Below are 144,179 nucleotides of genomic sequence, written 5' to 3' on the forward strand. Positions count from 1 at the left end.
TTCTAACTGAAAAATGTAAATTAAGGGGCACCTGAGTGGCCCAGTCAGTTAAGCATCTGACTCTTGATCTCAGATCAGGTCATAATCTCACAGTTCATGGCTTTGAGCCTTACGTTGAGGTCTGTGCAAACAGCGGAGTCTGCTTAGAATTCTCTCTCTTTCTCTCTCTGCTCCTACCCCACTTGTGCACACTGTCTCTTTTGAAAGAAAGAAAGAAAGAAAGAAAGAAAGAAAGAAAGAAAGAAAGAAAATTCAGTGTAGTTGGCCAATGAGATCTCTTATTTTTTTTTTGAATATCAACATACAATTAGATTTTCTCCTAACCTAAAATAAAATGTTGTTTGATATTCTAGAAATTACCCTCCCTCCCCACTTTAGAAATATCCTGGGAGATACAGATGAACATGTTATCTATCTTTCCAGAGCAATGACAGCATAAAAGAAAAGAAATGAAGGAGAAAGAATTTCAGGTAAGTGTTCATTCTTGATTTTTTGTTTAGGATGGAAACAGCCTATACTGATATCAGCTATTTATTTTTCTTGTCAATTTGATTCAGAAGTCTCCAGGATCTGTATAAAACCAGTTGTCAAATGGATCTTTCTTTGGCTGTGAGATGTGTCCTCAAGGGTCAGTACTTTCTAGTTTTACAGGAGTGTCCACGGTCAAGACCACTTGGTAAGTTATTTCCCAGTGGGGCTCATGGCTGTCTTCCTCTGACGTTTCTAGAATAGTCAGACACGAGGCTTTAGATTTTGACTGACAGGCTTATTTGAATTGGGATCTGGAAGCCTTTAACTTATTGATAATAGGCTGGGGTATCAAATGTTAGAGGCTTAACTGTAGCTGGTCATACTAGCATGAGATAATGAGAAATCAACAGAAGGTTGTATACTGATAGAATTCAAAGAAGTTTTCAAAGTTTTTATTAAGGCTTATATGATTTTCTCAGTGAAGTGAGTACCTTGATCACTGGAGATCATGGAAGGTATACTCCAAGAAAGAAATATATTTTTAAGTTCTTTTTATTTTCCACATTGGTGGCATCAGCCTTGTGGCAGGCAAAAGCTTCGATCCACCCAGAATACATAAAAACAATAACAAAGAAATATTGTTAACCCATACTAAGTGGCAGTTGAATGAAGTACTCAGGTGTTCAAAGACCCACAAGGAGGTATGAAGCATCTGGAATCAAAACCAGTTTTTCCAGCATAATAGACCTAAGAGGTCATACATTGCCAGTAGACTAGTTCTGCAATATTATAAAAGTATTCCCACCAATGCCTATGTGTGATTTGAGTCATCTTTAATGCACTATGTTGGGTGAAGGAATGCAATAATGAAAAAAATGGGGTTTGTCAGGGAGCCAGGAAGAATCAAACATCTTTATTGGATTACCTATAGCCCTGGCCATTCTTTGTTTTATAGCCACTGTTTACCCATTTTAGTTTCTGATTTAGGAACAGAGTGTTACCATGTTTCAAGGACATCAGTGAGATAAAGCAGTGACTGGACTTGGGTCCCCTCAACTTTAACCACAAAATCCAGCATCCCATGGCTGTTTCCATAAAAATAATCTAAGATTCTGCCTGTTGGGTAAAATGTCTTCCAGGAACGCTTAGGGAGGATGCTTATTGAAAAGAGGATGCTTGCTACAAAGAATGGCAAAAATCAGATCAAACCTATCTATGCCACGGTGGACTCCAGTGCTGACCTTTAAACAACGTTTTCCTTCACTATAATACTAAAAATTACACCCAGTAGTGGAGATCCAACATACTAGTCTTTGGACATATAAGGAAGCCTGAAGTTTAAGTGTGCAGATGCCAAGACGCCCTCACCTCTACATGCTTAAACATCACCCTTTTCCCACTTGTTTCTTTAAAATCCTCCCTGACCTCTCCTTGAGGAGTCAGCCTGAGGATTCTTTCCTTTGTATTGTCTCCATTGTGTTAGAGTAAAAACCCCAATAAAGCCTTGCCTGAAAGTCCCATTTGGCCTCTTGTCAATTTCTATTGTTTACAGAGTCCAAGGGTAGGATTTGGGAACATCAGGATGGCAAAAGTTTAGCAATGAGGAACCAGTTTTTGCAACAGAAGAATGGACTTCATCCACATTTTCCACAATCTTATAAATACAATATAAGGAAGGCTTAGTACTACTAATTTGGCAATGGTTCCTATGTAAATTACATATCAAATAAGCCTAATTTGATTAACAAATCTTTTGGAATATTGCAAGTCAAAAGGATTCCATTTAGAATTTGATCTTGAGAAGTTTCTCAAAAATATTTAAAAAAAAAGGTTTTAAAGCTCTTGTCTAAATAGGATTATAGATAATTATGTAACTTAATACTTCTAAAGGAAAATGCTTTCACAATCTGTTGTCAAAGCATACCAAAACTCCAAGAAAACTTTGTCTTTTAACAGAGAGAAAACCGAATTCTAATTTTGCACTAGCGAATTTTTATATTAAAACTCATTTTAAATAAATTCATTTTAAACTTAGCCAGCTTGACTATGTATTGAAATTCCTTTTCAGGGGTGCCTGGGTGGCTCAGTTGGTTAAGTTTCCAACTCAATTTCAACTCAGGTCATGATCTTACATTACAGTTTGTGAGTTCCAGCCCCATGCTTTCAGGACAGAGCCTGCTAGGGGTTTTCTGTCTTCTCTCTCTGCCCCTCCCTCCCACTCTCTCTCTCTCTCTCTTTCTCAAAAATAAATAAATATTTAAAAAAGAAATTCCTTTCTACGGGGGCCTGGGTGGCTCAGTCGGTTGAGCCTCTGACTTGATCTCAGGTCATGACCTCACCACTGTGGGTTTAAGCCCTGTGTCTGGCTGTGTGCTGACAGCTCAGAACCTGGATGGAGTCTGCTTTATATTCTGTCTCTCTCTCCCTCCCTCTCTGCTCCTCCCATGTTCACACTCTGTCTCTCTCTTTCTCTCAAAAATAAATAAACATAAAAACATATAAAAAAGAAATTCCTTTTCAAGGATCCCTTTTACATAACCTTGTACAATTTTTTTTCCCCTACATTTTACATTTTCTCTTGTTTTCCTTTTTAAACAGCCAGCCTCATTTTAGGATAAAATTACTTTATTTTAGCTCAACAAAAAATGCATCTTCACTTTCCATATCTTTTACTGAAAACATACCCTACTTTCCTGGCATATAGACATGTTTTCCTTATTATTTCTAGTAGCCTTAGTTACATATATTAATTAGAATTATTGAAAAATATAATTCTTAGAAAACCTTAATTTCTAGTGGAAACAAAGAAATGAGCAACTTTGAACTATTTGTTAAACCAGAATTCTTTACATTTGCAAATTTATGAATACATTTCATAATTTATTGAAACATTGCCTTTTTCAATTTTCAAATATAGCACAAATACACCCAAATATCTTTGAATGTATCTGTAATAAGGAGCAAAAATTAGATAAACCTATGTTTAGTAATTAATGTTGTAGTATTGAGATAGGGAAACTGAAGGACTATATAAAAATCTGCCTTTTGCTCCTTCTCCTGATTCTATTCTTGCACATGCACCCTCATCCCACTTTACACATGCCTCATCCTGAAAATAGTGTGTGTCCTCCTTATAAGGGACAAGGAGTTAATGATTTATTCACAATAAATAATATCTAAGGAAGGACCATCACCTTGAAATCAGATGTAGCAACTTTTTTTCTAGATATGCCTTCTGAGCTAAGGGCAACAAGAGCAGAAGTAGACAAAATATAGGTCTTCTGCACAGCAAAGGAAACAATCTACAAATTAAAAGGCAACCTATGGAATGGTAGAAGGTATTTGCAAATAACATATCTGATAAAGACTTAGCAAATACTTGATAAACCAAAAAGACTCCACCAAAAAAACTTCTAGAACTGATAAATGAATTCAGTAAATCACAGGATACAAAATCAGCATACAGAAATCTGTTCCATTTCTGTATAACACTGAACATCAGAGAGAGAAATTAAGGAATCAATCCCATATACAATTACATCAAAACCAATAAGATACTAGGAAAAAATCTAACCAAAAAGGTGAAAGACCTGTACTCTGAAAACTATAAAAGATTGGTGAAACAAATTGAAATAAACACAAAGAAATGGAAAGACATTCCATGCTCATGGATGGAAGAACAAATATTGTTAAAATGTCTATACTGCTCAAAAGAATTAACAGAATTTAATGCAAGAATTTAATGCAATCCTTATCAAAGTGTCAACATTTTTCACATAGTTGGAACAAACAGTCCTAAAATTTGTATGAAATCACAAAATAGCCTTAATAGCCAAAGCAACCTTGAAAAAGAAACAAAGGTAGAGGCATCACAATCCGGAGTTCAAGTTCTATTACAAAGCTGTAGTAACCAAAAGAGTATGGTATTGGCACAAAAATGGAACTTTAGATCAACAGAACAGAATAGGAAATTCAGAAAAGAATCCACAACTATATTGTCAATTAATCTTCAACAAAGCAGGAAATAATATACAATGGGAAAAAGTCTTTTCAAAAAACGGTGTTGGGAAAAATACACAGCTACATCCAAAGAATGAAACTGGAGGACTTTCCTACATCATACACAAAAATAAATTCAAAAGGATTAAAGAATTAGATGTGGGACCTGAAACCATAAAAGTCCTATAGAAGAACACAAGCAGTAACCTCTTTGACATCAGCCATAGCATCTTCTCTCTAGATATATCTCCTGAGGCAAGGGAAACAAAAGCAAAAATAAACTATTGGGACTTCATCAAAATATACAGCTTTTGCACCATGAAGAAAACAGTCATCAAAATTAAAAAATGAAAAAGCGACCTACAAAATGGAAGAAGATCCATTCTTATGTCATTTGTAAATGACATAACTGATAAAGGCTTAGTATCAGAATTTATTAAGGAGCCTAAATGTCCATCAACTGATGAATGGATAAAGAAATTGTGGTTTATATACACAATGGAGTACTACGTGACAATGAGAAAGAATGAAATATGGCCCTTTGTAGCAACGTGGATGGAACTGGAGAGTGTTATGCTAAGTGAAATAAGCCATACAGAGAAAGACAGATACCATATGTTTTCACTCTTATGTGGATCCTGAGAAACTTAACAGAAACCCATGGGGGAGGGGAAGGAAAAAAAAGAGAGGTTAGAGTGGGAGAGAGCCAAGACATAAGACTCTTAAAAACTGAGGGTTGATGGGGGGTGGGAGGGAGGGGAGGGTGGGTGATGGGTATTGAGGAAGGCACTTTTTGGGATGAACACTGGGTGTTGTATGGAAACCAATTTGACAATAAATTTCATATATTGGAAAAAAAAACTTATAAAACTTAACACCCCCAAAAAACAAATAATCCAATAAAAAATGAATAGAAGACATGAATAGACATTTTTTTCCCAAAGACACCCGGATAACCAATAGACACATGAAAATTTGCTCAACATCACTCATCATCATGGAAATATGAGTCAAAAACTACCATGAGAGGGGCACCTCGGTGGCTCAGTTGTTTGAGCATCCAACTTTGGCTCAGGTCATGATCTCATGGCTTGTGGGTTCAAGACCCACATTGGGCTCAGTGCTGTGATAGCTCAGAGCCTGGAGCCTGTTTATGATTCTGTGTCTCCTTCTCTCTGTCCCTCCCCAACTTGTGCTCTGTCTCTCTCTGTCTCTCAAAAATAAATAAATGTAAAGAAAAACTACAATGAGATATCACATCCCACCTGTCAGAATGGCTAAAATCAACAACACAAGAAACAGCAGGTGTTGGGGAGGTTGTGGAAAAGGGGGAATTCTCTTGCAGTGTTGATGGGAATGCAAACTGGTGCAGCCACTCTGGAAAACAGTATGGAAGATCCTCAAAAAGTTGAAAAATGAAACTTCTCTATAATCCAGCAATTTCACTACTAGGTATTTACCCAAAGAATACATAAATACTAATTCAAAGTGATATATGCACTCCTATGTTTATAGCAGCATTATATAAATAACCAAATTATGGAAGCACCCCACGTGTCCATCAACTGATTAATGGATAGAGACTATGTGGTATATATGCATAATGGAATATTGTATAGCCATAAAAAAAAGAAATGTCACTTGCAAGGACATGGATGGAGCTAGAGAGTATTATGCTAATGAAATAAGTTCATCAGAGAAAGACAAATACCACATGATTTCACTTATGTGTGAAATTTAAGAAAAAGCATGCCTTTTAAACATAAACCCAGCTGTGGTTCCCAAAGGAGGGTGATCATTTACAGCTATTCTTGGGGAAAAAAATCCTTATGCTTTGGAAAGGTTGTAAATTGAAAGAATATGTGGACACTTGAAAATAAGTTGAGCACTCAGCAGCAAATATCCTGAAACCCCAATCACCCACTGTTTATGCCAAGGATGGGAAATTCCCTTAGACTTGAATCCAGTGGGCAATTTGTTTTTAAATTGTTTTTAGTGTTTATTTATTTTTGAGACAGAGAGACACAGAGTGTGAGCGGGGGAGGGGCAGAGAGAGAAGGAGACAGAATCTGATGCTGGCTCCAGGCTCTGGGATGTCAGCCCAGAGTCTGATGCAGGGCTTGAACTCATGAACCCGCGAGATCAAGACCTGAGCCAAAGTCGGATGCCTAACCGACTGAGCTACCCAGGCGCCATAGTTGGCAATTTTTTTTAGACCCAAATTTTCTGCCAGGTATGTATGGCAAGGATACCATCCTATTCTCCAAAGGAGTGAAGACAGAAGCAGTTATTTTGCTAAAAGAAAGTCTGATCTGAATTTAACTAATGAAGACAGGAGGTTCAGATCCAGGTGAACTGACAGTCAAAACTTTGAAGCTCACTGTTGAACATGCTTAGAGAACAAAGATATCTTGGTGGTACCATCCCTGTGTTAGCAGCAGCAGATGTCCAATATCAGTTGCTATGGATCCTGCTGACTACATCGAGATGTCTGTCCACCAAGAAAGAATTTACTAAAAATTTAAGTAAGTAGGCATTTACTTGGGCAATTGGATTTGCAATTTGGGAACAGAGATTTAGATAGAAACCTAACTCACGTTCTGAGGAAGACAAAAAGGGGACAAGATTATAAAGGTGAAAGGTTACAATTGTAGTTCTCAATCAAGTTTGTTATGCAAAACAGGGATTGAAACTACATTAACCAAGATTGGTTGAGTTAATATGCAAATGAGAATTGAAACTAGAAAAATAACAATTGGTTGCTTTCAAAGTGAAAAGTATGAATGATTCAGGTGTCATGGTAAGGAGGAAGTTAAGTCCAGACTGAGGGCTTGTAGCTGCCAAAAGTTCATAGCTCCTTCCATAAAGACATGTATGAATTCCTCCTGCCTTACGGCCACCTAACCCTGTTTTAAAAAAAGACTCTTAACTATATTTGCTTGCTCCATTTTAAAATTTATTTTTATAGCTTGTTTGTTTTGGTTTTGTTTGTTAATATATTCCCAGATTGAAAAAATACAGGTTTGTTGTTCTCCATCATCTGAAATCATACCCTTTTCAGCAGATTATCTCACCTCTAGGTAATTAAGAAATAATTACTTATAGTGAAGTAAATCAAGATCATTACCATCAATTAAAAACAAAACACATTGAACTCTAGGGGCATATAAACAGATAAATATATGAAGTTTTGTAATATGATGGAAAGTCCTGCAGTGGCATTATTTTCCGGGTACTTAATATGATTCTTACCAAATATAATATAAGCAGATGGGTAGATCAGCTATGTACCTTTATTGATTGTTTTAGTGATGCAGAACTGTCAAAGTAGGTTTCCAAATGTTGTTTTCCCACTGCGTGTGAAATTGGAAGCAACACATATAAAATGCTTACATATATCTCTGTCCTCCATCTTCCTTTCTCCTGTGAATCAGTTATTCAAAATTATGCCTTGTATATCAAAGCTCTTTAAATAACAGCTAATATATTATTGTCTTCAACTAATAGAATCTCATTATTATATTTTTATTATTGCTAGTACTATTAACAGTTGAACGTTGGGTCCTTAGGAATCCAGGAAAAATAGCTTTTTACAAAGTTAGATTAAGGTGGTTGTTGTTGTCATTCTCCTTCTCCTCCTCTCCATCCCCCTTCTCCTTCTTCTTCTTCTTCTTCTTCTTCTTCTTCTTCTTCTTCTTTTTCTTCTTCCTCAACTTAGTGCTATATTTCTAAATGACTTTTTAAATAAAAACATTGAGTGTTTGAAGGAACACATGCATTGACTTTGTGTGAGTTAGCTAATTAACAATGTAGTTAATTTAAAATAACTAAAAATATAAATTCTCTATTAGACTACAGTTTAATATTAATACTTAACAGGTGATAGCTGTACATCTCAGAAAGAACAGGGAAATAATTACTTATGTATGTTTAATTATAAACAAAGCATAGTTAGTCCACAAAATTTTGAAAATAAATCTATATTGTATATCTTTTAATTTTTATCATGTGAAAACTTGGCACTTAAAACCTCCAAATAAGTCTAACTTTAGTTTGTTTTCACATTCTATAGTTAATAGTTTTGCCATCATAACATAATTTCGGACAAAATAAACACTAGTTATAGATATAACAAGAAACAAATTAGACATTATTGCTTGCATCAATTGCTTGCATTATATTAAGAATACTTGCCTTATAATATGTTTTTCCTAAAACATCACTTTTTCTGTGTTTGTAGCAACAATACAGAATGAATTTTAATTTTTTGGATTCTTGTAATATCCATATAACATCTTGAAATAACTTGTGATACTGAGATACTACCACACCAGGTTGCCATGAAGTAAAAAAACAAACAAAAAGTATAAAATATGTGCATATGGAGAAGTATGGTATTTTCATGGTTTTAATTGTACTGCAACATCATGCTTAATCTAAAAGATAAAGCTTGTTGAAATATTTCTTTCATTTTTGCCATTTACAGGGATTGGATAAAGAATAGATAAAATGAGAATGTTAATATATAGATAGTCATTGAAGCTGGATGATGGTACATAAGGGTTCATTATGTTATTTTTTTTTTACTTTTTATGAATTTGAACTTTCTTTTAATAAAAGTTTTAAAAATTAAAAAAAAACAGCACAGAGCAAAAAGGAGCCATAAGGTAAATACAGCATTTTGCAATACATATAACTGAAACAAGACTAGCATGCAGAATACATAAAGAACTGTCACATCGAAAAGAAAAATAAAAAACACAATAAGTACATGAAAAGCTGCTTATGTTCAACCATTCCAAGTAATCAAGGGAATTCAAAATTAGGACCAGAATAAAACATCATTAAAATACATGTGTTTGGCAAACTATTAAGCAATATGGTAATATCGAGTATTGGATATACCAGGTATTAAAAGGAATCCTTAGAAAAACAATTTGTCAGTATCTTGTTCAGTTGAACATGTCACATCTTTGGCCTTGTATTCCCAATCCTCAGTGTAAAAATACAAGAGAAATACTATTTCATGATTATTAGGATACATGAACAAAATATTAATTACAGTATTATTTGTAATAGCAAAAGCCTGAAAATAGCACACATGTATAACAATTAAAGAAAACATAATTAAGGTTTGTTCACACTGTAGAATATTATACATCAGAAAATGAAATATCACTGTATATAACATGAAAAATAATCTTGGAAGCATAATATTTAATGAAAAAAAAAGATCCAGTCCATTTACAGTGTGACAGTTTTTATAGAACTTGCTTAAATAATATTTTTGTTTGAAGCAAAAGCAAAGATTTAGGATTGTGGTTATTTTTGGTGGGTTTATAAATGACAAGTATATTACTAAGTATTACAATTAACATGTAAATATACATCATTTTTTATCAAATAATATATAAAGATAATAGTATAAAAATGAAAAAAAATAATCTTTTTCATAGCTTCTGAGAGACATTTTTACCATATGTGCCAAATATATGGTTCTGCTATAAAATTTAAAGCACATGCCTTTTCATTTATCCTTTCTAGGCTTTAAAATATAATGACTTTCGGGGCGCCTGGGTGGCTCAGTCGGTTAAGCGGCCAACTTTGGCTCAGGTCATGATCTCGTGGTCTGTGAGTTCGAGCCCTGCGTCGGGCTCTGTGCTGACAGCTCAGAGCCTGGGCCTGTTTCAGATTCTGTGTCTCCCTCTCTCTGACCCTCCCCCATTCATGCTCTGTCTGTCTCAAAAATAAATAAACGCTAATATATATATATATATATATATATATATATATAATGACTTTCTATGTTTTAAGGTGATGTTTCTAAGTTTCAGGTTTTGTGCTGCAAAGAATCACCTATTAAACCAATTTTGATGCTGAGTCAGACTGAGAACAATGTCCTCACCCACCTAAACATGTGCTCCCTTGTTTCTATCTGGATCTGTAGTATAATTGTTCTCCTTTTTTATAGAGTCAAGCCAATGTCAAATGCATCCAAACTACAATGGAAATATCTTAAGGCATGATTTATATTTTTATTTATGTAAACTTTTTGCTCTTCTTAATACCCATTCCCTCAAGATAAAAGACTTGTTCTTCTTTTCTTATGAAATGTGGATTTTCTTGGACACCTGGGGAGCTCAGTCAGTTAGCAGTCTTGATCCTTGATTTCAGCTCAGGTCATGTTCTCATGGTTGGTGAGATGGAACCCCACATTGAGCTCCACACTGACAGTGCAGAGCATGCTTGAGTTTCTCTCTTCCTCCTCTCCCTCCTGCCGCTCCCACGTCATGCACTCTCTCTCAAAAAGTAAATAAAAATAAACATTAAAAAATGTGGATTTGCCAAGATATTATTTTTGTTTTCATTTTTCTATACCACAAATAAAATCATAAAATGAGCATATGGGTTTTATACACTAACTTCATGAAATGGAATAGCAGAAATATATTCATCAAACAAAAATATTTTAGCAATCTATATAATTACATATGACAAATGCAAACCAAAAAGTGATTGCCTTTTATCTTTATCAGTTTTATAGAAATGATATACATTTGTCATGGACAAAGCACTGCTCCCTCCAATTTTTTGCTTTTGGAAAATGAGCATAGAAACCAGTCAGCTCTTCTATTTTAATAGGATGGAAGTAACAGAAGAATCATGGTGACGTTTAAAATAAGCCAATTTGGGGCATATGGGTGGTTCAGTCAGCTGAAGCGTCCAACTTCAGCTCAGGTCATGATCTTGTGGTCCATGAGTTCAAGCCCCACGTCAGGCTCTATGCTGACAGCTTGGAGCCTGGAGCCTGCATCTATACTGTGCCACCCTCCCCTCTAACCCTCCCCTGCTTGTGCTCTGTCTCACTCTATCAAAAATAAATAAATGTTAAAAAATTAGAATAAGTTAATTTGCTCAATTTTTCCATGTTACATACTTGATCTTGTAGACAGCTGGAGTAGTGTTTTGAAAATGTTAATAGTACACAATTGCCTAGGTGTTCCAAAAATAGTATTAAAATGAATTGATAACTTAGAAGGTTTGCTGATCTCATTAAAATCATCTATTTTTGATTGCCTGTAAAGTGGATAATATTTTGAGAAAAAAAATTCCAGCTTATTTTGTCTATTTCAGAAGTGACATAAAACTCTAAGTGCACCTGGAAATATTCTATATGACAAAGACTCTCCATGAAGAAACTTGAGTCAGGCTCTTCTGAGACCTATTTTTGAGTAGGACTTCACTTTGGACCTCTCCTGCTTTTTGGCCTGCCTAGCCCAGTTTTAACAAGAATCCTGCTGATGTAGTTTTCCAAGATTCCCCCTTCCCTTGATATCTGATAATCCTGGCCTTCCCCTATCCTTTATATCTCCTCTTCATAAGTTTCTATCCACTGACCCTTTCAATCTGCTCCTTAACTTTAAATTCCTAGCCATCTTTATTAAATTCCCAGTTGAGACCCATTTCTCTCCCTTATTGTAGTAGTCTTGACACTTATTGCAATAGTCCTGAATAAAATTGTCTTTACCATTTTAACAACATGTTGAAATAATTTTTATTCTCTACCAGGCACTTCAATGATAGATATCAAAAATTGAGAAGGATATACATAGTTATCTAAAATTAAATTTACCTGACAAGTTTGCATTTCTTTTTTTTTAATTGTATTTTATTTTTTTTTTAATTTACATCCAAATGAGTTAGCATATAGTGCAACAATGATTTCAGGAGTAGATTCCTTGGTGACCCTTATCCTTTTGGCCCATCTCCCCTCCCACAATCCCTCCCATAACCCTCAGTTTGTTCTCCATATTTATGAGCCTCTTCTGTTTTGTCCCCCTCCCTGTTTTTATATTATTTTTGTTTCTCTTCCCTTATATTCATCTGTTTTGTCTCTTAAAGTCCTCATATAAGTGAAGTCATATGATATTTGCCTTTCTCTTAATGAATAATTTCACTTACCATAATACCCAATACCCTCCAATTCCATCCACATAGTTGCAAATGGCAAGATTCCATTCTTTTTGATTGCCAAGTCATACTCCATTGTGTGTGTGTATATATATATGTGTATATACATATATATATATATATATATATGTGATATATATATATATCACATCTTCTTTATTCATTCACCCATCGATGGACATTGGGCTCTTTCCATACTTTGGCTATTGTTGATAGTGCGGCTATAAACATGGGGGTGCATTTGTCCCTTCGAAACAGCACACCTGTATCCCTTGGATAAATGCCCAGTAGTGCAACTGCTGGGTCGTAGGGTAGATCTATTTTTAGTTTTTTGAGGAAACTCCATAATGTTTTCCAGAGTGGATACACCAGATTGCATGCCCAACAATGCAAAAGAGATCCTTTTGCTCTGCATCCTCTCCAACTTCTGCTGTTGCCTGAGTTGTTAATGTTAACCATTCTGACAGGTGTAAGGTGGTACTTCATCATGGTTTTGATTTGTATTTCCCTGATAAGGAGTGATGTGGAGCATTTTTTCATGTGTAGGTTGGCAATCTGGATGTCTTCTTTGGAGAAGTGTCTACTCATGTCTTTTGCCCATTTCTTCACTGGATTCTTTGTTTTGGGTGTCGAGTTTGATAAGTTTTTTTGTAGATTTTGGATACTAACCATTTACCTGGTATGTCATTTGCAAATATCTTCTCCCATTCTGTCGGTTGCCTTTTAGTTTTGCTGATTGTTTCCTTCCCTGTGTAGAAGTTTTTTATTTTGATGAGGTCCCAGTAGTTAATTTTTGCTTTTGTTTCCCTTGCCTCCAGAGACATGTTGACTAAGAAATTGCTGCTGTCAAGGTCAAAGAGGTTTTTGCCTGCTTTCTCCTCGAGGATTTTGATGACTTCCTGTCTTACATTGAGGTCTTTCATCCATTTTGAGTTTATTTTTGTGTATGGTGTAAGAAAGTGGTCCAGGTTCATTCTTCTGCATGTCGTTGTCCAGTTTTCCCAGCATCACTTGCTGAAGAGACTGTCTTTATTCCATTGGATATTCTTTCCTGCTTTGTCAAAGATTAGTTGGCCATACATTTGTGGGTCCACTTCTGGGTTCTCTATTCTGTTCCATTGATCTGAGTGTCTGTTCTTGTGCCAGTACCATACTGTCTTGATTATTACAGCTTTGTGCTCCAATCAATAGACATAGGGTAACAGAATGGATAAGAAAACCATATCCATCTATATGTTGTTTACCAGACACCCACTTTAGATATAAAGACACCTTCAGATTGAAAATAATGGGATGGAGAACCATCTATCATGCTAATGGTCATCAAAAGAAAATGGAGGAGCCAAACTTACATCACAAAATCTAGACTTTAAAATAAAGACTGTATCAAGAGATGCAGAAGGGCATTATATCATAATCAAGGGGTCTATCCACCAAGAAGACCTAACAATTGTAAATATTTATGTGCCAAATGTGGTATCCTCCAAATATATAAATCAATTAATCCCAAACAGAAAGAATCTCATCAATAGTAATACCATAATAGTAGGAGACTTCAACACCCCACTCACAGCAATGGACAGATCATCTAATCAAGAAATCATCAAGGAAACAATGGTTTCAATGACACACTGGATTAGATGGACTTAACAGATATATTCAGAACATTTCATCCTAAAGCAGAAGAATATACATTCTTCTCCAGTGCACATGGAACGTTCTCCAGAATAGACCATAAACCAGGACACAAATCAGCCCTAAGTAAGTACAAAAAGATCGAGATCATACCGTGCATATTTTCAGCCCACAATGCTATGAAACTCGAAATCAACCACAAGAAAAAATTCGGAAAGGTAACAAATACTTGGAGACTGAAGGACTTCCTACTAAAGAATAAATGGGCTAACCAAGAAGTTAAAGAGGAAATTAAAAAGTAAATAGACGTCAATGAAAATTATAATACCACAACACAAAACCTCTGGAATGCAGCAAAGGCAGTCATAAGAGGAAAGTATATAGCAATCCAGGGCTTACAAAGAAGGAAGAAAGATCTCAGATGCACAACATAACCTTATGCCTTAAAGAGCTGGAAAAAGAAGAGCAAATAAAACCCCAAGACAGCAGAAGACAGGAAATAACAGAGATAAGAGCAGAAATTAATGCTATCTAAACCAAAAAAACAGTAGAACAGATCAATGAAACCAGAAGCTGGTTCTTTGAAAGAATTAAAACTGATAAACCACTAGCCAGTTTGATCAAAAAGAAAAAGGAAAGGACCCAAGTGAATAAAATCAAGAATGAAAGAGGAGAGATCAAAACCAACACAGTAGAAATAAAAACAATAATAAGAAAATATTATGAGCAATTATATGCCAACAAAATGGACAATTGGGAAGAAATGGATAAATTCTTAGAAACATATAAACTACCAAAACTGAAACAGGAAGGAATAGAAAATTTGAACAGACACGTAACCAACAAGGAAATCAAATTGGTAATCAAAACTCTCCCCCCAAAAAAGAGTCCAGAGCCAGTTGGCTTTCCAGGGGAATTCTACCAAACATTTAAGGAAGAGTTAAGACCTATTCTCTTGAAGCTGTTCCAAAAAATAGAAATGGAAGGAAAACTTCCAAACTCTTTCTATAAAGCCACCATTACCTTGATTCCAAAACCAGACAGAGACCCCACTAAAAAGGAGAATTGTAGACCAATTTCCTTGATGAACATGGATGCAAAAATCCTCAACAAGATATTAGCCAGCCGGCTCCAACAATACATTAAAAAAATTATTGACCACGACCAAGTGGGATTTATACCTGGGATGCAGGGCTGGTTCAATATGCGCAAAACAATTAATGTGATTCATCACATCAATAAAAGAAAAGACAAGTATCATATGATCCTCTCAATAGATGCAGAGAAAGCATTTGACAAAATACAGCATCCTTTCTTGATAAAAACCCTCAAGAAAGTAGGGATAGAGGGAGCATACCTCAAGATCATAAAACCCATATATGAATGACCCAATCCTAATATCATCCTCAATGGGGGGAAACGGAGAGCGTTCCCCCTAAGGTCAGGAACAAGACAGGGATGTCTATTCTCATCACTTTTATTCAACATAGTATTGGTTGTCTTAGCCTCTGCAATAAGACAACACAAAGAAATAAATATATCCAAATCAGACAGGAGGAGGTCAAACTCTCACTCTTCACAGATGACATGATACTCTATATGGAAAACCCAAAAGATTTCACACACGAAAAAAGAAAAACTGCTAGAACTGATTCATTAATTCAGCAAAGTGGCAGGATATAAAATTAATGCACAGAAATCGTTTGCATTCCCATACACCAACAATGAAGCGACAGAAAGAGAAATCAAGGAATCGATCCCATTTACAGTTGCACCAAAAATAATAAAATACCTAGGAATAAATCTAACCAAAAAGGTGAAAAAATCTATATACTGAAAACTATAGAAAGCTTATGAAAGAAATTGAAGAAGACACAAAAAAAATGGAAAAAGATTCCATGCTCCTGGATAGGAAGAACAAATATTGTGAAAATGTCAATACTACCCAAAGCAATCTACATATTTAATGCAATCCCTATCAAAATAACATCAGCATTCTTTACCGAGCTAGAACAAATAATCCTAAAATTTGTATGGAACCAGAAAAGACCCCAAATAGCCAAAGTCATCTTGAAAAAGAAAACCAAAGTAGGAGGCATCACAATCCCAGACTTCAAGCTATACTGCATTTTTTAATGTTTATTTTTGAGAGAGAGAGACAGACAGACAGCATACAAGTGGGGGAGGGGCAGAGAGAGAGGGAGACACAGAATCTGAAGCAGGCTCCTGGCTAGGAGCTGTCAGTACAGAGCCTGAGGCAAGGCTTAATCTATGAACTGGAGATCATGACCTGGGCTGAAGAGCCACCCAGGCAACCCAACAACTTTGCATATCTTAAAAAATAAGTTATTATGTCTTTTAGGTATTTACTATCATGTAGTTTATAGACACTTTTATGAAACTCTGGAACTGAGAATATTAACTTGTGAAGAAGAAAGAAGAGACATATCTGACCTGGGGATATTAAACCCCAAGTCAAGACTGAAAGATCCTAGGAGTAGAAACCACATGCTAATCTAAAAGAGATAAGGCTGTCTCTAAGGATCTTATAGGAATGGCAGTGAGGAAGAAAAATAAGAATTAGTTTCTTAGTGAAAAGACTTAAGATATTAAAGTCTCTATTTGCAACTTTGCTGGAAAACAACATGTCTGTAGAGCACTCTTCCTCTTTTTCTAATATCATCCATCAACAATTACATTGGTTAATACTTATATACACATATTATGAGTTATTTTAATAAATATAAGCTATGTAAAAGTATCATTTAGTTTCATTGGTTCACTGCTGTATTTCCAGTGCCCAGAACTTTGCCCATCATATGGGAGATACTCAATAAATATTTCTTGAGTTAATATATTTAATAATGTCTACATGTGTATGACAGGCAACAATTTTTTAAAAAGCATTTCTTTGGATTCACATTTGAGTTTTTGTGTTATGTAGATCCAAACAAATGTTCATTAAGAACATATTGTTGTATGGTAAGTGCTTGATGGTTGGTTTATATAAGCACAACCTGAATGCCCCTGGTAATCATTTTCCTGAGAATATATAGATACCATCCCCACTTCATAATTTCCCACAAACAATATATGTAGAAAATTGTGTAGCATCCCAGTTCAAGGACTCCAAAGGTAGCCAATTTGGAGAACCTTCTTGGTAACACATCCGTCCAGGTCGTGGGCTTTGATCTCCTTTGAATGTTGGTTATGCAAGGAGGAGCAAAGCTACAGAGAGTTGCTAAGTCAGTTGCTACACTATAAAAGTTTGTTGCATGTAGACTCCAGCAGAGAATGTTTTCTCCATTTTGCTGCTCCTGGACTTCTTATACATAAGTTTATCCAATAAACTTTTGTCTCATTTGCTGTCTCTGGATCATTTCTTCAATTTCCCTAGGTCAACACTCACCCTTGGTTTAGAGTGTGATGGGATGCTGCTACACAATTATTCATTCCATTTGTATTTATGCTATTTATACTTCTTTTTGCATATATATATATATATATATAGTACACCGACAGTATTTAGTTATATGACAAGAATTTATCAAGTTAATATTTGTACTTTTTCTGAGCCACTAGCACATAAATAATAATTTGATTTCTGTATCCTTGTTGATAAAGTGACCATAAGTGTGGCTGTGTCAGTGTGGTGCATGGGGATACCATATGCCATGGAACACTAGTCACATAGGACAACTCACATGACAGTGAATTTTGCACAAGGATGGATGTTGGGTGTTTGGCTGGCAGATGTGTGATGTTTTCTTCCCTTCTGATAGATGCTTTTAAGGTTAGATATTCTTTTATGTTTTCTTATTATTTTATTTTTTAAATTTATTTTAAATACTAGTATAGTTAACATACAGTGTTATATTAGTTTCCAGTATGCAATATGTTGATTCAACAATTCTATACATCACCCAGTTCTCATCACAACAATTGCAGTCTTTAATCCCCATCACCTATTTCAATAATATATCCACAAACCTCCTCTCTGATAACCTTCAGTTTGTTTTCTGTACTGAAGAGTTTGTTTCTTGGCTTGTCTCTCTCACTTTTTATGTCTTTTGACCTGGCTATGATCTTTCCTTGTTCTTTCTTTTGGGATGAATTCCTCCTTGGAATTTTGTCTATGTGTCTGTCTTCTTCTGTGTCTTAGGAAAGCCTATTATGTTTCTTCTTCTCTGGGAATAATGGCTTTATGAAGAATAGGTCATATAATGTCTGGGGCCTGGTTGTCAGGAAGTGTCTCTGGTGTGTGCTGCATGCACCCTGGTCAGTCCTCTGCAAAGTTTCTCCTTGCTTTCAGTAGGGAGTGTTTGGGCCTTTGCCAGAGTGTGGTGAGTTTTAAGTAGGTGTGGTCTGGTCTACCTGTTAAATGATATCTGATGCTATTTCCACTAGAATTGAATCTTTGCAGAACTCTGTGGTCAGTAGACATGGTGCATGTGGGAATTTGTGCTGGTCTTTTGCATGAGGCACCTGATCACTGGTCATTAGGTACATTTTACCTAGAGAAGCAGTACCAGTGGAACTCAGGGGATGGCACTTGACACAAGCTGATTAGGCAGTCAGTGTTGGTGCTGTGTTGTTTACTAATGTTAGTTTATGCTGAGCGGTGTGGGAGGGAAATGGCACTAGCTTACTTCTTTCTCTCTGGAGATGGGGGTCTGTGCTTGCTGATATCAGGAAAGCACTTGTAGAGGAGCAAATAATTTTTCCTCATACATCACAGGCATTTTTCAGATTGCTGATTTCACACTCTCTTTCTTTGGGTTGCTACACTGCTTTGAGCAGCACAGTGCACCTTGTGCTCTAATCTAGCCAGACCTGCCAACTTTTAAAATTCCAAACATTAGGGACTGGATGTGGCAGAGACCTGCACCAGGCCTCTAGGAAAGGATCTTTCCATGCTGCCATTGATGCAGGTTTGACCCAGAAATGCAGTGGCACCAGAATACCAGGCCATGGTATTTGGAGAAAGCAGGCTAAACAAGAGTGTCTTGGTTAGCTGTCCCTCAGTAGGTCCCTCAGTCTATGCTGATGGGTGGGGGAAGGAAATGGAACCCACCGGTTGTTTTGTCTCCAGAAAGGCATTGCCAACTCTCATATATGTGCTCCAAAAAGTGCAAGCATTCTTTCCTCATGTTCCTTAGGTGATCCTCAGATTGCACCATCTGTCCTGGGTTGTTTGCCTGGGTCTGCTTCAGGATTAAGGCAGTGTGCTCAGGTCTCTATCACACCCAATCCTGGGGAACTCTGAAACTCCACTCTTAGAGGTCCTATTGATTGCAAAAACATGAAAATCAGCCCCTCTCTTTTTCCCAAGCAATGGCTTTGGGGAATTGTTTTCCTTGTTCTTATCCATGTGTGTTCCACTATCTGTTGCCTTTCTTTGCAACCATGGCACTCTCTCCTTCATGGCACCTCTGATCCATTTCTCCACCATACCATGTCCTACACCTCCTACCTTCCTTGAAGTGGCCTCTTCTCTCCGTCTAGGTGTGGTTTGTTCTATCAGCCCTGAAGTATATTTCGTGAATACTCAGAATGATTTTATAGTTATCTCACTGTGTTCAAGGCAAGACTAGCATCTTCCTAATATGCTGCCATCTTAGCTCACCCATGACCACCCTATTTAATATTATAGCTTCCACCCTATTTAATATGGCTTTTTCAGTCATTCTTACTCCGCTCATTTTTTTTCTATAACACTTAATACCTTAATTATTTTACTTATTGAAAATCTCTAGCAAATAGAATATGATGTCTGTGATAACAAGGGATTTTATCTATTTTGATTGTTTCTGTATTCCACATTGCATATAACAAAATACATGGCATAAACGATATGTTCAACAAATTATTTTGAATTAATAAGTAATACATTGTTGTTGTTGTTGTTGTTGTTTTCCTGATACTGAATGGACATTTATGTGCTAGAAGATACAGAATGTAACAAGTGACCTTAGGCAAGTTATTTAGCATCTCAAAGTATTTATTTGTAAAGTATTTAATTCATTCAAACCATATTAAGTATGTGCTCTATCTGTTGGCATCATATTATCCAGGAGTATTAGATTAAGAGAAGGCTAAAATCTCTGTCTTCAAGATCTTCAAAATCTAATGAGACAGACATACATGCAAACATCGCTACAATACAAAATAATATATGATGGCTCAAAAAATATTATAGGCAGGTTACTGTGACCAGAAGACACTTACAATTGTGTGTGTTAATAAATTTTGAGATTGGCGATGCTGTCCATTTGTTCGATATTTAAAAGCAACATATTATGTTATATTTGTAATAAAAATCAAAGATACCTTGTGGTAGAAAGAAAAATCGCCCCCCAATGTTGAAATACCAATCTCCACCATTTGTAATTATATTATTTTACATGCAAAAAATAAACTAAGGCTTCAGATTGAATTAATTCTGCTAATAGGATGCATTTTAAATAATACAGGGAGATTATTTGGAACTATGTGGGAAGGCATGATGCAATTGCAAAGATTCTTAAAAGTGGAAGAGGGAGGTAAAAGAGGTCAGAGTGGTGCAATATAATAAATATTTGAACTGTTATTTATGTTTTGAGGATGGAATAAAAGGGTCATGAGTCAGGGAATGTTAATGGACACTAAAAGTTGGGAAAAGTAAGAAAATCAATCCTCCTTTAGTGCCTCTGGAGAGTAACATTGCTATGCTCACACCCTAATTTTAGCCAAAGAGACCCACTGAAGACTTCTGAATTCTAGAATTGTGAAATAATAAATTTGTGTTGTTTTGAAACACTAACTGCATGGTATCAAAATTTAGCATAATTCCTGTTTTGGTATTTAAATGGGAGTATATCTGTTATGTTCATCTGGTGCAGTGTGTCATTCAAAGACATTGTCTCCTTGTTGATTTTCTGCTTAGATGATCTGTCCATTGCTGTTAAGTGAGGTGTTAAAGCCATCTACTATTATCGTATTATTATCAATGAGTTTCTTCACGTTTGTTATTATTTCATTTATATATGTGGGTGTATCAAGTTGGGGCCATAAATATTTATAATTGTTAGAACTTATTTATGTACAGATCCCTTAATTATTATATATTGCCATTCTTCATCTCTTTTTACAGTCCTTGGTTTAAAATATAATTTGTCTGACATAAGGATGGATATATAGGGTTTCTTTTTATTTCCATTATCATGGTAAATATTTATCCATCCCTTCACTTTCAATCTGCAGGTGTCCTTAGTCTAAAATGAGTTTCTTGGGGGGGGGGGAACATGGCAGAGAAGTAGGGGGATCCGTACTTCCCGTGTCACTCAAACAAAGAAGTCATGAAACCAAAGGACTTTGAACCCTGAGAGTCTGGGAAGAAAAGAGATTGAATCTACCAGGAAGAAAATGAGACAACTTGAGAAAGGATAGGTGGATGTTTGCAAACTGGGGGAGATAAAATGGGCTAGGTAGGTACAGATGGGATGGATCCCCGTTTGTGGAGAGAAAAATGGAAGAGAAAGAATGGCTGGAGAACCATAGGACTGTATCTTGGCAAGAGATAAACCTCAAAATGGGATGGAGAGGGATCCCCACATCTCTAACTGTGGGGCTTTCTTTGGACTGAGGCCAGCTTCCCTGTTTATGCACCTGGGAAGGAGGGAAGCCAGCCCCAGGTTTGATGGTAGATCAGGGGCAAAGTCTGCAGTAGGAGAGAACAGTCCCTCCCCTGGAATGCTATGGGACAGGACAAAACTTGCCTGCTTCTGCCACCCCTGGACTTGGCGGTGAGGTCAGAGGTGAAGTCCTCAGCAGGAAAAGGTGGTCCTACCTGAGGTGCATCAGCACAGACAAAGCCAGCCGGGACAACATACCAAGCCACACAGAGATGCACTTCCCCAGTGCCAGAACACACGGAGCGGGTCTTTGACTCCTGGCCAAGTGCCAGGCCAGGGGAGTCAGTGGACCAAGAAGGACCACCATGCCTGTGCCCGTGGCACAGTGAGGATGACTTGAAAGGAGTCCACCAGGTTGTGGAGAAGAGAATGGGGGATCGTCATTCACCACCCCCCCCCCACGCAAGGCAGGACCTCAGGGATCAGTCCTGGGGCCCATAGCGGAGGTGGGACCAGCCTACACCAAAACACACCCCTCCGTTCTGGGTAACTGCATTTCAGCTGCAACCAGATGCTGTGCAACCAGACGGCTCCACCATCCAGACCAGTGCTGCTGCATAGCCAGGATTAATTCCAGGACAATTCTGGTTATTTAGATATATTCCCCCTTCCTATCTCTTCCCTCCTCTAAGCTTGTTACTCTGGTTGTTGGTTTTTCAAGTAGACATATTTAATCCATTCTCTTGATACATGTTCTACATCTCCTTCTGTACTTTCCTTTATCTCTGGAAAAATCAAGGCAGATAGTTTCTATGCTTGGGTAACTTTATCTTCTTTTTTATTTTTCTCCAACGTCCTTCTTTATTTACCTTTCTCTCTCTCAGGATTTAGCCATTAAGTCTCATTCCCAGGTCAATGTTTATTTTTTCTTTGTCCCCGTCCTTGTCATTTCGGTCTTTATATGTGCTCTTCCATCAGCACTGCCTCCACCTTTTTCATTATTTTCAGCTGATATTTCTGTGCTTTTTGTTTTGGAAAGGTTTTGTTTTTTGTTTGTTTGTGTGCAAGTTTTTTTTTTGGGGGGGTCCCTTTGTCTTATTTGTCTATGTGTTTGTGTGTCTCTGTTTCTTGTTTGTTTCCCTTTCCATGGCTACTTCAAAGAAAAAATCAAAGCACACCTCGTGGAGGGCCCAAAACATCAAAATGAGTAGAGAAATAAAATAACCAAAGTCACAACATAGAGCAAGTAACACTCTCCAAAGTACACCTACTAAAGGGCCAGGCCCTGGACAGTGTATGACCCTCCTCAAATATAGCAGTACTTATAGGGGCAAAGCATATAACAAGCTTTTAAAACTCATAAGGGGCATAAAACTAGCCAAAATTTTGAGAAGGAAGAATTCCCCTCAAAAGAAATCCCAGGAGGAAGTGACAGCTAAAGATTTAATCAAAAGAGATACAAGCAATATAACTGAACAAAATTTAGAATAATAGTCATAAGATTAATTGCTGGGCTTGAAAAAGGCATAGAAGACAGCAGAGAATCCATTACTACAGAGATCAAGGAAATAACAAAATAGTCATGATGGACTAAAAAATGCTATAAATGAAATGCAAAATAAAATGGAGGCAGCCACAGCGTGGATTGAACAGGCAGAGGAGAGAATATGTGAATTAGAAGACAAAATGATGGAAAAAGAGGATGCTGAGAAAAAGGTAAAAAAAAAATCCTAGATCAAGAGGGAGAATTAGAGACTAAGTGAAGAAATCAAATGGAACAATATCCATAGCATAGGAATGCCAGAAGAAGAAGAAGAAGAGAGAGAAAAGGGCTGAAGGTGTATTTTAACAAATCATAGCTGAGAACTCCCCAAATCTGGGGAAGGAAACAATCATTAAAATCCAAGACGCACAGAGAACTCCCTTGAGACATAACTTGAATCGCTCTTCTGCACAATATATCATAGTGAAAGTGACAAAATTCAAGCATAAAGAGAGAATTATGAAAGCAGGTAGGGATAAACGAGCCTTAACATACAAAGGTAGAAGCATAAGGGTAGTAGCAGACCTATCTACTGAAAGTTGGCAGGCCAGAAAGGAATGGCAGGAAATCTTCAATGTGATGAATAGGAAAAATATGCAGCCAAGAATCCTGTATCCAGGAAGCCTGTCATTCAGAATAGAAGGAGAGATAAAGGTTTTCCCAAACAAACAAAAACTGAAAGAATTTGTCACCACTAAACCCGCTCTACAAGAGATCCTAAAGGGGACTCTGTGAGTGAAATGTTTCCAGGACTACAAAGTACCAGAGACAACACTACAAGCACGAAACCTACAGATACCACAATGACTCTAAACCCATATCTTTCAATAATAACACTGAATGTAAATGGACTAAATGCTCCAATCAAAAGACATAGGGTATCAGAATGATTAAAAAAAAAAAAGACCCATCTATTTGCTGTCCACAAGAGAGTAATTTCAGACCTAAGGAAATTTTCAGATGGGAAGTGAAGTGATGGAGAACTATCTATCATGCTACTGGAAGTCAAAAGAAAGCTGGAGTAGAGATACTTATAACAGACTAGCTAGACTTTAAATTAAAGTCTGTAACAAGAGATGAAGAAGGGCTTTATATAATAACTACAGGGTCTATCCATCATCAAGAGTGAAAAATTATAAATGTCTATGCATCGAATTTAGAAGCACCCAAATATTTAAAACAATTAATCACAAGCTTAAGCAATCTTATTGATAAGAATGTGGTAATTGCAGAAGACTTTAATACCCCACTTACAACAATGGGCAGAAAATTTAGAAACAGAATCAGTAAAGAAACAATGGACATGAACGATACATTCAAGTAGATGGACTTGACAGATACATTTAGAACTCTACATCCTAAAGCAGCAGAATATAATGTCTTCTCGAGTGCACTTGGAACATTCTCCAGGATAGATCACATACTGGTTTACAAAACAGCCTTCAATAAATATAAAAGAATTGAGATCATACCACGCACACTTTTAGATCACAATGCTATGAACCTCTAAATCAACCACAGGAAAAAGTCTGGAAAACCTCCAAAAGCATGGAGGTTAAATAACATCTTACTAAAGAACGAATGGGTCAACCAAGCAATTAGAGAAGAAATGAAAAGATATATGGAAACAAATGAAAATTAAAATACAACAATGCAAACCCTTTGGTATGCAGCAAAGGCAGTCCTAAGAGAAAAATGCATTGTGATCCAAGCCTATCTCAAGAAAGAAGAAAAATCCTAAATACAAATCTAACAGCACACATAAAGGAAGTAGAAGCAGAACATCAAACATCCCAAACCCAGCAGAAGGAGAGAAATAATGAACATCAGAGCAGAAATAAATAATATAGAAGCCAAAGCAAACAAACAAACAAACAAACAAAACAACAACAACGACAGGAGAACAGATCAATGAAACCAAGAGTTCTTTTTTTGAAAAAATAAACAAAATTGATAAACCTCTAGCAAGGCTTCTCAAAAAGAAAATGCAGAAAACCCAAATAGACAAAATCATGAATGAAAATGGAATTATTACACCCAATCCCTCAGAAATACAAGCAATTATCAGTGAATCATATGAAAAATTATATGCTAAAAAACTGGACAACTTGGAAGAAATGGACAAATTCCTAAGCACCCACACACTACCAAACTCAAACAGGGAGAAATAGAAAATTTTAACAGACCCATAACTAGTGAAGAAATTGAATTAGTCATAAAAAAAAAAAAAATAAGAGCCCTGAACCAGATGGCTTCCCTGGGGAATTCTGTCATACATTTAAAGGAGAGTTAATACCTGTCCATCTCAGGCTGTTCCAAAAAATAGAAAGGGTAGGAAAACTTCCAGACTCATTCTTTAAACCAACATTACTTTGATTCCCAAACCAGACACAGACCCAGAAAAAAAAAAGATAGGAAGAGAGAGAGAACTACATGACAATATCCCTGATGAATATGGATGCAAATATTCTCAACAAGATAGTAGCAAATTGAATTCAACAGCAAATAAAAAATATTATTCACCATGATCAACTGGGATTCATTCCTCGGAAGTAGGGCTGGTTCAATATTCACAAATCAATCAATGTTACACATCACATTAAAAAAATAAAAGATAAGAAACACATGGTCCTGTCAATAGATGCATAAAACCCATTTGACAAAATACAGCATCCTTTCTTGAAGAAAACCCTCAAGAAAGTCGGGATAGAAGGAACATACTTAAACATTATAGAAGCCACTTATGAAAAGCCCACAGTTAATATCATCCTCAATGGGGAAAACCTGAGAGCTTTCCCCCTGAGATCAGAAACACGACAGGGATATCCACTCTCACCTCTGTTGTTTAACATAGTATTGGAAGTCCTAGCATCAGCAATCAGACAACAAAATGAAATGAAAACCATCAAAATTAGCAAAGATGAAGTCAGTTTCACTTTTTGCAGACTACATGATATTCTACATGGAAAACACAACAGACTCCAGCAAAAGTCTGCTAGAACTGATACATTTATTCAGCAAAGTCGCAGGATACAAAATTAATGTACAGAAATTGGTTGCATTTTTATACACCAATAATGAAGCAACAGAAAGATAAATAAAGAAACTGATTCCATTCAGAATTGCACCATGAACCATAAAATATCTAGGAATAAACCTAATCGAAGATGTAAAAATTCTGTATGCTGAAAACTATAGAAAGCTTATGAAAGAAATTGAAGAAGTTACAAAAAATGAAAAAATATTCCATGCTTGTGGATTGGAATAATAAATATTGTTAAAATGTGAATACTACCCAAAGCAATCTACACATTCAATGCAATCTCAATCAAAATTGCATCAGCATTCTTCTCTAAGCTAGAACAAACAATCCTAAACTTTGTATGGAACCACAAAAGACCCCGAATAGCCAAAGTAATTTTGAAGAAAAAAACCAAAATGGAAGGCATCACAATCCCATGCTTTAGCCTCTTCTACAACTCTGTAATCAAGACAGTATGGTTTTGGCACAAAAACAGACATATAGACCAATGGAATAGGATAGAGACCCCAGAATTGGACCCACAAAATATGGAGAACTAATCTTTGACAAAACAGTCTCTTTAACAAATGGTGCTGGGAGAACTGGACAGCAACATGCAGAAGAATGAACCTGGACCACTTTCTTACACCATTCATAAAAATGAACTCAAAATGGATGAATGACCTGAATGTGAGACAGCTACCATCAAAACCTTAGAGAAGAAAGCAGGAAAAAAAACCTCTCTAACCTCAGCCAGAGCAATTTCTTACTTGACACATCTCCAAAAGCAAGGGAATTAAAATAAAAAATGAACTATTGGGACCTCATGAAGATAAAAAGCTTCTGCACTGCAAAGAAAAATCACCAAACTAAAAGGCAGTTGATGGAATGGGAAAAGATATTTTCACATGACATATCACATAAAAGCCTAGTATCCAAAATCTATAAAGAAATCACCAAACTCCACACCCAGAAAACAAATAATCCTGTGAAGAAATGGGCAGAAGACATGAATAGATACTTTTCCAAAGAAGACATCCAGAAGGCCAACAGACACATGAAAAGATGTTCAATGCCACTCATCATGAGTGAAACACAAATCAAAACTACAATGAGATATCACCTCACACCGGTCAGCATGGCTAAAATGAACAAATCAGGAGACTATAGATGCTGGGAGGGATGTGGAGAAACGGGAACCCTCTTGAACTGCTGGTGGGAATGCAAACTGGTGCACCCTCTCTGTTAAACAGTGTGGAAGTTCCTCAAAAATTTCAAAATAGAACTACCCAATGATCCAGCCATAGCACTGCTAGGAGTTTACCCAAAGGATATGGGAGTGCTGATGCATAGGGGCACTTGTACCCGAATGTTTATAGCAGTGATCTAAACAATAGCCAAATTATGGAAAGGGCCTACATGTCATTCAACTGATGAATGGATAAAGAAGATGTGGCTTATATATACAATGGAATACTACTTGGCAATGAGAAAGAATGAAATCTGGCCATTTGCAGCAACATGGATGGAACTGGAGGGTATTCTAGTAAGTGATATAAGCCAGGCAGAGAAAGACAGATAGCATATATTTTCACTCATATGTGGATCTTGAGAAACTTAATAGAAGACTATGGGGGAGTGGAGGGGAGAAAAAGAAAAAAAAAAGTTACAGAGAGGAAGGGAGGCAAACCATAAGAGACTCTTAAGGACTGAAAGCAAACTAAGTGTAGATGCGGGTTGGAGGAGAGGGGAAAGTGGATGATGGGCAGGGAGGAGGGCATTTGTTGAGATGAGCACTGGGTGTGGTATGGAAACGAATCTGACAGTAATGTATATTTAAAAATAAAATAAAAGAAGATAAAATAAAATAAAATAAAATAAAATAAAATAAAATAAAATAAAATAAAATAAAATAAAATAAGATAAAATGAGTCTCTTGTATGCAGCATATAGATGGATCTTCTTTTTATTATCCATTCTGATACGCTATGTCTTTTGATTGGGGCATTTAGTCCATTTACATTTAGAGTGTTTTTTAATAGGTATGTATTCAGTGTCATTGTATTACCTGTAACATTTGTGTTTCTGGAGATTTTCCTTTTTCTTTCTGGTTTTTTGTTACTTTGGTCTTTCTTTCTTACTAAAAGAGTCCCCTTTAATATTTCTTACAGGACAGATTGAATGGTCATGAATTCCTTTAGCCTTTGTTTTTCTCAGAAACTCTTTATCTCTCCTATTCTGAATAACAGCCTTGCAGGATAAAGTATTCTTGGCTGCATAATTTTCCCTTTCAGCACATTGAGTATAACATGCTACTTTCCTTATCTATATATTTTTTTACATTTTACTATGACATTTATTGATATTAACTGCTGTTGTTGACTTTGTTGTGAATTCTCTGAGCCTCCTAGATTTGGATGTCTGTTTCCTTCTGTAGTTTGGGAAGTTTTCACTTATAATTTTCTCAGTTAAACCTCCTTCCCCTTATCCCTCTCTTCTTCTTCTGAAACTCCTATGGTACGAATGTACTGATACTTTATTTAGTTGCTGAGTTCCCTAAGTATACATTGCTGATCAAATATTTTTCTTTCCTCTTCAGCTTCATTATTTTTCCATAATTTTATCTTCTATATTACTTATTTGTTCCTCTGTTTCTTCTTCCTCAAAGTTTTTCATCCAATTGGTTTTGCATTTAAGTTATAGCATTTTTTATTTTGGCCTGATTAGTCTTGTGGTCTTTTATTTCTATCATAATGGACTCCCTGGGGCCTTTATGCTTTATTTTTTTAATATAATTTATTGTCAAATGGGTCTCCATACAACACCCAGTGCTCATCCCCAGAAGTGCCCTCCTCCATGCCTATCACCCACTTTCCCCTTTCCCCCAACCCCCATCAACCCTCAGTTTGTTCTCAGTTCTTAAATCTCTTATGGTTTGCCTCCCTCCTTCTCTGTAACTTTTTTTTCTTTTTCTCCCTTCCCCTCCCCCATAGTCTTCTGTTAATTTTCTCAAGATCCACATATAAGTGAAAAAATATTCTGTCTTTCTCTGCATGGCTTATTTCACTTAGTAGAATACCCACCAGTTACATCCAGAATGCTGCAAATGGCCAGATTTCATTCTTTCTCTTTGCCAAGTAGTATTCCATTGTATATATAAGCCACATCTTCTTTATCCATTCATCAGTTGAATGACATGTAGGCTCTTTCCATAATTTGGCTATTGTTTAAAGCTATATTGTTAAATGCTATAAACATTCGGGTACAAGTGCCCCTATGCATCAGTACTCCTGTATCCTTTGGATAAATTCCTAGCAGTGCTATTGCTGGGTCATAGGGTAGTTCTAATTTGAAATTTTTGAGGAACCTCCACACTGTTTAACAGAGAGGGTGCACCAGTTTGCATTCCTACGAGCAGTTCAAGAGGGTTCCCATTTCTCCACATCCCTCCCAGCATCTATAGTCTCCTGATTTGTTCATTTTAGCCATGCTGACCGGCATGAGGTGATAGTGTGGTTTTGATTTGTGTTTCCCTGATGAGAAGTGATATTTGGCATCATTTCAAGAGTCTGTTAGACATTGGGATGTCTTCTTTGGAAAAGTGTCTATTCATGTCCTCTCCCCATGTCTTCACTGGATTATTTGTTTTCTGGGTGTGGAGTTTGTTGAGTTCTTTATAGATTTTAGATACCAGCCCTTTATCTGATATGTCATTTGCAAGTATCTTTTCCCATTCCTTCACTCACAGAATCCCCCTTAGGAAATCTTGTAGAGCTGGTTTAGTGGTGATGAATTCCATCAGCTTTTGTTTGGGAAAACCTTCATCTCTCCTATTCTGAATGACAGGCTTGCTGGATAAAAGATTCTTGGCTGCATATTTTTCCTGTTCATCATACTGAAGATTTCCTGTCATTCCGTTCTGGCCTGCCCACGTTCAGGAGATAGGTCTGCTACTACCCTTATGTTTCTACCTTTGTATGTTAAGGCCTGTTTATCCCTAGCTGCTTTCAGAATTATCTCTTTATGCTTGAATTTTGCCACTTTCACTATGATATATTGTGCAGAAGAGCGATTCAAGTTATGTCTCAAGGGAGTTCTCTGTGCGTCTTGGATTTCAATGATTGTTTCCTTCCCCAGATTTGGGGAGTTCTCAGCTATGATTTATTCAAATACACCTTCAGCCCTTTTCTCTCTCTTCTTCTTCTTCTTCTTCTGGCATTCCTATGCTATGGATATTGTTCCATTTGATTTCTACACTTAGTCTCTAATTCTCCCTCTTGATCCTGGATTTTTTTACCTCTCTTTTTCTCAGCATCCTCTTTTTCCATATTTTTTCTTCTAATTCACCTATTCTCCCCTCTGTCTCTGCAATCCACGCTGTGGCTGCCTCCATTTTATTTTGCACCTCACTTATAGCATTTTTAATTCATCATGACTATTTTGTTGTTTCCTTGATCTCTGCAGTAATAGATTCTCTGCTGTCTTCTATGCCTTTTTCAAGCCCAGCAATTAATCTTATGACTATTATTCTAAATTATTGTTCAGTTATATTGCTTATATCCCTTTTGATTAAATCTTTAGCTGTCACTTCCTCCTGGGATTTCTTTTGAGGGGAATTATTCTGTTTCATCATGGCTAGTTTCTGTCCCTTATGAGTTTTAAAAACTTGTTATGTGCTCTGCACCTGCAAGCACTGCTATATTAAAGGAGGGTCATACACAGTCCAGGTCCTGGCCATTCAGAAGGTGCTCTTTGGAGAGTGTTACTGGCTCTCTGTTGTTGTGACTTTGGTTATTTTATTTCTCTACTCATATTGATGTTTTGGACCCTCCACGAGATGTGCTTTGATTTGTTCCTTGAAGTAGACCTCAAACGGAAAACAAACAAACTGGAAACAAAGACACACTAACACAGAGACAAATAAAACAAACAGACCAAGACACACACACACACACACACAAACACACACACACACACAATCCAAAAGCAAAAAACCAGAGACACCAGTTATAAGTGAAGAACAAGGTGGAGGCGGTGCTGATGGAAGAACACATACAAAGAGAAAAATGACAGAGGTGGGGCAAAGAGAAAATAAATGTTGACAGGGCAGAGAGACTTAATGGCTTAATCCAGAGAGAGAAAAATGAAACTACAGAAGGAGCAGGGGTGGGGGGGGGGAGAAGATAAAGTTACCCAGACAGAGAAACTATCACGCTTTATTATTACAGAGAGAGAGAGAGAAAAGAAAGTACAAAAGGAGATGTAGAACATGTATCAAGAGAATGAATTAAATATGTCTGCTTAAACAAACCAACAACCAGACTAACAAGCTTAGAGGAGGGAAGAGACAGGAAGGGGGAATATATCTAAATAACCAGAATTGTCTTGGAATTAATCCTGGCTATGCAGCAGCACTGGTCTGGATGGTGGAGCCGTCTGGTTGCACAGCATCTGGTTGCAGCTGAAATGCAGTTACCCAGAACGGAGGGGTGTGTTTTGGTGTAGGCTGGTCCCACCTCCTCTATGGGCCCCAGGACTGATCCCTGAGGTCCTGCCTTGCTTGGGGGGGGGTGGTGAATGACGATCCCCCAGTCTTTTCTCCACAACCTGGTGGACTCCTTTCAAGTCATCCTCACTGTGCTGGAGGCGCAGATGTGGTGGTCCTTCTTGGTGCACTGAATCCCCTGGCCCGGGACTTGGCCAGGAGTCAAAGACCTGCTCCATGTGCTCTGGCACTGGGGAAGTGTATCTCTGTGTGGCTTGGTATGTGGTCCCGGCTGGCTTTGTCTGTGCTGATGCACCTCAGGTAGGACAGCCTTTTCCTGCTGAGGACTGCACCTCTGACCTCACTGTCAAGTCCAGGGGTGGTGGATGCAGGCAGGCTTTGTCCTGTCCCACAGCACTCCAGGGAGGGGGCTGCTGTGTCCTACTGTGGACTGTGCCCTCAACCCATCCACTGAGCCCTGGGGTGGAGGAAGCAGGCAGGCTTTGTTCTATCACACAGTACTCCAGGGAGGGACTGCTTTCTCCTACTTCAGACAGTGCCCCTGACCTACCCCTAAACCCGGAGCAGGCTCCCCTCCTCCCCAGGTGTGTGAACAGTGCAGCTGGCCCCTTTCAGAAGAAGGCACCACAGTTAGAGATGGGATGCCTCTCCATCCCATTCTGAGGTTTATCTCTTATACAGATACAGTCCTATGCTTATCCAGCCACTCTTTCTCTTTCCTTTGTCTCTCTGCAAAAGGAGATCCCACCCCTCCATGCCTACATGGCCCATTTTATCTCCCCCAGTTCATAATCACCCACCTATAGCCCATCAATATGTCCCAGTGTCTCCATTTGAGACTCGGTCTCTTTTCATCCCAGACTTTTGGTGTTCACAGTCCTTTGGCTTCAGCACTTCTTTGTTTGAGAGACACAGGAAGTACAGACCCCCCTACTTCTCTGCCATGTTGCCCCCTTTATACTTTCTTGAAGCTTAGCTAGTATCCTTTTAATTTTTTATTTAAATGCTGGTTTAGGCATATTGTGTATATCTTTTTTGATTAGATAACTGGTAGTGACTTCTTTTTGTTATTTCTTTTGGGTTGAATTCCTTTGTCTTGCCGTGTTGTCTAGGTCTCTGTCTTCTGTGTGTTAGTGAAACATGTTATGATTCCTGCTCCTTTTAAAATGTTTTATTTATTTATTTATTTATTTAGAAAGAGAGAATGTTGGAGAGGGAGAGAGCAAATCCTCAGCAGGCTTTGTACTGTCAGCACAGAGCCCGATGTGGGGCTGAAACTCATGTACCATGAGATCATGACTTGAGCCAAAGTCAGACATTTAACCGAGTCTGACACCCAGGCACCCCTGAAAAAGTGCACTTTAAATTGAAACTGAAGGAGAAATCAGTGTTAATTTTAGTGAGTCAGATGAAAAGAAAAGAATATGTCAAGCAAGCTAAATTGTATATTCAAAGGCTCGGACACTGAATGAGCCTAAAATTTCCCTGAACTGCAAAACACCAGTATTGTTGCACTCTAGATAGCAGTTGTAAGAGTAATATGACTAGAATAATATTTATCATATTCAAACACCAGAAGGTAAAGTTATTGACCCATTTATACTGAATATTTATCAGTGTTAATTCAGAGTGATAAAGTACTTGTGAGCCAGAACACAAAATAACCTTGATTTTACACTAATGATTGTGCATTTGCCCTAAGTGCAATGAGAAAATGCTGAGTAGTTTGGAAAACTCTACCACAAGATTTGTAAATTAATCTATTGAATATATTATGTCAATTTACACTAAATTAGTAAGAATCAAGATGGGTAACAGTGGATACAGTACTCAATATTTAACATCAACTTAATATAAAATGTTATATATATATATATATATATATATATATATATATATATATATATATATATTAGCCTGCCACAGTTTTGTGGATACTGTGAGAGGACACAAAACTCCTGGGGTACTGTGAGAGGATGTTAAAATGTTATATATATATATATATATATATATATATATATATATATATGTATATATATCTATATCTGTATCTATATCTATATCTATATCTATATCTATATCTATATCTATATCTATATCTATATCTATATCATCTATATATATTAGCCTGCCACAGTTTTGTGGATACTGTGAGAGGACACAAAACTCCTGGGGTACTGTGAGAGGACAAAGGTCTTCATTATGGCAAGGAATTTTGTTATCATGGCACTAGCAATAACCAGAGTGTCAGCATTTGAGCCACTTCTCTGACCTCCATTTCCTACAGCAATGTGAACTGGGCCTACACATACAGAGGGTTGTATTACAAGAAAGAAACCCTGAGTTTAGTGTATCTAAATTTTTATATAGAAAATAAGCCTATATAAGCCTTGAGCTAGAAGGATGCATTATTTTCATTATACTGGACACTAAACTTGTTTTGAACTCTGGAAAAAATATTACTTTTATCATCGAAGATTGATAATTATATAAATATACTTGAAAAGATAGTCCACAACAAAGGAAGTAAATGAGACTGCTTATTAATCACACGGAAAAAAATGAGAGACCCATGGAGAATTGCATCTTAAGTTTATGATGAGTAATAAAAAGAAAAGCATCAATAAAGATTTTGAAATTTATGTTTTGTTCAAAATAATCAAAGAGGTGTTATCAATAAAACACAAATGCTAGTTTTAAAATAAATTTGCAGTGAGGAGGATGATGAGAAAAAATCATGATTCCAGTTCTAGAAATGTTGACTTTTAGGTGCCTTTGAGATATCAAGGTAGAGATGCCAAATAGATACACATATGTAGCTGAAACTCAAAACAAGAAATTTGACTTTGTAATTTAAAACTAGAAGTAATGCAGCAATGGAAGGCTTGTATGTGAATAAATTTTCCAAGGGAGAGAGTAACCCTTCATTGCTATCTAGTTATGTGTGTCCAGGACTAAACCCTAACCAAACTGCAACATCTCTATTTTAATATGTGTATTCAGTTTTTTTCTTTTATCTTGATATGTTATTATAAAAATATTAAATGATGGAGCAGAAAGGGGTCTTAAAATGCAAGTATGTCACAGTCTTTTACTTTTTCAAGTTATTATTTTAAAAGTTTCAGGTGTGAAGCATTATAACTTGACATTTGTGTACACTGCAAAATGATCACCCCAAAAGTCTAGTTATCATGTATCATTCTTCAATTGACTCCCTTCTCTTCTTTTACCTGTTCCACAAACCCTTCCCGTCAGGTAAGCAATGATCTGTTCTCTGTATCTGTGAGTTTTGTTTTATTTTTTTTTTTCATTTTTGCTTTGTTCTGTTAGATTCCACATTTGAGTGAATTTATATTGGATTTGTCTTTCTTATGACTTTTTTCACTTAGAATAATACCCTCAAAGTCTAACCATATTGTTACAAATAGCAAGATTTCATTCTTTTTATGGCTCAGTAGTACCCCAATGTGTGTGTGTGTGTGTGTGTGTGTGTACACGACATTTTCTTTATCCATTTATCCATCAATGGGCATTTAAGTTGTTTCCATATCTTGGCTACTGTAAATAGTTGTACATGAACATAGGCATGCATATATCCTTTAAAATTAGTGTTTTTTAAAATATTTTTCAGGTAAATTCCCAGTGTTAAATGATAATCTTACTGTGGTTTTGATTTCCATTTCTCCAATAATTAATGATGTTGAACATCTTTCCATGTGCCTGTTCACCATCCTCACCCCAGCAGACCCTAAGCCAAGTATAAGTGATTGTCTCGTGAGGCCAAACAAATGAATCAGAGACAGCAATTAAGCCATAAGTTTATTGGAGGACCTTACATAAAGAGTCTAGGAATGGTAGACTGGACACAGCATCTACTTCTGGAATCTACATGCATCAAAATTTTATAGTTTAGCAACTAACTTAGCAAATATCTGCAGACTTTCCCCCTCTTTGTAAGGCTAGAGTTCCAAGATCAATGCCTGCCATCTGGACACTTTTTGTTACAAAGGATACACTCCAGGTTGGTCACCTCAAGAATCTTTGAATGCTGGGCAACATATTTCTCTATATATTTTGCTTGATTGAATATAGAGGGAAGGCAGGATCTGTACATTCTCAAGATAGTGATTAACAGGAACATTCATGGTGTGCTTTAACAAACCAGACTTCCAGCTCATACCATACATCATCTGTAAGTCTTCCTTGGAAAAAAAAATTATCTATTCAGATACTCTGCTCATTTTTTGTAAATAAGGTTGTTTGTTTTTTGTTGTTTTTGAGTTGTATGAGTTCTTTATATATTTTGAATATTAACTCCTTATTGAATGTTCTGTTTGCAAATATCTTTTCCCATTCAGTAGCTTTCCTTTTGTTTTGATTATGGAAACCTTCACTGTGCAGAAACTTTTAAGCTTGAGGTAACCCCACTTGTTTGTTTTTTTGCTTTTGTTTCCCTTGCCTATAGAGTCTGATCCACAAAATCTTTCCTACGACTGATGTAAAAAAAGCTTACTGCCTATGTTTTCTTCCAGGAATGTTATGGTTTCAGGTCATACAATTAAGTCTTTAACTAATTTAAGTTAATTTTTGTATATAGTGTAAGATAGAAGCCTATAATTTCATTCTTTTGCATGTGGCTGACCAGTTTTTCCAACATTTATTGAAAATATAATCCTTTCTCCAATATAAGTTCTTGACTCCTTTGTAAATTAAATATACATATATGTGTGGATTGATTTCTGGGTTCTTAATTTTGTTCCATTGATCTGTTTTGCAAAAGTATTATATTGTGTTGATTACTATAGCTTTCCAGTAGATTTTGAAATCAGGGAGCTTGATACTTTCAGCTTTGTTTTTTCTGTAGATCACTTTAGGTCTTCAGGTTCTTTTGTGATTTCTATACATATTTTAGAATTATTCTTCTAATTCTGTGAAATAACCATTGGAATTTTCATGGAGGTTTCATTGAATCTGTAGATTGTTTGGGTGATATGGACATTTAAAAAATATTAACTCTTCCAATCTATAAGCAAGGGATACCTTTAAATTTATGTGTGTCTTCAATTCCTTTTATCAATTGCTGACATTTTTTAATCTACAGGTTTTTCATCTCCTTAGTTAAATATATTCCTAAGTGTTTTCTTCTTTTTTGTGCAATTGTAAATAAGGCCATTTTTCTAATTTCTCTAATTTGATAGTTTGTTATTAGTGTATAGATATGCCACAGATTTCTGCATATTGACTTCGTATCCTGTGATTTTACTGAATTCATTCATGAGTTCTAACATTTTTGGTGGAGTCTGCATTTTCTGTGTCATGTCATGGCATACACAAGTACTGGCAGCTTTATTTCTTCCTTTCTGATTTAGATGTCTTTTATTTCTTTTTCTTGCTTAATTGCTGTGACTAAGACCTCAATACTTTATTTAATAAAAGTGGTGAGAGTGAGTAACCTTACTTTGTTCTTTATCTTAAAGGAAACTTTTTCAACTTTTCTCCAACGCATATGATGTTAATTTTAGGTTCATCATATATGGCCTTTGATATTTTGAGGTATATTTCCTCTATACCCATTTTGTTGAGAGTTTTTACCATAAATAGATTTTAAATTTTGTCAAATGGTCTTTTTTGGATCTTCTGAGATCATATTATTTTTATTCTTTATTTTGTTAATGTGACATATCACATTAATTTGCATATGTTGAACCATCCTTGCCTCTGTGAAATAGATCCCACTAGATTATGGTTTACAATACTTTTTAATGAATTGCTGAATTTAGTTTAATAATATTTTGCTGAGGAATTTTGTATCTATGTTCACTAGGAATATTGCCCTGTATTTTTTTTGTATATTTTTTTGGTTTTGGTATCAGAGTAATATTGGCTTCATAAAATGAGTTTGGAGGCTTTATCTCTTCAATTTTTTGGAAGATTTTTGAGTCTTCCTTGAATGTTTGGAACAATTTACCATTGAAGCCATCTTTCTGGACTTTTGTTTGTTAAAAGATTTTTGATAACTGATTTTAACTCCTCACTAGTAATTCATCCATTCAGGCTTTCTATTTCTTCCTGATTTAGTCTTAGAAGATTATATGTTTCTAGAAATGTATTAATTTCTTTTAGTTGTCCAATTTGCTAGTTAAAAATTGTAGTACTCTTATAATCCTTTGTTTATTTGTGGTACCAGTTGTAACTTCTCTTTAATTGTTGACTTTATTTATTTTAGCCCTCTTTCTTTTTCTTGGTTAGTCTAGCTAAAGATTTGTTGATTTTTATTCATCTTTTCTAAGAACCAATTCTTTATTTCTTTGGTATTTTCTATTGTCTTTTTGGTATCTATTTTATTTATTTCCACTCTAATCCCTATTATTCCCTTCTTTCTATTAAGTTTTGGCTTTATTCTTCTTTTCTTACTTTCTTTAGGCATAGGGAGATTGTTAGATTTTGCATTTGAGATTTTGTGTTTCTCAAGGTAGACCTATATTGTTATGAACTCCCCTCCTAGAGCCACTTTTATTTACTACATCCCATAAATGTTGGTATGTTATACTTTCTTTTTTAAGCTTATGTATTTTAGAGAGAGAGAGAGAGCAAGCCGAGGAGGGGAAGAGAGAGAGAGAAAGAGAGAATCCCAAGCAGGCTCTGCACTGTCAGCACAGCCTGATGCAGGGCTCGAACCCATCAACCATGAGATCATGACCTGAGTTGAAACCAAGAGTCAGATGCTCAACCAACTGAGCCACCCAGGCGGCCCTATATGTTCTTTTTCTGTTTTCGTTTGTCTCTGTTTTTTTTCCCCTCTCTTTTTATTTCTTTGATAACCTATTGGCTATTCTTTACAGTGTGTTTTAATTTTTATGGGTTTTTTTGTGGCTTTTACAGTTTTTTTTTTTTTATTGTTGTAGTTGATTACTGGTTTCATACCATTGTGGTCACAGAAGATGCTTAACATATAATTTCAATATTTGTTGAATTTGTTGAAACTTATTTGTGGCCCAAATGTGATCTATCCTGGATAAAGTACTATGTGCACTTAAGAATAATGTGCATTCTGTTAATTTTGGATGGAATGTTCTGTGTATATCTATGAAGTCCACCTGGTCGTATGTTATTTAATGCTGATATTTCCTTATTGATTTTCTGTCTGGATGATCAATCTATTGCTCTAAGAGGAGTCTTAACGTTTCCTAATGTTATTGTATTGCTTTTAGTTTCTCCCTTTGATTCTGTTAACATTTGATATATATAGATATAGATATAGATATAGATATAGATATAGATATAGATGATATAGATATAGATAGATAGATAGATAGAGAGAGAGATACATTACTGCTCCTATATTAGGTGCATATTTTTTCACCCATACTCCCACTCACCTCTCTTCTGGCAACCACCAATTGGTTCTTTATTTTTAAGAATCTGGTTTTATTTGTCTTTTTTTTTCTTTTTTCATTTGTTTTGTTTTTTAAATTCCACATAAGAGTAAAATCATATAGTATTTGTCTTTCTCTGACTGACTTATTCACTTAGCAATATACTTTCTAGGTCCATACATGTAGTTGTAAATGGCAATATTTCTTTCTTTTTTGTGAGTACATATATATTAATAAATGTATCTTCTTACTTGATTGACCCCTTTATCATTATGTAGTGTCTTTCCTTGACTTTTTTTTGTGTTAGAGTCTATTTTGTCTGATATGAATATAGCTACACCAGCTTTCTTTTTCTTTCTTTTTTATTTGCATATTTTTTCTCTCTCTGCACATTCATTCTGTATTTATCTTTACTTCTGAAGTGAATATATGCAAGAAGTATATAGATAGGTCTTTTTTTGTTTGTTTTTTGTTTATTTTTTATCCATTAAGCCATTCTATTTCTTTTCATTGGCAAATTTAGTCCATTTACATCCAACTTAATTATTGACTGGTATGTACTTATTGCCATTGTGTTAATTGTTTTATGGATGTTTTTGAAGTTCCTTTCTGTTTTTATTTTTCTTTTTCTTCCTTTTCTTGTGGTTTTATAACTTTCTTCAGTATTAAGCCTAGATTTCTTTAATATTTTTATGTGTATTTACTATAAGTTGTGTGTGTATGTGTCTGTGTGTGTGTGCGCGCGTACGCACATGGCTACTATGCTACTATGGCTATTATGAGGTTCACATATAAAATTTTATATTTTTTTAAGTTGATAGCAAATTAATTTTGAACACATTCCAATGTTTTACATTTTTATTCACCCTACATTTCATGTTTTTGATGACACATTTTATCTTTTTATCTTATGTATCCCTTAACTAAGTATTGTAATTTTAGTTACTTTTAGTACCTTTGTCTTTTGATCCTTATACTTGTTTTACAATGTTTGGTACACTAACTCTATTATATTCCAGTGATATTACTATTTTCATTGTGTTCTAATTATTACTGTTTTTTTTTTCTTTTCACCTCAGAGAAATCCTTTTTATCATGTCTTACAAGGCTGGTTTAGTGGTGATAAACTCCTTTGGCTTTAGCTTATCTAGAAAACTCTTAATCTCCCCTTCAAGTCTGAATGTTAACCTTGTTGGGTAGATAATTTTGGCTGCTGTTGTTTTTTGTTTCCTCCCTCACCCTTTCATTACTTTAAGTATGTCATGCTGCTCCCTTCTGGACTGTAAAGTTTCTGCTGAAAAATTTTCTGATAGAATTATGAGGTTTCTCTTGTGCACAATAGTTTTTCTCTAGCTGCTTATAAGATCCTCTCTTTATCCTTATTTTACCATTTTAATTATAATGTTTCTTGGTATGGTTTTTTTCAGGTTTATCTTATTTGGAATGTTCTGGGATTCCTGCACTAAAATGTCGGTTTCCTTTACCAGATGAAGAATGTTTCAAGCCATTATATCTTCAAATATTTTTTTCTAGCCTCTACTACAAAGCTGTCATCATCAAGACAGCATGGTATTGGCACAAATACGGACACATAGACCAATGGAATAGAATAGAAACCCCAGAACTAGACCCACAAACGTATGGCCAACTAATCTTTGACAAAGCAGGAAAGAACATCCAATCGAAAAAAGGCAGTCTCTTTAATAAATGGTGCTGGGAGAACTGGACAGCAACATGCAGAAGGTTGAAACTAGACCACTTTCTCACACCATTCACAAAAACAAACTCAAAATGGATAAAGGACCTGAATGTGAGACAGGAAACCATCAAAACCCTAGAGGAGAAAGCAGGAAAAGACCTCTCTGACCTCAGCCATAGCAATCTCTTACTCGACACATCCCCAAAGGCAAGGGAATTAAAAGCAAAAGTGAATTACTGGGACCTTATGAAGATAAAAAGCTTCTGCACAGCAAAGGAAACAACCAACAAAACTAAAAGGCAACCAACAGAATGGGAAAAGATATTTGCAAATGACATATCGGACAAAGGGCTAGTATCCAAAATCTATAAAGAGCTCACCAAACTCCACACCCTAAAAACAAATAACCCAGTGAAGAAATGGGCAGAAAAGATGAATAGACACTTCTCTAAAGAAGACATCCGGATGGCCAACAGGCACATGAAAAGATGCTCAACGTCGCTCCTCATCAGGGAAATATAAATCAAAACCACACTCAGATATCACCTCACGCCAGTCAGAGTGGCCAAAATGAACAAATCAGGAGACTATAGATGCTGGAGAGGATGTGGAGAAACGGGAACCCTCTTGCACTGTTGGTGGGAATGCAAATTGGTGCAGCCACTCTGGAAAACAGTGTGGAGGTTCCTCAAAAAATTAAAAATAGACCAACCCTATGACCAAGCAATAGCACTGCTAGGAATTTACTCAAGGGATACAGGAGTACTGATGCATAGGGGCACTTGTACCCCAATGTTTATAGCAGCACTCTCAACAATACCAAATTATGGAAAGAGCCTAAATGTCCATCAACTGATGAATGGATAAAGAAATTGTGGTTTATATACACAATGGAGTACTACATGGCAATGAGAAAGAACGAAATATGGCCCTTTGTAGCAACGTGGATGGAAGTGGAGAGTGTGATGCTAAGTGAAATAAGCCATACAGAGAAAGACAGATACCATATGGTTTCACTCTTATGTGGATCCTGAGAAACTTAACAGAAACCCATGGAGGAGGGGAAGGAAAAAAAAAAAGAGGTTAGAGTGGGAGAGAGCCAAAGCATAAGAGACTCTTAAAAACAGAACAAACTGAGGGTTGATGGGGGGTGGGAGGGAGGGGAGGGCGGGTGATGGGTATTGAGGAGGCAGCTTTTGGGATGAGCACTGGGTGTTGTATGGAAACCAATATGACAATAAATTTCATATATTGAAAAAATAAAATATTTTTTTCTATCACTTTGTAACTCTCTTCTTTTTCTAGGATCCCTATAATGCAAATGTTATTCTGCTTCATGTTGTTCCAGTGGCCCTTAATGAATCCTCATTTTTTATAATTCATTTTTCATTTTGCTGCTCTATCATTAGATCCATTGTTTTGTTTCCCAACTCACTGATTTTGCTTCTAATTCTTCCATTCTGGTATTGAATTAATCCAGTGTATTTTTTATTTCAGTTATAACTTCTGTTTGGTACTTTCTTATATATTTTTTAATCTCTTTATTTAAATTCTCACTGTGTTCATCCATTCTTCTCCAGAGTTCAGTGGCCATTTTTATGTCCACTACTTTGAACGCTTTTTGGGGTACTTTCTTTTAACTTTTTTAATGTTTATTTATTTTTGTGAGAGAGGGAGAGAGAGAGAGAGAGAGAGAAAGCATGATTGGAGGAAGGGCAGAGAGAGAGAGAGAGATACAGGATATGAAACAGGCTCCAGGTTCTGGGCTGTCTGTACAGAGCTGGACACAGGGCTCAAATTCATTAACCACAAGATCATGACCTGAGCCAAAGACAGACACTCAACTGACTGACCCACACAGGTGCTCTGGGGTAAATTCTTTATTATAATTTTTTAATATCTTTTTTCTGGGTATTTGTCTTATTATTTAATTTAGAACATAGCCTTCTGTCTCCTCACTTCTCCCTGTGTTTGTCTTTATGCATTAAGCGAAACAACTTTTCCCAGTCCTAAGGAAGTGGTCTAATATGCAAGATGATCCATGGGGTCCAGAGAAAAATCTCCATTGGCCTCTATAGCTAGGCGCTAAAGGGATATTCATTGTGTGAACTCCATGCCCCGTTTGCTGTAGTGGAGGCATGGATGTGGTGTGAGGTGGGCATGGTATTGGGTACTCACAGGCCTGGTTATGAGTGACTATTTTTTTTAATTTTCTATTATTTTCTAATGGTTATTTATTTTTGAGACAGAGAGAGACAGAGCATGAACGGGGGAGGGTCAGAGAGACAGGGAGACACAGAATCCGAAGCAGGCTCCAGGCTCCAAGCTGTCAGCACAGAGCCCAATGCAGGGCTCGAACTCACAGACCGTGAGATCATGACCTGAGCCGAAGTCGGAAGCTCAACCGACTGAGCCACCCAGGTGCCCCTATGAATGACTATTACCCGGAAAGGTTGGGGTGCAGGACACTGTCCTGACACAGTTGTGCATGGCTGCTACATGGAGTGGTTGGTGTTTGGGGAGCTCACCTGGACCAGTTGCATCACTGGTGTTCTGTGGGTTAGGCGGGGGCTCTGAGGGCTTGCTCAGACCATTTGCAAGACTCCTGCTGCTTCAGAAGTGTGGAGTGAGTTTGGCTTGTTTGGCTTGATTATGACATGGCTACTGCACAGGGTCAGTGGGGTTTGGGGTACTCGCCAGGCCCAGTTGAATTGCAGGGAGGATGGGAGCAGTTTGCCCCTCTCAGTTGTGGCACAGTTGCTGCAAACAGTGGGAGGGGACACAAGCATGTCCATTAGTGTTATCAGGCTGGAGGTAGGACCCCAAAAATACCACCTGCCAGCTCCTTCAGCAGCAAGTTAGAATGAGCTTGCAAATATGATGCCCACTAGCAATTCCACCTCTGAGAAAGTACTGAATGCTCCTGATTCTCTGAAAGATGCTTTAGTACTAGTAAGCCAGTACCAATCACTTATGGTTTATGTTATTTTAAAATTATTGCTTTTGCACTATATGTTAGGGTAAGTGGATTTGAATATGAGCCAAGTAAGAGAAGATTCTCCTTTGTTACTTACAGTGCTATGGTTCCCCTGGACTTAATGCCTGTTGATTTTCAAAACCAGGCGTTTTGGGACCTTGTCTTTTCAGTATAAGACCCAAGTATCAGAGTGCCTGATGTGGGACACCATCCCTTTACCCCTCAAAGGTAACTTCCATATTTAGGGGATCACTTCCTGATTGTGGGTCACTGCACCTGGGGTGGAGTCCCAGGTAACACTGAGTATTTCACTTTCCTACCAATTCTATGCCACCACCTTCAGCTCCTCCAAGTTTCCAACAACTTTGAGGTGATAGATATTTTTTAAATATATGAAAACTGCATATTCTTTTCATAAATAATAATATATACATATACACACAAAATGGAAGCTCTAGGATTTTACGGTTTCAGGTCTCACATTTAGGTATTTAGTCCAATGTGAATTTATTTTTTGTGTGCGGTGTAAGAAAGAGGTCCAGTTTCGTTCTTTTGTATGTTGCTGCCCAGTTTTCTCAACACCATTTATTAAAGAGACTGCTTATTTCCAATTCGATATTATTTTCTGCTTTGCTAAATATTAACTCGCCACGTATGTGTGAGTTTATTTATTGATTTTTCTATTCTATTCTATTTATCTCTGTATCTAAATTTGTGCTACTACCAAACTGTTTTGATTACTACAGCTTTGTAATATAAGTTGAAGTCTGGAATTGTGATGCCCCCAGCTTTGCTTTGCTTTTCAATGTTGCTTTCAATATTCAGGGTCTCCTGTGATTCCATAAAAAAATTTAGGATTGTTTGTTCTAGCTCTATGATAAAGGCTGCTGGTATTTCTATAGAAATTGCATTAAATGTGTAGATTGCTATGGGATATATAGACATTTTAAAATATTTGTTCTTCCAATCCATGAACATGGAATGTCTTTCCATTTCCTTGTGTCATCTTTAATTTCTTCCATGAGTGCTTTATAACTTTCAGAGTAAAGATCTTTCACCTCTTTTTTAGGTTTATTTGTAGGTATCTTATTTTTGGTGTAATAGTAAATGGGATTGATTCCTTAACTTCTTTTCCTGTTGCTCCATTATTGGTGTACACAAATGCAACAGGTTTCTGTACCTTGATTTTGCATTCTGCAGCTTTACTGAATTTATTTATCAGTTCTAGGAGTTTTATGAAGTCTTTTGGGTTTTCTATATACTTAAAGAGTTGGAGTTGCAAATGACATATCTGACAAAAGGTTAGTATCCAAAATATAAAAACAACGTATAAAACTCAAAATAAAAAAAAAAACTAATACTCTAGTTAAAAATGGTTAAAAGACATGAATAAACATTTTCCAAAGAAGACATACAAATTGCAAACAGGCACATGAATAAATGCTCAACATCACTGATCATCAGGAAAATACATCATTTCACTTATACGTGGAATCTAAGAAAAAAAAAAGGATCATGGGGAAAAAAAAAAACAGAGGAAAACCAAGAAACACACACTTAACTATGTAGAACAAGCTGATGGTTACCAGAAGGGAGGTGGGTGGGGGAATGGGTTAAACAGGTGATAAAGATTAAGGAGTGCACTTGTGATGATAACTGCATGCTGTTGTAAGTGATGAATCACTAAATTGTACACTTGAAACTAATATTACACTGTATGTTAACTGACTCTAATTTTTAAAAAAATGTTAAAAAAAAAGACATAAGTGTTTCTAAACATATGTGTAGAAGCATATTGGAAGAGCTCCGTGCCGAACTCATTGAAACTATATAATACAGCCCTGAAGTAGTATCGTTTTTCATGTAGATATGAGTATTTGTAAACATATATATATAGAATAATATTGGAATAGAGCTTTTCTTAATTAAATAAAACAAAGAAAAAGAAAACCCAGAAAATCATGATTAGATTACTGAATAAAAGATCACATTTCCTTCCTCCCTCCTTTTTTGAAAATTTATAACATTTTCCCTTAAATATTCTTTAAAGTTCATTTATTTATTTTTAGAGGGGAGAGAGAGAGAGAGAGAGAGAGAGAGAGAGAATATGTGTGGGGGGGCAGAAAGAGAAAGAGAGAATCCCAAGCAGGCTCTGTGCTGCCAGCACAAATCTCAACACGGGGCTCGAACTCACAAACCATGAGATCCTGACCTGGACTGAAACCAAGAGCCAGTTGCTTAACTGATTAAGCCACTAGGTATCTCCTTTTTCCCTTAAATCTTAATTGGAGGCTATAATGGGAATCTTAATGTTTTTATTTTTTAAAATGTGGCATAATATTGTAACTTATTTTTCTATTTTTTAAGACCAGTCACATATTTGTTATATTTTCTTCAGGTTAAATTGAAATCAATCAATCTTAATATTTTAAAAGAATAAAAAATAAAATGAGTCTCTTGGAGCCATCGTATTAAAAAAATACAATGAGATATCACCTAATGCCTGTCAGAATGACTAAAATCACCAACACAAGAAACAACTGGTGTTTGCAAGGATATGGAGAAAGAGGAAACCTACTACTACTGGTGGGAATGCAAACTGGTGCAGCCATGCTGGAAAAGAGTATGGAGGTTCTTCAAAAAGTTAAAAGTAGAACTACCCTATGATGCAGCAATTCCATTACTAGGGATCTACCCCCAAAATACAAAAACACTAATTCAAAATTATGCATGCACCCTGAGGTTTATAGCAGTGTTATCTACAATAACCAAACAATTGAAACAGCCCAAGTGTCCATCAATAGATGAGTGGATAAAGAAGAGGTGATGTGTGTGTGTGTGTGTATTACTCATGATATGTGTATTACTCAACCATAAAAGGAATGAAATCTTGCATTTCAATGACATGGGTGGAGCTAGATATATTTATGCTAAGTGAAATAAGTCTGTCAGAGAATGACACATATCATATGATTTCACTCATGTGGAATTTAAGAAACAAAACAAACAAGCATAGGGAAAAAAGAGAGAGAGGCAAACCAAGAAACAGACTCTTAACTGTGGAGAACAAGCTGATGGTTACCAGAGGGTAGGTTGGTGGGAAGATTGATTAAATAGGTGATAGGATTAAGGATTACACTTGCTGTGATGAGTACTGGGTATTATATAGAAGTGTTGAATCAGTATATTGTACAACTGAAATTAATATTATACTGTATGTTAACTAACTGGAATTTAAATAAAATTTTAAAATAAGATGACAGCAACAACAACAACACAGTGGAAGCTCATATTCTATTCCTTGATCTATACATATTGAACTTAGAACTTTGGATCTAGTTTCATATTTTTATTTCATATATAATAGTGAACAAGAGCAAATACATGCTCAAGATCATAAATATAGTAGAAGAATATAACTGGACAATTAAGATTTATAAGAATATTTTTAGCTGGATACAAAGTTATTTTCTAGGTATTTCCACTTCTATGATCATTAAAAGTACAGCAGAGAGCATAAACTTTTGAACAGACCTACTGTGTTCACATTGAGAATCCATTATTTTGTCAGCTAGGGTTATGGCAGAGAAGGAGAATCACTGGGATAGAAAGATAAATGGTGATGATAGATCAATTTATCAATTAACTGATATAAAGAAAAATACATATATGATAGATTTTTTTTAAAGTACCTTATAAAATTGTAGTAAAAGGCTATTGTTTTTGCAGCTGATGGTGGAGTATGAATTCACAGGGCAAGCATTTGTAAAGTGATATGGATGTAAATTCAGTGGGTCCAAGAACAAATTTGAATCTATGAACAAAAGCTGGGACCACATAAGAACAAATAAAATTCATGTCAGTTCTTATTGCTTCTGTCCTTAATGTGGATGTCATACAGAAGCCATCTCTGTCATGGAGATAAATACACCACCTACCTCAGGATTTGGAGAAGCCAAAGGAAGACCCATGAGAAAGTGGAGACATTATACACCAACTGTTGCCTCATGTCAACAAGCTGAGTTAGAAGTTCAAGAGCTATATATGTAAAGTATAAAATCTACCCTCTAAATCTCCAAAGAATCTCACCTGTGCACACTAACAGGCAATATACAGAAAACCAATTTCTGAGAAATATAGCTCAACCAAGATGTAGGTTTGTTAAAAAATCCCCACAAACACTTTTTAGCTATGTGTCTTGGGTCAAATTAACTAATTTTAATATTCCAGTTTGTAAAATAAAAAAGAAATTATACTAATCTCATAAGATTTTTGAAAGTACCAAATGAAAATATGTAAAGAGTGTAGCACAGTTTACACTCTATGAGTATTAATGTATGGAGTCAAAATTCAATGAATATTACCTAACAATTTATCTTTGCATTTTCTCTGAAATCAATCCACTTTCACACTATGATTCCTCTCCTCCACATGGATTCCTCAATTATTAGCTAAAGTGTTATAGTTAAAAGAAAAGACTTATCCACAACTATATAGTCAACTAATCTTCAACAAAGAAGAAAAGAATATGCAATGGAAAAAATACAGTCTCTTCAACAAATGGTGTTGGGAAAACTGGACAGCAGCATGCAGAAGAATGAAACGGGACCATTTTCTTACACCATACACAACACTAAATTCAAAATGGGTGAAATACCTAAATATGAAACAGGAAACCATCAAAGTCCTAGAGGAGAATACAGACAGAAACCCTTTTGACTTCAGCTGTAACAACTTATTATCAGACACATCTCTGGAAGCAAGGGAAACAAAAGCAAAAATGAACTATTAAGACTTAATGATAATAAAACTTATGCACCACGGAGGAAACAATCAACAAAACTAAAAAGCAATCTATGGAAAGGGAGAAGGTATTTACAAGTAACATATCTGATAAAGGGTTAGTATCAAAATCTATAAAGAACTTATCAACCTCAACACCCAGAAAGAACCCCAAATAATCCAGCTGAAAAATGGATAGAAGAAATGAATAGACATTTTCCAATGAATATATATGTATATGTATGTATGTATATATATATATATACACACATATTCATATACATCCAATGAATACACACACACACACACACACACACACACACACACATATATATAATGGAATATTACTCAGCAATCAAAAGGAATGAAATCTTGCCATTTGAAATGACGTGGTTAGAACTAGAGTGTATTATGCTAAGCAAAAGTAGTCAAAGAACAACAAATATCATATGATTTCATTCATATGTAGAATTTAAGAAACAAAACAAGTGAACATATGGGAAAGGGAAAAAAAGAGAGAGAAACTGTAAGAGACTCTTCAAGATGGCAACCAAACTGAAGATTGATGGAGGGAGATGGGTAGGGGATGGGCTAAATGGGTGATGATTATTAAGGAGGATACTTGTTATAATGAGCACTGGGTGTTGTATGTAAGTGATGAATCACTGAATTCTACTCTGAAAACCAATTGCGTGTTAACTAACTAGAATTTAAATAAAAATTTTAAAAGAAAAAGTCAACTGCAAAAATAAATAAAAGAAAACAGAATGAAACACATCAATACTGTTAAAAGTACTATTTTATTTACATCATTTTTTATGCTACTCTCTTTTTTGTGTTATTATTGTGCTGTCATTGCTGTTTTTACTATCATTGCCTAAAATGTTTTCTGTTTTATCCTCTGTCTACTCAAACCTTCCCATTTTTTAAATTACCACTTTCCACTCCTAATGCCATTCTCCCTCACTGGTCTCAATCTTTTTTGAACTTATACACTATATTGAATGTTTGTAATTCATAGACTTTGCCATGTGCTTTAACGCTTGATTGCATGATTTCATATATAATTTATTATTTAATTTGTATATCTTACTGTGGGATCTTTTACTGGGTTTTTACTTTCTAGAAGACAGAGAAAAGTCTAAGATTTATGGTATTTCTATGCACTGAACTCAAATAATGTGAATTTATTGATTGGGAAAAAATATTTTACAAATAAAACAGAGTAGAAACAGATTCAGTATATGACAAAAGGAATTTCTTATTCTAATTGCAACTCAAGTGTCATAATGAATGGTGCAAATGAACAATGTAATCAACAGATCATGCCCTGTGAAGAACAAGCAATCGATTTTATGCAGTCTACATCTAGTGAACCAGAGAGAGCAACAAATTTTAAGTTGCATTCTTTAGACAACAATATAGAGACTAAGGGTTCCAATGGATGACAAATGTTTTGTTGTTATTTAGGAACACATTTATATGTTTAGGTTGAACTTTTAGAAAAAAAATAAATATCTGAATTAAATGATAAGTTTTTGAATTTTTTTTATGTCTATTAATTTTTGAAAGAGAGAGACAGAGCACAGGCAGGTGGGGCGGAGAGAGAGGGGGGGACACAGAATCTGAGGTAGGCTCCAGGCTCTGAGCTGTCAGCACAGAGCCCGTCGCGGAGCCTGAACTCATGAACCGCGAGATCATGACCTGAGCTGAAGTCGGATGCTCAACGACTGAGCCACCCAGGTGCCTCTTAAATAACAAGTTTTTAAGGATTTAAGTTGTAGCAAAGCGCAAACAAAAATGGTCCACTAGGAACATCAAGATACTCTTGAAGCAACTTACAAACCTTCTATATTCCAAGTGAAAATTTTTCATATATATATATACATACTTTCATATATATATACTAATTTTAATATGCTAAGTCTATATTCATTAATGATATTATCATATAAATGTACTAATTATAAATATACTAATGTAGAAATATACTAATTGTATATATAAAATATATCTATATACATGATTCATGGCACGCACAGCATAAATTACTATAGTTCATTGTGTTTAAGATATCAACTGTAATATGCACTATTACTTTATGTACCATAAGAATAATAAAATATTGCCAATTCAACATATATATCATAGATTATAAGTGCATCCTAAAATCAGAGATAATAAAAGTATAAAAAATGTGTCTTAGATTCAACAAAATAAGGTACCTTTCCACCTCTCACCATATCTTAAAGGACACCAAAAATTCTAGAACTAAGTCCTCTCAATTATATACATTACTCTTTAGAACTCTTTTAACTATATAAATAAGACTTTAGCAATATAAGTAACAATTTATAGACTTATAATGAAATATGTAGTTGTTAATATTTAACTTTAAATTCTTTTCCTTTTCTGCCTATAAACTTAAATATTTCTATTTTTCCATTTCTATTCAAAAGACCCTTTTGAAGTGTGTATTAAGTAGAAATATAATTGTCTAATCTTACTTCTAACATTGACTTCCTCTTAGAGCAATTGCCCATAGCCTCATCAATTAATGTTGCCACTTTTCTCTGTATGAAGAATAAAACAATATACCTCATTGTAGTGTGTTCACTATTTTGAGGAAGAACAAATGCTCTCTATTTTTCTAATTATGATACACGTAATTCCAAAAGGGCATGAAATTTAACCAAGATAAAAACCATTTTAATGAGTACTGTATAAGGTCCCAAAGTACTCACAAATAAAAAGTAACTAAAATGGTGGAACAACTGATTTCAAAACAAATCTCTATGTGGGCTGACTTTAAACATGTTTACCTTCCATCAGATTTCAATATACCTCGATTTCTGCTATGCTTTTATTTTTTATAATTTTTAATGTTTATTTTTGAGAGAGAGAAAGGTAAAGAGAGAGAGAGAGAGAGAGAGTGCGAGTGGGGGAAATGGAATCCCAGAATCCGAAACAGGCTTCAGGCTCCAAGTTTTTTTAGCACAGAGCCCAAGGTGGGGCTCAGACCCATGAACCATGAGATCGTGACATGAACTGTAGTCAGACTTAACTGACTGAGCCATCCAGGCACTGCTGTCTGCTATGCTTTTAAAACTGGGAACATAGGGCCTTATAAATTTCAAAAATTTAAGCACAAATTGGCTATAAAACATTTTTTGAACAGAATTAAAAACTATCCATTTTCTCAGTTCTCTATTCATCAAACATTCTTTTTTTTAAACCATTTTTACAACTATACTTCATACTGAACAGAAGTATGATTGGAATATATTTGGCAGACCAGTTCCCATTCTCTTTTGGGGTTACAATAAAATTAAAAAAAATATTTTTGGATATTCACTATAGTCCACAATTAACTGGATCATTACCAAAATTAATTAGTTTATTGTTTTAACAAGTTCATTTCCTTTTCTGTGGGAAATAAATTTGAGAATTCTGTACACTTGCAAAAATGGGTTAACAAGGCTTAAGGTGGGTGAAAAGCCACCACTGGGCAAAAGCGTCCAAGGGTAGTTATTAAGTAAAATAAGGCTTGGGGTGGAAAGCTGCCTCCACAGGACAAAAGTGTTCAAGGCTAGTCAATAAATAGAACAAAGCAGAAAGCAGAAAACTGCTACAGGGCAAAGACGCTCAAGGTTAGCTAGTGAAAAGGGTGCCTTGTTAGACTTGAGGCAGCATGCTACAGCAATCTTAAACTTTGGAGATATCTACTTAGCTGTATCTCCTACAGAGAAACATTGTGCATCTGGCTTCTGGCACAAGTATATCATTGTGCTTTTATCTCAACTTCAAAGGTCACTCACCCCACAAACCCTTTACTTCTCAAACACACAAGTTAATGGTCACTATCTTTTTGTTTTCTTCTGCACATTCACCACATATGCAAAGCCTTGAGAGCTCAATAAGTAGAGAGAAAACTCTTGTTCAGGGCTCTTTTCTCTTCCCAGACATTAGCCTCTCTCATTTTCATTTCTGCCTCCACCCTCTTGTTGTACAAAAGAGAACACCAGACTCATACTCTGCGACACTTCTCCACATGATTATTTTATCACCTTATTATAACTACTTCATTTTTTTAATTTTCAAAATAGATTTGTAACTTCATATGAATGGAAGGCCTTGGTGTTCAAATCATATAGCTTTTTGGAGACTCTAGAATATGTAAAGTGGCCTCTGAAACTTCAGTCATTTGGTACCTAAAAGCTTATATAAGATTATTATAATAACTAATTAGTATTAATTTTAATTTAGTAAGCATACCTATTTAAAAGGATAAAAATATGTTCAAGGACCATGTGACAAGTTGATAGATACTAAGAAAATAAATGAAAACTGGCGTATAATAAAACTCCAAACTTTGAAGCATTTGAACTACTTTGAAGTAGTTTTTTAGAGACTACTCTGAATCATTAATTTGTCATTTTTTTAGATGCGTCAGGTTCTAAAAGCAGACTTGTGTTCATATCTTTTTCTCTGGAATTAAAAATACAATACAGAACAGAATCTGTACAGTACTACGAAGGAAAGAGAGTTAAAAAAAAAAAAGATGAGCTATATCAACAAATTTCTGAAAGGCAAAATTCCAGAGAGGTTCCAGGACCTAAAGTAGGTATGACAGGTCTAGAATAAAAAGTGGTGTTGAAAACTTGGGAATTAATTGAAGCTTTACATATGGAACAGTTGAGGCAGTCAAAACCTTTTACACCTTACCCTCAGTTTACAGAGAGCTGTTAGCCTAGTTATACCAGGGTAAAAAACACATAATTTTTCTCTCAAGACGGTGAACCATCTGGAGAAAGTAAATGTTTCTATTATGGGTATTGAAAAACAAATGCAAATTACTCTGGTTTCTGGCTGGCATGAAGAATGTGGGGAGAATTAGAGAGGCCACCATCTAACATCCAGCTCTTCGCTTTGTTATGGTAAATAAAAATCTGATTATTTATATGCTATATTAATTACCCAAATGATCAGATTGATCATACTCATATGAGAAATCAAGCCTACACAGAAAAAAATACTAAAAAAAAAACTTATACCAACTAAGTAGACCTTATTCCTAAGAGTATACCAACTAACTGGACTTTTTTACTAAATATGAACAGACAATTACAGACAACTAGACAAAGGAAACAAACCTTCAGGATGAAAGATAAACAATATGCGCAAAAACTATCCCTAGCGGAAAAAGAAAATTTAAGGAAATTTTAAAGAAAAAAATATATATTCAGAGCATTTTGAGAAGATATCACATTCATGAGACAATAATGCAATGTTGTTTAAAAATATCAGAATTTAGACAAAGTTCTTGGAACTTGAATATATAATTTTCAAAATAAAATTTTATTAGAAAAACTGAAAAATCAGGGGAATTCCTTTAAAACACAAATCACAAAGACAAAAATGTGAGAAAAAAAGAGACATAAATTACCATTGTACAAAGCCTAACATTTGAATAGTAAGAGCCACAAAAGATACAAGAAGTGGAGGCAATTTAAAGAAAAAAAAAAAACAGAAGATAATAAACCATGCAAAAAGATGGAAACTAGTCTTCAAACTGAAAGATGTAAGTACAAAGCTCTTCTTTCTTAATGCAGGTATTTATAGTCATAAATTTCCCTCTGATCACTGTTTTTCCCTACATTTTACAAGCATATTGGGGAAATCATATATATGTATGTATGTATACATATATATATGTGTGTGTATATATACATATGTATATACATATATATGTATATGTGCATATATATATGTATATATGTGTGTGTATATGTGTGTGTATAATGGCATGAGCTAATATATATATATATATATATATATATATATATATATATATATATAAGAGTATCATATATATGAGAGAGTGACAGATAAGGAATTAGCTCATGCCATTATGGAAGCTGGCAAGTCCAAAATCTGCAGTCTGGTCAACAGGTTGGAAATACTTGAGGAGGTGACTTCATGATGTGTGGGAGGGTGCTCCAGATGTATTATGACAACTCTCTTAACAGGAAAAGCAGAATTAGGATGGGTAAAAAGACCTGCCCTTCATTGGCAAGCATACACATATGGCCAGGAAGAAAATTCCGATTGGGCATATAAACCTCATATGGCTTTTAATTGTAAAGCCCAGCCAACTAGGTTCTTTCTCCTTCCCCCATTTCACTAATTCTTACTCCATCCCATACCAACAATATGCAACCCAGCTGGTATATGACAAGATGTAACCATTTATTGAACCTACACCTGTTGTTGGAGTGGCCATTGTGCTGTCTCAGTATTTTCAAAAAGTTCCCCCCAGAAGTAAAGACGACTTGTATTGTGCTCATTGATGGAAATGTAGGCTTAACCCCCTTGGGTGATGTAGGCTTAAAGGCCAGCTTCTTATCAATCTGGTTCTGTTTAATTTATGCAAAAGAGATGGGATTCAGTATCTCTAGATACTTGGAAATTTTGTTTCCTGCTTACTTTAACTTCTATCTTTCCCTCTTAAACAGCTTTCAAAATCCTAATGGAGAGTGTAGGTGTCAGTAATAGATTTTTTTTTACTAAGTAGCAAGAGAAAAACACCCATAGTTTATTGAGACACCTTATCAAAGCCTTTTGCAAACATGTAGCATTTCAGCTAAATTAGAAAACATAAACTTTGCCCAATCACAACCTGTAGGCTCCCATCCCTGATGTGCTAACTAGTAAGCAATGAGATAGAATCCCAATGAATCCATTACTCCATGTCCACTTCGGGCACTTCTGATGAAATCTTACTTTGAATCCACGGTAATGGTTCTGGTAAGTATGGATCATAAGTCCATTCGGGGAAAACTCATTTATAGAGGTTTATCAGTACTGTTTCCTGAGATTTTGGGTTCCCATCAAAACTGCACTTCATGTGGAAATGAGTACTTAAAGGCTCCTTGATGTTTCCTCTCTGGCCCTACTTCGTTCTCATTTCCACTGTTTTAAATCACAACCCAACTTCTCTGTTGAAGAGCATGTAGTGCACTTCTGCCATCGTAGTAAACATTTTGGAAGGATGGACACTCAAAAAAAAAAAACAAAACTCTCTTGATGACCATTCTGTCCCAATCCACTGACAATATATAGCCTGTGGCAATGAGTCTGTGCATTCCATTGCTATTCTGTTTGAAAAGAAGCACAGATGCAGGATCCAATATGTGTCTTTTAAATCACAAGTAAAACCATTTACTTTTAAGTAAATTCTGACAATGGAGGACTTGCTTCTGCTATTATGATAATTTTCCTGTATGTTCCACATACTTTTTGTTCCTCAATTCTGATACAGCCTTATTTTGTGTTTGTTGATGTTTTTCTAGTATATCATTTTGATTCTTTTTCATTTCTTCTTCTGTATATTTTTAGTTATTTTCTCAGTGGCTACCATGGGGGTTGAAATTAGCATTAATTTTTTTTAGCAATTCAGTGTTAATTGATACCAATGTAGTATCAATCATATTTAATATGAATTAAATTTATTTCAATTTATCTCTGCCCCCCTCATGTTGTTATTGTCACAAATTACATCTTTATACAATGTGTGTCTATTAACCAATTTTTTTTAATGTTTACTCATTTTTGAGAGAAAGAGAGACAGTGCATGAGTGGGGGAGGGGCAGAGAGAAAGGGAGACACAGAATATGAAACAGGCTCCAGGCTCCGAGCCGTCAGCACAGAGCCTGATGCAGGGCTCAAACCCACAAACTGTGAGATCATGACCTGAGCTGAAGTCAAACGCTTAACCAACTGAGCCACCCAGGTGCCCTGAGCCAATTTTTATAATTAGACTTTTTATGCATTTTTCTTTCAAACTTATAGAAAACAAAAAGAGTAGTTGCATTCTAAAAAATACATCTAAGATAACTTTTCCATATATCTACATAGCTATATTTACATGTAATCATTATTTCATTAAATTATTTCACATTACTACCTAGTAGTCCCTTTTAGTTTCAGCCTAAAGGACTCCCTTAGCATTTATTGTAGTGCTGTTCTACTAGCAACCAACTCCCTTAGCTGTTGTTTTTCTGAGAATGTCTTAATTTTTCCCTCACTTAATTCAGATAGTTTTGCCTGATGTATAATTCTTGCTTGATGTTTTTTTCATCTCTGACTACACCACCCCACTGATTCTGGTATCCATGGTGTTTAATGAGAAATCTTATTGAGAACCACATATATGTTATGGGATGCTTCTTTCTTATTGTTTTCAAGATTTTTTTTGTCTTTGTTTTTCAATAGTTTGATGATATTGTGTCTCACTGTGGAACTCTGAGTTTATCCTACTTGGTATTCATTAAGGTGCTTGGATATGTAGATTAATGTATTCTGGCAAAATTGAGATCTTCAGCCATTATTTCATGAAGTATTTTATTCCCATTTTCTTTCTAGGATTCCAATGATGCATATGTCAGTATACTTGATGATGTAATGTAGGTCCCTTAGGCTTTTTTTTTTTAATTCTTTTTTTTTTTTTCCTACTCCTCAGGCAAGGAAATATCAGCTACTCTGTCTTTGAGTTCTCTGCTTGTTTTTTCTGTCTGCTCAAGTCTTTAGTGTTAAACCCCACTAGTGATTTTTTTTTTATAATTTCAGCTGTGATATTTTTAGCTCCAGAACTCCTATGTTGGTCCTTGTTTTTATAATTCCTATCTCTTAAAGTTATTATACATTTATTCAGACCATTTTTGCCCTAATAACCTACATTTATTTGTCAATGGTTTCCTTCAAATACCTGACATGTTTAATACCATGAATTTAATTAATATTTTTGCCTAGTAAACTCAATTTGTGTACTTCATCAGGGATGAGTTTAGTCAGTTTCCATTTTTCCTGTGAGCAGGCTATACTTTCCAGTTTCTTTGTATACTTGATTTTTTTGTTGAATATTGGACATTTTGAATTCTGGAAATCAGATTTTGTCCCCTCACCAAGGACTGTTATTTAACTTAATTAAAAGTATAGTCATCTTGGGGCACCCGGGTAGCTTAGTCGGTTAAGCATCTGACTTTGGTTCAGGTAATGATATTGTGGTTCATGATTTTGAGTCCTACATTGGGTTCTGTGCTGACAGCTCAGAAACTGGAGCCTACTTCAGATTCTGTGTCTCCATCTCACTCTGCCCCTCCCCTGCTCATATTCTGTCTCTCTGTCTCCCTTTCTGTCTCTTTCTCTCTGTCTGCCTCTCAAAAATAAACATTAAAAAAAGGATAGTCATTTATTAGCTAAATTCTATGTTGGTGGTCACTATATTCTAAGTTCTATTATTCCCATGTTTAGCCAAGTCACCCACAAAGGTTTCCTTAAATGCCTGGATGCAATAAGAAAAGAAAAAAAAAAGTGTGTCCTTAAGTTCGTTCTGACCATCTCCACCAGGATAGCTGCTTCAGCCTTTGGGTTTGAAACAGGCTGGCTCCTTTTTCAGCCATCAATGATCAAAATCAGGGATCAAAACCCCCAACTATAATTGGGTAGTTCTATTTTGAACTTTTTCGAGAACCTCCATACTGTTTTCCAGACTGAAGGTACCAGTCTGCATTCCCAAGAACAGAAGACGGTCCCCCTTTCTCCACATCCTCACCAACATCTGTTGTTTTCTGTTTTGTTATTTTTAACTGTTATGAATGGTGTGAGGCAAAATCTCATTGTAGTTATAATTTGTATTTCCCTGATGATGAGTGACGTTAACTTTCCATGTGTCTCTTAGCCATCTGGTTGTCTTCTTTGGAAAAATGTATATTCATATCTTTTGCCCATTTTTTTAACTGGATTATTTGGTTTTTGTGGTGGTGAGTTTGATAAATTCTTTATAGATTTTGGATACTAACCCTTTATCAGATGTGTCATTTGCAAATACCTTCTCCAATTCTGTAGGTTGTCTTTTAGTTTTGTTGATTGTTTGCTTCACTGTGAGGAAGCTTTTTATCATGGGGTGCCTGGGTGACTCTGTAGGTTAAGCTTCTGACTTTGGTTCAGGTGATAATCTTTGGTTCCTTAGTTTGAGTCCTGTGTCAGACTCTGTGCTGACAGTTCAGAGCCTGGAGTCTATTTCAGATTCTGTGTCTCCCTCTGTGCCTCCCCTACTCATTCTCTCTCTCTCTCTCTCTCTCTCTCTCTCTCTCTCTCTTTCTCTCTCTCTCAAAAATAAAAAAAAAAGAATTTTTTATCTTAAGTCCCAATACTTTATTTTTGTTTTTGTTTCCCTTGCCTCAGGAAACATATCTATAAAGAAGTTGTAATGGACGATGTCAATAAGGTTATTGCTTGTGTTCTTCTTTAGGATTTTGATGGTTTCCTGTCTTACATTTAGGTCTTTCATCCATCATCTTCAATGGGGACAAACTGAGAGCTTTTCCTCTATGGTCAGGAACAAGACAGGGATGTCCACTCTCACCACTATTATTTAACATAATACTGGAAGTCTTAGCCTCAGCAATCAGACAACAAACAGAAATAAAAGGCATCCAAATTGGCAAGGAAAAATCCAAACATTCACTATTTGTAGATGACATGATACTCTATGTAGAAAACTCAAAAGACTCCACCAAAATATTGCTAGAACTGATACACAAATTCAGTAAAATCTCAGGACAGAAAATCAACAGACCGAAATCCATTGCATTTCTATATACCAATAATGAAGAATAATAAAGAGAAATCAAGGAAACAACTACATTTATAATTGTAACAAAAACAATTGGAATACCTAGGAATAAACTTAACCACAGAGGTAAAAGACACATATGCTGAAAATTATAGAAAGCTTATGAGAGAAATTGAAGAAAACACAAAGATATGGAAAAAAAACATGCCATGCTCATGGATTAGAAGAACAAATATTGTTAAAATGTCTATACTACCGAAAACAATCTATAAATTTAATGCAATCCCTATCAAAATACCATCAGCATTTTTCACAGATCTAGAAAATTCCTAAAACTTGTATGGAACCACAAAAGACCCTGAATAAACAAAGAAATCTTGAAGAAGAAAAGCAAAGCTGGAGGCATCACAATTCTCGACTTCAAGATATTTTACAAAGTTATAGTCATCAAAACAGTATGGTAGTGGCACAAAAACAGACACATTGATCCATGAAACAGAATAGAAAACCCAGAAATGGTCACAGAGCTATATGGTCAACTAATCATTGACAAATCAGGAAATAATATCTAATGGAAAAAAGCCTCTTCAACAAATGGTATTGGGAATACTTGACAGCAACATGCAGAATCATGAAACTGAACCACTTTCTTATATCATACTCAAAAATAAATTCAAAATGAGAAAATATCTCTTTAAATGTAAAAAAAAAGATTAGCAAATTCCATATCAATATACAGTGAAAATCTCATATAGCATATAAAGCAATAAACTGGGACTCAAGAGACCTGTATTTCATAATTCTACTTTGTTACTGAATTTCTGTATGAACCATGCTGTGTCTTCATTCAGGAACTATATAATAGGTAAAACATGATATGTCCTCTACTTTGAAGAAGATAATGCAGAATTTAAATATGAAGACTGTGTGTTTAAATTTCAAACTACTTACTTAGAAGAAGATACTATGTTAATTAAATATTACTCCATTTTTTTATATAATATGCAGAAGTGTTAGATAATTCTTGAAAAATGATCTTGTATGATGGAATTCTAGTGATCATTCTAAGAATATAGTAACAATATTAAATTAAATATGCATAAATTACTGTTTGTTATAAATTTGGGTTAGGAATAGTTAATAACATAATATAAAATATTAATATACTGTATTTCTATGTAATACATAATAAAAGCTTTTGTAGCACAAGGGACATTTTTGTTATTTATATAAAAAAAATTTAATGTTTAATTTTGAGAGAGAGACACACACACACACAGAACGCAAGCAGGGGAGGGGCAGAGACAGAAGGAGACACAGAGTCTGAAGCAGGCTCCAGGCTCTGCACTGTCAACACAGAGCCCTACATGGGACTCAAACTCACAAACCATGAGATCATGACCTGAGCTGAAGTTGGGCGCTTAACCAACTGAGCCACCCAGAAGCCCCAAATTTTTGTTTATTTTTATAATGAAATCAATCTCTTCAATTTTTTGAAATCAATCTTTTTTTCAGCAAATCACTTCAAAACCGTTCCAATGCCAAATTAAAGCATATTAAGGATATTGATGTTTATTTTCCTCTGACTACTTGCATTTATTTTCTTTTATAAATTGATAAAAAAAGTAATTTTTTGGTTAAAAATAAGTGTTTATTAAGAGGAACTCAAGCTTTGCAAAAATATAAGAGGCAAAGAGAGCATCGCTTCAAATCTTATTCACCAGAAGTAACAATCATAAGCCTTCATAATTTAGTGACCATTTGATATTTATCTTTAACAATTATGTGCTAGCAGATACAATAATAATTTAACATGCTTCAAGCTCATCTTCAATCTCATGTTAGCTTAAACTCAGAAGATAGAAAAAAAACACTACAGTATTTCAGAAAGATAGCTGACTCTGTAAAGTATAACATAAATATGGGCTTACTTATTTTTAACAAAACCAGTTGAAATAAACTAATAAATCTTTACATTGGTTAAAGCAGAGGAGTCCAACCTGTTAATGCATTTTCAAATGCAGACTATTCTCATTCTTTTCACTATTAATATAACCATGATCTTATTTTTCTTTAAGTTTTTGCAAAGCTTCTGTGGCAAAGATATAAGAAAAGGTTTGACTTGAATATAGTTAGGACTAGAGCCAAATACCACTAGAAATCTGAATATTTAGTAAGTACTCCAAGTAACTAGTGAAGATGACAAGTGGAACAAACTCCACGTACACTATTCTAAGTTTATTTTTGCTAGTTTCTCTTATAAAGAAACTAGTAAGATCTTTTCTGTGTGAATATTTTTGCTTTGATCTAAAAGGCACACAAAATATATTTCAGACCTTAAGAATTTGTAGAATTTTCCTACACTTAGGTCATAATTACCTCATAACTAAAGCTCCATTTGGGGTTGTGACAGAGTTGAGAAATATTGTAATGTGGTCATTTAATTTGTAATTTTATGATTCAGTCATGCCCTTTATACAGTAAAATTACTTTAAAATAAGAAATACAGTCATTCTTAAAAGTTGATTAAAAACTTATTATTATAAAGAAGTTTATAAAATACTACTTTTAGCCCAAAAGTACTATCATGTTTTAAATTACAAAACATGTGAATGCTGGGCAATCTCTCTTAACTTCTCATTACAACTGTCCAACTTATCTTTATTACTTAGCCCATTGAATTTACTTTTTGTATAATTCTACATTGACTCAATATTCATTTGGTAAATAAAACAAAACTAAAATATTAGTTAATCATCATTCCCACCCTTTTCAGGCCATTCATCTGCCTCCACTGGCTCAGGAATTTCTATTTAAAGTCCCCTTCATATTGTCTTACATCCTACCATTGGTCCCATTACAGTATACACTTCTAAGGGTTGAACGTGGGTTTGATGTTTATAACATGAGTGTCTTCTCATGAATCATAGCTTGTCCAAATATAGTGCTTTGTTCAGGGTAAAGAAAGCCAAGGAGTTGGGCCAGTTCTGAAAGCATCATATAAACACATAGGAAGTGAATCTTAGTAGTTCCAGGCTGTGGCCAACCTGGTCATTTGCATAGAATGTTTTATCATTGCTTTTGTTTTTGTTTTCTGTCTTTACACGTGCAGATCTATTTATTAGTTATCCATTTCTCTAAAGAATGTCAACATCAGAATTGGTACTCATTTCTAATTATTTCATTCACTCCTAAGGCCAAATCAATTCAAGTACTAGAATACTTGCTAATACTTTATCTTGCTTAGTGAAGCAAATTTATCAAGATTAAAATGAAAAAATAAATAAATGTCTGTTTTTCAGTGTAATTTTTTATCTATTTTAGTCATTCAAAAAAGAATTAATACTTTTAGGTTTATTTCTTTTACTATGCTTACCTTCTTTGACCATAGAAGATTTTATGACTGCCTTCACAGTGAGAACATAAAATTTCTCATTCTCAAATACAATTTTATCCTGTGTGTCATACAAGAAGTAATCTATCTGTAGCTCGTCAGGTGAACCAGCAAGTAGTTGGAAAAAACTACCCATACATCACAACTGTTATTTCCCCATTTTTTACCAAAGATTCAGCAATAGTTTTGAAGAAAAGTGTTATGCAATAAAGAAGATAGTTAATATATATCAGGACAAGGTCCTTTAGTTCCTGGAATCTCTAGTATGGAGCATACACAGTGAGAAAAGTGAGAAAGCAGCTGAATCTAGTAGAATTCCAATATATACAAAGTGAACAGAAGAGAAGACACTAATAAGTAGAAAAGAAATATTTTTTTAAAAAGTAAAAGAGCCAGCAGAATGACATAGAAGTTAAGTGACCAAAATAAAGAAGAAGAAGAAGAAGAAGAAGAAGAAGAAGAAGAAAAAAGAAAGCTTCAGAAAGAGGGACTGGTCAATGATGCCAAATGCTGCAGAAGTACTCAGTTAGCATAAGATCTAAAAACAAGATATTGCATTTGGCATTAATAGCACTTTAGTGACCTTAGTGAGAGACATTTCTCTTTGTATAGATGGATGAGATTTTTATATATTCCTGAGGATACTAACTCAGAACTTATAAAGGCTGTATAAAAATTCATTTAAATTGGTTATTCTTTTGGGAAAGCCATATGAATTAAAACATAAAATTCCATATTGCATATTAGTAACACATTGAATGTCCAGACAAAAATGAAATCCTCCTCTGATAGAACTTGACAAAAATTGTGAAAAATGTGTATTTTTTAGTTTATGGTTGTGTGTTAATCTTTGCATGCTACTAAAAAATATTTAGAAATATGCAGTCTGGACAAATGCTAGGTATTTCGACAACTGAAGTAGAATTGAGCACTATATAGGAAAACCTATTTTCAAAACTTTAGTTTGAGTAAGTTTTCCCAATTTCAATGAAAAAAATGACTTGGTAAACCTAATAAAGAATGTTTAACAGGCTTGTAGAATAGGCAGAAGCTGAATGTATTTCCCCAAGTTATCTTCCAGTTTATCCTTTTATTCAGACACATAGGTCCTTTGTACTGCCTGTGTTAGCAAACTTGGCTACTTTTTTTTATATGTCTCCATGCCCTTGTGTTCAAACCTTAGTTTACCTAGAAATGTCTACTTCTAGTAGACATTATATGATTGCTTAACCTCTAATTGTGTGTGTATGTATGTATGTGTGTGTGTGTGATACAGAAAAAAAAGGAAGTTGGCATTTGTACAAAATATGATAATACTGCTGATCTGGTCTCTTTAGAAATGGTTCAGGACCTCCAGTATTCACATAATTCTTACTGTTTTATGCACTTACTTCAAAGTGGAATTTGGTATGGATAATGCTTTCTTCAATTATTACTAATAGTTTGAAACAATATAGACTCCCTTTCCATTTCTCCTACTTACCCACAAGTCATGTGAACTCTTAGAAATAGGACACTTTTTTAATTTTTATATCATATTTGAATGATTGTCATGCTGCTCAGTGAGACATGAGACTGAAAGGATTACTCAGAGTTCAAATGGCTTGGAACAATGAGAGGCCCAGAAGGACCACACCAAGAAAAACTCCCTTATGCAAGAGAAAGCTGGGTGCGGCTCTGACCTGGGAAGCTCTCTTGTATTTATTGGGGGAGTGAACAATAGTATGTGGAAATGAAAGCAGAAAAAATAAGTTAATAAATCATATAAGACATACCATGACTATAACTATGTGACTGCTTATGTATAGAAAATAACAAACTTGGGAAGAATGCATAGGGCAAATTAAGGGGCAAGGGTGGGATCAACATTCCTTAGTAACCTAAACATTTCATCTTGGAAGGAAAAACACTTCTGTTTTCAGTGTGTGCTGTTTTCAGCATTTCTTGTTTTTTCCTTGGTTGAGCAGCTACTGTGCTCAACGTGTGCTACATTTAACACGGACTGCCCTTGTCTTACTTTCTTCTTCTGTCTTATGTATTCCCACAATTGTTCATTTTACTCTAATATGACAAGTATAAAAGCAATAATATTCAAAGAAAAATACTCAATATTTCAAGAAGAAATTATAAGAATAATTCAAAAAATTAATTACAATATGAAATCTCATAAAAGTGACTTTCTCTGTGTTTGAAATTGTTCGTACTACAAAAATATATACTCTTTCCTTAAGATCAGTGTGTAATAATGGTGACACAGATTCAGTGTATGATTACTATAGCACAACCATCATTTTTTTGGCATAAAGATTTTGTAGCTCTAAATTACACAGCAAATTCCTTTTATAAGAGTAACTGGGTATTAAACAAGATGGCATGTTAGATAGAATGGGATATAAGTTGTTTAGCTTGCTTTCCAAGACCATTTGTTATCCCAAATGAATGATAACAAGAGTCTGAAAATCTGTTGATATGATAAACTAATAATCTCAAGAATAAGAAATGAAGGTCAAAATATTTATGTTTTTTTAAAGGTATCAGAGGAGGCTGGGAAGATGGTGGGGTAAGAGGACCCTAAGTTCACCTCACCCCATGGTACAACTAGATAACACTCATATCTGCATAAATAATGCAGAAAATGGCACAAAACTGGCAGAATACACAGCACAACTAAAGGTAGAGAAGAGGCCACAACAGAGAAGATGGGAAAATCAGAGACGAGGTTTGGTAGCAAAACAGACCATGGAATTCTGCAGTCAGGAGGGAGCCAGTGGTTAAGAGAAGATCAAGAAACAAACTATCACACTAGGAAGACAGCATTGGGAAGATGAATGCCCATAACATTTGACTTTGAACGCAACAGGGGCCAAATTTTGTGAATTCTTACAAACAGCAGGACTTAAAGTCTGGAATTTGAAAAATCATTATTTTTAGCTCTGGGAGAGTCCAGAAGGCCTTAAGAAGCTGAGTTCCTGCCCTTAAGGTGATAACATGACGAACACCCAGCAGACATATAGTGTAGAAGCAGCAGTTTGAAAAACACCTGGGGCATATGGGAGGAGGAATTATTTACTTATATCAGAACCTGACCTGGAGAAGCAGGGAGACCCTTCCAGGGACAAAGGAGCTGTCAGGCACCATTTGCCTCTTCAAACCCGCAAATAAACAAACGGCCACCTGTGGAACCAGCACAACACCAACACTCACTACATAACTGGCTTATACCATCCCTGCCCCATGTGTTTCAGTAGATTTACTTTTTCTAATTATGTTTGCCTCAGTCTTGGTGTTGTGACTACCCTCCCCAGAAGACCAGCATAAACCTTACCAACATCACATTTCCCATTCTGGGGCCTCAGTTCCAGAAGCAGTGAGGGCAGAAGGTCTCATTTTGCTAGCAGACCAGTGCACACCTTTTTAAACACACTCAATCCAGCTGGGGACAAAACACTGCCCACAAAAGTCAAAGAGAGCCTCTGCAGATGATTAGGTTGAAGTAATAAAAATGACTAAGATAAAACAGGACACACAACACACATAGGAGACATTCCCTGAAGCTCCAGGCCTTGGGGAACAGGGGACACTGTAGTGCAGGACATTGTGGGACAGCTTCATCATAAGGCAATTACCTTGAAGAGCAGGAGATGTAGTTGACTTTCATAAAACACAGAAATAGAAAAGTAGACAAAGTGAGACAGGAATATGTCCCAAGTGAAATAATGGGACAAAACCACAGCAGAGATAAACAAAATGGATATAAGTACTATACATGATAGGGAATTTAAAGAAATTATCATTGGGGCACATGGGTGGTTCAGTCAGTTAGGCATATGACTCTTGATTTTGTCTTAGGTCATGATCTCTTGGTTCCTGGAACAGAGACCCATGTCAGGCTCTGTGCTGGCAGCATAGAGTCTGGTTGCGATTCTCTGTCTCTCTCTCTCTCTGCTTCTCCCCTGCCCACCCATGTGCGCTCTCTCTTGCTCTCAAAATGAATAAATAAACCTTCTAAAAATAAATAAAATAATGATAATAAAAATTCACTGGAATTAAGAAAACAGTGGAAAACATCAGTGAGACCTTCAATGAGGAAATTTTAAAAAAAGCAATAAGAGATGAAGAAAAAAATAAATGAAATTAAAAATACATTTTATGGAATAAATAGCAGGCTAGAGGAAACAGTCAAATGGATGACCTGGAAGAAAGAGTAATGGAAAGTAACCAAGCTGAAAAACTGAAAGAAAAAAATTGCAAAATGATAAAAGATGTAGGGAGCCCAGTGACTCTATCAAGCACAGTAATTTTTGCAATATAGGGATGCCAGAAGGAGAAGAGAGAGAAAAATGGAGAGAATCTTTTTTTTTGAAGAAACAATAGCTTAAAATTTCCAAAATCTGGGGAAAGAAATGCCCAGAATCAGGAGACACTGCCATCCCACAACAAAATCAACCAGAGGAGGTCCACACCAAGACATATAGTAATTAAAATAACAAGCAGTGATAAAAAAATAATAATAGGAGGAAAAAAGGATACAGTTACAAACAAGGAAAACCCCACAAAACTATCAAGGAATTCTCAAAAGAAACTTTGTAAGCCAAAGGGAGTGACACGATACATGCAACATGCTGAATGGAAAAAATCTGAGGCAAAGACTACTCTATCCAGCAAAGCTATCATTCGAAACAGCAGGAAAGAGTTTTTCAGATAAACAAAACTGGAAATAGTTCATGACCACTAATCCAACCCTACAAGAATTATGGAAGGGGACTCTTTGAGTGGAAACAGAGACTATAGGTGAAAGAATGAAAAGCGGGAAACAAAAAGAAGTAAAAATAGGTGTTTGTGCAAAAATTAGTCACGGGATTCACAAAAATAAAAGGATGTAAGTTATGACACCATATACGTAAAATTTAGGGTGGGTGGAGAAAAGAATGGATTCAAACTTAAGCAACCATCAACTTAATGTAGACTGCTATATGCAGAAAATATTATATACAAAACACATGGTAATCACAAATCAAAAATCAGTAATAGATAAGCAAAGAATAAAGAGAAAGGAATCCAAGTATATCACTAAAAAATGCCAACAAAGCATGAGAGAAAGCATGACAGGATCAAAGAAAATCTACAAAAGCAAATATAAAACAAGTAGCAAAGTCACAATAATTAAAAATAAATACATACTTAATTACTATAATTATAAATGGACTAAACGCTCAAATCAAAAATTATAAGGTGACAGAGTGAAAAAAAATCAAGACCCTCCTATATTCTGCCTACAAGAGACTCATTTCAGACATAAGGACACCTGAAGACTGAAATTGATGGGATGCAGAAACATTTATCATGCAAACAGGTATTAAAATAAAGCCAGAGAAATATTTATCATGCAAACAGATGTTAAAAGACATCCAGAGTAGCAATATTTATATCACAAAAATAGACTTTAAAACAAAGACTGTAACAAGAGACAAATAAGGACACTATATAATAATAAAGGGGACAATCCAACAAAAAGATAAACAATTGTCAATATTTATGCACCCAATATGAATCACCCAAATGTATAAAACAGTAAATAGCAAACATAAAGAAACTAATTTATATAATAATAGAAAAACAGTAGGGGACATTAACTCCCCACTTACATCAATGTACAGATCACCTAAACAGAAAATCAATGAGGAAAGATTGTCTTTGAATGACACACTAGATCAGATAAATTTAACAGATGTATTCATAACATTCCATTCTAAAACAGCAGAATACACATTTTTTCAAGGACACATGTACATTCTCTAGAATAAATCACATATTAAGCCAACAACCAAATCTCAACAAATTAAAAAAGGACCAAAGTCATACATGTATCTTTTTTGACCATTTATGAAAGTGGAATCCAACTGCAAGAAAAAATCTGGAGATTAAGTAACATGTTACTACTATACAATGAATGGATAAAACAAGACATCAAAGAAAAAAGGAAAAATACACAGCAAAAAAATAAAAATACAACAATACAAACACTTTGGGATGCAGAAAAGTGGTTCTAAGAGGGAAGTTTATAGCAATACACTCCTATCTCAAGAAGCAAGAAAAAAAAATCTCAAATAAATAACCTAACCTTAAACCTAAGTGAGCTCGAAAAAGAACAACAAGCAAGATCTAAAACCAACCAAAAGAAGGAAATAATAAATATTAGAGAAGAAATAAATGATATAGAAACTAAAGAAACAATAGAACAGATCTAAAACCAGGAGCTACCTCTTTGAAAAGAACTACAAAATTGATAAATCTCTAGGTAGACTCATCAAAAAAAAAAAAAAAAAAAGGAGAGAAACAGAGTACTCAAAACAAATCACAAATGAAAGAGGAGAAATAACAACCAGCAACACAGAATTAAACAATTGTAAGGTAATATTATGAAAATTTATATGCCAACAAATGGGTCAATCTAGAAGAAATGGGTGAATTCCTAGAAATATATAACTTACCAAAACTGAAACAGAAAGAAATAGAACATTTGAACAGACTGATTACTAGCAATGATATTGAATTGGTAACCAAAAAACTCCCAACAAACAAAAGACCAGGACCACACGGCTTCACTGGTTAATTCTACCAAACATTTAGGGAAGAGTAAATACTTATTCTTCTCAAACTATTACAAAAAATAGAAAAATAAAGAAAACATCCAAATTCATTCTTTGAGGCCAGAATTACCTCAAAACCAAAATCAGATAAAGACAACACACAAAAAAAGAGAACCACACACCAATATCCCTGGTGAACATAGATGCATAAATACTCAACAAAATATGAGCAAAATGAATACAACAATGCATTTAAAAAAAATTTACTGGGGCGCCTGGATGGCGCAGTCGGTTAAGCGTCCGACTTCAGCCAGGTCACGATCTCGCGGTCCGTGAGTTCGAGCCCCGCGTCAGGCTCTGGGCTGATGGCTCGGAGCCTGGAGCCTGTTTCCGATTCTGTGTCTCCCTCTCTCTCTGCCCCTCCCCCGTTCATGCTCTGTCTCTCTCTGTCCCAAAAATAAATAAAAAATGTTGAAAAAAAAAAAATTTAAAAAAAATTTACTATCATCAAGTGAGATTTATTCCTGGATGGCAGAGTGGTTCAAAATTTATAAATAAACCAACATGATACATTATATTAATAAAAGAAAGGATAAAAACCATATGACCATTCCAATCGTTGCAAAGAAAGCATTTGACAAAGCACAACATCTCTTCATGATTTAAACCCTCAACAAAGTAGGCATACAGGAAATACATCACAAAATAATGAAGTTCTTATATAAAAATCCGCAATAAACATTATACTCAATGGGAAATTTTGAGATCTTTTCCCCTATGGACAGGAACAAGACAAAGATATCCACTCTCAAAACTTTTATTCAACATAATATTGGAAGTCCTAGCCACAGCAATCAGGCAACAACAATAAAATAAGTAAATACATAATTTAAAGGCATCCAAATATGTAATGAAAAAGTAAAACTTACACTGTTCACAAATGACATGATACTATACATAAAAAAAAATCCACCACAAGAAAAATGCTAGAACTGATAAACAAATTCAGTAACTCATAGGATACAAAATCAATGTACAGAAATGTGTTGCATATCTGTACACCAATAATTAAGCAGCAGAAAGAGAAATTAAGAAAAGCTCATTTACAGTTGCACCAAAATAATAGAAGTACCTAGGAGTAAACTAACCAAAGAGGTGGAAGAACTATACTTTGAAAATTAAAAAAACATTGATGAAAGAAATTGAAGATGACACAAAGAAAAGAAAAGACATTCCATGCTCATGGATAGGAAGAACAAATATTTTGAAAATGTCTCTACTACCCAAAGCAATCTACATATTTAATGCAATCCTTATCAAAATACCAATAAAATTCTTCACAGAACCAGAAGGAACAATCCTAAAATTTGTATGAAACCACAAAAAACAGTGAACAGCTATGACAATCTTGAAAAAGAAAAACAAAAGGGGAGATATCACAATTCCAGTCTACAAGTTATATAACAAAGACGTAGGTGTCAAAACATGTGATATTGGCACAAAAAATAGACACATAGATGAAAATAATAGAATAGAAAATAATAGAATAGAAAATAATAAATAATAGAACTGTGGAAATAAACCCACAGTTACATGGTGAATTAATCTTTGGCAAAGGAGGAAAGAATATACAGTGGAAAAAAGACTCTTCAAAATGGATTAGAAATTAATGTGAGACCTGAAACCATGAAAATCCTAGAATAGAACACATGTGGTAATTACTCCGACACTGATCATAGCACATTTTTCTAGATATGTCTCCTGAGGCAAGGCAAAGAGAAGGAAAAACAAACAAACAAACCAAAAACAAAAACTACTGGTCCCACATCAAAATAAAAAGCTTCTGCATGGTGAAGGAACCAATCAACAAAAGTAAAAGGCAGCCTATGGAATGGGAGAAGATATTTGCAAATGTCATATCCAATAAAGGGTTAGTATTCAAAATACATAAAGAACTGATACAACTCAACACCAATAATACAAATAATCTAACTAAAAAATGGGCAGAAGACATGAGCAGACATTCCTCTAAAGAAGACATACAGATAGCCAGCAGATACATGAAAAGGTGCTCAACATCACTCATCATTATGGAAATGCAAATTAAAACTACAATGTGATTTCACCTCACACCTGTCAGAATGGCTAAAATCAGTAACAGAAGAAAAAACAGTTGTTGGTAAGGATGTGGAGAAAAAGGAATCCTCTTTGCATGGTTGGTAGAAATGCAAACTAGTGAAGCCACTTTGGAAAACAGTATGTATGTTCCTCAAAAAGTTAAAAATAGAACCATTCTGTGATCCAGTTATTACACTAATGGATATTTACCTCGACCCCCAAAAATACAAAAATGCAAAGTCAAAAGGATACAATCACCCTTATGTTTATTGCAGTATTATTTACAAAAGCCAAATTATGGAAGCATCCCATGTGTCCATTGATAGATGAATGGATAAAGAAGATGTGTATATATATATATATATATGTGTGTGTGTGTGTGTGTGTGTGTGTGTGTATACACAATAGAATATTGCTGAGCCATAAAAAAAAATGAAATCCTGCCATTTGCAGTAAAATGGATGGAGCTAGAGTATATAGTTCTAAGTGAAATAAGTCAGTCAGAGAAACACAAATACCATATGATTTCATTCATATGTGGAATTTAAGAAACAAAAAAAAAACAACAACAAACAAAAGAGAGAAAAAGAAACTGAAACAGAGAGACAGAGAGACAGAGAGAGAGACCAAAAAGATACTCCTAACTATAGAGAACAGAGTGATGGCTACCAGAGGGTAGGTGGGTGGGGGGATGGGTAAAATAGGTAACAGGGATTAAAGAGTACACTTATGATGAGCACTGAGTAATGTATAGACTTGTTTAATCACCATATTATATATCTGAAACTAATATAAAACTGAATGTTAACTATGGGAATTAAGATACAAAATCTTTAAAAAAAGAAAGCATCTATCTATATCTATATCTATCTATATCTATATCTATATCTATATCTATCTATCTACCTATCTATACAGTGGTAGCTCTGAACATAGTAGACAGGAAAAGGGAAAAAATAACTTTAATTATGTGTTCTAGAAATCCATCTTGATTGTATATCAATATGCACATTAGATTTTTGTATGATATTTAATGTTCTCTCCAACTTTTGTGGTATTATAACATGCTATTTCTAAAGGCTTGCCCAAGCTAATCTTTAAGACAATGAAAACAGAGATATTTTTCTAACCTCTTGAATTCGTGCATTTTTCATTTTGCAACATGGATAAACCTGTATAAGGAGAATATTGGGATAAGAAAACTGGTAAGGACTTTTCTTCTACTTCCCGCTGTATTTTTCTGTGTCTTGTCTTGATTGGTACCACTGACGTCAAATAATGTGCTGCTTGTTCATTTATTCTGCATCTGTCTCTTTTCATCCACTGTGCAGAAAGTGAGACTTTAACGTTTTTTTTTTTTTTTTTTTTTTTTTTTATTTATTTTTGGGACAGAGAGAGACAGAGCATGAACGGGGGAGGGGCAGAGAGAGAGGGAGACACAGAATCGGAAACAGGCTCCAGGCTCTGAGCCATCAGCCCAGAGCCCGACGCGGGGCTCGAACTCACGGACCGCGAGATCGTGACCTGGCTGAAGTCGGACGCTTAACCGACTGCGCCACCCAGGCGCCCCGAAAGTGAGACTTTAAAGTAAAGATATCCAGCTTTCAGAAAGAAAAAAAATATATATAACAGCAACAACAACAAACTGTACACATAGTTTGAAAGAGATTTGAATCTGTCAGAAAGCTATACAAATCCTGTAAGTAATGCAAAAAACGTCAAGGAATCATTTATGACCAAGAGCAAGTCCTTCTAATTTAAGACATACAACTTTAAGAAAATAGTGCATTATAAGAAAAAGTGTGTGGAAAAGATTTACTGTTTTGACTGCATATCAACTATATATTCTCCCTAGTATAAAGGAATCTGAAATTATCATTAAAAATTTTAAAAAATAAATAAATACAATTAATAAAAATACCATATAGAACAAAAAATATTTTAAAAACACAAATGGAGTTTAACATCTAAATGAATCAATTAGTTCATTTCACAAGTAAAATCATTTACACCTAGAGCCAAAAATTACAGAATGTGGTCCAAATCCGGCCCAGTTCTTTTTTTTGTACAGGCTTTCAGTCAAGAATGTTTTTCACAGATCAACAGTGGCAGTTTGTTAATAATAGGGAACATTAATTTGAATTCAATTTAAGGTAACTATATCCACCCTCAGGAAAATTCTGTTACTCTTATTAGACATTCACTACAAAAAATGCACTTGGTTATTGTATTTTTAATTTTATCAATAAAAAATTTGTGGAAACTTATTTTCTCTCTTATTAGCATTGCTTCTTGATCCACAAAGTCTAAACCTATGCTAGCCTACATATATTACTCATAAAGTCAGGCTAGAATAATTATATATGACCAGTTTCTTATTATCATAGAGGCCAATATGGAATAAAATATAATGTTCTGATACTGTTTTAAAATTGTCAATAGTTTTAGGGACTGATGTTTACAAAAAGATATGCTTTTATTAAATGGAAGGGTTTTCCCAACACAACATACGCAATGTGTAAACAATGTATTCTTTTTTCTAATTTTGTTCACACAATAATACATTAGTTTCAGGTATACAACATAGTTATCACAAAAGTTTATACATTATGCTATGTTCACCACAAGTGTAGCCATCATCTGTCCCTATACATTACTATTGCAGTATCACTGATTACATCCCTTATGCTGTGCCTTTTATTCCTGTGACTTAATCATTCCATAACCACAAGACTGTATCTCCCACTGTCCTTCACCCATTTTGCCCAACTCCACACTTCCCTCTTCTCTGATAGCCTATGGAGTGTTAGAGGAGATTATGAGTTGACAGCTCTTACTGTACATCTCACCTATTCAAAGGTATTCATTTCCAAACATAAAAAAACAAAACCAAAACAAAGGCATTCATTTCCTTGGCTGTTATTTAAAACTGGCTGATACATTGCATTGCAATTGTTACTGAACCATTTAATGTACCCATTGTTGTTTCCATAATTACAATATAAAGTCCATGATGGTAAGCATAATACCTCTTATTATATTTTATGTCTCCTCTTCTTCCTACACCTCAGCTTACTTCTTGTACTCTACAAATGTAAGTATTTCATGTGTATTCAGTTAATGATATTCTCTAAATCATGTGTGCAAGAGCCCTCTTTAACCTTTTAAGAACAGAGTCTATGAACACCTCCCCTTCTGAAGAGATAGGCCAAATGCTTTTTTCTGCAGAAAATTCTGTGGTTTATACCATTACCGCCAAATAAAATCAACCCCACTATCTTAGTCATGACAAAGTTGACAAGAAATCAGTCTCTGAGGCAAAGATTATAAAAGTATACAATGAATATAAAAATCTCCCTCAAGTGGTTGAAAGTATAATTCTGCCTAAATTGTCTGGATGGCAAATGAGTCCCATGAGATCTTTTGTTTTTTGGGGGAGACTTGAATAGGCAGAGTGTATCAATTCCTTTTCAGACACATTGCCCACCAAATCATGGAACCCAGAATAATCATGTAGCTATAAGATGGTTTCCAGTGTTATTTTATTTTTTTAAATAAATTTGTATAATGAACCAATATCAATATCATTAATTTAAGAAATCTGAACATTCTTCTTCTTTGAAAATTTATAGTAGATTAATTTATATAAACTGCTAGTTTAGTGTACACTGATTATTTGTGTAGTAAACCAAAGACAAACTATGGCCATGGACAAGAAACTAAGGGGCGCCTTGGTGGCTCAGTCGTTAAGCGTCCACCTTCATCCTGATCTCACATTTTGTGAGTTCGAGCCCCGCATAGAGCCCTGTACTGACACCTCAGAGCCTGGAGTTGCTTGGGATTCTATGTCTCCCTCTCTCTGTCCCTCCTCTGCTCACACTCTGTCTCTCTCTCAAAGATAAATAAACATTAAAAAATCTTAAAGAAACTAACTGCTCTGTGTTTTAGTTTTCGCATCTCTAAAATTAGTTAATAATAGCACCTATCCCATCAGGCTGTTGTGAACATGTAAATATATATATATATATATATATATATATATATATATATATAAAGTATATGTGAGTTTTTTTTTTAATAGCACTTAATAGCACTTACTATCTACCAAACATTATCCCCAGCACTTTTCCAAATGTTAACCCACTTAATGCACACAACAATACTGTGAGGTATGTATGTATTAGTATTCCCATTATGTAGATAAGAGAATTGAGGCCTAGGGAGAAAAAGTGGCTTGCCCTAGACACAAAGCTAGTTAGTGATAGTACCTGTCATATAGCAGGTGCTTAAAAATTATTAAATATTCTTATTCTTATTATTAATCTACTGTTTTTATATGAAATCTAATTATGCTATTTTTTAAACTTTATGTATTTATTTTGAGAGAGAGAGAGTGAGCAGGGGAGGGGCAGAGAAAGAGGGAAAAGGAGAGAATCCCAAGCGGGATCTGTACTGTCAGCACAGAACCTGACGTGGGGCTCAAACTCACAAATCATGAGATCATGACCTGAGACAAAAACAAGAGTCAGACGCTTAACCAACTGAGCCACCCAGGCACCCCTGAAATCTGGTCATGCTTTATATGCTTTTGTACAGTATTCAATTTGCATAAAAAGAATTAGTACTGATATGTTGGATTTAAACATATTTGATTTGTTTCAATCTATTTCAGTAGTTATCCTTATCAATCCTCAATTCTCACATATTTGGTCAGTGGGAACCTCTTCAAATTGGCTTAAGTTCCTTTGGTGCAACTCTAGCAATTCATGGATTTATGTTTATGACTATACAAAAATCAACTCTAATTTGCCACTTTTGGATGATGCTAATAAGTTAATTATTTTGAAGACTTGTAAATACAGTAAATAATCATAAATTGCTTTTCCTTTATGTTATGAACTATACTCCTGGATAAATAAATACTTAATAAGTGGATATCTTTATATATAAAGATATTTAAAGGTGCTCACAATCAATGTTTAAGTGAAAAAAGTAAATTGTAAAACCATATGTATAATGTTATAACATTTAAAAGTGCTCTCTGTATATAAATAGAAAAATAAGTCTTGAAGGACATATACCAAACTTTTACTGATATTCCTTCTGAAGGGTTAGATGGGGAAGGATCATAACAGTTTTTTTTTAATTTTTTATAGTGTACACCTAAATTATTTTAACGTTTTTTGTGATAAGCATTGGTTGCTCTTATAATTAAAAAGTAAAGAGGATAAATTCATATAACACTTTGGTTAAAATAAAGGAAAATGGTAAATATATAATTCAGTGACCACAAGAAGGATTTTTTATATTTTAAGTTACCATGCTTTTTACTAGACTTGTGTGCTTCCTACTTAGTAGATTCATCCATGTTGTTGAATTCAGGTACTAAATGCTAGGCCAGACATAGTTTAAATTATTTTCTCCACTCAAGATTTGGAAAGTGTGAAAAAAAAAGGTTGAAAATAAATGACTTAGAATGCTTGTATTTCTTCTATCACTGAGATAGCATTAATTTCTTAATAGAAATACTAGAAAAACTGAACACATCTTTCTTTATTCATCAAATTTCTTAATTTTCTCAGGAAATATAAATTATATGTATAAGTATATAAATATATTTCTCACTTGATTATCAATTCATATTAAATGCAATGTTAACAATGATTATATAACAGAAATAGAGTCATGTTATTATTTTACATAGTCATTTATTTGGAGAAACGTGTCATGTATATATGAAGATGCATTTGCCTAGATAAATGCAAAGGTGTATTTTTTTATTTTATTTTAGGGAGAGAGTGTGTGAGTCAGGGAGCGGGGCAGAGAGAGAGAATCTTGAGCAGGCACCACACTCAGCCCAGAGCCTGACACAGGGCTTGATATCACAACTCTGGAATCATGATCTGAGCCAAAATCAAGAGTTCAGGCAGTCAACTGACTGAGATACATAGTCACCCCTAAAGGTGGATTTCTAAATAGAGGATTATTATAGACATATTTGCTGATAAATAAAAATAAATAAAACAAAACATAGGTGACTGCCAAAATTATCATGGCACCTCACAAAACAATGCAAGAAAAATATCATCTATCTAATAAAGAATTGAGTCTAAGATGAATTTGGTTTAATTTAAATGTTGCCATTTACTGCTTTATTAAAATGCCACACACAATTTTTTTTAACTGCAGAAGCTTTTAATTATCTACATCTCCTTTTACCTTTTTTATTCTTCTATTTAAAAAAATTTAATTTATTTATTTAAATTCAAGTTAGTTAATATACAGTATAGTACTGGTTTCTGGAGCAGAATTCAGTGATTTATCACTTACACATAACACCCAGTGCTGATCCCAATAAGTTGAGCTCATTAGTACTCATCACCCATTTAGCCCATCCCACCACCCACCTCCCTTCCAGCAGCCCTTAGTTTGTTCTCTGTCTTTAAGAGTCTCTTATGGTTTGCCTCCCTCTGTTTTTACTGTATTTTTCCTTCACTTCCCCTTTGTTCATCTGTTATGTTTCTTAAACTTCAGATATGAGTGAAATCATATGATATTTGTGTTTCTCTGACGGACTTATTTGCTTAGGATAATACATTCTAGTTCCATCAAAGTTGTTGCAAATGACAAGAGGTTGTTTTTTTATGGTCAAGTAGCATTGCAGTGTGTGTGTGTGTGTGTGTGTGTGTGTGTGTGTACCACATCTTTCTTAAAATTTTTTATTTACATTTATTTATTTTTGAGACAGAGAGAGATGGCACAAGTAGGGGAGGGACAAAGAGAGAATGGGACACAGAATCCGAAGCAGACTCCAGGCTCTGAGCTGTTAACACAGAGCCAAACACGGGGCTCAAACTCACAAATCGTGAGATCATGACCTAAGCTGAAGTCGGACACTTAACCAACTGAGCCACCCAGGCACCCCTACATACTACATCTTTATGCATTCATCAGTTGATGGCCATTTGGGCTCTTTCCATAATTTGGCTATTGTTGATAGCACTGCTCTAAACATTGAGGTGCATGTGTCTCTTCTAATCAGTATTTTTATATCCTTTGGATAAATACCTGGTAGTGCAATTGCTGGGCCATAGGGTAATTATATTTTTAATTGTTTGAGAAACCTTTATACTGTTTTCCAGAGTGGCTACACCCATTTGCATTCCCACAAAAGGACACAAGGTTTCCCCTTGCTCCTGATCCTTATCAGCCAGCATCTGTTGTTTCCTGAGTTGTTTTGTCATTCTGACAATGTGAGATGGTATCTCATTGTTGTTTTTATTTGTATTTCTCTGATAATGGGTGATGTTGAGCATCTTTTCATGTGTCTGTTAGATATCTGGATGTCTTCTTTGGAAAAGTGTCTATTCATGTCTTCTGCCCATTTCTGCACTGGATTATTTGTTTTAGGGGTGTTAATTTTAGTAAGTTCTTTATAGATTTTGGATACTAACCTTTTATCAGATATATCATTTTCAAATATCTTTTCCCATCCAATCAGGTTCTGTTCCATTGATCTATTTGTCTATTTTGGGGCCAGTATCATACCGTCTTGATGATTACAGCTTTGTAATACAGCTTGAAGTCCAGAATTGTGATGCCTCCAGCTTTGGTTTTCTTTTTCAATATTACTTTGGCTATTGAAGTTGTTTTCTGGTTCCATACACATTTTAGGATTGTTTGTTATAGCCTGTGAAGAATGCTGGTGTTGTTATCACCCACAATGGGGAAAAACTGAGAGCTTTCCCCCTAAGTCCAGAAATACAACAGGGATGTCCACCCTCACCACTGTTGTTCAACATAGTAGTGTAAAGTCCTAGACAACAAAAAGAAATAAAAGGCATACAAATTGGCAAAGAAGAAGTTAAACTTTCACTCTTCACAGATGACATAATACTCTATATGACAAATACAAAAGACATCACCAAAAACTGCTAAAACTGATATGTGAATTTATCAGAGTCACAGGATAAAAAATCTACACACATAAATCTTTTGCATTTATGTACACCAATAATGAAGCAGCAGAAAGAGAAATCAAGAAATCGACCCCATTCACCTTTGCACCAAAAACCATAAGATCCCTAAGAACAACCAATGAGGTAAGAGATCTGTATGCTGATAACTACAGAATGCTTATGAAAGAAATTGAAGAAGACACAAATAAATGGAAAATCATTCCATGCCCATGGATTTGAAGAACAAATGTTGCTAAAATGTCTATTATATGTAAATATATAATGCAAATTATACATTTTTAGCTAAACAAAATTAGATATTGATTAGTTTACCTATTTTTTTGCTTCATTGCTACTTTTGTAGATAATATTTATTCAACAGCATAAAATACACTAAAGCATACAAAATTTAAATTAAGAGATTGCACCTGGTGCCTGACTCAGTTTACATTCTAGCTCTGCCACTTACCAGCTGTGTGACTTCATACAAAAAATTCAAACTCTTAATGGTTCAATTATCTTATTTGTAGAAAAGGAATAATAGTAATAAAACCTATCTGATAGAGTAATTATGAGATTTGCATGAGTTAATATATGTAAATTATTATAACTGTCAGATATATGTTCTACATGTATTTGTTTTAATTTGGTCTTTAAAAAATCATTCATACATGGACTTTGGGTAACTAGCAGCAGCAGACAGATTAACTAAGTCCTAGTGCAAACAAAAAGACAAGAAGGCAAGAGACAAAGAAAAGTAGAATCTATTAAAAGTGATCAAACCTCTTCAGAATTCAGAAGACAGCAGTATCAATAAAGAAATGACCACATTGGGTTTTGGAACTCACCTGTGAGAGGAGCAACAAAGTTGGGGAATTAAATGGCTAATACTACAGAGATGTTACCTAGAATATTTGTTCTGTAATTTAAGGAGCAATAACTATTAGTATTTTTGGGGAATTACTGATCTTGCACCAATGGTTTAACAAGGTTTAGAACTAAAGCATCCAAGATTAGGTAAACAGGGTGAAAGCGCCCCCAGCATAGGACAAAAGCAGAAAGCTACTTTCATAGGACAGAAGTGTCCAGAATAGATAAACAGGGTTATAGACCACTACAGCAGGGTGAAATTGCCCTGAGAGGAGCTAATTAGCAAAAGACAGGTGCCTTCTAGACTCTGAGGTAGCATGCTCCACCTGTCTTATACCCTAGGCAAGTTAAGATAAACAGATGCAGTGCCTGATGCCTGTTGTAACAGCTATCTGCTCTGTGGAGGGATTGTGTTTTGTAAATCTCCTTTCTCTCACACAGATGAATTAATGTTCACTGTGTCATTGTCTCTTCCTGCACATCTATCACATCTGTAAGCCTTCTGATCCTAATAAAACCAGAGCAAGGGTCCTTATTCAGGGCTCTTGTAGTCTCCTGGACATTAGCCTCTCTTGAATTTAATTCTGCATCTGCTCTCTTGCTGGACAAGAGAGAGCTCCACATTCAAAGTCTGTGACAAGTATTCACTAATATCACATGAGCCTATCAGTTATTGAACATTAAAGTCCCTATGTCAGAGAAGGGAAAACTGAGAAATAAATATTTTTTTCTAAATGTAATTTTATAACCATATTGTAGCACTGGTTAAATAGTTGAAAGCTATTTATTTATTTATTTATTTATTTATTTATTTATGTTTATTTACTTTGAAAGAGAGAGAGAGACAGAGCATGAAAGAAACAGAGACACAAAATCCGAATCAGGCTCCAGGCCCTGAGCTGTCAGCACAGAGCTCAACACAGGGCTCAAACTCACAAGTTGTGAGATCATAGCATCAGCTGAATTTGTTCACTCAACCGACTGAGCCACTCAATGCCCCTAGTTGAAAGCTGTTTTTAAATCCTCATATTTTTTAAGGCAGAATGTCATGATTATAATCTTTCACAGTAAGAGTAATTGAAAAATAAATGTTCCAGTTAGATGCCGGAAGAATTCCTTGGGTACTTAAATGAGTCTTGTCTAATGACAAAAAACATATGAGGAAAAAAAATGACCAAATTGGCATTTTAACCATATATATTTCAATAGGGGGTATATATGCCTAAAAGTCCTAAGGGCCTTTAATTGGCTACACAATAAACTCCAAGTTCCTTAGAATGGAATTCGGTGCTTCCAATATAATAAAAAAAATCTTTCTACTTCCATAGTCTATTACTTTCACTTTCTTGGTTTCTTCACCTCATCTGCTCACTTCTTCACACACACCTTTACTTTATCTAACAAATATATGCTGCCTCACCAAGCAGCTCTGCTGCTAGAACATGCAACGCTCTTTTGACACTTCAAGCCTTAGCACAAGAAGTTCTTGAAATTTTGAAAGTTTGTTCCACACTTCTCAACTTGGTGAGCTTTGTTTTTAAAACAGTTTAACAGTCATGTCTTCCAAGAACTTTTCCTGACTTCCAAAATTTCACATCCTTTCTCTCAGAACCCTCATTGAATTCACTGCTTCTAACAATGCTCTTTTCTTTTTTTTATTATTTTTTTAAATTTTTTTTAAAATTTACATCCAATTTAGTTAGCAAATATACAACGATGATTACAGGAGTAGATTCCTTAGTGTCCCTTACTCATTTAGCCCATCCTCCCTCCCACAACCCCTTCCATAACCCTCAGTTTGTTCTACATATTTATGAGTCTCTTCTGTTTTGTCCCCCTCCCTGTTTTTATATTCGTTTTCCTTCCTTTATGTTCATCTGTTTTGTCTCTTAAAGTCCTCATATGAGTGAAGTCATATGATTTCTGTCTTTCTCTGATTGACTAATTTCACTTAGCTTAATACCCTCCGGTTCCATCCATGTAGTTGCAAATGGCAAGATTTTATTCTTTTTTGATTGCCAAGGAATACTCCATTGTGTGTGTGTGTGTGTGTGTGTGTGTGTGTGTGTGTATATATATATATATATATATCACATCTTCTTTATCAATTTATCCATTGAGGGACATTTGGGCTCTTTCCATACTTTGGCTATTGTTGATAGTGATGCTATAAACATGGGGGGGCATGTGTCCCTTTGAAACAGCACACCTGTATCCCTTGGATAAATGCCTAGTAGTGCCATTGCTGGGTCATACGGTAGTTCTATTTTTAGTTTTTTGAGGAACCTCTTATCAATGTTCTTTTCTAACATTGATCACACTGTATTGAAGCCCAATATTTACATAAGTCTCTCCCACAATAAACTGTTTAATTCTTGAGGGCAGGGACCAAATTCCAATACTCTAATGTCTAAATTTTAGAGAGCTGCTATAAATCCCCCTTGAAGTCTCTTGGAAGACAGTACATAGGTAATTCTCCTAGGTTCAGCCAAACGAATATTTTCCTTCCTGAGTTTGAATCTTGAGAGGGAGTAAAACAAAAAAAAAAAAGAAAAAAAAAGAAAAAAAAAAGAAAAGAAAATTATTTGAAGCTGCTATGATAGTTCAGCCTCAAAGAGTCTGCTGGTAGCAGCAGCAGCAAGGGTTCTTGGGTGGAAAACACCAGTAGTAATGTTTCCCTTAAACATTATTTCTTAATAATGAATTTAGTTGCACTCCATGTTACTTAAGCCTTTTCTGGTTTCTTCCATTTTCTTTTGGCTTGGTTACCTGAAGTTTCTATTGATTTTGAGTCACCCAATATACTTTCAACACATTCGTCTCCTACTTAGGAAAACCAGAGTCAATTTATATTTTCTATAAACAAGAACGTTGGCTAATGCAGTGCCTGGCACACAATTGATAATTAAGGTTTGTAGGAAAAGAGATAAAGAAAGCAAGTCTTTTACTTTTTCTATAGTTATTTCTGTATCATGTCCCTTACTAGATTTTGAGATTATGAATAAATGTACATGTCCTCTACAATTTCTTGTAAATACATTAGTTAAATTTAACTGTATTAGTCAAATGTGGGGCGCCTGGGTGACTCAGTCGGTTAAGCATCCAACTTCAGCTCAGGTCATGATCTCACAATCTGTGAGTTCGAGCCCCACATTGGGCTCTGTGCTGACAGCTCAGAGCCTGGAGCCTGCTTCAGATTCTGTGTCTCCCTCTCTCTCTGACCCTCCCCTGCTCATGCTCTGTCTCTCTCTGTCTCAAAAATACATTTAAAAAATTAAAAAATTAAAAAAACTGTATTAGTCAAATGATGGATATGCAAATATTATTTAAAATGACCAAATTAAACAGTACTTGAATGAAAAGACAATTTGCTGCCAGTCATTATGGCTAACTCAAATCAAATAAACTTTATTTCTAGAGTAGTTTTAGATTTACAGCAAAATTGAGGTGAGATTACAGAGAATTTCCATATACCTTTTGTCCCCACAAATTCACCCCCCCCCACACACTGTCAACATCTTATACCACAGTGGTGCTTTTGTTACAATCAATGAACCTACATTGACACATCATAATCACACAAGTCCATAGTTTACATTAGGTTTTATTCTTGGTGCTGCATATTCTATGAGTTTGGACAAATGTATAGTGACATTCATTCATTGTAGTACCAAACAGAATGATTTTTGCTGCCTTTAAACCCTGTGTTTTTCGTATTCATCCCTCCCTTTCTCAATCACTGGCAATCACTGATGTTTTTACTGTTTCAATAGCTTTGCCCTTTTCAGAAAGTCATATAGTTGAAATCATATAGTGTGTAGTATTTTCAAGTTGACCTTATTCACCTAGTAATATGCATTTAAGGTTTTTCCAATCTTTTTAAAAAAATTTTTTAATGTTAATTTATTCTTGAGAGAGAGAGAGAGAGAGAGAGACACGGTGTGATCAGGGGAAAAGCAGAGAGACAGGGAGACACAGAATCTGAAACAGGCTCCAGGCTCTGAGCTGTCAGCACAGAGCCTGATGGGGGGCTAGAACACAGGAACTGCAAGATCATGACCTGAGCCGAAGTCAGACGCTTAACCGACTGGGCCACCCCATTGCCCCTGTTTTTCCAATCTTTTTATGACTTGTGAGCTCATTTCTGTTTAGCATTGAATAATACTCCATTGTCTGGATATAACAGTTTATTTATTCATTCACCTACTGAAAGACATCTTGGTTGTACCAAGTTGTGGCAATAATGAATGAAGCTGCTATAAACATCCATGTATAGGATTTTGCATGTAAATAAGTTTTTAATTCATTTGGGTAAATACTAATGAGTGTGACTGTTGTGCCATATAGTAAGAGTACATGTAGTTTTGGAAGAACCTGCGAAACTGTGTTCCAAAGTGGCTGCACCATTTTGCATTCTCACTGATAATATATGAGTGTTCTTACTGCTCCACATCCTTGCTAACACTTGGGCCATCAATGCTGTGGATTCTGGCCATTCTAATAAGTGCATAGTGGGGGTATAAAGCTCTTTTGGAATCAATGCTTATTTTAAAGAGTAATTTTTCTGGTAGAAATTTAGGCCTCTGGGCTCGTTTTTGAGGGAAATCTGGACTTTGTGGTGCCACTCAAGCCTTACAACTTAACACAACCTTTACTTCACATTATTTGTTATTTTATTTTTTCCTGTATGTTCTCATCTTTATAATGTTAAAATTACATTATGAAACATTTGAGAACATGTACCGTTGGCTTAAAGTTTTGTGTATGACCAAATAACCTAGCACAATGTCTTGTACATACAGAGTAATGTAATACAGACTAAGAGACACACTTAAAACAAACTATAATGATTAATGATGGCTGCACTGATTTGTGTTTAAAAGCATACATGTATATATTTTTATTTAGAATTAATATATATTAAGAAATAATTGAGACAATGAAATGTTGGGGGTTTTGAGGTAAACATTTATAACTTTATTTTTTTTTAATTTTCAATATATGAAATTTATTGTCAAATCGGTTTCCATACAACACCCAGTGCTCATCCCAAAAGGTGCCCTCCTCAATACCCATCACCCACTCTCTCCTCCCTCCCACCCCCCATCAACCCTCAGTTTGTTCTCAGTTTTTAACAGTCTCTTATGCTTTGGCTCTCTCCCACTCTAACCTCTTTTTTTTTTTTTCCTTCCCCTCCCCCATGGGTTTCTGTTACGTTTCTCAGGATCCACATAACAATGAAAACATATGGTATCTGTCTTTCTCTGTATGGCTTATTTCACTTAGCATCACACTCTCCAGTTCCATCCACGTTGCTACAAAGGGACATATTTCGTTCTTTCTCATTGCCATGTAGTACTCCATTGTGTATTGAAACCACAATTTCTTTATCCATTCATCAGTTGATGGACATTTAGGCTCTTTCCATAATTTGGTTATTGTTGAGAGTGCTGCTATAAACATTGGGGTACAAGAGCCCCTATGCATCAGTACTCCTGTATCCCTTGGGTAAATTCCTAGCAGTGCTATTGCTAGGTCATAGGGTAGGTCTATTTTAATTTTCTGAGGAACCTCCACACTGCTTTCCAGAGTGGCTGCACCAATTTGCATTCGAACCAACAGTGCAAGAGGGTTCCCTTTTCTCCACATCCCCTCCAGCATCTATAGTCTCCTGATTTGTTCATTTTGGCCACTCTGACTGGCGTGAGGTGACATCTGAGTGTGGTTTTGATTTGTATTTCCCTGATAAGGAGCGACGTTGAGCATCTTTTCATGTGCCTGTTGGCCATCCGGATGTCTTCTTTAGAGAAGTGTCTATTCATGTTTTCTGCCCATTTCTTCACTGGGTTATCTGTTTTTCAGGTGTGGAGTTTGGTGAGCTCTTTATAGATTTTGGATACTAGCCCTTTGTCCGATATGTCATTTGCAAATATCTTTTCACATTCCGTTGGTTGCCTTTTAGTTTTGTTGGTTGTTTCCTTTGCTGTGAAGAAGCATTTTTTTTTTCTTCATAAGGTCCCAGTAATTCATTTTTGCTTTTAATTCCCTTGCCTTTGGGGATGTGTCGAGTAAGAGATTGCTACGGCTGAGGTCAGAGAGGTCTTTTCCTGCTTTCTCCTCTAAGGTTTTGATGGCTTCCTGTCTCACATTCAGGTCCTTTATCCGTTTTGAGTTTGTTTTTGTGAATGGTGTGAGAAAGTGGTCTAGTTTCAACCTTCTGCATGTTGCTGTCCAGTTCTCCCAGCACCATTTGTTAAAGAGACTGTCTTTTTTCCATTGGTGTTCTTCCCTGCTTTGTCAAAGATTAGTTGGCCATACGTTTGTGGGTCTATTTCTGGGGTTTCTATTCTATTCCATTGGTCTATGTGTCTGTTTTTCTGCCATTACAATGCTATCTTGATGATTACAGCTTTGTAGTAGAGGCTAAAGTCTGGGATTGTGATGCCTCCTGCTTTGGTCTTCTTCTTCAAAATTACTTTGGCTATTCGGGGCCTTTTGTGGTTCCATATGAATTTTAGAATTGCTTGTTCTAGTTTCAAGAAGAATGCTGGTGCAATTTTGATTGGGATTGCATCGAATGTGTAGTAACTTTGGGTAGTATTGACATTTTGACAATATTTTTTCTTCCAATCCATGAGCAGGGAATGTCTTTCCATTTCTTTTTTTTTTTATTTCTTTTTTTTTTCTTTTTTTTTCTTTTTTAATATATGAAATTTACTGTCAAATTGGTTTCCATACAACACCCAGTGCTCATCCCAAAAGGTGCCCTCCTCAATACCCATCACCCACCCTGCCCTCCCTCCCACCCCCCATCAAACCTCAGTTTGTTCTCAGTTTTTAACAGTCTCTTATGCTTTGGCTCTCTCCCACTCTAACCTCTTTTTTTTTTTTTTTTTTTTCTTTCCTTCCCCTCCCCCATGGGTTTCTGTTATGTTTCTCAGGATCCACATAAGAGTGAAACCATATGGTATCTGTCTTTCTCTGTATGGCTTATTTCACTTAGCATCACACTCTCCAGTTCCATCCATGTTGCTACAAAAGGCCATATTTCATTTTTTCTCATTGCCACGTAGTATTCCATTGTGTATATAAACCACAATTTCTTTATCCATTCATCAGTTGATGGACATTTAGGCTCTTTCCATAATTTGGCTATTGTTGAGAGTGCCGCTATAAACATTGGGGTACAGGTGCCCCTATGCATCAGTACTCCTGTATCCCTTGGATAAATTCCTAGCAGTGCTATTGCTGGGTCATAGGGTAGGTCTATTTTTAATTTTCTGAGGAACCTCCACACTGCTTTCCAGAGCGGCTGCACCAATTTGCATTCCCACCAACAGTGCAAGAGGGTTCCTGTTTCTCCACATCCTCTCCAGCATCTATAGTCTCCTGATTTCTTCATTTTGGCCACTCTGACTGGCGTGAGGTGGTATCTGAGTGTGGTTTTGATTTGTATTTCCCTGATAAGGAGCGACGTTGAACATCTTTTCATGTGCCTGTTGGCCATCCGGATGTCTTCTTTAGAGAAGTGTCTATTCATCTTTTCTGCCCATTTCTTCACTGGGTTATTTGTTTTTCTGGTGTGGAGTTTGATGAGCTCTTTATAGATTTTGGATACTAGCCCTTTGTCCGATGTGTCATTTGCAAATATCTTTTCCCATTCCGTTGGCTGCCTTTTAGTTTTGTTGGTTGTTTCCTTTGCTGTGCAGAAGCTTTTTATCTTCATAAGGTCCCAGTAATTCACTTTTGCTTTTAATTCCCTTGCCTTTGGGGATGTGCCGAGTAAGAGATTGCTACGGCTGAGGTCAGAGAGGTCTTTTCCTGCTTTCTCCTCTAAGGTTTTGATGGTTTCCTGTCTCACATTCAGGTCCTTTATCCATTTTGAGTTTATTTTTGTGAATGGTGTGAGAAAGTGGTCTAGTTTCAGCCTTCTGCATGTTGCTGTCCAGTTCTCCCAGCACCATTTGTTAAAGAGACTGTCTTTTTTCCATTGGATGTTCTTTCCTGCTTTGTCAAAGATGAGTTGGCCATACGTTTGTGGGTCTAGTTCTGGGGTTTCTATTCTATTCCATTGGTCTATGTGTATGGTTTTGTGCCAATACCATGCTGTCTTGATGATGACAGCTTTGTAGTAGAGGCTAAATTCTGGGATTGTGATGCCTCCTGCTTTGGTCTTCTTCTTCAAAATTACTTTGGCTATTCGGGGCCTTTTGTGGTTCCATATGAATTTTAGGATTGCTTGTTCTAGTTTCGAGAAGAATGCTGGTGCCATTTTGATTGGGATTGCATTGAATGTGTAGATAGCTTTGGGTAGTATTGACATTTGGACAATATTTATTCTTCCAATCCATGAGCATGGAATGTCTTTCCATTTCTTTATATCTTCTTCAATTACCTGCATAAGCTTTCTATAGTTTTCAGCATACAGATCTTTTACATCTTTGGTTAGATTTATTCCTAGGTATTTTATGCTTCTTGGTGCAATTGTGAATGGGATCAGTTTCTTCATTTGTCTTTCTGTTGCTTCATTGTTAGTGTATAAGAATGCAACTGATTTCTGCACGTTGATTTTGTATCCTGCAACTTTGCTGAATTCATGTATCAGTTCTAGCAGACTTTTGGTGGAGTCTGTCGGATTTTCCATGTATAATATCATGTCATCTGCAAAAAGCGAAAGCTTGACTTCATCTTTGCCAATTTTGATGCCTTTGATTTCCTTTTGTTGTCTGATTGCTGATGCTAGAACTTCCAGCACTATATTGAACAACAGCGGTGAGAGTGGGCATCCCTGTCGTGTTCCTGATCTCAGGGAAAAAGCTCTCAGTTTTTCCCCGTTGAGGATGATGTTAGCTGTGGGCTTTTCATAAATGGCCTTTATGATCTTTAAGTATGTTCCTTCTATCCCGACTTTCTCAAGGGTTTTTATTAAGAAAGGGTGCTGGATTTTGTCAAAGGCCTTTTCTGCATCGATTGACAGGATCATATGGTTCTTCTCTTTTTTTTTGTTAATGTGATGTATCACGTTGATCGATTTGCGAATGTTGAACCAGCCCTGCATCCCAGGAATGAATCCCACTTGATCATGGTGAATAATTCTTTTTATATGCTGTTGAATTCGATTTGCTAATATCTTATTAAGAATTTTTGCATCCATATTCATCAGGGATATTGGCCTGTAGTTCTCTTTTTTTACTGGGTCTCTGTCTGGTTTAGGAATCAAAGTAATACTGGCTTCCTAGAATGAGTCTGAAAGTTTTCCTTCCCTTTCTATTTCTTGGAATAGCTTGAGAAGGATAGGTATTATCTCTGCTTTAAATGTCTGGTAGAACTCCCCTGGGAAGCCATCTGGTCCTGGACTCTTATTTGTTGGGAGATTTTTGATAACCGATTCAATTTCTTCACTGGTTATGGGTCTGTTCAAGCTTTCTATTTCCTCCTGATTGAGTTTTGGAAGAGTGTGGGTGTTTAGAAATTTGTCCATTTCTTCCAGGTTGTCCAATTTGCTGGCATATAATTTTTCATAGTATTCCCTGATAATTGTTTGTATCTCTGAGGGATTGGTTGTAATCATTCCATTTTCATTCATGATTTTATCTATTTGGGTCATCTCCTTTTTCTTTTTGAGAAGCCTGGCTAGAGGTTTGTCAATTTTGTTTATTTTTTCAAAAAACCAACTCTTGGTTTCGTTGATCTGCTCTATAGTTTTTTTAGATTCTATATTGTTTATTTCTGCTCTGATCTTTATTATTTCTCTTCTTCTGCTGGGTTTAGGCTGCCTTTGCTGTTCTGCTTCTATTTCCTTTAGGTGTGCTGTTAGATTTTGTATTTGGGATTTTTCTTGTTTCTTGAGATAGGCCTGGATTGCAATGTATTTTCCTCTCAGGACTGCCTTCGCTGCATCCCAAAGCGTTTGGATTGTTGTATTTTCATTTTCGTTTGTTTCCATATATGTTTTAATTTCTTCTCTAATTGCCTGGTTGACCCACTCATTCGTTAGTAGGGTGTTCTTTAACCTCCATGCTTTTGGAGGTTTTCCAGACTTTTTCCTGTGGTTGATTTCAAGCTTCATAGCATTGTGGTCTGAAAGTATGCATGGTATAATTTCAATTCTTGTAAACTTATGAAGGGCTGTTTTGTGACCCAGTATATGATCTATCTTGGAGAATGTTCCATGTGCACTCGAGAAGAAAGTATATTCTGTTGCTTTGGGATGCAGAGTTCTAAATATATCTGTCAAGTCCATCTGATCCAATGTATCATTCAGGGCCCTTGTTTCTTTATTGACCGTGTGTCTAGATGATCTATCCATTTCTGTAAGTGGGGTGTTAAAGTCCCCTGCAATGACCACATTCTTATCAATAAGGTTACTTATGTTTATGAGTAATTGTTTTATATATCTGGGGGCTCGGGTATTTGGCGCATAGACATTTATAATAGTTAGCTCTTCCTGGTGGATAGACCCTGTGATTATTATATAATGCCCTTCTTCATCTCTTGTTACAGCCTTTAATTTAAAGTCTAGTTTGTCTGATATAAATATGGCTACTCCAGCTTTCCTTTGACTTCCAGGAGCATGATAAATAGTTCTCCATCCCCTCACTCTCAATCTAAAGGTGTCCTCAGATCTAAAATGAGTCTCTTGTAGACAGCAAATAGATGGGTCTTGTTTTTTTATCCATTCTGATACCCTATGTCTTTTAGTTGGCGCATTTAATCCATTTACATTCAGTGTTATTATAGAAAGATATGGGTTTAGAGTCATTGTGATGTCTGTATATTTTATGTTTGTAGTGATGTCTCTGGTACTTTGTCTCACAGGATCCCCCTTAGGATCTCTTGTAGGGCTGGTTTAGTGGTGACAAATTCCTTCAGTTTTTGTTTGTTTGGGAAGACCTTTATCTCTCCTTCTATTCTAAATGACAGACTTGCTGGATAAAGGATTCTTGGCTGCATATTTTTTCTGTTTAGCACACTGTAGATATCGTGCCAAGCCTTTCTGGCCTGCCAAGTTTCAAAGGAGAGATCAGTCACGAGTCTTATAGGTCTCCCTTTATATGTGAGGGCACGTTTATCCCTTGCTGCTTTCAGAATTTTCTCTTTATCCTTGTATTTTGCCAGTTTCACTATGATATGTCGTGCAGAAGATCGATTCAAGTTACGTATGAAGGGAGTTCTCTGTGCCTCTTGGATTTCAATGCCTTTTCCCTTCCCCAGTTCAGGGAAGTTCTCAGCTGTAATTTGTTCAAGTACCCCTTCAGCACCTTTCCCTCTCTCTTCCTCCTCTGGGATACCAATTATGCGTATATTATTTTTTTTTAGTGTATCACTTAGTTCTCTAATTTTCCCCTCATACTCCTGGATTTTTTTATCTCTCTTTCTTTCAGCTTCCTCTTTCTCCATAACTTTATCTTCTAGTTCACCTATTCTCTCCTCTGCGTCTTCAAGCCGAGCCATCGTGGATTCCATTTTGTTTTGCAATTCGTTTAAAGCGTTTTTCAACTCCTCGTGACTGTTCCTTAGTCCCTCGATCTTTGTGGCAAGAGATTCTCTGCTGTCCTGTATACTGTTTTCAAGCCCAGCGATTAATTTTATGACTATTATTCTAAATTCACTTTCTGTTATATTATTTAAATCCTTTTTGATCAGTTCATTAGCTGTTGTTATTTCCTGGAGATTCTTCTGAGGGGAATTCTTCCGTTTGGTCATTTTGGAGAGTCCCTGGCGTGGTGAGGACCTGCAGTGCACTTCCCCTGTGCTGTGGTGTATAACTGGAGTTAGTGGGCGGGGCCGCAGTCCGACCCGATGTCTGCCCCCAGCCCAGTGCTGGGGCCACAGTCAGACTGGTGTGTGCCTTCTCTTCCCCTCTCCTAGGGGCGGGATTCACTGTGGGGTGGCGTGTCCCGTCTGGGCTACTTGCACACTGCCAGGCTTGTGTTGCTGGGGATCTGGCGTATTAGCTGGGGTGGGTAGGCAAGGTGTACGGGGGCTGGAGGGGCAGGCTTAACTCGCTTCTCCTTAGGTGATCCACTTCAGGAGGAGCCCTGTGGCAGCGGTAGGGAGTCAGATCCGCTGCCGGAGGTTTGGCTCCGCAGAAGCACAGAGTTGGGTGTTTGCGCGGAGCGAGCAAGTTCCCTGGCAGGAACTGGTTCCCTTAGGGATTTTGGCTGGGGGATGGGCGGGGGAGATGGCGCTGGCGCCTTTGTTCCCCGCCAAGCTGAGCTCTGCCGTCCGGGGGCTCAGCAGCTCTCCCTCCCTTTGTCCTCCAGCCTTCCCGCTTTCCGAGCAGAGCTGTTAACTTATGACCTCCCAGACGCTAAGTCGCGCTTGCTGTCGGAACACAGTCTGTCCGGCCCCTCCGCTTTTGCCAGCCCAACTCGGGGGCTCTGCTTGGCCGGCGAGCCGCCCCTCCGCCCCGGCTCCCTCCCGCCAGTCCGTGGAGCGTGCACCGCCTCGCCGCCCTCCCTACCCTCTTCCGTGGGCCTCTAGTCTGCGCTTGACTCCGGAGACTCCCTTCTGCTAATCCTCTGGCGGTTTTCTGGGTTCTTTAGGCAGGTGTAGGTGGAATCTAAGTGATCGGCCGGACGCGCTGTGAGCCCCGCGTCCTCCTACGCCGCCATCTTCCGGAACCCCCCCCATTTCTTTATATCTTCTTCAATTGCCTTAATAAGCTTTCTATAGTATCAGCATACAGATCTGTTACATCTTTGGTTACGTTTATTTCTAGGTATTTTATGCTTCTTGGTGCAATTGTGAATGGGATCAGTTTCTTTATTTGTCTTTCTGTTGCTTCATTGTTAGTGTATAAGAAGGCAACTGATTTCTGTACATTAATTTTGTATCATGCAACTTTGCTGAATTCATGTATCAGTTCTAGCAGACTTTGGTGGAGACTATCGGATTTTCCATGTATAATATCATGTCATCTGCAAAAAGTGAAAGCTTGACTTCATCTTTGCCAATTTGGATGCCTTTGATTTCCTTTTGTTGTCTGATTGCTGATGCTAGAACTTCCAACACTATGTGAAACAACGGTGAGAGTGGGCATCCCTGTCATGTTCCTGATCTCAGGGAGAAACTCTCAGTTTCTCCCCATTGAGGATGATGTTAGCTGTGGGCTTTTCATACATGGCTTTGATGATGTTTAAGTATGTTCCTTCTATCCTGACTTTCTCAAGCGTTTTTATTAAGAAAGGGTGCTAGATTTTGTCAAAGGCCTTTTCTGCATCGATTGACAGGATCATATGGTTCTTATCTTTCTTTTATTCATGTGATGTATCACGTTGATTGATTTGCGAATGTTGACCCAGCCCTGCATCCCAGGAATGAATCCCACTTGATCATGGTGAATCATTCTTTTTGTTTTTTAGTTTTTTTTAACCTTTATTTATTTTTGAGACAGAGAGAGACAGAGCATGAATGGGGGAGGGTCAGAGAGAGAGGGAGACACAGAATCGGAAGCAGGATCCAGGCTCTGAGCTGTCAGCACAGAGCCCGATGCGGGGCTCGAACTCACGGACCGTGAGATCATTACCTGAGCCGAAGTCGGACGCTCAACCGACCAAGCCACCCAGGCGCCCCTCCTTCCCTTTCTTTTTCTTGGAATAGTTTGAGAAGGATAGGTATTATCTCTGCTTTAAACGTCTGGTAGAACTCCCCTGGGAAGCCATCTGGTCCTGGACTCTTATTTGTTGGGAGATTTTTGATAACAGATTCAATTTCTTCACTGGTTATGGGTCTGTTCAAGCTTTCTATTTCCTCCTGATTGAGTTTTGGAAGAGTGTGGGTGTTTAGGAATTTGTCCATTGCTTCCAGGTTGTCCAATTTGTTGGCATATAATTTTTCATAGTATTCCCTGATAATTGTTTGTATCTCTGAGGGATTGGTTGTAATAATCCCATTTTCATTCATGATTTTATCTATTTGGGTCATCTACCCTTTTTTTTTTTTGAGAAGCCTAGCTAGAGTTTTGTCAATTTTGTTTATTTTTTTCAAAAAACCAACTCTTGGTTTCGTTGATCTGCTCTACCGTTTTTTTAGATTCTATATTGTTTATTTCTGCTCTGATCTTTATTATTTCTCTTCTTCTGCTGGGTTTAGGCTGTCGTTGCTGTTCTGCTTCTATTTCCTTTAGGTGTGCTGTTAGATTTTGTATTTGGGATTTTTCTTGTTTCTTGAGATAGGCCTGGATTGCAATGTATTTTCCTCTCAGGACTGCCTTCGCTGCATCCCAAAGCATTTGGATTGTTGTGTTTTCATTTTCGTTTGTTTCCATATAGTTTTTAATTTTTTCTCTAATTGCCTGGTTGACCCACTCATTCTTTAGTAGGGTGTTCTTTAACCTCCATGCTTTTGGAGGTTTTCCAGACTTTTTCCTGTGGTTGACTTCAAGCTTCATACCATTGTGGTCTGAAAGTATGCATGGCATAATTTCAATTCTTGTATACTTATGAAGGGCTGTTTTGTGAACCAGTATATGATCTATCTTGGAGAATTTTCCATGTGCCCTCGAGAAGAAAGTATATTCTGTTGCTTTGGGATGCAGAGTTCTAAATATATCTGTCAAGTCCATCTGATCCGATGTATCATTCAGGGCCCTTGTTTCTTTATTGACCCTGTGTCTAGATGATCTATTCATTTCTGTAAGTGGAGTGTTAAAGTCCCCTGCAATTACCACATTCTTATCAATAAGGTTGCTTATGTTTATGAGTAATTGTTTTATATATTTGGGGGCTCCAGTATTCGGTGCATAGACATTTATAATTGTTAGCTCTTCCTGATGGATAGACCCTGTGATTATTATATAATGCCCTTCTTCATCTCTTGTTACAGCCTTTAATTTAAAGTCTAGTTTGTCTGAGATAAGTATGGCTACTCCAGCTTTCTTTTGGCTTCCAGTAGCATGATAAATAATTCTCCATCCCCTCATTCTCAATCTAAAGGTGTCCTCAGGTCTAAAATGAGTCTCTTGTAGACAGCAAATAGATGGGTCTTGTTTTTTTTTTTTTTTGTTTTTTTTTTAATTTTTTTTTTCAACGTTTTTTTTTTTATTTTTTTTTATTTTTGGGACAGAGAGAGACAGAGCATGAACGGGGGAGGGGCAGAGAGAGAGGGAGACACAGAATCGGAAACAGGCTCCAGGCTCCGAGCCATCAGCCCAGAGCCTGATGCGGGGCTCGAACTCACGGACCGCGAGATCGTGACCTGGCTGAAGTCGGACGCTTAACCGACTGCGCCACCCAGGCGCCCCAGATGGGTCTTGTTTTTTTATCCATTCTGATAGCCTATGTCTTTTGGTTGGCGCATTTAATCCATTTACATTCAGTGTTATTATAGAAAGATACAGGTTTAGAGTCATTGTGATGTCTGTATGTTTTATGCTTATAGCGATGTCTCTGGTACTTTGTCTCACAGGATCCCCCTTAGGATCTCTTGTAGGGCTGGTTTCGTGGTGACAAATTCCTTCAGTTTTTGTTTGTTTGGGAAGACCTTTATCTCTCCTTCTATTCTAAATGACAGACTTGCTGGATAATGGATTCTCGGTTGCATTTTTTTTTCCTGTTCAATACATTAAAGATCTCGTGCCAATCCTTTCTGGCCTGCCACGTTTCAAAAGAGAGATCAGTCACGAGTCTTATAGGTCTTCCTTTCATATGTGAGGGCACGTGTATCCCTTGCTGCTTTCAGAATTTTCTCTTTATCCTTGTATTTTGCCAGTTTCACTATGATATGTCGTGCAGAAGATCAATTCAAGTTATGTCTGAAGGGAGTTCTCTGTGCCTCTTGGATTTCAATGCCTTTTCCCTTCCCCAGTTCAGGGAAGTTCTCAGCTATGATTTCTTCAAGTACACCTTCAGCACCTTTCCCTCTCTCTCCTCCTGTGGGATACCAATTATACGTAGATTATTTCTTTTCAGTGTATCACTTAGTTCTCTGATTTTCCCCTCATACTCCTGGATTTTTTTATCTCTCTTTTTCTCAGCTTCCTCTTTTTCCATAATTTTATCTTCTAGTTCACCTATTCTCTCCTCTGCCTCTTCAATCCAAGCCGTCGTCGTTTCCATTTTATTTTGCATCTTGTTAAAAGCGTTTTTCAGCTCCTCCTGACTGTTCCTTAGTCCCTTGATCTCTGTAGCAAGAGATTCTCTGCTGTCCTCTATATTGTAAAAACATTTATAACTTTAAATTGTTATCTCTGATATTAATCTGAACATTTCTTAATGAACACTTATTTGACGGAATATATTCATGTAATTACCATATATAGTTTTCTATTATTCTGAAACTGAAATGTATTTCTGTCCTTAGGACAATGTGGCCAGAGTAAATATTATAACTGACTCACCATTATTTCATTTGTATGTTTATACTGCATTTGCATCTGGAGGTTTAATTGCTTTGAACTCACTGCAAGAATTTACTGGATACGTTTAATAAGAACAACCTAGCTAAGATGAGCTTAAATTTTGGTCAGAAGCAGATGGATTAGAATGTGTGGCCCATCTATAAATTCAAGTCCCACAACTTCACCCTCCCTTTTATTTTATCAGAACATTAGGGAGAAAGATCAAAAGCCACAGAAATTTTGCAACATGCTAAATAGTCTATAAGACTGAAGAAGAAAGCAATTCTATTTACTAGGCTGATATGTCCTTAAGTGTTATAAATGTGCCTGAAACAAGCTGGAAGCAAACATTCCTAACTAGCTTTATAGACTCTCCTTTTCTTTCCTTCTATTCTCTCTTTTATATGATTTATTTTCTTTCTACCCATCCACAAAGAGATACTTTCACCGGTCTGTTTATAAAAGTATTTCCTGTTTTGGGGTGCCTGGGTGGCTGTCAGTTATGTGTCTGACTCTTGATTTTAACTCAGGTTATGATCTCATTTTTCATGAGATCAAGCCCCACATTGGGCTTGGTACTGGCAACATGAAGCCTGCTTGGGATTCTCTGTCTCCCTTTCTCTCCACCTCTCTCTCTAAAAAATAAAAATATAAACATTTTTTTAAAATCTTCCCTTTTTAACCCCAGAAATGTCAATTGATTGTCCTATTGTCTATTGCTTTTGTTCTAATTATCAAACAAGAACATATACTATAATTTTGAAGTCTGCAGGACTTCAAGCTGACTCACTCTCTTAGAAGGGGCACAGACCCTGGCCTGGGCACCTTGCTTATCAGCAAGATATGCAAAGGATATCTCAACCACATTATAAACATTTTCAGTGTGGTACCCTCACCAAAAGTGTCAACACTGTAGTTGAGCCCCACAACACCACTCCTTTGGTCCATCAATTGGTAGAGTACACAGATGAGACCTACTGCATTGACAACAAGACCATTTATGACATCTGCGTCTGCACCCTCAAGCTGACCAAGGCGGACCTGTGGGGACCTGAGTCACCTCCTCTCACCCACCATAAGGGGCATTGCCACCTTCCTCTGCTTCCCTGACCAGTTTAGTGCTGATCCTCACAAGCTGGCAGTCAATATGGTTCCTTTCTTGTGTCTCCACTTCTTCATGCCTGGCTTTGCCACTCTAACCAGTCATAGAAGCCAGCAGTATTGGATTATCACTGTGCCTGAATTGAACCAGCAGATCTTCAATGTCAAGAACATGATGGCTGCCTGTGACCCCCACCATGGTTGGTATCTCACCAAGGCTGCTGTCTTCCATTGATGTGTGTCCATGAAGGAGGTGGATGAGTTGATGTTCAACATGCAAAACAAAAATAGCAGCTACTTTGTGAAATTAATCCCCAACAACACCAATTTGGCTGACTGTGACATCCTGCTCAGTGGATTCAAGATAGCAAACACCTTCACTAACAATAGAATGGCCATCCAGGAGATCTTCAAGCCTATCTCAGAGCAGTTCATGACCATGTTCTGCTTCAGAGCCTTCTCCCACTGGTACAGAGATAAGGGCATGGATAAGATGGAGTTCACCAAGGCTGAGAGCAAAATGAACAGCTTTGTCTCTGTCTACCAACAGTACTAGGATGCCAAAGAGAGAAGGAGGATTTTGGTGAGAAGGCCAAAGAAGAGGCCTAAGGCAGAAACCCATCACCTGAGGCCTCTTAGTTCCCTCAGTCTTTCTTCCCCAACTGCCCCTTTTCTTTCCCTTAGAATTTGCATTATCTGGCTTTATCTTGTTTTTTTTTTTTAAGGGTGGTGGGGGGTGGGGGCCACGCATATCCAGAACAGTACATGGCACATAATAAATGATCAATAAATATTTGTTGTTTTTTTGAAAGAAAAACTTAAAGTTTACATTAGAATTTCATCTCCACAGTGTGTAGTTCTATGAGTCTTGGCAAATGCATAATGTCATGTATCTATCATTACAGTATCATATTGAATAGTATCACTGTCTAAAATTACAGTGCTCCACCTATTCATTTTTCCACTCTTTTAGTCCCAGAAACCCACTGATCTTTTTATTATCTAGATGTTTTTTGTCTTTTCTAGAATATCATACAGTTGGAATAATGTATTAATGCCCCTGGTTTGATTTTAATTCAATGGAGTGCTGGTTTCAACTACCTCCCAGTGGATTTACCACAGCCAGAAGTGGCTAGATCAAAGATGTGGAGGGGATCACATTAGACCAATAAGGGAAACCTCGCATGGGAGTCTTAAGATTGGTAGCCGAGCTAGTCCTTCAGGTGGCTGTCCCTTGTCTAAGACAGACAACTTTGTATAAGGACAGGAATAAAGAGAGGGCATTAAATTTCTGGGTATTATTACCATTCCAGCCAAGGTGCTAACTTTCAGCCAAAAGGCAAGCTTTCTTCTCCCCACAGAGTAAACATGGGCTAGAGGATTACAGTCTGAGCAATCAACATGAAAGTGTTCCGGTAAGGCTATACTCCTTGTAAAGCCCCTGAAATGAGATTAATGGAAGAAAAGAGAAAATACTCACCAAGTATGCACCAAGGCTCCAAGTCCAGATGAAAAGTTTCAAAGCTCCATGTTGGTCATGAAAATGATGAAATTTGGAGTAGGGTCCATGAGCAAATGTCTAAGAAATAATTCTTGAGACATCTTTGGTGTAAAGAGGTGATTTTATTAAAGCATGGGGATAGGACCCATGGGCACTGGGATTGTGATGAACTACTGATTATATACTTTTAAGTTTGTGAAGGAAGGGGAGATAAAGATAGAGTTTCCAAGGAATTTCTGGACGCTGAAAACAGGGTGTCACAGGAACCTGAAAATTTAGCTATTGTCAAGATAAGGTTGCTTTTAGTTTTTAAGGACATGTAGATTAAGGCATTAAGGCAGTCATAAACTTCTTGAGGAGTCACATGCAGGTCTCTGTTATCTATCAGTGGGCTGCAGGCTGTAGGGGATTTAATTTAAACTACATTTTTCTTGCCTTTGTTTCCCTCATCAGTCACTAATTCCAATGTGTGTGTCAGACAGTGCTTCTCCACATAGTCAAGCAATGTTCCAACACCAGCTGGATATCCTATGATTAAACTAAATTCTGACACTACCTATCCAGAGATAGCATCAGATTACACAAGCTATAGGCTCAGTCCTAAACAACTGCCCTCCATTTCAGATGCCAGTAGCAAATCCAGTTTGTTCCTTGTGCTTCTGACAAAATCACTGTAAATCAAAGATTCCCATGACCCCCTCTGTGGGGAATAAACTTATAAAGGCCCCAGAATAGGGAGGTGCAAAGGCACTAGTATAGAACACAGGTATAAGAAATAAACAAGACTAGGAATTCAGGGCGGAAGCTCCCCCCCCCGAATTTAGTACTATAGCAGAAAGCTGCCTTCACAGGAGGAAAAGATCAAGTTAGGCAAACAGGCAAATTGAACTATAACAGGTAAATTGACCATTGTGCTACAGGTGAAGCAGCCCAGAGATGAGAGGGTTAACAAAAGAAAAGGTGCCTTGTTAACCCTGAAGTTATTTCCCCTATCTGTCTTATCCCCTAGGCTAGCTAAAATAGACAGGTGCCTTCTGTCTACCATTAACAACCATCTGCCCATCTGCCTGGAGCCAGGATTTTGTTTTATATTGACCCAAACCTCAAACACCATATATCTTCAAAACCCCCTTTTCCTTCACGTCCCCAAGTTAATATTCCCAGTTTCTTTGCCTCTTTGTGCACACCCATGATGTTTGTAAGCTTTCAGATCTGAATAAATATGGGCAAGGACCCTTATTCGGGGCTCTTGTCTTTTCCCGGACATTAGCCATATCTCAGTTTTCATCCTGTGTCCTGCTCTCTTGCGAAGCAAGAGAGAACTTTAGACCCAGAGTCTATGGCACCCCTCATTGGGTTCAATTAATTTACTAGAGTGGCTCACAGGAAATTTCAAGGCATTTAGGTGCTCTGTGCTAGAAGCAGGGCAAAGACTAAATATATATTTCTTCATAGTATTATTTATTTCTAGCATTTCTTTCTGGTTCTTTAATTTGGTTTCCATTTCTTTGCTTGTATATCCTATTTATTCTTGCATACTATGTACTTTATTCATTAAAGTACTTAGTATATTAATCATAGTTGTTTTAAATTCCTAGTCTGGTCACTGAACATCGCTGACATGTTTGGTTCTGATGCTTGATCTGTTTCTTCAAATTGTGTCTTTACCTCCTGGCATGCGTTGTAATTTTTTTTTTCTTGAGATCAGGAGATAATGTACCAGGTAAAGAGAACTTCTATAAACACGTATTTATAAATATGATGGTGAGGTGTGAGAAAGAGGATGTATTCTATAGTCCTTTATTTAGGTCTCAGTCTTTTAGTGAGCCTGTCTCTCGACTGTGAACTTCATAAGTATTCTCACATTCCATCCCCCCCCCACCACACACACACACACCTTAGGTGGTAAAGGATGGCTATTGTGAGCTGGAATTGAGTATTTTTCTTCCCTCAGTTCTGTTCGAATGTGATATTACCCCAGCAGTATAGGCTTTGTTTAAATAGTTCCCCTTGAGGCAGGCCCTTTTAAGAAAAGGGTGCTTTGGCATATTTTCTAATGGGTCCTTTTTTCTTCCCCCTGTCAGAAGACTGAGGGAGTTTTTCTCTTATATTTACTGTTGTAAGGAACCTGTTTAAGTTCTTGGAGATAAACATCAGAATATTGTGTGGGTCCCCTATGACTGTTCCCCCCTGGGATTTTTAACTCTTGGTCTTTTTCACAGTGAGCCTCCAATAACTCAAAAATTACCGTTCAGGTTTTCCCACCATTGTAGTAGTTCCTGAAGAGGTTTCCACTTGTGAATCTGTTCCAGTAAGGCATGACTACCTGAATTTGCCTGTCTCTCCAATCTTAGAGTGACTTGCTCTGTGTCCTAATATACTTTATAGATTCATGAGGAGTTTTTAATATTTCAGTGTGTTCAGCATTTTATATGTTGTTAGGTCAGAGTGGTGACTCCAAAGCTCCTTACATATAGAACTGGGAACCAGCTAGACTTAAAGCAGGCTATTTACTATTCACAAAAATAATCTTGGGCATCATTATTTCTTTTACTTATAATGCCCTTTTGTCTTTTGACTTTTTATTTCTTAGTATTGTTACAAGGGACTAAGGCATAAGAATGCCCATCTCTGGGAGTCCCAACAGACCAGGTTCAACCACTTGCTACTGACAAAATCCATAGGCAGAGAGCTGAGTAGTGACACAAGAAAGGAATTTATTTCAGTAAGGCCAACACGAGGAAGACAGTGGGCTAATTTCTCAAGAAGTGTCTCCAAGATGTTGATAATACTTCTGAGTTTATATAAGGAAAGCACAGAACAAAGATCGAAGGGTGTACATCTGAGCAGCAATGTCTGGTTGATCATTGTCTTGGGGTGAATCATGTGGGTCTTAATGGCATCAGGGCAGTTGTTATTGCTTGAAAGAGTAGTTTTTGTCCCAAGAATAAGATGTTTTGCCCATCAGGTCCCTTGTTTGAATTAACAGATTATTCTGGAGGGGAGAAAGGCAATTAAGAGGAAGAAGATCAGTCAGCACAGTGATTCGGTCCTCCTTCCAACCCCCACTGTCAAGTCATCATTCTATTTCAATGGAAGAAGGGATGACAGTTATTTCTTCTGTGACTACTTACTGCTGACCAGGGACAATGTAGCAATTTTGGAATGAATGACTCCGATGGGGTAGGAGAACTTTGTTTCTTGAGTTCCTCTTGGGATGAATAGCAAGGACATCTGCAAGCTAGTGTGAATAGCACAGGCTCCCATTTGACACATACAAAAGGTCAAACAAAAAACAAAAGAAAGGACAAGAAGTATAGCAATGCTCAATAAGCCATACTTCCATTTAGAAAGAATCAAACTTAGCCAACTGCTAAAAAAGGTCTAAGGCTAGGACATCTATAGCAGCGATGTGCTTGTTTAAATCTTTTATGGCTTCAGTTATATATTTTTAATAATTTGGAATATAGACACATTATATTTTAATGAACACAGGCCCTTCCTTTGGCTGCAGTCAATATATCAGGACTACTGGTATGGAGGACTACTTTTCAAATTTTTGTGGTTTCATCATTTAGGAAGGTGAATGCTTGCTGGGTTTGATGAAACATAGCTACTGCATGTTTGGCCAGGACCTCTTCTTATAATTCTACATTGATAGAGATGGGTCCTTGGATAAATATAGCTAAAGGATAAAACCAGCAAGTAGCGCTCTTCATCCACTGTCTACCTTTAACAATATCCCAATTATTAAGAATCACTGGTAAGAAACCACTCAACTTGGGGGATATAGGTATCCTAAAGTACACTGTCCAGTCCAATAATAAAGAAGATAGGGCTATTAATTATTTCCACAAGTCCACAGCCATCCTCATGGGGTGGGGTATGCTCCAGCTTTTAAAGAATGATTTTGCCATCCCAACCTCATACAATCAGTCAAGGTGATGGCTGAATTACACATTTGTTGGAGAGGAGGGTCCATCTCATTGTGGATCTCGGAGTACTATTTAACCTTTCAATACTTAAGGGGGCTACTTCACGAAATTGGACTTGCAAAGCATTTAGACACCCAATTACATCATATATTGCAAATCCTACACCTGGGATGTCATTTACCTTTTCTTCCACTAGGGCAAATACATGTTTCATTATTTCGGTTTTTGTTACAAACACTTAAATAGTTTTTTTTGTTCATAGAAAGGGAGAAAACATTTCTTGTTAAAAGAAAGGAAAATTCATTTTTACAGTTTACTGTACCAATTATAAAAACTTTGCTGTACAGTTTGATTAGCTGTCTGAATTTTCCAGGGGGGTATGCTGATGGTGGAGAGCAGGGATTTCTCCACATACCCAGCTATTACTTTGGTGATGGACTTCTGAGACCTTAAGGGCCCAATCTGCAAATAGATTGGAGTGAATATGATTCAGCATTATAAAATAGTAGAAGAAATAGAGTAATAGTAAAAAGATTCATGACTATTTTTGTTTTGTAAATAATACTTAAGATTTTCTATGGGAGTTGCCATCCACTCAGAAGGCTGTGAGTCTGGAAAAAAGTCATCTGGAAGTGCCTTCTTAACATAGGTGTTATGAATCCATAGTTTGATACCTGCAAGTTTTAGAGAAGTGTGCCGGGTCAACAGCACATCATAAGGACCTGTCCATTTTTCAGTTAACTGATCTTCTGGTCATTGGTTCTTTCAAGTTTTTAGTAGGACCTGGTCTCCTCACTGGAAAAAAAATGCAGTGGCTCCTCAGGGAATGGCTTCTTCCTGGAAAAGGTAAACTCATGTATAGATGTCAAAATTTTACTAAGCTGTTGTACATATTGTTTTGTATGATTTTCATGTAGATACAGGGGAAATACCCCTTTACTAAAGTCTGAGAGTTCTCCAATACATAATTTCATAAGGGCTCAATTTCAGGCTGCTTCTAAGGGCCTGCTTATACAGAGGGCAACAGGCAGGGTCTTTTCCCATGTTGGACCAGTCTATTGACATACTTTAGCTAAGGTTTTCTTTAAAGTATAGTTCTTTTTTTCTGTCTCACCTGTTGACTGGAGCCTCCAGGCAGCATATGGTTTACATTATATTTGTAAGGCTTTACTCACAGATTATATTATCTATGAAACAAAGGCCTGGCCATTATCACTATATGAAATCAGGTAATCCAAATCAGGAATGACACATTTTAGTAAGTCCCACGCCTCTTCTGAGGTCTTCTTAGTTCTAGTTGGATATGCTTCAAACCAAGTGGAAAAGGTATATGCAAATACTAACAAGTATTTTATATTTCTAGCAGCCCTAGGCATTTGAGTGAAGTGTACCTGCCAATTTTCAAAGCAATATGACCTCTGATACTGAATCCCATGTAGTTTTGCAAGTTTTTCCATTTTTGGATCATTTATGGTACAAAGGGGACATCTCTGAGTTACTTCCCTTATTGTTTATTATAATCCTGGTCCTCTGAGTTACAGCTTAACAAATTCAATCAGTGCATCCCACCCATAACATGAGTCTTGGTAAATATAGACAATTATAGTACATACAACTAATTTTGGCAGTAAAATCATATCATGAGCATTTATTTTTCATTGTAAGGAAGTATATAATTCTTTAAAATGCCAGTCTTGAGGTTTCTATTCATCTTCCTCAGAATATTCAGGGATAAAAGTAGTTAAATCATTATTTGGCATTAGTGAAACTGAAGTTATGATCCTGCTTGTGGTTTGTTTGGCAGCCTGGTCAGTCAGATTATTGCCTTGAGCTCTATTCCTTCTGGATACCCTATGCAGTGTATAACAGCTATTTTCCCAGGTTTGAGAATGGCTCTAAAAGTTTGTGAATTTCATAATGGGGTTTCAAGTCTTTGTTGTCAGATGTAAGAAGCTCCCTTTATTTCCATATCACCCCTGAGCATGGACAATCAGGAATGTATACTTTTGAGCCCATGTAAATATTAATTATTCTCTTCTGAAGGTTCAAGGGCTTCGATGAGACCTATTAACTCAGTTTTTAGAGCAGATGTACCTGCTGGAAAGGATTTGACTCAATGACTTCTCATTGAATCACTATATCATATCCAGCACAGTGTTTTCCATGGTCCATGAAGCTATTTCCACCTGTGAATAGTTCCTAGTCTGCATGATTAATTGGCTGATTGACTAGATGTGGTTGGCTGGAAAAAACAGTATCAAGATCTTCCACACAGTCATGTGTAAGCTTTGAGATACAGGATCTACAGGCAACAGGGTGGCAGGGTGTAGACTAGAGGAGGCTAGGAGTGTCACATTAGGGTCATCTGAGAGGATAATTTACCCATCCTCCTAGGAGTTAACCAATATCTACCTTTTTGTTCCAGGAAAGTTACAACTGGATGTGTCACGCATACAGTGACCAGGTTCCTGAGCACAGACTTTTTGGATTCCTTTAGCATATTGAGTAGCTGTTACTGCTTGGAGAGATGTGGGAGGGGGGGATGCATTCCTTGTTTATGTGTTCTATCTGCTTTGCAAAATAAACTGCTGGCTGAGGATCTTCTCCCAACAATTGAATTAGGACTCCTAAGCTGACTCCCTGTCACTTGTGCACATAAAGTTTGATTTTTTTTTTCTTAAGTTTGGTAATCCTAGGGATGAGGCAGTTACAAGTCAGGTCTTGAGAATGTCAAATGCAATTTGGCCTTTCATTGTTCATGGTAGAGTCTCAAGACTTGTTCCTATTAGGGTCTCATATAAGGGTTTATCAATGAGCCCAAAGTTAGAGATTCATATTCTGCAATAGCCTGCCATTCCCAAAAACCCATATAGCTGCTTACATGTTTTAGGAAATTGGAGGCTCAAACTGGCCTTTTTCCAATCAGTCATTAAGCTCTCTTGACCTTGATGTAGCTGGAACCCTAAATAAACAACTTGCTTTTTACAGATTTGTGCTTTGTTAAATAATACATTGTGACCACATTTAGCCAAATGCTTAAGGGTTTGGATAGTATTTCTTAAGCGGAGTTTATAGGTTAGGCTGGCAATCAGCAAATCATCTATATACTGTAATAAGACCCCTTGAGTTAACTATAGCACCCATAAGACTTTAGCTAATATTTCCCCCAAAATTGTGGGAAAGTTTTTTCAATCCTTTTGGAAGTGCAGTCTAATAATATTAAAGGGTAGCTTTTGACTGAGAATCAGTCCATTCAAAGACAAAAAGTAATTGAGATTTTATTGATTGATTGATCGATTGACTGAATAAGACATTTCTTCAAGTGGAACACACACACAAAAACATCTTTTAGATCCAAAACAACAACCATTTGCATTCAGCTGGTAAGGTGTTCAAGAGGATGTAGGAGTTATGCACAATAGGGTGAATGTTTTGGACAATCTCATGAATAGCATGCAAATCCTGAATGAAATTGTGTTCCTTCGATCAAGGCATTTTTACTGGCCAGATGGGGTATTTTAAGGTGACTAGTGAGGCTGGGTTAGTTTATATTGTAGGAAATTTTGGAGCACAGGTTGGATTCCCTCAAGTGCTTCTCGCCACAAGGGGTATTTTTTAAGGGCAGGAACTGGGCTTTTTCCTTTTGAAGAATATTGACTAATAGAGCATTTTTGGTGCCCTCTTAACCCATAAAACTGAGTCTATGAATGTGAGTACCTTGGTGGGCACTGACTCGCCCTTAGGCAAATTCTGTCTGATCAGCATTATCTGGAAGTGAAGTGCTTGTTCCGGTGGGACCTGTACTTGCATCTGCTGTTTTTTCTGGAAAGAAGGTCACTTGATCATTTAGCTTGCATAACAAGTCTCCCCCTAAGAGTGGGATTGGGGATATTCTGGCACATAAAGAAAACTGGGTCAAATGTAGATCACCCAAAAAACATTCCAGGGGCTTCAATAAAGCCTGTTCTTAGGGTTTTCCATTTATCCCTTATAATGGGTTTAGTTTGACTGCATTTCTTTGCAAGGGGGATTATCAGGACTGAGCGTGTTGTCTCAGTATCAAAAAGTCAATCAATTTATCTCCCTCTGTCAATTGTTCTGGGGGCTGTGGTGGGGAAAGGTAATCAGAGCTGAAAAGGCTATGGGAGCCCCTGAGGCTCCTCAGTCTTCCTCAGAGGCATTGCCAATTTCTGGAATTTTTAGTTCCAACTTGCTGTTTAGCCAGTCTTTCTTGTTTAAGAATTTGGGGCAATCTTTCTTCCAGAGTCCTCCTTCATTACAATATGATCATTGATACTTTTTAGGGAGTCTCCTTTCACTTTTTCCCCCTTGGCTTTAGATACCTTGAACAAAGCTGGTAGTTTGTATAGCCTTTTTTTTTAACCTACTGGTCATTTTACACCTTATAAGTTATATGTACTAGCTAGGAGGGGTTCATTCACACAGCTTCTTCTATCTTTTGTAATTTGTGCCTGATATTGTGGTTCTCTGTCCCATAAATGTCATGATGACCATGACACACCATTTGTGTGTCTAAGCCCATGATTTTCTATAAGTTTATATATTCTCTCTAGCCAAGATGAGGGGTTTTCAATTTCCCCTTGCTGTAATACCTGTATTTTGTTTAAATTTTTTGGCTTAGGCACACCATTTCTGAGTCCACCCAGGACACACTTAAGATAATGATCCAGTCAAAATCTGTCTGTGGTTTCATTTGAGTTCCAATTAGGTTCCATTAGTGAGACCACCTCAGTAGGGTCCATAGTACTCTGGGGTTCAGCCTGGTGAAGAATCTAAGACTATTCATTAGCATTTTCTAAAATAAGACCTTTCCATAACAGTTAACACTGTATTAAGTAGTGTTTGTATATCAACTCAAATAGGGTGATGGGTGGCAACAATAGTAGTAGAGTTCCATATATTTGATGAGATCATTGAAGAAGGGATTTAGTTTTTACCATTCAATAAATCCAAGGTTGAAAACGGAGTATAAGTTTAGAAGTATCCAACTGGCTGATCTTGAGCATTTAATCCTCCAGAAAGTTACTGGCTCAATAGAAATTGCCCCACCCCACTAAATTGTGTCTCCCTGACCAAAATGGGCGCCCTGACAAGTCTTAAAAGGAGATACTCTTTTAGACACACCTTCATATTGAGGCAGTGATGAGCAATCTAATGTCCTGGCCACTCCATCAACAGTTGAAGGTACCCATTGGGGTATAGTTAGTGTTGGAGGTACAGCTAGAGGTGGGAATCCTGTTAGAAATAGAGAGGCTTTGGGATTTAAAGTAGTTAATAATATGCTTTCTCCCCTCTCAACGTCTTTATCAGTATCTGGCAGAAGTTCTTCCTTTGACTTAGGTTTTTTGTTTTTGTTTTTTTTTCCTTTGCACCATAAGCTTAACTCCCTCTTTGGAGAAATCTTGATTGTGTAATAACATAAAAAGTCATACATAGGGTATTTCATCCCAATTTCTGGGTCTTTGACAAAAAAATTCTAATTGCAAAATGGTATAATAATTGCGTGACCCATTCAAAGTTCACCTCTCTTCTGAGTCTAATACATACATGGGCCATGCTATATTACAAATAATATTAACAATAATAAACAACAATCTTCTTCTTAGTCATAGGTTCATAACAAAAAGTAGACAAGTCAACCAATATCCTCCTTAGAGGGCTCTGAGAGGATATGGAAATAGCACTTCCCATTTTTACACAAACACTCGCACACAAATTACACAAATTTCAACAGAAATCATCCAAAAATGTATCCTGGTTTTCCTACTTGCAACACATCTCCTCCTAATGGTTCCTTTAATTGTGAATTATAATATCCCTGTTACAAATTATACAAATAAGCTACACAAATTTAGAGGAACTAGAGAAGGACGGGGTCTGACATGCACTGTCAGAAGAACTTAACAGAAACCAAATCTTTCAGGGTACACTTTTTCCTCAATTTGTTTCTCTGTTTCACCAAATGTGTTTAAAGCAGTCAATGTCTGCCTGGGTTGAGTGAAAAAGGTGTGTCCCAAAAATGAAATGTGTTTTGGTAGCTGCAAGGAACTGTCCTCACTATCCCTGCCTGGGTCAACTAGCCACCAATAACTGGTTCTGACCTATCACAGCCACCAGCTCAGGAAACAAATGGAGAAGTTCTGATTCATCGCCATGATCAACAATTCCATCTTGGAAAGCTAGAGGAAGCTGGACAAACTGGAAACACAATTCCTCATTGGCCCCCCAGCAATTTGTCCCCAGGGACCAAGGTATGAGAGTGCCTGGCTCTTGGGGTCCCAATAGGCCAGATTTGGCCAATCACCACTGACAAAATCCAAAGGCAGAGAGGTGAGTGGGTGTGAAACAAGAAAGGAATTTACTTCAGCGAGGCCACACCAGGAAGATGGCACACTAATACCCTAAGAAGTGTCTCCAAGGTATTGAGAATATTTCTAAGTTTATATAAAGAAAACAGAAAAAAAGTTCAATGGGTATGTATGCAGCTGATCAGCAACAGAAAGGTCAGTCATTGTCTTGGGATCAAAAACACAGTCACTTGCTGTTATCAGGGTAGTTGCCATTGCTTAAGAGAATTTTATTGGTTCCCATTATGGTATGTTTTGCCTGCCAGGTCCCTTGCATGGAGTTAACATTCTAGTTAAGCTGGAAAATAAAACAAAGCAATTAAGAAAAAGTAGGTGGAGGCAAAATGAAGTCAGTCAGGGCAATTACTGTGTCCTCCTTAAGTATTAACAATGCCAGTCATCACCTTATACATTCTCTGCCTCACCTAACTCTGAACCTTTGCCACTATTTCTACCACAGTGCTGGAGAAAAAATTTCCTCCGACGTCCAAGGTCCTTCTAAGCTAGACTAAGAATCAAATTGACATGAGGCAGATTAACAGGAGAAAATTAAGTACTTCACATGCATATGTGCAAGGAATATCCAGACAGAAATTCCAAAGAGAGTGAGGCAGCATGCACCTTATATGAGCTAGCAAGAAGGGGTAGGATCTGAAGATACAAAGGGGAGGAAGACCATTAGCAGAAAGTTCAAAAGGGATGTTTGAAAAGTAAAGGGTGCACATTATGTAGATAAGTTTCTTAGGAAAAGAGTCATCACTGTTAATAGTTATCTTACTGGTACAAACAGGCAATTGAAGGGGAAGTAAAGACCTTATTTTTTTTTTCTGAATATGATAGGGTTTGATTGCTTTTAGCTCAAAATAATATTAATTTCAAAGTGGTCCATCTTGGGGTGGCCTTCTCTTGGCCCCTAAAACAGCAACCTCTTGGGAGAACTAGTCTGCATGGATTTTGAAATTTGAGTGGATACAAATTCATAATGCCTTGCCTCATGTCTACAACACTCATCTATTGCCTTCTTATGCAGAATTTCTTTATTAGTGATGAGTGTATGATATTTAAGGAGGTACAGGGGAAAAATATATCATGGGATGAATCTTTTGTTACTGAGAGACAGAGAGTGAAGGATAAATTATTCTTGTTTCATTCTCAGATTATCCTCATATGCAAAAGTTCATTAGGCCCCTCAGAAGATGGTCTTAGAAGATTGATTGATATGTGTTGCACAGATCTGTAACACTGAAAGGACTCAAACTACCTCTATTTGACCTTAGTTTATACTTTCTAATTGACTAAATTCTTCTTTACAACGTGTCTCTCAACTCAGTCAAAAGACTCAATCAGTGAAGCATCCTGTGATGGGAACCAAAACCACCCCCTCAAGCAATAGGGACTGCCCTCAGCCAGCAAGACTCTATGGGATTGACCCAGGACAATGATCAACCTGACTTTTACTACCAACCTGCATGTGCCCACTGACTTTTGCCCCATATTTACCTTATATAAACTTAGAAGTATTTTCAGCACATTTTGGAGACCATCTTGGAGATGTCAGTTCACTGTCTTTGTGGGCCTTACTGAAATAAATCCCTTTCTTGTTTCACCACCACTTCTATCTCTGCCTTTGGATTTTGTCAGTGGTGAGTGGCCAAACCTGATCTGATTGGGACCTCAGAGCCAGTTATTCTTGCACCCCTGTGCCCCAGTTACAATTTTAGCAAGTCAGCGAGAAACTGTGCTTTCAATTTGTCTAGCTCCCTCAGTATTCTCTGAGATGGAGCAGCTGGCCAAGGCAGTGTGCCAAAGCTTATCCATTTATTTCTTGAGTCACTTGCTGTGATAGGTTAAATCCAGCTACTTGTGCTAGTCAAATCCAGACAGGACAGGAAGAAAGTCCCTTGCAGCTGCTGAAACCTATTTTGGTTCAAGAACTTTCTTGCTTGCTTGGCCTGAACTGGCATCAAGTGCCTTTATCCAGGTTTGGTGAAATAGAGAAACAATTAGAAGTAGTGGGCCCGAGAAATTTTTCCAGGTAATTTCTTCAAATAAGTGCACACTGGACCTTGTTCTTCCTTGATTCCCTGCTGCTGGGTTCTTTTGAACCATTTGTGCAACCCATTTGTTCAGGCTCGCATAGATTGAATTGTGTCAGGGGCTGTTGTAATTTGTAATTTGTAATTTTTTGGTTGGAAAAAAGAATGAACATGAAGTAAATGAGAAAACAGGGTATGCATTCAGGAATATCTCTGTTGCAATTTGTGTGTGTGTGTGTGTGTGTGTGTGTGTGTGTACAAAATGGGGAATACTAACTCTATATGCTTTCAAACCCCCTTAGGGATAATATTAGTCTACTGGGCTACTTTTAGTGATAAACCTTTGAATAAAAGATTATTCATTTTTTAACACTGTCTGTCCTGTGTATATGTTAAGCGCAGAGGAAAGATTACCACTGAATGGCTCTCTTGGATTCTTTCCTCTTATTCAGCTGACTCCAAACAAGGGGTGTTGATTTGACTCTCTTAGTTTGCCTAGGAAGCAGTTTAGTTCAAGTGGCAAAGCTCTGACTTTTGAGGAGGAACCAGAAACTAGGAAGTTGTTTGATTCAGCTGGTGAAGCCCTAAACTTTTGGGAAAGAACAAATTCTAGCAAAAGTACTCAGAGCATCTGTTATACTATTGTTTCATCTGTGTTCTTTTTGAACTTTTCCCTAGGAAGTTGGGGGATACTCCTCTTCCCAAAGTCCAATAGGACATATTTTGAATAAGTGGTGCAAAGGGTTGAAAAGCAACCAGAGAAAAAGACTGTTTTGCAGGAGGGAGAGACAGGAGAAGGAGACAAAAAATGTTATTCCAGACTTTGAATATTCCTTTAGCTTTGCCCACAGCACCCCTAATGCCTTTGCCTCCATCCCCTGTCCCCTGTTCCTGCAACACCAATGGCATGGCTCAAAGAGTCAGCTCCTATACCATCTCTGGTGTCTCTGGCACCATGGGCATCTGTTTCTCCTACCTTCACTATTGAGGAACAAAAAGTTCCACAAGCTGTTGGGCTACCTCCTTATGAGGTTCAAACAGTAGCTTCTCCCAAATCAACATTAAAGGGCCCAGGGGCTTCCTGGGACTTAAACTGCCCATTGCAGATTTATCTGTGGGAACCAAAGGTAAAATTTACAGTGTAGAACAAACTGACTGACTTCTAGTGGACACAGGTATAACATATTCAGTATTAGGGCTAATTTAAATTTGCTAGTTTAATTAAAATAGATATGTATTTAGAGTTGTCAGCATTAAATATAAAACTTTTATTCTACCAAGCTTTACTAAAGGTCAAATAGGCTCATGTTATCTCTGTTGCAATCTAACAGCAGATGTATGATTTAAAATTATGGTTACATTGTCTCATCAAGTTTTCATATATAATTGTTAAGAAAAGGTAGGTTGAGTAAATAAGGAGATTTATAGTTTTCAAAGTCTTTTTAGTAACATGAAACTTCAAATTTTGCTAAGTTAAATGATATATTGAGTTAAATTCAATGGGTATCTAAGTGTTTTCCAAATATGGTAGAATACTAAAGCATTGATTACTGAACAGAGAATCGCCTGCTTTTGGCTTTTTGTTTTTGAAGTTTACGTATTTATTTTGAGAGGGGAGGTGGGTAGAGAGAGAGGGAGAGAATCCCAAGCTGTCTCTGCACTGTCAGCACAGAGCCCCATGTGGGCTATAACCTACAAACTGCAAGATCATGACTTGAGCCAAAATTAAGAGTTGGATGCTAAAATGACTGAGCCATCCAGGCGCTTAAGCCTGCTTTTGGTTTCTTGTTGCAAAAAAGCTGAGGATATTTGGGTATGTTGATAAACATGCTTTGTGCTTTATTGAAAACTATACTATGGGGGCATCTGGGTGGTTCAGTCAGTTTTGTTTCTGACTCTTGATTTCAGCTCAGGTCATGATCTCATGTTTTGTGAGTTTGAGCCCCGAGTTGGGCTCCACACTGACAGCATAGAGCCTTCTTGGGATTCTTTCTCTCCCTCTCTCTCTGTCTCTACCTTCTCTCACTCGTTCAAAAATAAATAAAATGAACTTTAAAAAGAATGTTATACTATGAAAAAAACATAGTTTAATATTTGAGAATTTATTTATAAATTTGTGAATCTAAAAATTTATGTTATAACAATTCAAAATTAGTTATTACTTACTTTTCACTGGAGACTAAAGATTAAAGAAGTAAAAGCTCTGATAAATGTAACTAAGACTGCCAGAAGATGATAAAGAAGCAACTCTGTATGCAAGAAAATATGTTTTTGATAAGAAAGGTATGAGGAGTAGGAATACATTTCTGTTGAGGGAAAATAGTAATTTTGTCCTAAAATGAGACTGTTTATATAGAGAAAGAATGCTTAGGAGATAATCTGAATTAAAAAAAAGTTATAGATATTTTTAAAGGGAATCTTTGGAAAATAATTTTACATATAGTCACGACTAAGATTAAAATAAATGAATTTTTAACATATACTGGAATAGGATTTAGTTGTCTTTTCTATCTGCAAAATTAAGCAAATTTTATTTGATTTTTCTTTGACTTTTGATAAAAAACTGCAAATAAAGTTATTTTATTTTTCATTACCTGTCTAGAAAACCAAAGTTTTTATGTTTTGTCTTTTATCAGTTCTTTGATTACTTAAGATAACTGAAATTCTCAACCTTAAAGAAGCTATGTTTTGCTAACAATTATATAACCTTTTGTAGAATTTTTTATTGCTACCTTGGTTAAATAGATAATTGAATATTAAGTATGTAATTATCTGTAATTCTATTTAGGCATGTGTTTTAAAACTTTCTAAAGTTGTTCACTTTTAGTTTCATAGCCTTGTAGTCAGAAAAGGTGCATGGTATGATTTCAATTGTATTTGTTGAGTCCTCTTTTGTGACCTAATATGTGATCTATTCTGGAGACCATTCCATGTACACTTGAAAAGAATATGTATTCTGCTGTTTTAGGATGGAATGTTCTGAATATATCTGTTAAGTCCATCTGGTCCAGAGTGTCATTCAAAGCGATTATTTCCTTGTTGATTTCTGTTTAGATGATATGTCTATTGAGGTAAGTGGGTTGTTAAAGTACCCTACTACTATTGTGCTATCAATCAGTTTCTTTATGTTTGCTATTAATTGTGTTATATACTTTGGTGTTCCATGTTTGTCACATAAATATTTACAAATCTTATAGCTTCTTGCTGAATCCCCTCTTTATATGATATCATGCCTTTTTTTTTTGTCTCTTTTTACAGTCTTTTTGGGAAGACAGATCAGGTTCACAGAAGATCTGTTCACAGAAACTTGGTAGGCCAGAAAGGAGTGGCAGGATATATTCAATGTGTTGAATGGGAAAAAAATGCAGCCAAGAATACCCTATCCGGAAAGGATGTCATTCAAAATAGACGTAGAGATAAAGAGTTGCCCAGACAAACAAAAATTAAGCAGTTCATGACCATTAAACCATCCCTACAAGAAACTTTAAGGGGGACTTTTTGAGTGGGGAAAATACGAGACAAAACAAAAAAAAAGACCAAAAACAACAAAGAATAGAAAAAAAAAAAACAGAGGACATCATCAGAAACACAAATTCTACAGGCAAGAAAATGAAACTAAATTATTTTCACACTCTTTGTTTTACAGTCTGTGTTGTGGCAATAAAATATTGCTACTCTGCCTTGCTTTATTGTCAATTTGCATAATAAATGCTTCTCAAACCCACACTTTCAATCTGCATGTGTCTTTACTTGTGAAATGAGTCTCTTGCAGCCACTATATAGAGGGGTCTTTTTAAAAATCTAGTCTGTCACCTTATGTCTTTTGAATAGAGAATTTAGCCCATTTACATTCAAAATAATTATTGATAGATATATTTATTGCTATTTTGTTACTTGTTTTGCCATTGTTTCTGGAGACTTTTTTCTGACTCTTTCTTGTCTTTGTCACTTTTGGTCTCTTTTATGTACTCAAAGAGTTCCCTTTAATATTTCTTGCAGGCCTGGTTTAATTGGTCATGAATTCCTTTAGCTTTGTTTGTTTGTTTGTGAAACTCTTTATCTCTCCTTCTATTCTGAATGACAGCCTTGCTGGATAGAGTATCTTTGTCTGCATATTTTCCCATTCAGCACTTTGAATATATCATGCCACTCCTTTATGTATTGCCAAGTTTCTGTTGAGAAATCTCCAGTTACCCTTTTGGATGGTAACTTGTAATTTAAGGACCTCTCTTTCCTTCCCCAGATTAGGGAAATTTTCAGCTTTATTTCCTCAAATAAACTTTCCACCCCCCTTTCTCTGCATTCTTCTGGGAATCCTATAATATGAATGTTATTACATTTAATGGACTCACTGAGTTACCTAAGTATATTTTTTTGCTGCTTAATTCTTCTTTATCTCTTTTGTTCAGCTTCATTATTTTCCATTATTTTGTCTTGTAGGTCATTAATTCATTATGCTTCTTCCTGCCTGGTCTTCATTGCATCCAGCCTGCCTCCAATCTGTTTTATTATATTCTTTATCTCTGAATGATGCATTTATTTATTTATTTATTTATTTATTTATTTAATTTTAGAGAGAGTGAGGAGAGCATGAGCTGGGGATGGAGCAGAGGAAGATAGAGAGTGAATCTTAAGCAGGCTCCATGATCAGTGCAGAGCATGACATGGGGCTCAATATCATGACTGTGAGATGATGACCTGAATCAAAATCAAGAGTTGGATGCTCAACTAACTGAGCCACTCAGGTATCCCATGATTGATTTTTTATTAACCCTTTTCTTCTGTGGTAGGGGAGTCACTGATCTATTATTTTCTCAAGCTCAATAAGTACCCTTATCATAGTTGCTTTAAATTCTCCATCAGATATGTTATTAAAATATGTAAAACTTAGATCTCTGTCTATGGCTTTATCTTGTTCTTTCATTTTGGAATAAATCCTTCCATATTTGCATTTTATCTAACTCTCTGCCTTCTTCTCTTTGTTAGAAAAGTCAATTATGTCTCTTTCTCCTAAAAGTAATGGCTTTATGAAGAAGAGGTCATGTAGTGTCAAGGGCTTTATGCTTCAGGGATTGTCTCTGATGTGTGCTTTGAGCAATCTGCTGGTGCATTTTGGCTGCTCTATCCTTCAGGCCAGTCTTCTACAGAGGCTCTCCTTGCCTGCTGTGGGAAGTGCTTGATCTCTGGTCTGAATGAAGTGAATTTTTAACTAGGTGTGTTTTGCTTGTGAAATGAGACCTGATACCACCTCCCCCCAGAACTGAGGCCCTGCAGAACTCTCCGGTTGGGAGATGTGGTGTGGGAAGGGAATTGTGCTGTTCTTTGGGGGACTGCTGCACAGGAACTGAGGCCAGCTTAACTGAGAAAGGCATTCAAGACAGAGAACAGGCAGGTGGGTCTTGGTATAAGCAAGTTAGGCAGCCAGTGTTTGTGCTGAGTTGCTTCCTGCAGGTGGCTTTGTGTTTATGCTGAAGAGCAGAGGAGGGAAATGGTGCTTGCTAGTTCCTTTGTCCCCAGAGAGGCATCTCTATGAACACTACATCTCAGGGATTTTTTCTGAGAAGAGTGAAAAATCTCTTTACTCTGTGCCTCAGACATTCTTTAGGTCATTGCTTCCATGCTATCTGCTCCTAGATCGTTTGCCAGCCATCTCTTTAGGTGCAGTACAGTGCACTTTGGACTCTATCCCAGCCAAGCCCACTGGCCTTTTAAACTCCAGGTTTTAAGCCCCACTGATTGCATAACTAACAAAATTCAGTCCCACTTGTTTTCTAAGCAAATGGTTTTGGGGAAACTTTCACCGTGTCTTCTTTCTTATGTGCTCCTCTCTTTCTTTCACCCTACTTTCAAACCATGGCTCCTTTCCATCTGCAGGACTCACAATGCTTCTCCCTTAGACCATGTTTTTGCATTTCCTACCTTCCTCAATGTGACCTCTTATCTCCCTTTAGTTGTGGAGCTTGTTCTGTCAGTCTTTGGGTCAATTGCTAAGGTATTTAGGATGATTTGATAGTTAAATAGTTGTGTTCATGGGACAAGACTAGTCAACCACAAGATAATATTTAGAAAGACCACAAATACATGGCACATGGAGGTTAAACAAATAATATTAAACAGTGAATGGATCAATCAGGAAATCAAAGAAAAAAAATTTTTTAAAAACCCTGAAAACAAATGCAAATGAAAACACAATTGTACGAAACCTTTGGGATGTAACTAAAGTGATCCTATGAGGGAAGTATAGAGCAACACAGGACTAACTCAAGAAGCAAGAAAAATCTCAATTAAACAACCTAACATTATACCTACAGAAACTAGAAAAAGAACAACAACTGAAGCCTAAACCAACAGAAGGAAGGAAATAATAAATATTGGAACAGAAATAAAAGATATAGAAACTTAAAAAAAGGAACAATAGGAGAAAAATATAAAACCAAGAGCTGGTTGTTTTAAAGAAATAATAATTGATAAATGTTTACCAGACTTATCAAAAAGAAAAAAAAATAAAGGACACAAATCAATAAAATCACACATGAGGGAAGAGAAATAAAAACCAACACAGAAATACAATTATCAGAGAATATTATGAAAAACTATTAGCCAATGAATTGGACAACCTGGAAGAGATTGAAAAACTTCTAAAAACATATGAACTACCCAAAATGAAATAGGATGAAATAGAAAACTTGTACAGAACAATAACCAACAAAGAAATTATATCAATAATCAAAATCTACAAAGAAAAGTCCAGGGTCTGAGGGTTTCACAGGTAAATTCTACCAAATACTTAAAGAAGAGTCAATACCTATTCTCAAACTATTCCTAAAAATATAAAAGGAAAGAAAATTTCCAAATTAATTCTCTGAGACCAGCTTTACCCTGATACCAAGATCATATAAAGACTCCACTAAAAAAAAAAGAACTACAGGCCAATATCCCTGATAAACCAGGATGCAAAAATTCTCAATAAAATACCGACAAACTAATTACCAACACTATATTTTTTTAAAAAACGCATGTGGTTTATCACATTGATTGTTTTGTGAATATTGAACCAGTCTGGCAGGCCAGGAATAAATCTCACTTGATCATGTTGAAGAATTATTTTAATGTACTGTTGAATTCGATTTTATAGTACCTAATTGAGATTTTTTGCATCCATCTTCATCAGGGATACTGGCTTAGAATTCTTCTTTTTAGTGGGGTCTTTGCTTGGTCTTGGAATCAAGGTAATTCTGGCTTTGTAGAATGAGTTTGGAGGTTTTCCTTCCATTTGTAAGTTTTTGAAGAGTTCTCAAAGAATAGGTATTAGCTGTCCTTTAAATATCTGGTAGAGGAGGAGAGGGAAGATGGCTGCGTAGGAGGACGCTGGGCTCACCGCGCGTCTGGCTGATCACTTAGATTCCACCTACACCTGCCTAAATAACCCAGAAAACCGCCAGAGGATTAGCAGAACGGAGTCTCCGGAGCCAAGCTCAGACGAGAGGCCCACGGAAGAGGGTAGGAAGGGCGGCAAGGCGGTGCGCGCTCCACGGACTGGCAGGAGGGAGCCGGGGCGGAGGGGCGGCTCCCGGCCAAGCAGAGCCCCTGAGTCTGGCTGGCAAAAGCGGAGGGGCCAGATGGACTGTGTTCCGACAGCAATCGCGACTTAGCATCTGGGAGGTCATAAGTTAACAGCTCTGCTCAGAAAGCGGGAAGGCTGGAGGACAAAGGGAGGGAGAGCTGCTGAGCCCCCGGACGACAGAGCTCAGTTTGGTGGGAAACAAAGGCGCTCGCCAGCGCCATCTCTCCCGCCCATCCCCCAGCCAAAATCCCAAAGGGAACCAGTTCCTGCCAGGGAGCTTGCTCGCTCCGGGAAAACACCCAACTCTGTGCTCCTGCAGAGCCAAACCTCCAGCAGCGGATCTGACTCCCTCCCTGCCACAGGGCCCCTCCTGAAGTGGATCACCTAAGGAGAAGCGAGCTAAGCCTGCCCATCCTTCCCCCCGTGCACCTTGCCTACCCACCGAAGCTAATACGCCAGATCCCCAGCACCACAAGCCTGGCAGTGTGCAAGTAGCCCAGACGGGCCACGCCACCCCACAGTGAATAACGCCCCTAGGAGAGGGGAAGAGAAGGCACACACCAGTCTGACTGTGGCCCCGCGGTGGGCTGGGGGCAGACATCAGGGCTGACTGCGGCCCCGCCCACCAACTCCAGTTATACACCACAGCACAGGGGAAGTGCCAGGCAGGTCCTCACCACTCCAGGGACTATCCAAAATGACCAAACAGAAGAATTCCCCTCAGAAGAATCTCCAGGAAATAACAACAGCTAATGAACTGATCAAAAAGGATTTAAATAATATAACAGAAAGTGAATTTAGAATAATAGTCATAAAATTAATCGCTGGGCTTGAAAACAGTATAGAGGACAGCAGAGAATCTCTTGCTACAGAGATCAAGTGACTAAGGAACAGTCAGGAGGAGCTGAAAAACGCTTTAAATGAAATGCAAAACAAAATGGAAACGACAATGGCTCAGATTGAGGATGCAGAGGAGAGAATAGGTGAACTAGAAGATAAAGTTATGGAAAAAGAGGAAGCTGAGAAAAAGAGAGATAAAAAAATCCAGGAGTATGAGGGGAAAATTAGAGAACTAAGTGATACACTAAAAAGAAATAATATACACATAATTGGTATCCCAGAGGAGGAAGAGAGAGGGAAAGGTGCTGAAGGTGTACTTGAAGAAATCATAGGTGAGAACTTCCCTGAACTGGGGAAGGAAAAAGGCATTGAAATCCAAGAGGCACAGAGAACTCCCTTCAGACGTAACTTGAATCGATCTTCTGCACGACATATCATAGAGAAACTGGAAAAATACAAGCATAAAGAGAAAATTCTGAAAGCAGCAAGGGATAAACGTGCCCTCACATATAAAGGGAGACCTATAAGACTCGTGACTTATCTCTCTTTTGAAACTTGGCAGGCCAGAAAGGCTTGGCACCAGATCTTCAGTGTGCTAAACAGAAAAAGTATGCAGCCGAGAATCCTTTATCCAGCAAGTCTGTCATTTAGAATAGAAGTCAGATAAAGGTCTTCCCAAACAAACAAAAACTGAAGGAATTTGTCACCACGAAACCAGCCCTACAAGAGATCCTAAGGGGGATCCTGTGAGACAAAGTACCAGAGACATGTCTACAAGCATAAAACATACAGACATCACAATGACTCTAAACCCATATCTTTCTATAATAACACTGAATGTAAATGGGTTAAATGCGCCAACCAAAAGACATAGGGTATCAGAATGGATAAAAAAACAAGATCTATCTATTTGCTGTCTACAAGAGACTCATTTTAGATCTGAGGACACCTTTAGATTGAGAGTGAGGGGATGGAGAACTATTTATCATGCTCCTGGAAGCCAAAAGAAAGCTGGAGTAGCCATACTTATCTCAGACAAACTAGACTTTAAATTAAAGGCTGTAACAAGAGATGAAGAAGGGCATTATATAATAATTACAGGGTCTATCCATCAGGAAGAGCTAACAATTATAAATGTCTACGCGCGGAATACCGGAGCCCCCAAATATATAAAACAATTACTCATAAACATAAGCAACCTTATTGATAAGAATGTGGTAATTGCAGGGGACTTTAACACCCCACTTACAGAAATGGATAGATCATCTAGAAACACGGTCAATAAAGAAACAAGGGCCCTGAATGATACATCGGATCAGATGGACTTGACAGATATATTTAGAACTCTGCATCCCAAAGCAACAGAATATACTATCTTCTCGAGTGCACATGGAACATTCTCCAAGATAGATCATATACTGGGTCACGAAACAGCCCTTCATAGGTTTATAAGAATTGAAATTATACCATGCATACTTTCAGACCACAATGCTATGAAGCTTGAAATCAACCACAGGAAAAAGTCTGGAAAACCTCCAAAAGCATGAAGGTCAAAGAACACCCTATTAACGAATGAGTGGGTCAACCAGGCAATTAGACAAGAAATTTAAAAATATATGGAAACAAACGAAAATGAAAATACAGCAACCCAAATGCTTTGGGATGCAGCGAAGGCAGTCCTGAGAGGAAAATACATTGCAATACAGGCCTATCTCAAGAAACAAGAAAAATCCCAAATACAAAACCTAACAGCACACCTAAAGAAATAGAAGCAGAACAGCAAAGACAGCCTAAACCCAGCAGAAGAAGAGAAATAATAAAGATCAGAGCAGAAATAAACAATATAGAATCTAAAAAAACGGTAGAGCAGAGCAACGAAACCAAGAGTTGTTTTTTTGAAAAAATAAACAAAATTGACAAACCTCTAGCCAGGCTTCTCAAAAAGAAAAGGGAGATGACCCAAATAGATAAAATCATGAATGAAAATGGGATTATTACAACCAATCCCTCAGAGATACAAACAATTATCAGGGAATACTATGAAAAATTATATGCCAACAAATTGGACAACCTGGAAGAAATGGACAAATTCCTAAACACCCACACTCTTCCAAAACTCAATCAGGAGGAAATAGAAAGCTTGAACAGACCCATAACCGGCGAAGAAATTGAATCGGTTATCAAAAATCTCCCAACCAATAAGAGTCTAGGACCAGATGGCTTCCCAGGGGAGTTCTACCAGACATTTAAAGCAGAGATAATACCTATCCTTCTCAAGCTATTCCAAGAAATAGAAAGGGAAGGAAAACTTCCAGACTCATTCTATGAAGCCAGTATTACTTTGATTCCTAAACCAGACAGAGACCCAGTAAAAAAAGAGAACTACAGGCCAATATCCCTGATGAATATGGATGCAAAAATTCTCAATAAGATACTAGCAAATCGAATTTAACGGCATATAAAAAGAATTATTCACCATGATCAAGTGGGATTCATCCCTGGGATGCAGGGCTGGTTCAACATTCGCAAATCGATCAACGTGATACATCACATTAACAAAAAAAAAGAGAAGAACCATATGATCCTGTCAATCGATGCAGAAAAGGCCTTTGACAAAATCCAGCACCCTTTCTTAATAAAAACCCTTGAGAAAGTCAGGATAGAAGGAACATACTTAAAGATCATAAAGGCCATTTATGAAAAGCCCACAGCTAACATCATCCTCAACAGGGAAAAACTGAGAGCTATTTCCCTGAGATCAGGAACACGACAGGGATGCCCACTCTCACCGCTGTTGTTTAACATAGTGCTGGAAGTTGTAGCATCAGCAATCAGATAACAAAAGGAAATCAAAGGCATCCAAATTGGCAAAGATGAAGTCAAGCTTTCGCTTTTTGCAGATGACATGATATTATACATGGAAAATCCGATAGACTCCGCCAAAAGTCTGCTAGAACTGATACATGAATTCAGCAAAGTTGCAGGATACAAAATTAATGTACAGAAATCAGTTGCATTCTTAGACACTAACAATGAAGCAACAGAAAGACAAATAAAGAAACTGATCCCATTCACAATTGCACCAAGAAGCATAAAATACCTAGGAATAAATCTAACCAAAGATATAAAAGATCTGTATGCTGAAAACTATAGAAAGCTTATGCAGATAATTGAAGAAGATATAAAGAAATGGAAAGACATTCCATGCTCATGGATTGGAAGAATAAATATTGTCAAAATGTCAATACTACCCAAAGCTATCTACACATTCAATGCAATCCCAATCAAAATTGCACCAGCATTCTTCTCGAAACTAGAACAAGCCATCCTAAAATTCATATGGAACCACAAAAGGCCCCGAATAGCCAAAGTAATTTTGAAGAAGAAGACCAAAGCAGGAGGCATCACAATCCCAGACTTTAGCCTCTACCACAAAGCTGTCATCATCAAGACAGCATGGTATTGGCACAAATACAGACACATAGACCAATGGAATAGAATAGAAACCCCAGAACTAGACCCACAAACGTACGGCCAACTCATCTTTGACAAAGCAGGAAAGAACATCCAATGGAAAAAACACAGTCTCTTTAACAAATGGTGCTGGGAGAACTGGACAGCAACATGCAGAAGGTTGAAACTAGACCACTTTCTCACAACATTCACAAAAATAAACTCAAAATGGAGAAAGGACCTGAATGTGAGACAGGAAACCATCAAAACCTTAGAGGAGAAAGCAGGAAAAGACCTCTCTGACCTCAGCCGTAGCAATCTCTTACTCGACACATCCCCAAAGGCAAGGGAATTAAAAGCAAAAGTGAATTACTGGGACCTTATGAAGATAAAAAGCTTCTGCACAGCAAAGGAAACAACCAACAAAACTAAAAGGCAACCAATGGAATGGGAAAAGATATTTGCAAATGACATATCGGACAAAGGGCTAGTATCCAAAATCTATAAAGAGCTCACCAAACTCCACACCCGAAAAACAGATAACCCAGTGAAGAAGTGGGCAGAAAACATGAATAGACCCTTCTCTAAAGAAGACATCCAGATGGCCATCAGGCACATGAAAAGATGTTCAACGTCGCTCCTTATCAGGGAAATACAAATCAAAACCACACTCAGATATCACCTCACGCCAGTCACAGTGGCCAAAATGAAGAAATCAGGAGACTATAGATGCTGGAGAGGATGTGGAGAAACAGGAACCCTCTTGCACTGTTGGTGGGAATGCAAATTGGTGCAGCCGCTCTGGAAAGCAGTGTGGAGGTTCCTCAGAAAATTAAAAATAGACCTACCCTATGACCCAGCAATAGCACTGCTAGGAATTTATCCAAGGGATACAGGAGTACTGATGCATAGGGTCACTTGTACCCCAATGTTGATAGCAGCACTCTCAACAATAGCCAAATTATGGAAAGAGCCGAAATGTCCATCAACTGATGAATGGATAAAGAAATTGTGGTTTATATACACAATGGAATACTACGTGGCAATGAGAAAAAATGAAATATGGCCTTTTGTAGCAACGTGGATGGAACTGGAGAGTGTGATGCTAAGTGAAATAAGCCATACAGAGAAAGACAGATACCATATGGTTTCACTCTTATGTGGATCCTGAGAAACGTAAGAGAAACCCATGGGGGAGGGGAAGGAAAAAAAAAAAAAGAGGTTAGAGTGGGAGAGAGCCAAAGCATAAGAGACTGTTAAAAACTGAGAACAAACTGAGGGTTGATGGGGGGTGGGAGGGAGGGGAGGGTGGGTAATGGGTATTGAGGAGGGCACCTTTTGGGATGAGCACTGTGTGTTGTATGGAAACCAATTTGACAATAAATTTCATGAAAAAAAAAGTAAAAAAATAAATATCTGGTAGAATTTCCCTGGGAAGCCATCTGGTCCAGGACTTTTGCTTTTTTGGGAGATTTTTGATCACTGATTCTATTTTTTTGCTTTTTATGGCTTTCTTCAAATTTTCTATTTCTTACTGTTTAAGTTTTGATAGTATGTGAGTTTCTAGGAATTTGTCCATTTCTTCTATATTGCCTGGTTTGTTGACATATAATATTTCATAATATTTTCTTATAATTATTTTTTTTCGGTAGTGTTGGTTGTGATCCCTCCTTCCATTTGTGATTTTATCTATTTGGGTCCTCTTTTCATTTTGAGAAGTTTGGCAAGGCATTTACCAATTTTATTTACTCTTTTAAGAACCATCTCTTAGTTTCATTGATCTGGTCTACTATGTTTTTGTTGTTGTTTTTTCTATTACATTTATTTCTTCCCCAATCTTTATTATTTCCCTTCTTTTGTTGACTTTAGGCTCTCCTTACTGTTCGTTTTCTAGCTGCTTTAGATGTAAGGTTAGGCTGTGTATTTGGGACCTTTCTTGCTTCTTGAGATAGGCCTGAATTGCAATATACTTTCCTCTTAAGACTGCCTTTGCTGCATCCCAAAGGTTTTGTACTGTCATGCTTTCATTTTTGTTTACCTCTATGTATTGTTTTTTACCTATTTAATTTCCATGTTAGCCCATTAATTATTTAGTAGGATGTTCTTTAACCTGCATGTATTTGAGAGTTTTCTAAATTTTTTCTTGTTGTTGACTTCAATTTTTGTAACATTATTATGTGAAAATATGCATGATATGATCTCAATCTTTTTGGACTTGTTGAGTGCTGATTTGTGGCCCAGTATGTGGTCTATTCTGGAGAAAGTTCCATGTGCACTCGAGAAGTATGTTGCTTTAGGCTGAAATGTTCTGAATATATCAGTTAAGTCCATACAATCCAGTGTGTAATTCAAAGCCATTGTTTCCTTGTTTATTTTCTGCATATATTATCTGCCCTTTGCTGTAAGTCGTGTGCTAAAGTCCTACTGTTATGGTATTATTATAAATGAGTTTCTTTATGTTTGTGATTAATTAATTTATATATTTTAATACTTATGGGTTGGGGTGTAAGTATTTACAATTATTAGATCTTCTTGAAGGATACACACCTTAAGTATAATGCCCTACTTTGTCTCTTGTTACAGACTTTGTTTTAAAATCCAGTTTGTCTGATATAAGTATGATTACTCCAGCTTTTTTTTTAATGTCCATTAGCACGATAGATGGATCACCATCCCCTCACATTCAATCTGCAGGTGTCTTTAAGTCTAAAATGAGTCTCTTGTAGGCAGCATATAGATGGATCTTGTTCTCTTTATCCAATATTATATCCTATGTCCTTTGATTGGAGCATTTAGTCCATTTATATTCAGAGTGATTATTAAAATACATGACTTTAGTGTCGTTGTATTGCCTGCAGAGTTGGTGTTCTGGTGATGTTCTCTGGTCCTTTCTATCTAGTATTTGTTGATTTTGGTTATTTTGTTTGTTTATTTTTTTCTCCACTAATGTGCCCCCCTTAAAATTTCTTGTAGGGCTGGTTTACTGGTCATGAAATTCCTTTAGTTTTTGTTGTCTGGGAAACTCTTCATTTTGCTTTGTATTTTGAGTGACACCCTTGCTGGATAAAGAAAGAATTCTTGGCTGCATATTTTTCCCATTCAGCACATTGAATATATCCTGCCACTCTTTTCTGGATTGCCAGGTTTCTGTGGACAGATTTGCTGTGGACCTGATCTGTATTTCCTTGTCGTTTAAGGAATTCTTTCCCTTGCTGCTTTCAGGATTCTTTCCTTGTCTGTATATGTTGTGAATTTGACTATTACATGCCTTGGTGTTGGTTAGCTTGTGTTGAATTTAATGGGAGTTCTCTGTGTTTCTTGGATTTTGATGTCTGTTTCTCTCCTCAGATTAAGGAAGTTTTCAGCTGTAATTTGCTCACATAAACCTTCTGCCATTTTTTCTCCCTCTTTGTCTTCTGGGACTCCTATGATATGAATGTGTTTCCTCTTTAATAAGTCACTGAGTTCTTTAAGTCTTGTTTGTGATCTTTCTCTTTTATTTCTCTCTTCTTTTCAGCTTCATTATTTTTCATAATTTTCTCTTCAATATCACTGATTTAGTGCTTCTGCTTTGTCTTTCCTTGTCATCATGGCATCCATTCAAGATTGCATCTCCATTATAGCATTTTAAATTTTGTTGTGATTTGATTTTAGTTCTTCCATTTCTGCATAAAGGGATTGTCTCGTGTTTTGAATGTTTTTTCAACCCCAGCTAGTATCCTTATAATTGTGGTTTTAAATTTTAGTTCAAATATCTTACTCATATCTGTGTTGATCAAATCTCTGGCCATGAGTTCTACTGACTGTTCTTTCTTTCAGTTTGAGCTTCTCTATGTCATCATTTTGTCCAGAAAAGAAGATGGAAAAGAAAGAAAACAGAGAAAATTAAAAAAAATAATAAAACAAAAACAACAACAAAAAAGAACCAGTTCGTGGGTGTGTTTCTTTCTTCTTATTAAAAGAATCTACATCCAAGAGGCACCTGGGTGGCCCAGTTGGTTGAGTGTTTGACTCCTGATTTCAGCTCATGTAATGGTCTCATGGTCATGAGATTGATCCCTATGTCAGATTCTGTGATGAACATGTAGCCCGCTTGGGGTTCTCTCTCTCCCTCTCTGCCCTTCCCCTGCTCTCTCTCTCTATATATAGATAGATAGATAGATAGATAGATATGTATATAAATCAAGATCCAAAGCTAAACTGAAATAAAATAAAATAAAAACCAACAAAAGACAATAAAATAAAAACTCAAAACATAAATGTGCATATATAAAAATGTATATATAAAAGTAAAAATAATACTAAAAATAAAAAGGTATTGAATACTGTTTTTAAAAAATTGAGAATAAAAGTAAGATGGAAGTTAGATCCTATTTCCCCTAGCGTGGAAGTCTATTGTCATTAGAATTGGTACAAAGGAGTTGCTTTTGCTGGTCTTCTATGGGAGAGGCATGCTTGCTGATTCTCAGTCTGACTTGCTTCAGTGGAAATGTGCCTCTGGGAGGCAGATGGGTAGGGCTTGGTGTAAGCATCCCTGGCTTCCACTAGGTGATGTTGTTTTGCTCCCTGAAGGCTTTCAGCTTTGAAGGGCAAAATGATTATGATGGTGCCCCACTCTATAGCCCTGGAGCTGAATGTTTGTGCCCCCACTCTTCAGGGAAATATCACAGAACAGCAATTAATCACCCTTCTTATTCTCCCGGTTTCTGTCAGAACCCCAATTTCACCCTGCCTGTGCCTAAGCTTTTTTATCTCAGGTGTGCTTTTGAGTTTCAAAACTCCAAATTTTAGGGATTCCCAAGGCACAGAACTGCTCTCTTCCTGTGGGGAAGGTCTCTCCATACTTTTGCTGACCTGTGGGGGGAAAAACAGTTATGCAACTTCACAGCTGTTCAGAGTTTATGTCAAAACTGAGCAGAAAGCGGGCACCCCTGCTTGCTGCCTTCAGCCAGAGTGAGTCCCTTCTCTTATTCCTGTAAATGGGACAGCATGTTTGCATGTTTGTCTTTCTTGAGACCCAGAGGATCCTCAGACCACATTGTCATTCCTGGGATTCTGTTGCAATTCATGGCTTGAACACCTTTAATCCAGAGACTTTCCCACAGTTGCAGATTGCTAAAAGTTCAGATTTTGCACTCTGCTGCTTATACTACTTTGTGGTAGCTTCTGTAAGCAAGCTCCCTTGTGTGGTGATACCTAGAGCATTATTTCCCCAGTAAACTCTTAGCACCTCCTACCTTCCAAAAGGTGGCCACTTTTGTAGTCTTGCAAGTTTTGTTCTCTCAGACCTCAAATTGATTCTTTCAGTGTTCAGAATTATTTGATAAATATCTAGCTGTGTTCAGGGAATGAGACAAGCTTACGGTCTCCCTACTCTTCTGCCATCTTAACTTCTCCCTCTGTATACAAATTTGAGATTCAGTTTGTTATATTCCTCAAAAATATGTCTCAAAATTTATTTTTTAACTTTCTATCTTTTGAGTCTCTTATGGTATAATTTACAGTGAAATGAACATATTTTAAATATAAAGTTTTAAATTCAGTTTTGATAAGTGAATACATCTGTGTTATCCATACTCTTATCAACAGAAAGATCATTTCAATATTCCCAGAAAATTTACTTTCCAACAAAAATACCACTTTGATTTCTGCCACTAGAGAATTATGTTTGTTCAAGTACTTCATAAAAATGGATTAATAAAGTATGTCTGTTTTGTGTCCTGTTTCTTCTACTTAGCAGGAAGTTGCTAAGTAACATTCTATTGTGTAAATAATCCATAGTTTGTCTTTTCATTCTACGCTGATGGACACAAGGGTACTTTTTACTTTTTAGCTATCATGGAAAAAAACTATTATAAACACTTTTGTATAAGGTATTTTGTGGCCCTATGCTTTAATTTCTCTTAGATAAAAACATAACCATGGGAATACTGACTCATAACTTTTAAAGAACTTGACAAATAGTTTTTCGAAGCAATTGTAGAACTTTACATGGAAGTTTTGGTTGCCCCACATTTCCTCCAACGCTTAGTGTAATAAATCTTTTCTTTTTCTGTTTTCTTTTTTTTTTTTCCTTTTCATTTTAGGCATTCCAGCAGGTATTTAAGTTTTTTTTAGTTTGCATGTCCTTGATAACTAATGATATTGATATTTTTCATGTGTTTATTGACCATTCTTATGTTTTATATGAAATGTCTGTTTAGTTCTGTTGCCCATTAGGCAGACAGCAGCGGGAAATGATGGTTTTTCTATTTATACTATAAATTGAAAGAGTTCCTTATATATCTTTGAGGCCAGTGATCTTTTAAAGTTTGTGAATTAAATCAAATTGTTTTTATAGTCTTCTTGGACTCTTTCTTACATGATTTTTATGCTCTTCTCTCTTCTTCCCCTTCCTTTTTACCTTTTGCCTTAATGGGAATATTTTCTTTGAACTTGTCTTTAAGTTTACTAATCCTATCTTTTGTTATGTCTACTTAATTAAGAAGTTTAATTTTAGGTGGTGCAACTTTGAAGTCTAGATTCTAATATTCTCTTGATATTCTCTGACCCTTCATTAATTTTGTTTACCTTAGCTTCTACTTTTTTTTAACATATGTATAATATTTACTTTAAAATTCTCTTTGGTAACTTCCACATCTGTGACACTTATCTGTCTGCTTTCATTGCTCATCATATTTATTGGTTTTCGGTTACTTTTTCTTATATCTTTGAATGTTTTGAATTTTTTTTTTCTTTTTTTGGTATGTCAAAAATCTGTATACAATCTATACAGAGCCTAAATTTAATGACATTTTCCTTTAGTCGATGAAGAACTGATCATTTCAATCCACACAGGAATTGAGCTGATTTGGAGCTGGTTTTCAGGATACCTTTGGTTTTAAATGTTTTGAAAGTAAGGCTTTTTAGTCTCCTATATGTAGTTCCCTTCATCTAATACAACATAGTCTCCTCCGAGTCTTGTTACAGGGGAATATTTCATTCAACCTTTGAAGAATAAGAGCTCTGCTATCCACACTTCCCCATCATTCAGTAAATGCACTGAGTCCACTTTGTATTTGAGGATGCCCTTGTTTAAAATTTGGCATTTTAGTCCTGTTTCCATCAAATGTTTCACTGGTTTCACTTTTTTATGTTCTAGTTACTTGTTTATGGCAAGCCCAAAAATCAGCTAATTCCTAGGATCTGCAAATGCCTCCAAGAATAAAATACTTGGCAATGTTAACTTCACCTGGAAGGGGTCTTTTTTTCCAAAAATTTCAGTTTATCTAGTAATATTTGATCTATGGTTCTCTTTATAGCCTTAAAAAACCTTTTATTAACTTATATTTTTTGTTTTATTGGTATAGAAGGAGCTAATGTTTGGCACGATGAACTGACTTCTGGCCAAAAGCAGAAGGTAAAATTTAACCTTATTATTATTAATGTTAATAATTAATATATTTGGAAACATATATATATATATGTGTGTGTGTGTGTGTGTGTGTGTGTGTGTATATATATATTTTTTTTTTCTTTCACCTGAGGAAATTAGGAAAGCTGGAGCATATAATGCACCAGAAGTTTGAGGAGGAAAACAAATATAAATTCCAATCTCTGATCTAATAAATGATGATTTCTAAATAATAATTAAAATTATGACTATATAATTGTTGAAGTTGTGTAAATATATAAAATAAATAATATAAGTTAAATAATACTCTTAGCATTAATGGTTTATTTTTTTAAGAGTACATTTTGCCTTGTGCCTAAATTTAGCATTTATTTATTTTACTACCAGCTATCCTTTGTCCAACAAAGAGCTTTGGGAATACTATAAATTTAAAAAATATTTATTAAAACAATTATGTAATTAATTTATACTTTATTAAACAAATTACATGAAATTATGTGTGAAGGAAACTATCTTAAGAAATTTAATCTTATAACATTATGTGTCTACTACAATCATAAAAATGAGAAAGATGATATTGAAGGGACTCTAAAATATTAAATAAACTAGAAACCAAAAAAAAAAGAAATTTTGTCTTTTATCTTAAACAAAATAAAGTTGATACTGAATTCATTGATTCAACAAATATTCTTTGAGTGTTACTATGTGCTTAAAAAAGGTGCTAAAAATTGAATTAATAGAAAAATAGTTTCACCATGGTTCATAGTTACCCATAGTTAAGTTAAACCATAAATTAGCTATCAGATAACATCATCAAATAAAACGCTAACTGTGATAGTGTACCAGGTACATCTTAGGATGAAGGTAAGTTATTTGGGTACTGAGAGTCATTCCTTGTTGATACCATTAACAAAGCAGTACCATTTCACATATCCCAACATAATAGTTACATATGCACACATGCTTTTAATATCCATTAAGATAAACATCAATGAAAATTTTCACATGTAACTTGATGTCTAATTCACCATCAACATCATGATATATTTTCATTCCTGGACCAAATTAAGCATGATATTCTTTTAACTATTGTACGAGAAAACACAGAGAATTAAAATTGTTCCCTATTTGCTTATTAATCTGAAAAAAAGATAAATTGTTGCAATGGATAAAACCGTATAGGAAAGAAGTAGAAATCATTGATTAAATATACATGTAAAGTATAAATTATTTATATTACAAACAGGTCCATCATAACTGAATTTTAGTGTCCTGAATGAAAGTTTAGGGAAAACTAAAAAGTATAGAGAAAGTTAGTGAGGTACAAATTTGGAAGAATACTGCTAATCTGATTAAGTTTTAAGAAGAAGAAAAGAACCTTATATTCATCTTTAAAATAAGTTTCTGTAGTCCACTATGCTTAATAAAATGAAATTTCAAATAGATATTAACTGCCACAAGTTAGAGCTCCAAAATTTTTAGGAATAGAGAGGCTAGAAAGAAAAGAGTTGCCTTAAAGTGAAGAAAAAAAAAATAGAAATATCTGAGCCTGGTGTTAAATAAGGGAACTGAAATGAGGAATTTCATGGGTGATTAAGACAGGTTACCCAAACATAAGGTCGTACGTTGCCTTGTTCTTATCTTTGAAATGAATAAAAGTGAGATTAGAAAATGTAAGGAAAGTTTTACTTTCTCTGAAGTGCCCTGTGAACAGCCATTAATTAGAGACTGAAGAACTGCTGTGTAGATACAGAAAAACAGGTCCTGATATTTCAAATACTTTAATAGCTGTGTTAGGAATGTCTGGACCTGTTAGAGATTAGTTCAAGAATTATAGTAAACTAAGATGTCTACAACAAAGGCAGTATCTTTGAGTATAAGCATTTATGCTTTGTAGCTCAGTAAATGGTAGCCATTGAGCACGCAACTGACAAGAAGAGGTCCTACAGTAGATTATATCCCATATCTGAGAAAATAAGTCATATATGTTTGAAAATAGATATCCTACCCTTATTCAAGCTGAGAAACCTAAAACTGGTTTTCTCTTTTTTCTTGTGTATGTGTGTGTGTTTGTAATTTATGTCTTATAACAGCTTTATTAAAGTATAATTAATATACAAAAAATGAAAACAGAATCTTAGAGATATCTGCACGCCCATTTTTATTGTAGCATTACTCACAATAAGCATGATAAAAAACAATCTAAATGTTTATCACTGAAGAAAAAGATGAAGAAAATGTGGCAAATGCATACAGTGGATTACTATTTAACTTTAAAAGAAGAAAATCTTGTCATATAAGACAACATAGTTTTATTTTGCCTTGCATTATTTTTGATATCTCCTAAAATCCTGTTATATAAGCCTTATTTTGATACTAACAATGTTAACATTTTAGAGGATATTTTATACTTCTAGCTTTGTTATGGTTGTTCCTGGAAAGAAAAAGAAGATTGCTTAATCAAGGCTGTCAAATACAGGAAAGCATTACCTAGTGGTGAATATTTCAAAATGTAAAAAACGTGCTTCTTAGATCTCAAGAAGGATTCTAATCTGTTAGATTCAATTTGTATACAGTAACACCATAATAGATGTATCACATCTTAATATTATTTTATTTAGGTTTCAAGTATTTCCTTTCACTGAGGATGATTTTTGTTTTCAGTTGAATTACAGAGAAAAAAGGAGAGAAAGGGATAGAGGAAGAATTTCATATGATTTATATGCTCTACCAAAAAAAATGGAAGTAAATAATCGATAAAATTCCTAAATCTTTCTGTAACTATTTCTGGTAGGCTTGACACTCACTTCTTCCTATTATGCTTTATATTCAAAGCACTCCTTGCCCAACTTACTCTTTGGCAGATTTCTCTTGATGCCTGAACAAGAACATATGCAATGCCAATATTTTGCCTGATGACAATCTGCTGAATAGTCAGTTTCCAGGAATATCCCATCACTCAAATCAGGAGCAACATGTATATGATAGAAACCTATTGAATCCCAGTGAAGTTTAGTGGAATAAAAGTTGTTTTCTATGTTCAAATATACATATGAATACCCTCAGTGAATGTAACACACGTAGTTCAGGAATTGCACACATTTGATTCAACAAATACATCTGTTACTCCATTATTTCCTAATTGTATACACTCAATCTGGTCAGGTCATTTAATGTGAATTCACTCTGAAAAAAACTAAACTAAACTGAACTGAACTAAACTAAACCAAACTAAACTAAACTAAACTAAACTAAACTAAACTAAAAATACTAGATACAGGGATGACAAGAAGATTTGGACCTACATGTGATCACCAAATTACTGGTAGTGGCTACTTAGAGTTATTTATTACAAAGGATTGAGAGGGGTGCCTGGGTGGCTTAGTCGGTTAAGCAAGTTGGTTTTGGCTCAGGTCATGATCTCATGTTTCCTGAGTTTGAGCTTTGTGTGTGGGCCTCTATGCTGACAGTGTGGGGCCTACTTGGGATTCTCTCTCCCTCTTTCTGCCCTTTCTCCATGTGCTCTCTCTCTCTCTCTCTCTCTCTCTTAAAATTAAAACAAAAGAAAGGTTTAAGAAAACATTTTTGATTTCACTAAGAAAAAAAAAATGGTTCTGTGCCAACATCAGTCATTGATACAAAATAAAGAGCAATAGATATTGTGTATTTACTGACACTGTGATAGAAAGTAACATGTATGAATCAAACATGTTCATGCAAATGTATCACATAATAGAATTTTTTCCCTGTGTCTGTTTTTGCCAAATTATTTTTGTAAATTTAAGATTAGCGGTAAGTCGCCATGCTATAGTTATTACATTATCAATAAAGGCAGAACCTGTAGGGAAGTATTCTTTATAAAATATAAAAAGAGTTGATTCAATATACACCAAAATAAATCTGCACTTAACCTCGGAACCTCTGAATTATAGTTTAGTATTTCTATTGGGTTATTTTCTCCATTTTCCCCATGATTTCTCTCTAATATACATTATTAACTCATGCTACTAAAAACTAATTTGTCTCCTTATTAATTCTACTTTTCATCTACTAGTTTTGCTAATTAAATTAAAGCAGGAATTTAAAATTCAAATGCTGAGGGGCAATAAGTTTAGCATAATTTCTTTAATTTAATAGGATCTAAGGTAATAAGTGCTAAATTCTTAATATGGCCATCAAAGATAACACTTGCCTAACTAGTTATCTTGACTTTTATTTGAGGTCAGTTTATGATCAATTTTTGAGGCCTTATATTATCCATTTTATGACCATTTTGCAACCCCTTAACTAAACAAACAATTAGATGTAACTATCAAGAAACTGTCTCTTTAGAAGCAACAGCCATTGGAAAATCTCAGGTGTGATAGTCTTGCTCCAACTTCCACAAGGACCAATTGACCTGTGAGGGGATGGAGCAGAATGTCCCAATAAATTGAAAGGAGAAAGAATATGAAACTTTCTCCTAGTGCATAACCAGTGAATATTAAAGAAAAAAAAAAAAACAACAACACAAAAACTTTACCTCAAAAAAAAGCCTTAATATGTACTTTCATTAATGTATTGGACATCAAAAAAGACACAAGTTTGATATAAAAATGTTTTATAAGGCATTCTTAAAGGAAAATCTGCATTACTGACATGCTATTAGATACCCTCCAAAAGCAGTTAATGAAAACCTATTTTGAATGCTTAGAGTTACTTTCTATGTTTTTTCTTTAAACTCTATTTTTTTTCTACTCCTTTAAAAAAGCTCATTAGATATAAAAAAAAAAAGCAAGACAATACTCCCAAGTTAAATTTGGTCACTTATTGTAAAAGAACTCACAGACAGTTAGAGGAGGTGGTAATTTTGAATGAAATAATGATATTTACATAGCCAAGGTTTATATACATTTTTATGACATGTAATCAGCTATGTTTGTGTTTTGGGTTCTTTACAAAATATTTTGAAAAGATAATACAATTTTTTGCCAAGCAGTACATCTTTAAAATTTAAACATTGTGGGGAAATGAAAATACTCAGAATATAGCCTTTTTATTTGATAGTGATTCTATGATCCCCAAAAAAGAAATTGAAAGTATTTGGTAGTTATTTGTAAATAATTACTTTTGGATTTGTGAAGGATTTTAATAGCAGGCAATACTGTAAATAAAATATTTCTGTAGAACCGCTAATTATAGAAAATATCTAGAGGATTCTTGGATAATTCCAGTAATGATTAAAAAGGACAGAATATTATTTCTAAAGTTCAAGCAAAATCTGTTAAATATATATTACTTCTCTAAATAATATGATTATTTTGATGGACTTATTATACTTTCTGTAAAGACTGATGACCACAATATGACTATTCTTTATGTGAAAAAATATAACATTATATAAAATTTGAAAATTAAATGATACTTTTATATGTTGACAACTGTAGTTTAGTAATTCAATATACATATATATGAGATTATATATATGTACACACATTTATGATTATATATGTGATTATAAATAATATACATCTTATATATAATGTACACATTATAGATACAATGTTTATTGTAGCTATATTTAAAATAAGAAGGAAAATAAACAAAATTTATATTCATATATTAAATATTAATTGGTAGAAGAGCATAGTGGTATGGTATGAAATATGGAGTTAGACTGCTGCATTTGAACCCTGGATTTACCACTTCTTAATTTTTTGAACTTGGTTACTTAATTTCTCTATATCTCAACATATGTATCTATAAAATAAAATCTCATTTGATTGTTATATTAAATGAGAAAATGTAAAGTACATAGAAAATTACATATGTATATACATGTATGTAATATATGATTACATATTCTTATTGTTAGCATTGTTTTACTCAATATCTAGCTTCCATTTCCCCTTTAATAACTTTCTTCTAATATTTCTTTCTCCTTCAACTGTCCTGTAAGACTCTTTTCCCTTCCATCCTTTATTACTGCTGCCACCATGACGTTGCACTGTTCAAATGTTTCAAGAAAGAACTTGCAGTTCAACTACAAGGAGTGCCATTTACTGACAGTTTCTGGGTGTTAGCACCTTCAGGATGTTCCTCAGCTTTTGGGCCAAGAACCCACTCTTCCCAGGAAGCCCCCAACAAATCACTGAGCATGGAAGCAGTAAGTACTAGGGCCTGGCAATTTCTGCCCGATGAGATGTTCTATGAAGGGACAATCATTGCTCCAAGTCTGTATATGTGGGTTGGCCAATATTTTGCATCAAAGTCTGAGTCTCTGTAACAAATTTGTTTCCTCCTATTTTTCCTTCCATGCATATAATATATATTTGCAATCTTAAGATTCTCCCTACATCATCTTGCTGTCTCCCCATTTTATCATACACAGGCATTGCTACCATTTCCAAGAAATATACAATTCTCTCTGTCTCAGCATCTGTATCCCATGGTGCCCTACAAAGATAGTGACAAACATGGAATAAAAAAGTATGTAGTAAGATGAAATTTGGCAATCAGTACCCTATCCCAGGTGGTTTATTGGGCACAGAGGGTCACTGACACAAGGTTGTAGCACAATTTCCAAAACAGTCGCTAATGATGAATTAGAAGAAAGTTCCAATGAACAGAATTGTCTTCACCTATGTGATAATTCTGGATTTTTTAAAATATAGAAGTTGGGGAAATAATACATAGAAGTACAATGGAATTTGTTGATTTTTATTAAGTTGCATTGATGCTTTACAAAAGACAGCTAATAAATAATTAAAAATTAAAGTGTAAGACTAAAAGGCCTCTTTGGTGTCCCAAGGAGGGAGGACAGAAAAGCTAAAAACAAAACTCAAGTTTAATAGAGTAGCAAAGCTAAAATGATGATTGAATGCATAAGGCAAGTCTGTTGCATAAAGTTATGGCCCCTTGTTGGGAAAACCTGGACTATAACACATGGTACAGGGCTATCTTGGTGGAAAGATTTTGACTTCTGATACCTCTGACCCCTTAGCACACAAAAAGGTGTCCCACACCTTCTTATTAAGAGCTACCACTTCTGGGGGCACCTGCGTGGCTCAGTTAGTTAAGCGTCCAATACTGGCTCAAGTCATGATCTCACAGCACATGAGTTCGAGCCCCATGTTGGGCTCTGTGCTGACAGCTCAGAGGCTAGAGCCTGCTTAATATTCTGTGTCTCTGTCTCTTTCTGCCCCTCCTTGATTCATGCTCTTTCTCTCCCTCTAAAAAATAAATGAATATTAAAAAATTAAAAAAATAAAAGAAGTATCACTTCTACCATATTAGAAGGCATTGCATAACTATTTGTACTGCAAAGAAACAGTGTCATCGTCCTGACTTGCTTGTACCTCTTCTCTCGGCCACATAGCCAAGAACTAGAAATAAATTTCAGCATAACTCCAACATAAACATCCTACATTGTGGATTTGTAGTACTTATGAATCTGGAATTTTAGGGTGCTTGATCAATGGGGCCAAATTATATGATTAGATAAAGAAAAGTTTACTGACATTAAGGCACTCCCTTAAGATAAATGTTTTAATACTTGACAACAAAGCCTTCATTCATAAGGCAATAGTCTAAAATAGTCTCTAGATTAGGAAAAGTGATGACTCATGATCAGTGGAGTGAAAATGTCTGAATTGCCCTAGTAAGTGGTAAAGGAATAACTAAAGATGGTTAAGGAGGTGGGCACGCTGGAATGAAAGTAATTTTGTCCTAAAATAATACTAGTTGACTAAAGAGGTAAAACTTAAGACAAAATATAAATATGTAAAAAAAAAGTTTGTAAAAATAATCTTTAAAAATTTTTATGCATAGGGGCACCTGGATGGCTCAGTCAGTTAAGCGTCCGACCTCGGCTCAAGTCATTATCTCACAGTTCGTGAGTTCAAGCCCTGCATTGGGCTCTGTGCTGACAGTTTGGAGCCTGGAGCATGCTTCAGATTCTGTGCCTCCTTCTCTCTGCCCCTCTCTGCTCACGATATGTCTCTCTCTCTCTCTTAAAAATAAATTAACATTTTAAAAAATGAAAAATAAATAAAAAATAAATTATGCATGGTCAGTCCTAAGATTAAAAAGAATGAATACACAGGTCTAAGATTAAAATTTAGTTTTACTCTCTGTTAAAAGATAATAAGATTTTCTTAGATTGTTGGTCTGCTCTTAAAAAAAAATATTAATGGGGCACCTGGGTGGCTCAGTCAGTTGCACGTCCAACTTCAACTCAGGTCATGATCTCACGGTTTGTGGGTTCAAGTCCTTCATCAGGCTCTGTGATGACAATTTAGAGCCTGGAGCCTGCCTGCTTTGGATTCTATGTCTCCCTCTCTTTCTCTTCCCCTCCCCCTGCTCATGCTCTCTCTCTGTCTCTGTCTTTGTCTCTCTCTCTCAGAAATAAATAAGCATTAAAAAGAATTACCAATAAGGATTTTTTTTTCCTTATCCATGTCCCAAAAAGTTTCCATGTTTTGACTTTATTAGGGTTTTGGTTGCTTACAAAAATGTAATGTTCTCAACATTCAAAGAGCTAAATTTGTTCACCACTATGTAACCTTTTGTATAATCTCTTATTGCCATCTTGGTTAAATAGATAATTAAGTATTAAGGTTTATAGTCATCTGTAATGTTACATAGACATAAGCTTTAAATCTTTCTGAACATTTTAACAAACTTTCCAAACTTTCAAATTCTAAACAAAATAGTTTTGTGAATTGAACTTATTTATATATTATGTAAATTGCATCAGAAGTATTATCAACTAAGTGATGATAAACCTTAAATTATATTATATGGGTAAGTGCTATAACTGTTTATAAATTCCTGAAGTTTTAATACACCCTATATAATGTAATCACCCATAATTCTAATTATTTAAATTTTATGTGTTGCAAAAATATTAAAATTTCCTTGTCAACTACATTATAATGTGCTCTCATCAGAACTTTAACCATGGCTGTTTTTGAGTTTTTTCACTTATAGTTATTGTGCTGATGCTCTTACAAAATGTGTTTCATCTTCAAAAAGATTCATGGAAAGGACTTCTGATGAATTCAGGTTTTAGTACATTTAGGATAATAAAACTAAACTGAGCTTGAGTAGTTTAGATGGCAGAGGAGTAGGGAGACCCTAAGCTTGTCTCATCCCTTGGGGGAACACAGCTCCATAATTATCAAATCATTCTGAATCTCAAATAAATCAATTGGAAGTCTGAATGAAACAAAACCACAAGACCACATGTAGTAAAGAGACTACTATTTGGAAGGTAAGAGGTACAAAGAGTTTACCAAGGGAAATATTGTTCTGGGTCCAGCCATGGGGAGGAAGCCTGCTTACAGAGACTACCACAAAGTGGTATAAGTAGTGGATTGCAAAATCTGAACTTTTAGCTGTCTGCAAGTGTTGAGGAAGTGCCTGACCTAAAGGTGTGCAAGTGGTGAATTGGGCTAGAATCCCAGGAGGGACAGTGTGGTCTGAGAATCCTTTGGGTCTCAAGAAACACTAACATGCAAACATGCTGTGCTGTTTACACGCATGAGGGAGGGACTCACTCCAGCTGAAGGTAACAAGCAGGGATGCCCACTTTCTGCTCAGTTTTGATATGAACTCTGATCAGCTGTGAAGTCACCCCACTGTTTTTTCCCCACAGACCAACAAAAACATGCCAAGACCCTCCTTCACAGGAAGAGAGTGGGTCTGCGCCTTGGCAATCCATAAAATTTGCAGTTTGGGAATGCAAAAGAGTAACTGAAATAATAATAAAAAAAAAACTTGGTCACACGCAGGGTGAAAGTGGGGTTCTGACAGAAACTAGGAACATAAGGTGCTTAATTGTTCCTCTATGAAGTTTCCCTGGAATAGATGGGTGCAAACATTCAGCTCTGGGACTACAGAGCAGGGCACAGTCATATTGATTCAGCCCTAAAGAGATGAAAGCCATTAGTGAGCAAATCAGCTCCAGCTAGTGGAAGCCAGAGCCACTGAAATCAAACACTGACCCCCAGAGATCTATTTCCACAGAAACATGTCAGTCTGAGAATCAGCACAGTGGACCCTTTCCTAAGAGGAGGAGCACAATCAACTACTTTGCACCAAGTCAAAGGATCATAGTGTTGCAAAGCTTTAGCTCTTGTGGAAATAGGAGCTAACTTCCATTTTACTTTTTTTCTATATTTTATTACTATTTTTTTCATTTATTTTCTTATTTTTTCAATTAATTTTTTACTTTTACTGTTATTATTTTTAATGTTTAATATATAAATATCATACAAACATATTTTTTATTCTTTTATTATTTTATTTTAGGATCCAGATTCTTTTAACAAGCAGACTAAAACACACACAGATTCTCTTTTTTTTGTCTTTTGTTTGTTTCTTTGTTCTTTTTTTTTCTCTTTATTTTTTCTTTCCTTTCTTTGCCTTTTTCTTTTCTGGACAAAATGATGAGATTAAGAAACTAACCCCAAATCAAAGAACAGTCAATAGAACTCAAGGCCAGGGATTTAATCAACACAGATATAAGTAAGATGTTGCAACTACAATTTAAAACCTTGATTATAAGAATACTAGCCTGGGTTTAAAAAACATAGAAGACACCAGAGAATCCCTTTTTTTTTTGAGATAAAATAATTAAATTCTAGTCAGGCCAAAAATTAAAAATGCAATAACTGAGATGCAATATCAAATAGATGCCATGATGGCAAGAATTGATGAAGCAGAACAGTGAATCAGTGATATAGGTGATACCTTATTGAAAATAATAAAGCAGAAAAAAGAGGGAACTAAAGGCACAAGATCATGATACAAGACTTAGAAAACTCAGTGATGTATTAAAGAGGAATTAAATTTGTATTATAGGAGTCCCAGAAGACAGAGAGATAAAAGGGGAGAAGGTTTATGTGAGAAAATTTTAGCTGAAAAATTCTCTAATCTAAGGAAAGACACAGGAATAAAAATTACAAGAATCACAGAGGACTCCCATTAAATTCCAAAAAGGTGACCATCACCAAGACATATTATAGTCAAATTAACAAAATACACAGACAAGGAAAAAAAAAACCCAAAATCAGCAAAAGAAAAAAATCCTTAACCTACAAGGGAAAACAGATAAGGTTACAGCAGATCTATCCACAGAAGCTTGGTAGTCCAGAAAGGAGTGGCAGGATATATTCAAAGTGCTGATTGGGAAAAAATATGTAGCTACGAATTCTTTCACCAGAAAGAATATCATTAAGAACAGAAGGAGAGATAAGAGTTTCCCAGGCAAACAAAAACTACAGGAGTTCATGACCACTAAACCAGCCCTACAAGAAATTTTAAGGGGGACTCTTTGAGTGGAAGGGGGAAAAGGCCACAAAAACTAGAAAGGACCAAAGAACATCACCAGAAACACCACCAATACATGTAACACAAAGGCATTAAATTCGTATATTTCAATAATCACTCTGAATGTAAATGGACCAAATGTTCCAATCAAAATACATCAGGTATTAGAATGAAAAAAACAAACAAACAATATCCATCCATATGCTGCCTAAAAGACACAGATTTTAGACATAAATACACCTGCAGATTGAACGGGACAGGATGGAGTACTATCTATTGTAGTAATGGATGTCAAAAGAAAGCCAGAGTAGTAATAAATATATCAGACAAACTAGACTTTAAAACAAAGAATGTAACAAGAGATGAAGTAGGACATTATATTATAACTAAGGAGTCTATCCATCAAGGAGATCTAACAAATGACAATACTTGTTGGGAACACTGAAATAAATCAATTAACCACAAACATTAAGAAACTCATTGATAATAATACAATAATAGTAGGGGACATTAACGCTCGACTTATAGCAAAGGACAGATCATCTAAGCAGGAAATCAACAAGGAAACAGTGGCTTTGTATGACACACTGGACTGGATGACTTTAACAGATATATTCAGAACAATTCATCCTAAAGGAGCAGAATATACATTCTTTTCAAGTGCACATGGAACTTTCTCCAGAATAGATCACATACTGAGTCACAAATCAGCCCTAAACAAGTACAAAAAGACTGATCATATCATGTATATTTTCAGGTGACAATGCTATGAAACTTGAAGTCAACCACAAAAAAAAAAAAATTAGGAAAGCCTTTAAATACATGGAGGTTAAAGAACATCCTACTAAAGAATGAATCGATTAACCAGGAAGAAGAAATGAAAAAAAGTTCGTGGAAGCAAAGGAAAATGAAAACATGACAGTACAAACACTTTGGGATGCAGCAAATGCAGTCCTAAGAGGGAAGTATATTGCAATTCAGGCCTATATCAAGAAGCAAGAAATGTCCCCAATACACTAACCTTACACTTAAGGAAGCTAGAAAAGGAACAGCAAATAAAGCTTAAATCCAGAATAAAATGGGAAATAATAAAGATTGGAGCAAAAATAAATGATATAGAAACAAACAAACAAGCAAGCAAAACAGTGGAACAGATCAACAAAACTAAGAGCTGGGTCTTTAAATGAATTAACAAAATTGATAAACTCCTAGTCAGACTTATCAAAAAGAAAAGAGAAAAGGCTAAAATACATAAAATCACAAGTGAAAGAGGAGAGATCACAACCAAAACCACAAAAAATATAAAAATTACAGAAGAATACAATGAAAAATTATATGCCAACAATCTGGCAATCTGGAAGAAATAGACAAATTCCTAGAAACTCACAAAGTACCAAAACTGAAACAGGAAGAAATAAAAAATTTGAACGATACCATAACATTAAAAGAAATTGAATTGGTAATCAAATATTTCCCAACACACATATGGCTTCCCAGGGAATTTTGCCAGACATTTAAAGAAGAGTTAATACCCATATTTTTCAAACTGTTCCAAAAAATAGAAATGGAAAGAAAATTTCCAAACTCATTCTACAAAACTAGCATTACCTTGTTTCCAAAACCATACAAAGACCCCACTAAAAAGGAGAATTACAGACCAATATCCCTCATGAACATGAATACAAAAATTCTCAACAAATATCAGAAAATCCAATTCAACAGTACATTTAAAAAAACTCACCATGATCAAGTGGGATTTATTCGTGGCCTACAAGACTGGTTCAATATTCACAAATCAATCGACATGATACACCACATTAATAAAAGAAAGGATAAGAACCATATGATCCTGTGAACAGATGCAGAAAAAGGCTTTGACCAAATCCAGCATGAATTCTTGATAAAAAAAAAACCCTAAACAAGGTAGGGATAGAGGGAACATACCTCAACATCATAAAGGCCATATAGGAAAGACCCACACCTATTCTCATCCTCAATGGGAAAAAATTGAGAGCCTTTCCCCTACTATCAGGAACAAAAGAAGGATGCCCTCTCTCAGCAGTAATATTTAAGATATTACTGGAAGACTTAGCCTCATCTATCAGATAATAGAAAGAAATAAAGTGTATACAATTTGGTAAGAAAGAAGTCAAACTTTCCATATTTACAGATT

The 144,179-nt window shown here is 36.2% G+C and overlaps 1 pseudogene; it reads left to right on the forward strand.

The window, feature by feature from the left end:
• The first annotated feature begins 32,019 nt into the window (after window positions 1–32,019).
• LOC102949600 lies at window positions 32,020–98,159 on the forward strand (annotated as a pseudogene).
• The last annotated feature ends 46,020 nt before the right edge of the window (window positions 98,160–144,179 follow it).

The sequence above is a fragment of the Panthera tigris genome, chromosome X, assembly GCF_018350195.1.
Source record: "Panthera tigris isolate Pti1 chromosome X, P.tigris_Pti1_mat1.1, whole genome shotgun sequence".
Classification (NCBI taxonomy): domain Eukaryota; kingdom Metazoa; phylum Chordata; class Mammalia; order Carnivora; family Felidae; genus Panthera; species Panthera tigris.